Source organism: Erigeron canadensis, chromosome 1 (genome assembly GCF_010389155.1).
Source record: "Erigeron canadensis isolate Cc75 chromosome 1, C_canadensis_v1, whole genome shotgun sequence".
NCBI lineage: Eukaryota > Viridiplantae > Streptophyta > Magnoliopsida > Asterales > Asteraceae > Erigeron > Erigeron canadensis.
The window spans coordinates 27586260-27696638 of record NC_057761.1 but is presented as its reverse complement, the minus strand read 5'-3'; the positions used below and the strand labels follow the sequence as shown (position 1 = coordinate 27696638).

At 32.6% G+C, this 110379-nt stretch overlaps 9 protein-coding genes across 11 annotated transcripts; 6 read left to right on the top strand and 3 right to left on the bottom strand.

Annotated features, from left to right (window-relative positions):
- The first annotated feature begins 6044 nt into the window (after positions 1-6044).
- Positions 6045-7232, top strand: LOC122588890. The gene has a single exon (XM_043761114.1). It carries the CDS (start codon positions 6045-6047, stop codon positions 7230-7232), a length of 1188 nt encoding a protein of 395 aa, XP_043617049.1.
- Positions 7233-25964: 18732 nt separating this feature from the next.
- LOC122588880 (F-box protein CPR1-like) lies at positions 25965-27286 on the bottom strand. Its single transcript, XM_043761103.1, has 2 exons — positions 26275-27286; positions 25965-26187 (listed from the first exon to the last, which is right to left on the bottom strand). The coding sequence occupies exons 1-2, from the start codon at positions 27284-27286 to the stop codon at positions 26108-26110; spliced, it is 1092 nt and encodes a 363-aa protein (XP_043617038.1). The 3' UTR covers positions 25965-26107.
- Positions 27287-30260: 2974 nt separating this feature from the next.
- Positions 30261-31600, bottom strand: LOC122588871 (F-box/kelch-repeat protein At3g06240-like). Its single transcript, XM_043761092.1, has one exon. The coding sequence runs from the start codon at positions 31598-31600 to the stop codon at positions 30404-30406; it is 1197 nt and encodes a 398-aa protein (XP_043617027.1). The 3' UTR covers positions 30261-30403.
- Positions 31601-36209: 4609 nt separating this feature from the next.
- Positions 36210-40934, top strand: LOC122586011 (uncharacterized protein At1g28695-like). The gene is made up of 3 exons (XM_043758127.1): positions 36210-36447; positions 36553-36924; positions 40425-40934. Exons 1-3 carry the CDS (start codon positions 36292-36294, stop codon positions 40932-40934), a joined length of 1038 nt encoding a protein of 345 aa, XP_043614062.1. The 5' UTR covers positions 36210-36291.
- A 12342-nt stretch (positions 40935-53276) lies between these two features.
- On the top strand, positions 53277-55264 carry LOC122585769 (pectinesterase 2-like). Its single transcript, XM_043757892.1, has 4 exons — positions 53277-53886; positions 54161-54367; positions 54457-54698; positions 55073-55264. The coding sequence occupies exons 1-4, from the start codon at positions 53398-53400 to the stop codon at positions 55239-55241; spliced, it is 1107 nt and encodes a 368-aa protein (XP_043613827.1). The 5' UTR covers positions 53277-53397; the 3' UTR covers positions 55242-55264.
- A 266-nt stretch (positions 55265-55530) lies between these two features.
- On the bottom strand, positions 55531-61189 carry LOC122585770 (polyadenylate-binding protein 1). The gene is made up of 6 exons (XM_043757893.1): positions 60960-61189; positions 60688-60790; positions 59610-59683; positions 58596-58787; positions 58385-58515; positions 55531-55818 (listed from the first exon to the last, which is right to left on the bottom strand). Exons 1-6 carry the CDS (start codon positions 61077-61079, stop codon positions 55773-55775), a joined length of 666 nt encoding a protein of 221 aa, XP_043613828.1. The 5' UTR covers positions 61080-61189; the 3' UTR covers positions 55531-55772.
- Positions 61190-61362: 173 nt separating this feature from the next.
- On the top strand, positions 61363-65193 carry LOC122580441 (mediator of RNA polymerase II transcription subunit 31). 2 transcript variants are annotated; one of them, XM_043752721.1, is made up of 7 exons: positions 61363-61448; positions 62023-62074; positions 62217-62314; positions 63107-63203; positions 63345-63423; positions 64227-64433; positions 64855-65193. In XM_043752721.1, the coding sequence occupies exons 2-7, from the start codon at positions 62028-62030 to the stop codon at positions 64870-64872; spliced, it is 546 nt and encodes a 181-aa protein (XP_043608656.1). In that variant the 5' UTR covers positions 61363-61448; positions 62023-62027; the 3' UTR covers positions 64873-65193. The 2 variants fall into 2 exon arrangements, with proteins under 2 accessions (XP_043608656.1, XP_043608649.1); XM_043752714.1 differs by having other exon boundaries at positions 64227-64498.
- A 7571-nt stretch (positions 65194-72764) lies between these two features.
- Positions 72765-79987, top strand: LOC122584765 (glutamate dehydrogenase 2). 2 transcript variants are annotated; one of them, XM_043756822.1, is made up of 10 exons: positions 72765-72880; positions 73004-73117; positions 74610-74831; positions 75036-75110; positions 75194-75310; positions 75395-75645; positions 76673-76748; positions 76851-76937; positions 77168-77398; positions 79791-79987. In XM_043756822.1, the coding sequence occupies exons 1-9, from the start codon at positions 72773-72775 to the stop codon at positions 77351-77353; spliced, it is 1236 nt and encodes a 411-aa protein (XP_043612757.1). In that variant the 5' UTR covers positions 72765-72772; the 3' UTR covers positions 77354-77398; positions 79791-79987. The 2 variants fall into 2 exon arrangements, with proteins under 2 accessions (XP_043612757.1, XP_043612756.1); XM_043756821.1 differs by lacking the exon at positions 79791-79987 and having other exon boundaries at positions 77168-77643.
- A 21148-nt stretch (positions 79988-101135) lies between these two features.
- LOC122588856 (receptor-like protein EIX2) lies at positions 101136-105378 on the top strand. Its single transcript, XM_043761075.1, has 2 exons — positions 101136-104316; positions 105222-105378. The coding sequence occupies exons 1-2, from the start codon at positions 101136-101138 to the stop codon at positions 105323-105325; spliced, it is 3285 nt and encodes a 1094-aa protein (XP_043617010.1). The 3' UTR covers positions 105326-105378.
- The last annotated feature ends 5001 nt before the right edge of the window (positions 105379-110379 follow it).

Below are 110379 nucleotides of genomic sequence, written 5' to 3'. Positions count from 1 at the left end.
GGTTGTATGATTGTTTGGCTATGTTATCAAGGTTATGTGTTTGTTTGCTTGTGTATCAAGGTTGTATGATCGTTTGGCTAGTTTATCAAGGTTATGTGTTCGTTTGCTTTTTGAATCAAGGTTGTATGATTGTTTGGCTATGTTATCAAGGTTATGTGTTTGTTTGCTTGTGTATCAAGGTTGTATGATCGTTTGGCTAGTTTATCAAGGTTATGTGTTCGTTTGCTTTGTGAATCAAGGTTGTATGATCGTTTGGCTAGTTTATCAAGGTTATGTGTTTGTTTTCTTTGTAAATCAAGGTTGTATGAATGTTTGGCTATGTTATCAAGGTTATGTGTTCGATTGAATTGTAAATCAAGGTTGTATGATTGTTATGCGTTCGTATCAAGGTTATGTGGTTCATTAAATGATCCAATCAAGGTTTCAAGGCTTGGTGATCGTTTAACGATCCCAATTATGAGATCATTTAATGACCCAATCAAGGTTTCAAGGTTGTGTGATCGTTTATCGATCCAAATCAAGGTTTCAAGGTTATATGATCATTTAATGATCTAGTTATGTTCGTATCAAGGTTAAACGGTTGTTATCCTGAAACATGTTTCTAATACTTGTCCTTACGAACTCACCAACTTTATGTTGACGCATTTTAGTACACTTTTCAGGTAAGATGTATTGGAAGTTTCATTGCATGCTAGTTTGGACTTGGACCTTTTCATGGATCCGTGATTCATTATCCCGATTAAGGGTTATGTTCATGTATGAACCGATATTGGTATTCTTGGATGTTTTGTATGGATTATTGAATCCTATTTATGCATTTAGTTTTGCTCTACATAACTTCCATGTCGTGCTGTGCTATTGGTGTAACCCTCATGATTCCGCCTTGTTGGGGTGTTATAGAATGGTATCAGAGCCGTGGTTGTAGAGAATTAGGTGGATTGACCTAGACTATAGCCATTGCACCCACATCTTCATATTTAGCGTGCATGATAGGAAATTATGTGTGCAACGTGAATTGTATGGAACGTGTGGATTTGTTTGATCGGAGTTCGTAATAGTGTCGGGATACACCGTGAATTGTGGAATCGTTTTGATGGATGTTGATGTGTAGAATGTTGGAACCATTTAATGTTTGTCCCTAGCAAAGTGAAATGATGGCATTAGCGGAGTATGACACTCGATAACCCTAGAGGCGCCTGATCAACAAATCTATGGTTACCCTATGTCATATAAAGTTAGTGACCTCATGGATTGCGCATTGTGGATAAAGTATAGTAGGTAACCCGGTATGTTTGATGAGTGTTGGTTGGGTGGAGGGTTAACCGCTGGTACACCCTGTATACATACCTGACCAATACTTAGAGGACATAACGGAACCGAGTCCCGACATCCATTCGATATATTAATGGTGTGGAGGGTTAGCCGCTGGTACACCCTGTATACATACACCTTTAATGTATTGAATGTTGAAGTTAAGATTCGGACTATACTTTACCCGCCTTGTTATGACTTAACCCCCTTTATATATATATTTGTATGAGTTGGGTTGAAATTGTGGAATTGATTGAAATTGAATGAAGTGATGATGCTTTGCCTTGTTATATTTGAATTGGTACGTTGATTTGAATGATTTGGTCATGGTTGAATTGGAATTGTGTAATTAGCTAGAATGTAAATGAAATGATGATGACATAGTTATTGCCATGATAATATCCCCATAGAGATACATGTTCTTGTAATAGCTTAGGATAGTTAAATATTGGATTGTTTGTGATATGACAGTTGATAGCGAATGTTCATGTGCGAAATGTGAGAATTAACTTGGTAACCCAACATGTGTGTTCAAGGAATGATGGGTAGACTACGGAGAGCTAACATGAATTATAGACTCCAAAACGAGTGAGAGAATCCGGTTGAATCAAGGAAACCCAATGAAGTATGGGCGATGGAGGTGATCGTGGAGAGAGTAGTAATCGTAAAGGACGTGAGAGAATAGAGTGGGGTTGAGTATCAAAATGTGTCCCTCCAATCTTTGTGCCTTTCTTTGAATGCAATCCCGATCAGTGCTCAAAATCCCCCGAGGGCCCGAGGTACTTGTTATGAGTGTGGTAGTCATGAGCACCACCGAAATAAGTGCCCCAATCTTATCAACCAACAACAACTTGATTCTTGTGTACGAGCTTTTACAGTGATTACGGCCGAGACTCGTGTTGATCGTAAACGTCGTTGTAAATACTTTTCTTCTCAATGATCAATATACCGTTGTATTATTTGACTCCGGTACCAATTTTAATCCTGGTTCCAACGATTTTATGCCTTTGATTGATACTAACCTTAGCCCGTTGTCGTATTACTATGAACCTAAAATGGTAAATGGTGGGTTAACAAAAATTGACCATGTAGTTCGTGAATGTACTTTAGAATTATGTGACTATCCATTCCTCATAAATAGTAACTCAAATCATAAAGAAAGAACAGAAGAAGTTTTCACATAAAACTCTCTACACTCCAATTCTCTTTGAAGAATAAAACTCTCTTATCATCATCTAGCAAATATAACTAAAACATAGATCATCATCATAGGATCGGATGACGTAAAACCGTATACATAATACGAGTTATCATCAGGGAATCGTCACCCAAATATCCTAATCTTCCTCACACTTTCCCATCCTAGGTGGCATGGGATCCGTATAAACCCCATTCTTTTGTATAATGATATTAGATTGCATACTGCTAATAACTGTATGTTAATCGACGTATCATCAGGATCAAATCCAAACTGAAAAATAAAAGCATATTCTACTCTTCCAGTATGAGTTGTACATGGTGGGAGAGCTATTATGGCTGAGAGAGATGGGTTCGAGATATGAAGGGAATCAGGATCGAATACGTCATTAGCAAAGCATATGAAGCCGTTAACGGAGAACAGTATTGTTTCCAGGTGGGGGTTTGATTAGATAAGTGAGGTCTTCACTAGGAGATTCTGAGGGGTGGGCAGTAAATGGTTCCCTGTGTGAAAGATTTATATCGTAAATGACCAAAAGAACTTTGTCATTGGTATTGATTGAACGGTCGAGATGAGATTGGATAAAGGAGGGATGGGACAAGAGGGCATTCCAGGTTTTAGAGAGGGACCTCAGATATTAATATTATTATTAGTTGCTGATAATAAAGGCTTTTTTCCTACACGCTTAACAATTGTGGATGAACAAATACCCATACTTATAAATTATTGGTGGCTCCTAATGAATTAGGTTCGATATCTTAATTCAATAATAGCAAGAGTAAGTATATATTCTGGAAAGGAATCCTGTATATATGCATGTTATAGTAGAATCAATCAGGAGCCAAATCCATACAGTAAAAAAGATTTTATATAACTAAGAAAATTAATTAAGAATCATCGAACATATATGAAAGAATCAAATGTAAAACAGATTGATGAAAGTATAATAATAATTGAAATCAAACATTATCTAACTTGACAATATATACTAGCTTGTTTGTGAAGGGGGCCACGCAGAGGCGGTACCAGGAAAAATATCCAAAGGGGGCAAACTTAGAAAACTTATGAAAAAAAAATCTAAAAGGGGACAAAATGTTAAAAATCTAAAGAAATTTTTTTTAAATTTATGAAAAATTTAAAAATACATGACAAAATTTAAATTTAGAGGAGAGCATTGGACCCCCTTGCCCCCCTTTAGTACCGCCCCTGGGGCCACGCAAAGGGTTTGATCGAAGCAAACGAATTTAAATTTATACTCGTAATTCTTGATTGATATAGAAAAGCTGGGTGATTTGGTTTTGAGAAAATTACATTTTTGGTCTCTCAAGTTGGCAGGATTTTCAGTTATTGCCTTTAAGTGAATTAATTACAGAAAAAACCCTGAAGTTGGTCAATTTTTTCACTTTTTACTCTATGACTAACAGCTGTCTATTACCTCCGTTAAGTGAGGGGCAGATTCGTCAATTCATCATGATCCTTTCTTTTTATTCTTCCAAACTCAAACACAAACCCAAATATTGAAAAATACAACGGCCGGAAAACGAAATGTTAACTGAAAAACACACACCGAGCACACATACACACACTTCGAGTTCGGAAACAAGGGTTTTTGGATTCGGAATTGCTTGGACCGGGATCGGTTTTGGCTAGATTTTTGTTGGATTTGAAGTGCAATTGCTTTGTTTTGTCTTTCTTTTCGATTCAAACAAGTTTTTCCGGCGAGTCAAGTTTTTCTGGCGAAGTCTAGATCGGAGTTATTTTGTCTAGGGTTTATTCGCGATTGATTTATGAGTCCATTGCAACATGTTTCGTGTTCTAATTCGAAGATAACAAGAGATAAATCTAGATTTTAATTTTTCGATCATGATTTTCAAATTTCTGGTCGTCGTGAGTTCAGTGGACATTTCGTTTTCAGCAAAACCTAATGAATCTGGTTTGTGTTTGAGTGTGTGAAGAAGGGATCATGGTGAAATAACGAATCCGTCATTCACTTAACGGACCTAATAGACGGTTGTTAGTCATAGAGTTAAAAGTGAAAAACTTGACCAACTTTAGGGTTTTTTCTTTAATTAATTCACTTAAGAGCAATAGCTGAAAATCCTGCCAACTTAAGGAACCAAAAATGTAATTTTCTCTTTGGTTTTATAGTATCAATTAATTAATTAATTCCTCCGTTTAAAATTACGGTTCCCTTTGGCCCATTTAAGCCAATAAGCCCAATTGAAATTGTTAACCTTGCAATATTATCATCCAGGTCAAAATTGTGTGCGGCCCAAAGAAAATCTACAGTGTAAAAATACTTGATAAATACCTGGCGGTTGACAGCGGATAACAACCAGACATTAAGTTGAATGCGGGTTATAAATTTAACATCGTAATTGTTACCATCAGACCAAACAAAAATATGGTTAAACACTATATTTAAATCTTAAAACACAAATTTTGGTGACGAAATATAAAATTGTAATTTTCTTTAAAAGATAAAAATTAAAAATTAAAAACTTAAATGCTTGTATATTTAGGGTGACACTTGGATAATTCATTTAAGGAAATTGTCTTTTTGAAATTGAATATCTTGGGACTTATCTTGTTGGAGGTGTAGATTGAAACACCAATCCCTTGTATTGTATTGGTATTAACGAGGGAAAGTGTCCGCGCATTGCGGCGGTGAGATGGTAGGGGTGATAGGTCACAGGAGGTGATAAGTCATAGAGTGTGATAGCCAAACGCTTTATCGAATAACATCTCTAATGAAAGAGCATGAAATTTTAATAAAAGATGAATGAATAAATTAGATGAATAAAATGATTTATGGAGGAAAGAGAAAAAAATGAGTGGTTGAGATTTGAGGAGAGAGAAAAAAATGAGTGGTTGAGATTTAAAGTTATCATAGGTATATTAGCTAAGGATGTTTAAATTAGTGAATAAAAAAAGTGGTATCTACCAATAAACTAAAACAAGATTAATACTTTTTATGAACGACACTTGGCTCATTCTTTAGATGACATGTGTCCCTTTTAAGTTACCTTACAAATATCAAATACTTATATTTATTCAAATTCCTTATCAAATACTAATTAAACTCTAAGCTTTGAGCTATAGATACAGAATACATATTAACCCATGTGATCGATCGACATTAATAAATTACAGTCGACATTCTTCTTTTATCAAGAGTTAGAGCACTCACAGTCGACCTGTTCCTGTTCGTCCATGGTTCGTTCTTGCACCGAGGACGAGTGCACACGGTTAGGTGTGTCTCGTCCCGGTGCTCGTTCTCGGCACTTCGTCCCCCCATTAACGAACGGTTTTGGCTTTTTTTTTTTTTTAATTGGACGCTCCATTTAAAAAAAAACGAACGTTATTGCCAACGGTCATATTTGACCATGCATGCACTAGGAAACATGAATATGCACAAGCCTTCTTCTCCAACTATCACTATATATATACATATACTCCATATATCCGACCATTTCTATACATATACAAAACAACACCCATTTCTCCAAAACAACACCCATTTCTACCATACAAAATGTCTAGAAACTTTAGCAACCAACGGGGTGACGACTTCTATAACGCGGCGCTTAACTTCTCCCCCATTAACTCCTCCGCTCCATCTCAAGTATCTCACAACTCACCATCCACACCACAGTATCCACCCTACATACCATCACCAAACGATTATCAATACCAACAAAGGCTACACTATCAACAATGGTTATCCCAACAACAACAACCCTCAACCCAACCTCCACCACTAGTCGCGGTCCAACCACCACCACAGCCACCACCAGTCGCACCACAGCCACCACCAGTCGATATACCAGAGTCATCCATTCCAGAAAGGAAAGTTAAACGCATGGCGAGTCGCAAAAAGGGAGATGCAGTCGACCCACCCGAGACGAAGAAAGCTTGGACCGAGTTGGAGATGAAGATTTTGATCGAGTGTTGGCTCAATGCGTCTGAAGATCCAGACTTTAGGACCGATAGAAAGGGTGATATTTTTTGGGACACAGTGATGGAGAACTACAATGCACAAGTGGAATTTCAAAGAAGGAAGAATCAAATGACGTCAAAATGGAGGAATATTCGAGCCCAAGTTGCCAAGTTCAATGCCATTTATGCCAAGTACAATGATAACCGAATTAGTGGAGAAAACGACGCCCAAGTGATGGAAGAGGCGCGACAAGCCTACAAAGACGAAGTTGGAGCCGCGTTTAACATGTATGATTGTTGGTTACTTTTGAAGGATAAGCTGTTGATTCTCACGCCTTCCGCCGTTGATGTTTTGGGTCGTAACATGAAAAACCGAAGACCAGGAGTTGTGGATCTTGAAAGTGAAGATGATGTTCCTGCCTATGAACCCGTCAATCTTGGAACCGAAAACGAACTCTTCGGGCCCGACCCGTATGCGCGTCCATCTAAATCAAAGACTCCCCGCACTTTCACCTCTTCCAATGCAGGTTCAGCTCGCTCATCAGCATCAGACATCGCAGCACGACTAGAGAAGCATTGTAGCACCCGACAGGAGATTATGGAGTCCCAGAAGGAGTCACTAGCTTGGATACGCGAGGAAGAAACAAAAAGGACAATGTATTCGGCACCTTCTTTCATGGGAACGACCAAGTTGGACGAAGAGGAGAAGATGTTCATAAAGGACGCGAAGAAGAAGCTCATGGCAGATTATTCACCGTTGGTCCGAGGTCCTCACGGTGTTTAGATGGTTTTGTAGTTGGTTTAATATGTGATTTTAATTTTTATTATGTACCGAACAATTTCATTTTAATTTTCTAGTTTAATGTGTGTTGTAATTTTTTTTTCTAAGTTTTTTTATATATTTTGTTTAAATTTTATGAATGAAGTATGTTTTTTTAATTAATTGAATGATTTTTCTAAGTTTATATATATATATATATTGTATTTTTAGTTGTTTAAAAATAAATAAATGGTGAGTCCTAGACTAGTCCTTGGGTTGTGGGTGTTTTGAGGGATTAGTCCTTGGTTAGTCCCTGGGCTGATGTGGAGCTGATATGGTGCTGACAGGGACTAGTCCTTGAAGGATGAGTGCCTACGACTGTGAATGCTCTTATTGCACTAATTGTTTTGTCATGATGTAAGAACGATTTACATTAGATCGAAAAGCCAGAAATTGTACATGTATTTGGATTTCTAAACTTCTTTTTCCTTCCATTATATACTACATACATGTGTCAATTTTTCAAACTTTCATTACTTATATTATCTATATCTATATACTCCTTTATAAAGGAGATTGGCTCTAAGACATTCAGAACTTAAAATGTCCAAGCTACCCTTTAGCTTAAAATCTTCTCACGCTCTAAAAACTCCCACCTAGCAAACCATCCTCATTCGCTCCAAGAACCCTAATCCTCTCCTTCAAGGACGGAGCCAGAATTTTTTTTGTGAGGGGACAAATTTAAAAGTCTCTATTTATATTTATTAGACTCATCTTTGAGAGGAAAAAAATTTTTAAACAAAAATTAACTTTCACCGGAGAATTAAAAAAATGGACCCTTAAAATAATTTCGTCTGGGTGCCAGTTATGACTTGTGAGAACATCTATCTTTAACTTAAACATTGGTGTTTGCAATTTTAGAGCATGTGATAAATTTTGATACAATTACCCAAACAAATAAAACACTTTCTTCAACTTCTCTTTTTCTTCTTCGTTAAAAATCAAAATAACTGAAGATTTTTAATAGAAGATTTTATCTCAAAACTTATGCTTCCAACATAAGTAACATACTTCCAAAGAAGAGGCTTATGACAACGATGGTGACATTTGTATGTATAATGTATTTTTTGTTTATTATTATTATTTAGGAACAAAACTACAAATATACCTCTAAAAAATTACATTGTACCAAAATTGGAATGGGGGCAGTTGCCCACTCTGCCCCCATTGTAGAGCCGTCCCTGCTCTCCTTGATCTCTGGCCGTGCTTCCATCCCTCTTTCCGGCGATCAACCACCAACCGCAAATTCTACAATTCATTCCCATCTCTAAATATCTAAATCTGCACATATTTATATATCAGAGTCTTCTTTCTACACGATCTTTTAATTTTCTTAATTAATTATTTGTTCCAAATGTTGTATTTTATTTCTCTTTTTCCAGATTTGGGATCACCGCTATAGATTACCGCCGCCGCCATCAATTGGTTATTGATTTCTCTTTTTATTTATTTTTCAATATTTGGATAATTATAATTATTTTCGATTTATTATCTAAATCTTTTCATCAAGAGTTATAATTTTGTGATTAATATAGCTTTTTTAGTTTTTTTTCAATTGATATTAAATCTTTTTATGTGATACCGGTATTTTTTTTCTATAACATGCAGGATGGTATTTGATTATTGGTGTATACATTGATGCATCAATTGCTTCCAGGCGACTTATTTTTTACTGTATTTTTATTTTTGGTGTAATGTTTCATATCATCAATGGGTTTGAATTCTATAGTCTATCACATTATATGTCATTCAGATTAATACCATATATCGCTATTATTTTCTGGTGTTGAAAGTGTGTGGTTATGGTTTAGTGCACATCTGACCTATATGTAGCTTATTGATATCATTATCTCCTCTGAATTCAACTTCGTCGCTACCCGTCTCCCACATCCGACCATGACCACCATCACCATGAATTCCAGAAAACATCACCAATAATTTAAATTAAATTAAAACACGCTCTTTTATATGAATCTTGGATTTTTTATCTTCAAAGGTTTGAGGTATGTTTATTTATATTTATTCAATTATGCAGAATAATTAATTTTTCATTAATAGTGTTTTCTGTCTTATAGAGTATTTATCTCTGTTGTCTCCGTCAGTTCTGGCCACCGTTAACGGAAACATTATATCCCTTATTCGAGCTTTAAGGTAATCAGTTCTTTGTTATATATATACAAAATATAAATAAAATCACAATTTGTGTAATGAGCCAGACAAGTTATTGTTGAAGTGTGATCATGTTAAATAATAAACGCGTGTTCGGAAATAATTTAAGCCTACGGGGTCACACGAAAGGACACGGTAACTCTGTATTATTAATTAGTATATTAAAGTAATATATTAATTAATTAGATCACGAAATAATTATTTAAACTAAATTAAAGGATTAATTGTATTTAATTAATTAAAGAGGATGATTAAATCTGAATTTAAGATATTAGTGTTGGACCCTAATTATTCCCTATAAATAGAGGGCTTAATTCTAAGGGTTTGATACATTATTACAAACATAAGAAATTCTCCTCTTCTCCCTCTTTCTTAGTTCCGTCGAACTACAACATATCAAAGGGTTTTGGTTTGTATTTTTTCGAACATCATACATGAACCTACATAATTACTTAATGCTCATTAATTATCGTTTGGTTTTTGACGGGTTCGTTGCATTGAGATTTCGATATAAGGGAGATACACAAACAGGTTTGTGAGTTGTTGATTGGAGTACTAGCATACGGTATAGGGGTGTCTAGTGTGCGATCGTAGAGGGGTTTTACTTTAAACCCTACAATAATAATAATAATCTTATTATTAATAATTATATTGGAAGCTTTGCTTAAAGGTACACGTTTTGATTCTCTCTTTGTTAATTAATTTGATTGCATATATTTTTCGATTTCTTCCGTTGCGCTTACTCTTGATTATATGTTTATATATATGCTTATAATCTAACAGTGGCATCACGAGCCACATATGTAATCTATTAATTACCAAAATCAAAACTTGAAGGGGGGTTTAAGGGTTGGTTGATTTTAATTAATTGTTAAATAATTAAAAGGTTGTTTTCTTATTTTTAATTAATTAAAATTGGTTATTAATTAAATAAAATTAGGGTTTTTGTTTAATTAAAATTTAACCTAAATTCAATAGAGATTGAAACCCTCGAGCAAGTTTTGTATTGTGAATTGACATGATTTATGTGATGAATTGCATGATTACGTGTATCTTGATTATTTAAAGTCGTTAAATAATAGTAAAATCAAAAGAAATTCATGCAAAATTAATTGTGATTTTACTGAATATATAGATATAATTGTTAGATAATTGTGTGACTATGTGATCCAAGCATGATGATCCAATAATTAGGGTTAAATATTAGATAATTGTGTGACTATGTGAATTTTTCGTGTGATTTTTCTGGTTTGTGACAGTTCACTAAAACATTCATATCTTTTAATCGGTAATGAGTTAGAAGCCCAAATTCGGACTGTAGATTTTTGACTCATAGGGATACAACTTTGTAGTTCTGATTGAAAGCTTAATCGGACCAGAAACAGGCTTAAATTGGTCGTGAAGATGCTGGAAATTTCCAGTCAGCATGTTTTATGTGATTATGTGCTAATTGTTAGTTATTTTGTTTAAAGGCTTACACAATCAAGGTAACTTGATGCATGTGGTCCTCTTCTTCGGAAAGGGGAGCCGGGTTTAAACATATGCATGAACCATAGTGACCATGTTTAGGTGGCCTACCTTAACTTGTTATATGATTAAGTAGTTCGGAATTAGCAAATTTATTAATTTTTGTATTCTTTATAAGTTGTATAAAGGTGCTGCAAAAATTGTTTTGAAAATAAATTTGACTAACTATCGAAATAAAGATTTCATTAATAAAATTGGAGTCTTACAACCTTAAGATACACCGGCTCATCCATTTGAACAAACTCTAAGAGAGGTATAAGTCGGAGTGCGTTAGCCTTCTAAAAGGGCGGGTTTTTAATTGCGTCCATCGCAAACCTTTGCCCTTGCGCTTCTTTATGCGTTCAAATGGAGCTACCGAGCTCTCTTGTGTTGTTAAGACTATAAAAAAGGTTTTATTAAATATTATGTTATGAAGATTATGCATGAGTCTTCATACATAAACTTTTGATTTACATCAAATGCATTACCCTTTTAAAGTTAAGTCATTGCCACCCACATTGATTAGAACACTTGTCAGTGCTTTTTGCTCTGCGTGAAACCGTAGGCGAATTGTATCTTTTCAAGGTAGATTACCATTCGTTGTGAGATAGCGGTGGACTATCTACATGTTCTTAATTAGGCGATTTAAAATGAGTTAAGAGGTGAGATCCTTGACCCGTGGCATAAGATGGGACAAAACATGTTTACAAAATACTTAATACCCCTTTACAATGTTCTTGTAAGTCCCATAACTCTAAGAGTTGCATGAATGCAATTATCGTTTCACGATTACCTTTTGAATACCGTCATTTCTAGCAGATCAACTGATGAAATGATTGTATGTCAAGTTGGATCCTAGCCTTAGTGAAAGTAATTTGTTAGATGAATTTAACAAGGGTAAATTACATTTCTTAAGGATTAATTATCGAAAATACCGATAATTGAACTTTTGTCTGTTTTGTAATTGGCAACAAATCCTATACAAAACATACACCAATCAGCTTTCAGGTCGATGCTAGAAAGGGAAAGACTTTCTGGAACCAAACTTCAATGACTGGTTTCATGTCATTGATGAGCAGACACCGTTGTTCCGGGAGCGAATGTTTCAACTTGAAAGTTAGCTGCATACAATGCTCGTTACGATGGACACAATGAGGTTGCTTGTCTAATGTTGGGAAGCATGAATGTCGACCTTCCAAAACAATTTGAAAATTATTTTCCTCGTGATATGATTAACAAGCTCAAGTCTTTGTACGAAAAGCAAGCCGGGGTGGAGTTGTTCGACCTAGTTGATCAACTTCATGACTTGCGACACGAGCATGGAATATCGGTTAGTCCTCATGTACTCAAATAGAGGAGGTACTTTGGGCATTTGGAAAGGTTTCACTATGCTTAGCATTTGCCTATTACTATTGGCATGAACCTAAAAAGGGGACTTTTTTAGGATTTCGTGCGCAATTATAATATGCATAGCATGAGTAAAACTACAGCTAAACTTCATGCCATGTTAATTGAGTATGAGAAAGAGCTTCCAAGGAAATCTGCTACACCCCGAGTTCTTATGATCAAGGGGGAAAGGTTCAGAAAGCAAAACAACCGTAAGCTAAGGGCAAGATTTTTGGTAAGAGAGAACAAGTTGTGTTAGTCTCAAAACCTTAAAAGACCCTTTTGGAAAAAGGAGCATACGGCTAAAGTATCTAGCTGAATTGAATGCGAAGAAGAAGCAAGTTGGTTCGACCAGTGCTTTAGGTATCTTCAAAATTGAATTATATGTGTTGTTATACAAACAATAATTCAATAGTAAACGAGTCAAGTTTAACTTGGACTCTAACTATCTTTGACATTGTCATCTTGTTTAATTTTGTCAAGAAAGGCATTTAAATACTTCAAAGGGACGGTGTCTTACAATCAAATGATGAATCATTTTATAAATGCATGGTTTTCACATTATCATTAGCAAGAAACGCATTGGAAATCTTCATTATGAATAGATCTTACAATCAAATGATAAATGATTTGATAAAATGCGTGTTTTTGGGATTGTCGTTAGCAAGAAAAACTTTGAAAATCTTCATAATGAAGGGATCTTGAAATCAAATGATGAATTATCTGATAAAATGCGTTGTCATTAGCAAGAAATGCATACTTTAAATTGAAGGGAACTTAAAACCAAATGATGAATCATTTGACAAGAGATCATTAAATTGAATGATGAATCATTTGAAAAATGCATGCTTTGTGTTTTCGGCAAGATGACAAGAATACATTTTCCGCATAAAACCGGAGAGGGCTAAGAAACTACTTGGACTAATACTTTCGGATGTATGTAGCCCATTTAGACATGTGTCAAGGAAATGTACTAGCTACTTCATCATTTTTATGAATGATTTCAGTCATTATGGTTATGTTTATTAGCTTAAACATAAACATGAAGTTTTCAAAATATTCAAGGACTTTAAATATGAAGTAGGAAATCAACTCGGTAAAACCATCAAGATTCTTTGTTCGGATCGAGATGAAGAATACTTAAGCAAAAGTTTAAAGATCATCTAAAAGCTTTTGGATTTATCCAAGAGCTTACTCCTATATAAGGGTATACGTGAAAGGAGAAATCGAACCTTGTTGAACATGGTGAGATAAATGATGAATCTTAAGACTCTTTCATTTTATTTTGGATTATGCTCTAGAGATTGTTGCATGCATTCTCAATATGGTTCCAACCAAGAAGGTTGATAAGACACTGCATGAATGTGGTGTTAAGTGCATCTTAGTAGGACACCCAAAGGAAACAATGGGTTACTACTTCTACTTTCCTACCGAAAACACTGTCAAAGTATTTTTTGATTTGCTGAGTTCCTTGAAAGGAAACTCATATCTCAAGAGGACAGTGGGAGGATTGTTGAACTTGATGAGGCTCAAGAAGATGTGTCAACTTTTGAAAATACTAGAAATCTTCAACTTAGGGGGAAAATGTTCAAAGAGATGAATCTCTAGGTGAACTACAAGTTGAAGATAAAGCGATTCCAATTTGTAGGTCCTCAGGGACAATACATGCTCGTGAAAGATTAAATCTTATGGTTGAATATGAAGAACACGTATTAGGAGATTTGAATGAACCTCCTTATTTCAAAGCTGCATTATCAGATCTGGAATCTGACAAATGGCTTGAAGCTGCGAATGTGGAAATGAAATCCATGAAAGATAATCAAGTCTGAAGCTTGGTTGATCTTCCACCAAATGGTAGAACCGTTGGGTGTAAATGGATCTTCAAGAAGAAGACCGACATGGATGGAAATGTACACACCTATAAAGCTCGTCTTGTGGCGAAAGGTTATACTCAACTTTTTGGAGTTGATTATGAGGAAACCTTTTCTCCAGTTGCGGACATTAGAGCTATTAGGATCATCTTAGCCATAACAGCGTACTATGACTTTGAGATATGGCAAATGGATGTCAAAACCGCTTTCTTGAATGGTTTTCTAGACGAGGAAGTCTATATGGTACAACCAGAAGGTTTTGTCGATCCTAAATATCCCAACAAAGTATGCAAACTTCAAAGGTCCATTTATGGACTAAAGCAAGCATCAAGGAGTTGGAATAAAAGGTTTGATGAAGATATTAAAAAGTTTGATTTTGTTCAGAATCCTGATGAGCCATGTGTATATCGCAAAGCTAGTGGGAGTAATGTTACTTTCCTTGTCTTGTATGTCGATGACATATTGATAATAGGAAATCACATTCCAATGTTGAAAGACGTAAAATCTTATCTTGGAAAGTGTTCCTCTATGAAAGACTTGGGTGAAACAACATTTATTCTTGGAATCAAGATTTATAGAGATAGAAGTAAACGGTTGATTGGATTAAGTCAAAGTGCTTGCATAGTTAAGATCTTGAGGAGATTCAAGATGGAAAATTCTAAACGAGGGAATTTGCCTATGCAAGAAGGACTTAATTTATCTAGCAAGAACAGTGCTTCTACACCTGAAGAGGTGGAGCGTATGAAAAGAATTCCTTATGCTTCGGCGGTGGGTTCTATCATGTATGCGGTTAGATGCACTAGATCTGAAGTTGTGTTCGCTCAAAATATTGTTAGCCGATATCAGCAAAATCCCGGAGTGGATCAGTGAACTGCTGTAAAAAATATTCTTAAGTACATGCGGGCTACTAAAGAATTATTCTTGGTGTTTGGTTGAAATCCTAATCAAAATTCAAATGGTAATAGAATTTGTGATGTTGGATTTCATGACTGATGAAGATGTTTCAATAATATCAGTCGGGATACGTCTTCATTTTAAATGAAGACACAATGGAATGCTTTAAGCTAAAAGCAAACCACAGTTGCTATGTATGTGACAGAGTCTGAGTATATTGTCGTCTTAGAGAAGACGACATGAAGGTTGTCTAGATTAGAAAGTTTATTTTTGAGTTTTAACATGATAATCCTCAAATAACACACCTATGGATTTGTACTATGATAATTCGGGAGCAATTATCATTGCCAATGAACCTGGGGTTCAGAAAGGTACCAGACATTACCTGAGAAGATATCACTACGTTCATGAGCAAAGCGAATTGCGTGAAATCAAATTACTCAAAGTTCACACAGATTATAACTTAGCGAATCCTTTTACAAAGGTATTGTCAAAAGGAAAGGTCAATAAGTATGCCGTGGGCATAGGTTATTGCTAGTTATATCATGAAAATCTGTTGTTGGTATTTGGATAATGGGATGTTAAACAATTATTACTTTAATAAATGAATTTTTATACGCGGTATAAGTAATTTCATTTTATAATAAATATGTCCTATATTTGCATGTTTAGATCCATGAATATTAGTTAAATATTCTAAACGTCCATTGTCGATTAATTATATGGGAATATAATTAAAGTAAAACAATTGTGAGAGATTGGTGAAAATATTTAAGGGAATATTTTGAAGATGATGGAACGTACCAAACTCACATGATATTCAAAAGGTGAATATTGGACTTACCCCACATAACGAATTATCATTTTATGGATCGGCGTCATTAAATGAAATTCGTGAAATGGTTACTTTATTTATCCTTTGACTTGAGATACAAATGAGTTATGCATGTGTGGATTGCATTTCTTGATATAGTTCCTAACTGTCCTGGACAAGGTAGTAATAAAGGGTTATTTTCAGAAATGTTAAGAAACGACTTGGCCAGATACTTGTAGTCAATATAGGATTTGTTCCTTCAATTTGCAACTGAAGTATGATACCATTTGGGCCCCTCATTAATTAATTAAGATGTTTGTATGGCCATACCCAAATGAACTCAAGAGGAAGTCTTGACTAATTTGGTAATCTTGATTAATTGTAGAAATGAGAAACATAATCGTTAATTTATGAAATGACATTGATCCATATTCATAATTAACAATGGTATCTGAACAAAGGGATATTAAAGACTAAATCATTTCAAATTGGCAATTTAAGAATCTATTCTTAAATATTTCCGGGAGCATTGGCGTGTTGCTAGACGCTAACCAATGTTATTGCTTTTATAAATAACATGCTCAAGTGGGAGCTGTTGAAGTGTGATCATGTTAAATTATAAACGCATGTCCGGAAATAATTTAAGCCTACGAGGTCACACGAAAGGACACGATAACTCTATATTATTAATTAGTATATTAAAATAATATATCACTTAATTAGATCACGAAATGATTAATTAAACTAAATTAAAGGGTTAATTGTATTTAATTAATTAAAGAGGATGATTAAATGTGAAATTAGAAAATTAGTGTTGGACCCTAATTACCTAATGGGAGGGGCCGGTTTTGATAGGCTTTTTAGGGGCCTTGATTAACTTGGTCACCAAGTTATTAAACCCTAATTATTCCCTATAAATAGAGGGCTTAATTCTAAGGGTTTGATACATTATTACAAACATAAGAAATTCTCCTTTTCTCTCTCTTTCTTAGTTCGGTCGAACTACAACATATCAAAGGGTTTTGGTTTGTGTTTTTTCGAACATCATACATTAACCTACATAATTAATTAATGCTCATTAATTATGGTTTGGTTTTTGACGGCAACTAAGGTTTTGTTGCATTTAGATTTCGATACAAGGGAGATACACAAAGGGGTTTGTGAGTTTGTGATCGGGGTACTAGCATATGGTATAGGGGTGTCTAGTGTGCGATCGTAGAGGGGTTTTACTTTAAACCCTACAATAATAATAATCTTATTATTAATAATGTTTCGATTCTCTCTTTGTTAATTAATTTGATTGCATACATGTTTCGATTTCTTCCGTTGCGCTTACTCGTGATTATATGCTTATATATATGCTTATATTCAAACAGTTATTAGTGATATTGAACCAAAAGGGAATTTTCTTTTTTTGGTGGGAATTGGGTTTCTCTTGTAACATCCGTGACTTTTGACCCGTTTGACTATTTATGTAATGTGATTAGCGATATTAATGAAATGACGAGATTAAGTGAAGTTGTGAAAATTAAGACTAGTTATGCTTATCGGGTCGTGTGACCATGTGTTCGTTAATGTGAAACTAGATGATACGAGTCGATAAACATTTAGTTAGTGATTCAATTGAGTCAACCCATGGACTTAAACCATGACCCACAAGATTACCCAACCCCCCTCATTCATTCTATCCACTCACTCTCTAACTCTCTTACAAGAAAAACACACACAAACACTTATCTCCCTCCTTCTCATGAAATTCTTGCATCAAATAAGGTTAGTGGGTTAGATTAATCATAGAAACATCACCTCCCTTGTGAAATCTTCTTCATATCTCGAATTTGGAGTTTATAGTGCAAGGAAACTCACTCTTGTGGGTCAAACTCGGATTTGACTTTTGGAAGGTTATTTGGTAAGTCAAATTCATCTTAAATTCATCATTGTAGGTGTATAAATGTATTTTTAAGCTAAACCCATGAGCCTTGGTCGAATTTGAGTCCGAAAATGCATTAAAACGATTTAGGGTTATACTAGGGTTTTGGTTTGGGTTGAAATGATTTGGGAATGATTTTGATGTGATGGGTCGAAATTTTGGTATGGGTTAAGTGTAAGTAGGTGTAATAATGTTTAAGTATGCTTCAAAACAAGTCTCAAGCCTTTTCTAGTCGAATGGAAGGTCATAGTATGGGTTTTGGTTGTGTTTTGGGTGCATGAGCTCAAAAATCTATTGCTGAACTGATCTGGGCTGGAGTGCGACGCAGTGGCCAAGCTGCGACGCAGTGGGCTGAACTGGATGGGCCGCGACGCATCAGAAACGCACTGCGAAGCAGTTAAAACCACGGAATTTGAAACTGCGACGCAGTTTTCTTGATGCGACGCATTGGGACCCCTCCAGCCAAAATACTTTCCTAGCTTCTTTTCTAATGTCCTAGGATCGTCCCGACCTTTCCAGAATGTCCTTTTAAGACCTTATTGGTGCTCTGTACGCTGCAGACGAGCTGTTCAAAGTCACGAGTCATTTTGAACCTAAAACTAGACATTAACATAAACTATATAAGGGTATAACTTATGGTTGAGAACGAGGTGACCTTGGGACGACTTCATATGGATTTCAAAACTAATTTATGACCTATTTAATGACCATGCTGACTCTCGGGAGTCCTTCAAAGCCATAAACCAAAACTAAAACCTAGTTAGAAAGTCGTCTTGATGAATGATGCACGTTTTGTATACATCATTAGGTTGTGGGGGCGTGGAGCACATTAATCACTTATAATCTCATCTTAGTGTGATCTTAACTCCTTTTTCCAATCAAGGTGAGTTCGTATCCCCCTACTCTATTGAGATTCGGGCTGAAAAGTGTATATTGCGTGTTACTTGCTAAGTTTAGTTGTTGTTGATTTAACGTCGATTGATGGATGAATTGAATTGTTATGTGTGTGTTGGTATTGAGAATGTTATATTAAGATAGATGTACATTCATGGAAGTCGACTTCGTTTTCAAGGGGTTTGAGATGCGGAGGGTTAGCCGCTGGTACACCCTGTATACAAACATCAAGGACTCCTTGAAAACAAGCCCTCTTAAGTGAATGTGCGTATAGTTTGGTTAATTGGAATTGATGGTTGTTAGAATCGCATTGGTGATGGTCTCGCCCTTGAAATGATTTGGTTGATGATGAGACATTCATGACCCCGGGTATATAGACGTATATACACCGATGTTTTTGAGATGCCACATTGGTCATGGTGATGACATGTGAGTATCGTTGCATTGATGGCATGATGGCCCTACATATCATACGTATTTTGGTTTGGCATGCTTATCATTCGCGTCATGGCATTAGCATTGCATTTGTCTTTCTTTTACGCATAGTATGTTGTGATGCATTTGTTGGATGGCGTGTAAGATTACTTGTATGCGATGAATCGTTCTTGTTTTATGATATGTGGTTATTGTCGGTGGTTCCTCTTGGACCACCACTACGAACTCACCAACCTCGTGTTGACTTGTTAGTACATTTTCCGGTAATCTGGTGAACCAAGGACGTGATGTATGATCTTGTATAGCTTTTGGACTCGGGCATGGACTTCATGGATCAAGGATTCATTCGCCCACTTTTGATTAATGCTTAGGATCGATAGCCATCTCTAGAATTACCTTTTGTAAACTTTGATGGTCATTTGCTCCTTGTGCATTATTTGAATATTTGACTTGTTATGGATTCACCGAATTCAATTTTTTTCATTTAGTTGCCTACGATAATCCCTCCTTGTGCTATGTGATTTCCATAATATCTCGAGCCCTAGCTCGGGGTGTTACATCTCTGGTATTTGGTTAAGTCTTGATTGTTTTTTAGCTTTTTTACTTTGTGGGGAAACATGTGATGAAGAGTGATTATCATAATGTGAATGGTGCAAACGGTAATACAAAACTAAACATTTGTAGATGAACAAAAAATCAGACCTCATTCTAAACAAACGACACATTTGTAGTTGTGTTTAATAGGTTTATGTAGAGTATCCCTTTATTTAATTAATTAATAGTTCTTTGTAGGTTCCATCTTTTACAAAGTTCTCATTTTCTTATGACGAACTAAATCTTAAATAGTCTAAATGTCAACTACTATAGTGGTGCTGCACAATATATTCTTAAAACTCATTTTGATGTTACGGGTGCTGCACAAAACACACAATCATAATTTCTCACATTAAATTTGATTGAATTTTTTCATTTTAGAAATTTGATCAAATTTGTGCGAATTTGTGAAGTATATATATATATATATATATATATTCTCGCCCACTAATTATGCAGGGTAGGACATTATATGTGACAACGCAAAAGAGATATTAATAGATGAAAGCATAGTTTAAATATGAATTCTTTTCTCTTTCGCAATTTATCTCGCGAATTTAGCAATTTTGTATGGACCTCTAACTGTGCTGTCACTAAAAAGCCCGTGACCATCTGTGGTGACATTTATTGGCAGTTCTATCATTTTGCTGAACTTTTTCATATTGGAGGAAATGTATTATCCTTGCTATAGCTATCTTTATATGCTTCTTACATGACATCCTTTCATTTATATCATCTTTAACGTCATGGCAGTGTGCAGATACAAATTAATTGTTTATGGGAGATTATGTGAACTAAAGTTGGCTCGAGGTATTGTTATTAAGGTTTTTCAACTAGAATAGATTGGACATGAATCGTGTCTAACGAGCCGGTCAATGGCCTTAAAGAATCAGTAAGTAGTATTGTATGTGTTTCATAATAGATGTGCCATCGATTTGGCGAGTGGTTTCTCTACCTAAAAGGGATCTAATCCACTGGGATGAGTATGTCACACTGGTTGAAAGCTCCCTAAAAGTATATGTTAAATGGCCAATAATCAAAATAGATAATTGTATGCTGAAATAATGATTTACAAATTATTTATCATTAGTATAAAAATATACAACAAAAGGGCAATGGACCAATGGTTCAACCCGTTTCAAAACAGAACCACTTTTTGCCATCTAACCTTGCAATCTTGCATCTTGCCACCTCTATTACAAATACATGTATGTGAAGCATGAACATCATTATAGTTGTCTTTACTTTTAGTGTTTCTTATACTTTTCTTTATCGGATTTTTTATTTGAAACTGAGTTGGCCGTAAGATTAATTTTGCAGCACTAGATTGATATAGTTGGATCATTAGTACATTTTATTTTAATGGGACGAAGGTTGTGCTGACTTTGTTCCATCACTCACTATCACCATGTGCCATGGATTATGGAGGATGGAAGTCAAAGAAAGTTGTAGACTATTTCATGAGCCGATGTCTTTCGTCTTTTGTATGCTGACTACATGACTTACCGTTCTGGTACTTTTGATGCAGTGGTGTCTTTAATCAGTGTATGCATTGGATTTTTGCTGCTTACAGCCATGAACAAAGATTCCCCTCCAAACTTCTTTGTTAATTTTTTATCCACTTTAGTATTATTGTAATGAGAATTTAAATAAAAGAGTTGATACTGTGATAAAATGTGTATAATCTAAAGTGATAAATCTGAGATGAGTTCTTGTAGCATATTGACTAAAAAAAGTCAAACCCCATGAACAAAAATATGTCATTAGGCTGTGATGAGCTATGTAAAAAAAACAAAGTCACCATACTTACCATCTTTGACTAAAAACAAGTCATGACCATGTACAAACTAAAATTATAAGACTGAAATTGGAATAAAGGGTTGATGGCAGTCTGTTGGGAAATATATTGAAAACATATAAATATATTTTCTCAGCCATTACATGACATGTCATATTTTTTACTTACTATAGAAGGTAAAAGAAGAATGGAGCCAACTTTCACAGGTTTTCCAAAGCTTACATCTTAATGTAAAAAAAGAAAAGGGTGAGTGACCAAAGTGGTAAAAAAATGAAAAGTGAGAACTAATACAGTAATTTTTTAGATATCAGGGACAAGAAAGTAATTGGGAAGGTGATGATCACATTTGATGAGCCCAAGCCATAACTTCTTCTAGGCTCTAGACCGAAACTCTGTATCATTACCTATATGGTGTTAGTATTTTGGTAAGCACCAAAACTTATACAAACTCTCCCTAAAATGCAATAATAATATCAGCAGTTTAAGCATAATTGATGTATTGATCATAAACGATGTGAGATGATAGTAATACATTTTGATGTTATGATGTGTATTTGTATCTTTTGCTAGTATATATTCTTTTACAAGTTCATACACATCCATATTCAAGAAAGAAACTTTGAAGAAAAAGAATTTTTTGAGTTTGGTTTTGAAATCGGTTTAGGTTTCCCTCTCTATATATAACAAACTAACGGTATGTAAACAGAACTTTCATATACAGTCCCTATGTTTTAGAGTTTTTTGTAAAGGTGGCTTAAATTTTGAAATACTTATGCAAAAATATTTTGCAATATATGTTATCGGGATCGGATAAAGTGATAAACAATAAAACTAGACCCCACTACTAACATTCGTAATACCCCTATTCTTTTGTTGTTAACAATATATATTTAAAAATAAAATTGTACTTGGAATTTTTAATCATCTATCTGTTCATGGTTTAATGTATACAAAACAAATTTTATGCATTATACTAAATAGTTTTACTACATTAAAAAATTTGGTACAATCAGAATAGTATAATATTTGCACTTATTTTATTTTAAAGGAGATAGAAATCACAGCTGGTTTATTAATCCCTTAGCTAAAAGAGCGTTAAATTTGAATACTATGACGACGTGTTAAAGTATTAAGAGTGTAATGTTCTACATAACATTCATTCTAGCTTCATCAATTTTGTTTTTATTATTATCAAATAAAAGTTATAGTCAGAAAATACAATTAGTTTTATAAGTCAAAACTGTATCATATTGATACAAGTCATATATACATACAACTAACCTTAACTGTAATATTAACTATTTATGTCCTTGTTCATATGACTACGAGTTAGTACAATGGAAAGTTCTAAATGAGCATTTAGAATGTTTGTTAACATATACATAATTATTTATCACATCAAAAAAATAAATAAATAAATAAAATACATTCTTAATTGACTTAATGAGTTACGTTTTTTTTCTTTTCTTTCCTATATATTAAGCCTATTAACTCAAAAATAAACGGGCCGGTCTTAAATCTTTGCTCTGTTTAGATTTTCGGAAGCCATCAAAATCAAACACATACATAATCACTTGTTAGAACTAAACACTTAATCATCAATAAAATACTACGTATAAAAAAAAATCTTGTGGTTTCATCATCAATTCGTGAGCAAAATCAGTTTTTATGGTCTCGATATATTTCAAGCTCCATTTCAGCCATCATCATCATCAAAACAAATTTCTGTGAGTTAGTTTTATAATCCTCAAATTAATTAAGTTGTTTTATTGATAGTTTATCTTGACATATAATTATATAATTTTTGATTATCTCGTTCATTATTTTCATTCCATTTCCTTCATCCCCATCCCCTCACATTTCTAACATGTTTTTTAGTTTTCTAATTAGATCATGTTTTTAAAATTTTTATCTGTTTTCCAAAAAATAAAAACCCTTTTTGATTTTCTTGAAAGCTAGAAATGCAAAACTAGAATCTATTTTATACAACCAAACGGGCCTCCTAAGTTCTTGAATGCGCATTTGATAGCACTTCCATACCCCTTTAATATTTTATGTTTTGATTCTTTTGAATACGTCTTTATCAAAGGCGCAAGACTTGGTCAAAGTTACAAATGGCCCAAGTGATCAGAGGCTCAAATGGTAATTCAAGTGCGCGAGGTAGCTAGTCAAATGCGCAAAGACCTTCATTTCGTAACATGTCTTTACAACTTTCATCAGGGTCTCAAATTGATGTTATGTTAATAAATACTAAAAAGGGAATGATGTTCGTCAAATGGCTTAAATATCTCTAGAATCTTTTGATGTTTTTTCTTATCTTCCGGGCACAAAGTTAACTACTTGCAAAAAAAAGTTGCATTATCGGCGCTGGATTATCTCCTCTGCTGCTGTTGTTGTTGTTGTCATGGCATAAAAAACTGGAAGCCTTTGATTGACAGATTCATGCTAAAATTTATCGATTTGGAAGGCAAAGGCTTTATCTTTTAGTGGGAAGCTTACTCGTAACCAATCTGTGCTCGGAAAAGACCAAGACATGTTTCCTAAGATGTATGCACTTAGAAAGATCCAAAGGCTAGCTGCATGCAGTGTATTTCTATATAGAGGTAGCCTCCATGTTTATGGGAATAAGCCCTTATAAACTTATACAGTATATAATTCCAAAAGACATAGTAATGTTTAATGTGGTAAAGGCGTGCAACTTTTTTTCCGCTTCCTTTTGTTAACGACTTAACGTTCTACCAACACTTTTGCTCTTCAACCGATATTGTTGCTTTCTCTGCTATACGAACCTACCAAATAAAATCACATACACGTTTTACCATTAGAACACAATATGATCCAAATTGTCTATATATTAACAAGTAAATGTAACTTACTCAATAATATATCAGGAAATGAACTATAATTTGATAGCAATCTATTGTACTAAACTCAATGACAATTCTAGGAAAGTGACAATGGGTCAAATTCTTTCCAACTGCCAATTGCTGTGATATCCAGCCTCAACCCTTTATGGCTTTATGACAAATCTAATTTTATTTGTGTCCAAAGTAGGTGAAAAAAGTCAACTTTTTTCTAAAATGACCAGCACTCTGGTGGTGTATTGTTTAAGGAACCCTCTCACTAAGCCTCAACACTCTATTTGTATGACAATATGTTAACAACTCAATGAAAGTGAACTTACTCTAGAAAGGTAATTTGGGCCGGAGCTTGTTTTCCTTGAGAAAGTTAACTTAAGAAGATTCAGACAATAACAGAACTTCTAACATAAATTAGTACTAATTAATTATTAGAATATTATGAAGATAATCTTACCACCGATGTTTAGTCTCAACAATGCAAAAAGAGCAGCAGGAATATTTCCGGTTTGCCCATCTACTAAAACTTGGTTTTTGAAATTTGTGAGGGGGGTATGATCATATAAGAAGAAATTTGAGGACTGTGAATAAAAATGAATGTGAGGACCGAAAAGAGTGGTTGAGGGCAACTCAGATGTCTCAGAATACTGGATCTGAGAGCTGTGCATAAGAATGATGATGCTATGAGAACGAGGCAACCAGTTCCCAGGGACAATAATGACTTTTAACCATGTAAGCAAAAGTGGAACGTATAATTCATAGAAGCTGCCCTGTCGTTGCATCACAACCATCAACTGAGTATGCAGAGTTGAAGTCCTATGAGAGAATTAGACCCACTCGCACCTTTTTCTTTTTGTTTTTGGGATAACAGCTCTACATGTTGCCATACAAAATGCTTTTGACCGAGGCTTCCAAAGTACATGGTATTCAGGTTTCTAAAAATGGCCCATTTTTAGTCAGACTGGTTGGGTAGCTGGTCAAATGGATAATACGGGCCGAGTTGGGTTGACAGGTATCACTTTGATTCAGAAGAACCATGTCAGGCAGGTTGGGTAACGTCGTAACGGGTACTTTAATATGGGTCAGGGCAGGTACATGGATCACTTCTTGTCCAAATTTTATAAATAATAAATGTCTTAGCAATATAATTACAAAAATAGAAAAACATCATTTCAATCTGTTTTTGAACCAAAGGATTCAGGCGGTTTATAAATTTGTATACACTAAAAATGTAGCTTGGGTGACTTTTGACCCATTTCTCTTGCACTAAACTTGATAGTCTTACATATTTGGCCCGATAGATATATAAACATTACCGGAATACGTCCATTGATAAGTAAATGGGTACTCCACAATGGCCACCTCTATCATCAATATCCTATTGTATACAAAAGCCGAACAAACTACAAATCAAAAACGGAATTGATGTAAAGGTAGACCCTAAATTTGCTACCAATGAAATTAGATTTGAATAAACCAGGACAAATGTTAAAAGATCGTTAAGCTTTTTAGCAATTCAGCCGTCATCAATTAACAAAGGAGCACAAAAAATAAATAAATAAAACAAATCAACAATAACAAATTAATTAAAAGCCTCATGTAATACAGCATGAAGAAATAAACTAGCTAGTAGACTGATAGAGCAAATTACATGATGGCGTCCGAGCTAATTTGTTATCAAGAGATGCTATCACAATTGATGCTTCACGTTGCGTGCTACCGGCCAAACAAGACTGTCAATATACTGAGCAACTCTGGTTGATGAGTCAACTGGTTTCATAGCCTTAAACAGTTTAGATGCAGCTGTATTTGGATCATACAGAGCTAGATTAAGATCATGTCCTAAAAGGAACTTACCATTCAAAGTGAATCCAATCGGATCAATATTGCCACTAAACCCGGATAACACATGTAGTTTCATCCATGAGGTAGCCACCTTATACTTATCCATCACCCACACCTCACAATCACCATCTTCGATGCAGGAAATCACACAAAGCTTTCGGGACCAAACTCCCAAAGCATTACTCCTTCCTCGATTGCTTTGTATAGCGTCTGGAAGCAAAATCTCACTAAAAGTTTCAAGATTCAAATCAAATGCTATTATGGTTTCAAGCATGTAATTCGTATCAACATAACAATGCCAATGAACATGTCCATCATATCCATCCACATAAACTTCATTGAGGTTGCGAAAACATGTAATATGGGATGGAAACCTTTCTGTGATGGATTCCCATGAGTCCTTTCGCATACTATACACCTCTACGGGAAGAAACTCTTCAATCAAATTATCATTCATATCAAAACTGTATGCTATCTTAACAAGTTTATAATCACAAGTTTTGGGATCAAACCCGAACCGAAAAGAGGGTACGGGGTCGTATACACCAATATCAATATAGGGTGGGAGAGCTATTGTGGCTGAGAGAGAAGGGTTCCAGATGCGAAGGGAATGAATATGACAGTATGAGTAATATTTAATGTAGCATATCAAGCCATTAACCGACCCAATAACACTGTTGTATCCAGGTAAGGGTTTGATTAATTTAGTGAGGTCTTCACTAGGAGATCCTGAGGGGTGGGCGGTACACGGTTCCCTGTGTGAAAAATCTACATTGTAAAAGAAAACAAGAATTTCGTCGTTGGTTTTGATTGAACGGTCGAGATGAGATTGGATAAAGGAGGGATGGGACAAGAGGGCATTCCAGGTTTTAGAGAGGGATCTCATTTGAGCAAGCTGTTTTGCTGGTAATCGAATGAATATGTTGCTTAATAACACATCCTCGGGGATATTAGTCGCTAATAATAAAGGCTTTTTTGCTACACGCTTAATAATTGTGGACGATGTGGATGAACAAACCCTCATACTTATAAATTGTTGGCGGGTCCTGATGAATTAGGGTCGATATCTTAATTCAATAATAACAAGAGCAAGTAAGTATGAATATTCTGGAAAGCTAGGAATCCTAATGTACGCACACTAGCTTGCTTGTTTGTAAAACAGATTAATGTAAGTATAATAATAATTGAACATAATCTCAGTACGTACCTGGCAATATAAGTACACTTGCTTTTTGTGAAGGAGGAGGCCACGTAAAGGGTTTTGATCGAGAGCAAACGAATGTAATAAATTTATATTTTTATGATTGTTGGGTTCGTGGGTCTGGTTTTATAATTATTATAATATTAAATAAATACTAATAATCTGAGGATATCAAGGATAGCTATAGCTATACACTCTCCTGGCCTCCGTTTAAAATTACGTTTCCCACTTAAGCCCAACTCTAAATTTGTTAGGCTTTCAATCTTATCATCCAAATCAAAAATAAATTTTGTGATACCCAAAGATAATGTAAAAATATATACAGAATAATATATACAGAATATAAACATAGAATGTTTACAGGTTATCCAAGTATTCAAGCAAAAATTATGAATTAACAATGTTGACATATTCAAGCAATAATTATGAATAATTTTGAAGGCAAATACTTTATCTTAACCAATCTGTGCTCTGCAATCTTGGAAAATATAATTTTTCTCTTTTTAAGGCTACTCTACAGGCGATAAAAGAATTTTGGGTTTCTTTGGACAAAATGTTATCAACGGAAGGTCAAGGGGGTTGGGCGCGCTATTGACAGTCTACACACGATGAACATAAAAAGTTCCATGGGGCGGGTTGGGTAAAGCTTTATCCATTATATTCATCATAACAGTAACAATGTAGATGGTTTCCCTTCAAAGAAAAGCATTCCGGGTGTTTGGAAAGGCATTATGTTGGTCTGTTCTACTAAATCATGTGATACACTATTGTACCCAAGCCAAATACAATACCAAATTCCATCACATATTCCAAAAGACGTAGCAATGTCTAATGTTTCTGATACTAGATATACCAGCTAGGACTAAAACGCATAACACTGTTTAATGTTTCCGATACTAGATACCATACAAAGAGGTGGATAAATTTGAAATTTTGAAAGTGACAATGGGTTTACAATTTGACAGCAAATGATAACGGCTTAAGATGCAAGAAATCAAATAGTAACCGTTAGGAGTTTTGCCAATGTTAAATAAAGAAGAAACCTTTAAATCTCAATTCCAAATAAATCCTATCTAACCAAGCTTTGCCTAGATAACCCTTTTGAGGCTCAAACCCGTAATACATTGTTGCTGCAATGTTAGCGGACACAATGCTACAATAAATCAGAAGCTGTGGCACTCTAAAATGAAACTTGTATGTGAGTTTAAACCTCCGACATCAAATTCCATACAAATGCCTTGTCCAGCCCCAAAGAGGAATCCTTAATGGGTCAAATTCTAAACCGACTTGTCTATCCTTATTGCTGTGATATGCAGCTTCAGCCCTTTATGTTTTTAGGGGTCAAATTCCAAGAAAAATTGTCTGTAAACAGTTCATCATTTGTGTCAACCGGGCAAAATAGTTTAAGTAAAAGAAAAACAGGACATGTGAGTTGAAAATCACCCAAAATCTATATTTCAAGCCTGTAGCTTCCTGATATTCTTATTATTTTAATTACACTATTGTTGTTGCAAATCATTCAATAAGACCATTCGTAACCATTCAATCTTTCACCTACACTTTTTCCTGCCACATCCAGGGACGGAGCCAGAAATTTTTTTGTGAGGGGGCAAATTTAAAAGTCTTTTATTATATTTATTAAAGTCATCTTTGAGTGGAAAAATTTTTTTAAACAAAAATTAACTCTCACCGGAGAATTAGAAAAAATGGACCCTTAAAATAATTTCGTCTGGGTACCAGTTATGAGAACATCTATCTTTAACTTGAATATTGGTCTTTGCAATTTTAGAGCATGTGATAACGGAGAAGTTACGTTATATTAAACAACATAAATAAGTACATCGAAATCAATGATTTACAATTTAGCCTCTACATAAATTTTGACCTGACTATTATGATTACTATTATATAATAACTTGAAAATAAAATAACATTTTCACATACAACTATACTATTTATCAATGTATGATACAATTACCCAAACAAATAAAACACTTTCTTCAACTTCTCTTTTTCAACTTCGTTAAAAATCAAAATAACTTTGAGATTTTTACTTTACCAATAGAAGATTTTATGTCAAAACTAATGCTTCCAACATAAGTAGCATACTTTCAAAGAAGAGGCTTATGGCAACGATGATGACATTTGTATGTATAATGTATTTTCTGTTTATTATTATTATTATTTAGGAACAAAACTACAAATATATTTCTAAAAAATTACATTGTACCAAAATTCTCATTGACCCACTAATTTGTCATTTTCTAATAGGTGAATGCATTAGCCTAGCCATCTTCACCTTCATATTTAACCTATATGCCATAAAGCTTTCACCTCTTAACCTACCAATTTCACCTATAGTTTTCACCTACTTTTAAGAATGGTCTAATTAAAATCACCACTTCACTAGAATAAAAAAAACTAGGAGAACATCAAAATAACTTAATAAAGAAGAATAATCAAACCTGCTCGATCAATACTCGAGTTTAATACACCAATGCTACTTTGCGTACTCCGTATGCCTTTCCTTGCAAAGCTTCATCTTAATCTTCATTGTACTACTCTAAGCATAACTTGTGGCGTAATCTTTCTCTTATACATATGGACAAGATAACACTTTTTTCATATCCTCAAATTTAATAACTAAGTAATAGGATGATAACTAATTCAAGTAATGGTCCAATCTGTTAACAACTCGATGTAGGAACGCTGTTCACAAAACCAATATTATTACAAAACAGAATTAAGAGAAAACTTGAAAATTACAAAGACAAGTTAAGAATAAAAATTCCAGCAAACTAAACGGAAATAAAGAAACTAGAATTATTTTAGAATACCAGAAAAGAAAAATACATGTAAAACCTTGAGGATTTCTGTTCTACAGAGGTCCCTTAAACAAGAAAAATACATAATCATCCTCAGTGGCCTTTGTCGACGTTGTTAAGGCCCCAGCCCCTTGCGTGACGATACGGGCCAAACAAGACTGTCAATATACTGAGCAACTTTGGTTGGTGATTCAACTGGTCTGATAGCCTTAAAATGTTTAGATGCGGATGCATTTGGATCGTACAGAGCAAGATTATCATCATGTCTGAAAAGGAACTTACTGTTCAAAGTGAATCCAATCGGAACAATATCACCACTAAACCCGGATAACACATGTAGTTTTATCCAAGAACCAGCCACCTTACACTTATCCATCACCCACACCTCACAATCACCATCTTGGTAGTTGCAGGAAATCACACAAAGCTTTCGGGACCAAACTCCCAAAGCATTTCTTCGACTCCGGTTTCTATTCCTTTGTATAGAGTCTGGAAGCAATATCTCACTAAAAGTTTCAAGATTCAGATCATATGCCATTATGGTTTGAAGTGTCTTATCCGTATCAATAGAACAAAGCCAATGAACATGGCCATCATATCCATCCACATACGCTTCGTTGGGGGGTTCGTGAATATATCTAATATGGGATGGAAACTTTGCTGTTATGAATTCCCATGAATCTTTTCGCATACTATACACCTCTACGGGAAAATACTTTTCAATCAGAACATGTCTATCAAAGCGGTATGCAATCTTAACAAGTTTATAATCACTAGTTTTGGGATCAAATCCAAACCGAAAACTGCAAGCATCTTTGGGGTAGTCTTCACTTATAGTATATGGTGGGAGAGCTATTAAGGCTGAGATAGAGGGGTTCCAGATGCGAAAGGAACGACGATGGATTATGTAATCAGCAAAGCATATCAAGCCATTAACGGAACCAATAACAACATTGTATCCAGGTCCAGGTGGGGGTTTGATTAGATAAGCGAGGTCTTCACTAGGAGATCGAGAGGGGTGGGCGGTAAATGGTTTGTGTTGTGAAAAAACTCCATTGTAAAAGACCATAAGAATTTCGTCGTTGGTATTGATTGAACGGTCGAGATGAGATTGGATAAAGGAAGGATGGGACAAGAGGGCATTCCAGGTTTTAGAGAGGGTCCTCATTTGAGCGAGCTGTTTAGCCCGTAATCGAATGAATATGTAGCTTAATAACACATCCTCAGGGATATTAATATTATTATTAGTTGCTGATGATAATAAAGGCTTTTTTCTTACACGCTTAATACTTGTGGATGAACAACTACTCATACTTATGAATTGTTTGCAGAATATGCACGTTCTAATAAAATCAGCCAAATCTTTATAAAAAAGATAATAAATATAACTAAGATTAAAAATGTCAACATGTATGATATGATGAACGAATCATATGTAAAACAGATTGATGTAATTGAAATAAAACATAATGTACCCTGGCAATATACACTTGCTTGTTTGTGATGGAGGAGGCCACCGTATAGGGTTTGATCTAGACCAAACGAATGTAAATTTTGATTTTATGATGATTGTTTGATGATATAGAGAAGCTGGGTGCGATAATAATAATAATAATAATAATAATAATAATAATAATAATAATAATAATAATAATAACAATAACAATAATAATAATAATAATAATTAAAATAAATAAATAAATAATAAAATAATAATCTGAAATTTCTTTATGGCTCAAGACATTGGAGAACGTGTTGTTGCTCATATATTTAATACAATTAGTTTTGCTATAGCTAGAGTAGTGGGGTTAGATAGTATCCCAACTTCTCTTTAATTTCTTGTAAATCCTATTAATTTATAATAAAAGTGATGTTTCGATAAAAGTGATGTTATAAGAAAAAAAAAAGGAAATAATAATAATAATACGAATAACAATAATAATAATAATAATAATGTGAGTATATCTACCAATAAACTAAAACATAATTGAGATATTTTTAAAATGACACGTGTCATAATCCTTGGTCGACTTTTATTTATTTATTTATTTTATTAGATTAGTCTTTTTAATTGTATATATGTATTCAATTTTCTTATTAGACTTATAATTAAACTCTAACTCTTAACTTATTAATACAAAAGACATTATAACCTTATTTACTTGATCGTTTTTTTATTAATAAATTGACTCTTTTTCTTTCTCAATTCTTCAAATCGCTCCTATTACTTATATTAATTATAACAAGTTATTAACATGAAGACGTAAAAAATTTGAGTTTACGATCTGAAATTGCAAGACTATGTGTCGTCATTTACTATGCTTATAAATTCCGATTTTGATGTGATTCTAAAAATTTAAGGTAAATCCAAAACTCTAACTAAATATATATTATATTTATCATTACCGTTTATTATAATTTAATTTCGATAATCAGTTTACTTTAACCACAATTTATTTTAAACCCACGAATCATGAATGAGGCATATTTGAATTTCTCTATAATACAATTTATATAGCTATCATATATCGTACGGGTATTAAGAATAGTATAGCCATATAACTATACGCTCTCCCTCCCCTCCGTTTAAAATTACGTTTCTCTTTGGTCCATTTAAGCCCAACTCTAAATTTTGTCATACCCAAAGATATTAATCTACAGTGTCAAAATTCTTTATATTAATTAAAGAATATAAACATAGAATTAATGTTTACGTATTCAAACGATGTTAGATGTATGTTCACAGAATTTACATACTCAACTGCTTGATTTCAAGCAATATTTATGAATTTACAATGTTGACATATTCAAGCAATAATTATGGATTTGGAAGGCAAATATTTTGTGTATGTTTGGCAAAAGTAACTATAGCTTGTAGCTAGTTGTAGTTTTAGTTGGGGATCTTTGTAGTTTTTAAGCAAAGTTGTTAGTTAGAACTTCTATTATTTAAAGGTGTTTGGTATGGTAACTATAAAATATAACGTCAAGAAGTATGTGTGTAATTTTTAAAAATTAAAAGCTTCATCCAAACTAGTTTTATTTTGGAGTTTTTTTTTTTTCAAATAAAAGTTAAAAACTAATTGCATCTAAATAAAGTTTTTAACACAATATATGAGTTTATTGTTCAAAATTAATAGCTAAGGCTGCCAAAAAAACTCTTGAAAAGTTGTTGCCAAACATACCTTTTCTATCTTTTGCTATAGGAAGTTTACTCGTAAACAATCAATCAGTGCCCAACAATCTTTGAAACATATTACTTTTCTCCTTTTTAGGCTCCTTTGCAGGTGATAAAAGAACATGAAGCAATTCGTGGGAATTTTTTATGCGGCTGTTCGTCAAAATACAAACTAGATTGCTCGGGTTTCTGAAGATCAAAGTGGTTGGGCTATTGAAAATCTACACGCGATGAACTTAATAAGTTCCATGGGGCTGGTTGGGTAAGCTTTTTATCCATTGTATTTAATTATTATAAAAGTAAAAAATTGTAGATGGTTTCCCTTCAAAGAAAAACATTCCGGGTGTTTGGGAACTATAATTTGATAAATAGGAAACTAGAATTTGATAACAATCTCTTGTACGTACTGAACTCCATGACAATGATCTAGGAAAGTGACAATGGGTTTATATTTAATTTGACAGCAAATGATAATGGCTAACGACGCAAGAAATCAAATTTTAGCTGTTAGGAGTTATGCTAATCATAGTCACACGGAACGCAGTACGATACGGTTCGCGGAACGAAAACGGGTACGCGGTTCGTAGGCTTCCAAAATCCGGTACGAGAGGGGGTAGATTCATTCAGAACGCCAATTCGGAACGCAAAACGTCATACCCTTTTCGGTGCATAAATTTGGTACAAAACATATAAATAACTAACATATATAATAAAGACTTGTTATTCATACTAAAATCCAAAAGTTGTTCATAATCAAAATAATAAAAAAAAACCATAACTAATCGACACTTAGTCTTTTTCCTTTTCAGCAGGGTCATCAAACCTAAAATATCTTTTCCCAATATAAGCCCAATATAAAATTATATTTTATGGCCCAATATAAGTCTACTTCCTTATCAAACCTAAATTATCTTTTCCCACTTAAAAAAAAAAAAAAAAAGTACACCCGCTACTTTTCTACTTTTGTCACTATCTCCCCCATCGGAAAAAAAACCGATTTCTCTTTGCCGGAACATCGATTTCTATTAAACGGTACGGCGAACCAAAGCTAAAAGGGACGCGAATGTCAACCTTGATACGTCAAATCAGGACGCTTATATTACCGTTTCGGATCGCGTTTCGCCTTCGTCCGTGACGATTTTGTACCGCGTTTCGGTACGAGGTGTACCGTACGAGAAACCCTGCTTCGTACCCGTTTCCTATGACTATGATACTAATTGTTAAACAAAGAAGAAACCTTTAAATCTCAATTCCAAAAGAAACCCTTTCTAACCAAGCTTCGCCTAGATAACATAAGGGTTTAATCGAGAGAAACGAATTACGAATGTAAATTAATTATGATTGTTGATTATATAAAGAAGCTGCTGGGTGGTTTGGTTCTAAAGTAGGAGTGTTAATTAATTTGGGATAATAGATATACCGCCTACACGTACACTCCTACAGGCTACAGTCCTACATACAATCATACTCCCATTTATGTTCAAACTTCAAAAAATAAAAATAAAAACGTCCCCCCGTTTAAAATTACGTTTCCCTTTGACCCATTTAAGCCCAACTCTAAGTTTTAGCCTTGCAATCTTATCATCCAAATGAAAATTTTGTACGGCCCAAATATAATATTATAAAGTTATTCTTTGTGACTTTTATCGAATTTATCCCTAAACTTCTCATTTAACTTGATTATTAAGAAAGAAAAATGCTTTTATTTTACTTCCATATGATTATGTATGACTTTTTTTTTTAAGAAAACACACAACTTTGAATAAAAAAAGGTTGAAACGTGCTCCTTTAAAATGTCATTATTTCAAAGCACAAATTCTATTTTGAAAGTGTAAACCAAACAACTCTCTAGTTAAATTACATTTTACTCCATATAATTGCAGCCACCTCTCTAACTATAGAAGTGAACAATGAATATCTGATGGTTATTAATATTGTAAGTCAACATCAATGTCAGCTACTTATGCACCAAATTAGAATTGTCTTATGGTCAACTTAATATCATCTTTTCTTGGTTTGAGTTAGTTAACAACTCTATCGTTAGTCTTTACAAATATAATGTTTCAAGTTCCCAACAATAATTGGTTAGATGTTATATTATAGGGTTCGCGCATTAGAATAAGAGTAAGTTTAATTTTACCATTAATGTAGTTATCGTATGTAACCGTATATATAAAAATTGCGTACCTGTAATTAAATTTTTATTTGAAAAGTAAAAGAACTGGCAACACACTTAGATTTGGTTCGCCCATACTAAATTCGGATCCTAGTAGTATCTTAAAGGATTTTGCTCTCCCATGTCTAGATGAGTATAGTATTATAAAGATTTTTTTACAAATATCTTTGACAAAATTTGAACTCATTCATGACCCCATCATGAAACCCTTTAGGGAAAAACACTCTAACCATGGGACAAAACCCCAATGGCTTGTAATTAAATGATCATGAACTTTTTAACTCGGATGCATGTATACGGTTTATCGAGGTTTGATTTTGATTGAGAAAATCAGTTAATGTTTTCAAAATCAAAATCTTAATTGATTGCATGACACTTTGCTTGTAATGGAAAATAAAAATGTATCAAGACTTCCAACCCAAACAACCCAATTATTATTAAAATATAATTTTTCAATATGAATTCTACTCTAACATAAAATAATTATCTCTTTACCATTACCACTAAAAACCTTAAAAATTCTCTCTCCCACAAACCCATATTTCTCATCTAGCTAACGTTAACCAAAAACCAACATAAAACCAAACATGGCCACCCACCACCATCTTTCATCATCATGATATTATGACATCGTGAAACCAAGAACACAAAAATGGATCAACCACCGAGGGTTCGAGTCCCTCTCGTCCTCTTCGTTTTAGTTATCGTGACCCTTTGTGTCATCTTTATCGGATCAAATAGAGCCCGATATGGACCCATTGGTGCCATAACTCATAAATTCGATCCTCGTGTCAAAAATTTGATCATGGTAAGTTAACATATATTCATATAATCAAAATTTTCATAATATTCGACATGTCAACCAAATTTAATTAATTCTCATTCGTTCGTATATTAATGTTAATGTTTGTAGCATCCAAGGCATGTAGATGACTTAGAAAAGGCATTGTCTGGAGCTTCAACGCGATTCAAAACGGTGATCATAACGATTGTAAATAAAGCCTACGTTGAAGGAGAGAATTCAATGCTTGATATATTTTTGGATGGGTTTTGGATGGGAGAAAATACTCGGCCACTTGTTAATCATCTTTTAGTCGTGGCAGTCGATCAAACAGCATATGAACGATGCATGTTTCGTCGATTACATTGTTACAAGTTAAAAACGGATGGTGTTGATTTTGTTGGCGAAAAGATGTATATGTCGGATGATTTTATCAAAATGATGTGGCAAAGAACACTTTTTCTTGGACATGTTCTTAAGCGTGGATACAACTTCATCTTCACCGTAAGTTAATTAATTCTTACTAATTACTTGGTTAATTATAATCATATATAGCTTATTAGATGAAAAGAAGTACGGAATTCCAACATGTAGTGAACTTGACATAGAAGAATAATCAAGTATAACTTATTATTATTTGAGGTTTAGTTTAAAAAAAATGTGGATAAAGCATCAATTATAAATCATTATAAATATAACTTGCAATTTACTTCATCTATGTTTTCTCTTTAATCTTGGTTAATTAGTTCTCCTACTTGGACTAAAAACTTGTACTAAATGATTAGAAGTGTGATGGGCCGGTGTCAAAATTCATTTGTACATACTATCAATTATGAAAGGAAAAAATAATTAAATTAAACCATTCATCCTATTTACTTAGTTTTTTTTTTTTAATAACGAGTTAGTAATTAATAGTTAGGACACCATAATAACATTCAATTGCTCGAACTACACAAGCTTTAGATGAACTTAGGACTCTCGAAAACCCCCTAATATATATATATATATAATCTACTTTTATAAATGTATGGAAGTGGGACTATTTGCTTAGTTAAATAGCCGTACAACAACAAAATAAACAGAGTCCAAAACTAAATCAGAAATATGATTATAGAACATTAATAAAATTTGTACATAATAACTTAACTGACTATATTATATTAGCCTTGAATATTACTTTATCATGATATGATCTTGTCGTACAATAGTCGATGTTTGGATTTTGTATGTTATCCAAATATGACAATTCTAATATTTGGTCTCATTTTATCCATTCATGTATGACTATTTTTGTTTGACATAAAGTTATCGTTCACCAATAAAATAGGGGATTGAGATTGGGGTTGGGGTGAGGTCATCTTGGTTTTTCAACGAGTGAAAGAAATCAAATAATGTTCTTTATGTATTACTCTTATTATATTTATGAAAACGAAAGCAAGTACCCGCGCGTTGAGGCGGTAAAATGATGAGGGTTATAGGTCATAGAGTGTGATCGGTCATAGGATGTGATATGTGATAAAATGTCATAGCCAAATGTCTTAGCCGTACGGGCTCCGTCCTCGGATTTAAAAATTCGTCGAAAGTATATCGAATGACATTTCTAATGAAAGAGCATGAAATTTTAAGAGCACCCATATAATTTTTATTATTTATCGATGTACAATTTTGAAATAAAAGATTTTGAAAGAATTAGAAAAATAAAATGATTTGTTGAAGAAAGAGAAAGTTGTATGCATTGATGTATGGTACATCATGCATTATCATGTGTATATTGTTTGCAACTTTGACTATAAATATCTTTTTTTGTGTTATATAATAGTTGACGAAAGTTATATCAGTGAAAGTACATTGAAAACTCAATCCGTACATATATTTTATATGAAGTGTTATATAATATAGTCAAATATTTTTATGGTCAAAATTTAAAGCCGAAGACTTAACAAGTCAAAATTGGACATTTAATATGAGACGGGTGGAGTAGTATAGATAATGAGAAAAAGTTATGGTTGATAATGATATTTTTAAAATATGAAATGAGAAATAATAAGAAAAGAGTCATAAAAAAATTAAGATTAGATAAGGTCTAATAACTTATCAAGGGCACTTACATATTACAACTACTAGCACCATACTACTATACTTTTTCTTAACGAGTTAATAGTTAGTTGGTATTTAGCAATTAACATTCGGGATATCATAGTGATATTCAATTGGCAGTACGTGAAATTCGAACTACGCATGGTTGAGATGTAACTTGGGACTCTCGGAAAATCCTCTAATAATTCACTTTTCCAAACGTAAGAAGTGAGATTCGAACCCTGATGAATTTTTCCAAGTTCAAAGACCTTACTAATAGGTCACCAACCCATTAACACTATACTAGTATATACTAACCCATTGGAGGTTGATAATAAAACCATTCGCATCGGTAGAGTGTTTGTCTTGGTTGGTCGGTTCAAGTGGGTTTTTTGAGTGGGGGCCCATCCAACAGCCACCCGACTTGTTTGTTTCACCAAACATAAGTCGTTCTCTTTTATATTCATCAAAAGTATATATTCAAAGTAAAGTTTATTTGAGAACTCACAAATAAAAAAAAACGTGAGAACAATTTTGGACCACTCATTTTCTTATATTTTCTCTCTCTTCCATTAAATAAGAAAATTCACCCAAATCATTTAAAATGCTTTATCTCATAAACCGTAAATCGTTAGACGAAATAAAAAGCATGGATAGTCTTAAAATTTCGTCCTCTTTCATTAGAGATCCAATTCGATATAATTTTGATGACTTTTTAATTTTTGTTTTTTTTCCCATCGCGTTCATCCTACACATGTGTAGGTTCATCCTACACATGTGTAGGTTCATCCTACACATGTGTAGGTTCATCCTACACATGTGTAAGATCATTGTTTTCACATGTAAATTAGTAAATAAACATATGTACACAACAATGAAAGTCAAGGGTGGAGCCCGTCAATCCATGGCAGAGCCATGGTAGCCAAGGACGGAGCCCGTCAGTCCATGGCGGAGGAATAGCGGCTAAGGGCGGAGTCCGTTAGGTAGATCACCTTTAGTTTTTTTTTTTTTTTATGGAAAGGCATGTATTTTAGTTATTTGAATTATTTATTTATCTTTTACTTCTTTCAATTAGTTATTCAATTTTTATATAGTTTGAATTCATAACTTTTGGATTACGATGATAAAGTGAGTTAGTTTATTTAATATGTTTAGTAAATAGGAAATGTTTTTTTAATCTAATTAAGTTATTTTTATTTAATGATGGGCGATTTATTGTTTTAAAATAAAAAAAATTCAAATTCTTTCAAAATTAATTTTGAATAAAAAATGTTAATTAATAATATTATTATTTTTTAAAAGAATAATTTTGGTTGGGTTATTAATGGGAGTGTAAAAAGTGAGTTTAGTTGAGGTGGATAAATATAAAAGAGAAAAATTAATATTTTAATGAATAGTATCGTTTGGTTGGATTAAAAATGGGGATGACCTAATACATTTACACACTTGGATCAAACGTAATCGACCAACTTGTTCAATCTCAAGTTGGTCCACCATGGGACCGGCGCCATGGTTGGTGTGGTGGAGCTCGCCATGGTTAGGTTTGCGTGAATGTTTTTTTTTTTATATATATATTTTTCTTTTGTCGTTATTATTAAGTAGTATGGAGTTTAATTTGTAGTCAAATCGTTACCGGTGTGATGTTATGTGATTGCTCATTGATTTTTAATGTGTTTATTGACCCATGGCAAATGCTCTTAGAATTATATACAATCAATTAAAGCCAAATCACTAAATAAAAGGTCTCATTTGTCTTCCATATGGTTATTGCTCATTGATTTTTATATGTGTTTAATGATGCTTTGTACAAACAATTTTCTTCATGAGAAATCTTAACAATGTGTCTAAACTCTAAATATGAGTCTATATATCATCCCTGTTTAATTTCTTGCTTATTTAAAGTTGTAAGTTGGCTTCATGAATTACAGGATACCGATGTATTATGGTTTAGAGATCCATTTCCTAGGCTAGATATAGACGATAGCATAGATCTTGAGATCAGCGTTGACAAGTTTAACGGCGACCAATGGTCAGAAACGGACCAACTGATCAACACGGGTTTCTATATCATCAAATCAAACAGCAAGACCATAACCTTGTTCGACGAATGGTACGCAAGGAAGGACAACTCAACGGGGATGAAAGAACAAGACGTTCTTCTTGAACTAATGAGGAAAGGTGCATTTAGAAGGCTAGGCCTTAAAGTTAGGTTCTTGGACACTATTTTTTTCAGTGGAATTTGTGAAGATAGTAGAGATGTTAGGGCTGTTGTAACTATACATGCAAATTGTTGTAGGAGTATTAAAGCCAAAGTGCAGGATTTAAAGAGGATTATGCATGATTGGCAGAGGTTTAAGGATTCTAATCCCATTGATGATCAGAATTTTCAATTTACTTGGTCAAATCACTCTGCCTGTCTTGAATCATGGGATCAATGAGCTCAAATATTGATCTCCACCTTTGTTGATTATTTGTTTTATATAGGTTGGTGATTGGTCCATTTTTTCCATGGAATGTGTACTATACTTTTGGTAAAAAAATTTGTACTATAAAATTACATAGTGAAACATATATATAGTTGACAATTTGATATATTTAACTTAATTTTGGGATCTCTGTTGTGTATGTTAATGTTAATGTATATATCTATGGTTCTCATTCCCTTCAACTATCAAATTTGACTTATGATCTAATTAACCCTCCAAAACGTAGAATTTCAATCTTTATTTATATGTTAGATCAACGATAAGGAAAATCTCAGCCATTGTTGCTAAGAAATGTACATTGAATTATCCTTATAACTAAAATTTTTAGCAAGGACAAAGTCCTCGTTAAATGTTTACAGAAGGACAAAATCATGGATAAAAGTTTCCAGTGAGGATGGTCAACGACTTCAACAAGAACAACTCTGATTTTATAAAAATAATACTCACTATTAAATTTTGATAAATAATTATAAAAACTATGTATCATATATAATTATACATGTATAAATGTATAAACGTATAAAGCTATAGTAAATACATCATTTACAGCATAGACAAAGTTTTTGATATATGTTAAACAATTTTTATTATATTTTTTTAATGTCCTTGTTAAAGCTTTCAAGGAAGACTTATACTTTAATTCAAAAATGGAGGGGAAATATAAGTAATAACGTGAAAAGGAGAAAAATCAAAAAATTCACCAAAAATATTGTATAAATGATAAACAGAAAATATAAAAATTTTACTAGTGAGGACATATTACTCTTTGCTAAATATCTTGTCAAACTAGAAAATCAATTGGACTCACTGTTTAACGAGTTTTAATGAGGACATGATGTCCTTGTTATAAATTTTCTTTCGTAAAAGTTATTATTCTTTCGTAAAATTTTCTTTTACTTGTGGTAAGGCATCTGGATTTTTCCTATAAGGCAAGAGTTCAAGTTTTTTCACGTGTAAGCTTTATGCATAGTATCCTCAAGTTGTTTAGTGGGAGCCTGTGGGACTTTTCTTTTGAAACTCTTGCTTGACACGAAAAAATGGATCCAACTATTTGTTGTTAGGTTAAGGGCCACATCATTTAACGGTTAAGGGTATGTTTTTATTTGAAAATCATCTGTCAAGAAAATAATATTAAAATTATACAAAATCCAAAGTCTTACTTTGGCAAAAAGTATGAATAAACTTTAAAGTCCGGATTTGACCATTCTGGGCTATAGCAAAAAACTAGATTATAACCCGCGTAAAACGCAGAAAAAATTTATGAAAAATTACATTTTATACCTATAAAAAGTTAACATAATGGTATAATAAATACTTAAAAGCTATTAAAATTTACAGAATAATAAATAAAATAAAAATAATGAAAATGAACCATTTGATTTTTTCATAAAACAACCATACTATAAATATAATTTCAAAGACTAAGCTTTGACATTGGTTTCCCATCCACTTGACAAGTGTTTTTTAGTTTTATGTAGTATCACAAATGATTATATTTTTAAATATTACAACACACGTTTTTTTTCCAGTGAATTAAAGCTAAAACGGTTGGTCCAATGCATGGAGGTAGTTAACTACGTATAGTATAAAAAGTTATAAGGATTCACGGTATCCACAAAATAATTAAATACACAAATAGTAGTGGTTTTGTAGAAGCTGATTTTATGTCTATGATCCACAACCATGTAATCTCCTTCATTGAAGCTATAGCGAAGTTATTGATTTTCCTAACGCCTCCTTCATTAAAGATGGGCTCGAATGGGAAAACTTTCAGGTTGTACGTATACGTCTGCTTCCAAAGTAAGACAATTTTAACCCAGATGTTCCAAGATTCCTTGAATGCATCGATGTCAACCATCCTATCGCACAAAACTTGATCAGCTATGATATTGTATATAGTGATATGGAAGCAACTATGTAATCTTTATTATGCTAATGTGTAGTTGATGTAAAATACTCATACATTTTTTATATCACGGTAATGACTGTTTGTCACAATATTTCAATTCCTACAAGCTCATTTAAATGATTCACTATAAACAATAACAACCTTATAGTTCAACCTTAATCATATATTATCAAGTGTTTAGTTATACTTCTTAACATAAGGTTAATTTAAACCATACAATACAAAATTAATTGCTATTAATTATTTGCAAGAAAATCAAATACGAAAAATAAACTATAATGGAAGATGGATCATAATGTTACTTGACACAAGTTAAGCAACTACAAATATAAATGCTAATACTTATTAAAAAATCAATTATCAAAAAAGTTATAACATGGATCGACATAGCTTTTTGAAACAATCATTATTTGTTAACAAATCAAAAAAACGTATTTTTTTAAATAATATTAATCTATAAGAAGATTTATCAAAAATAAAATCAAAATAAAATTAAAAGAACGATAGATGATGATGTGAATAAAAAAGGTATCCAAAATGTTAGATTTATTAAAATTGATATGATTAGTAGAATATTATTTATTAATATGTATTGTTAGAACATTTTATCCATAGATGAAGGAGTAAAAGAGTATTTGATTATATGTTGAGTCAATGATGATGTCATCATCTTGATCTAAGGGTAGAGAAATAAGAAAGAAATTTAATAAAGGGTCTAGATTACTCCATTTGTAATTTAAGGGTTCTCTTTTAGTATTTATTAAAGATATTAAAGATACAAAGTAGTTGTAATTTATAAAATGAAAGTTTAAAGCCTTAAAATTTCTAGTCCAGTCTTTGACAAAAAGTATATATGCATACAAACACAATGTAAAGTCCAGCAATACTACTTTCCGGTATACTTGTTCTACAGTTTCTCACTACTTTTTAGATTTTGATTATTCGGCAAATTTGGTTCTACAATTTTTTTTACCATCCCAAGAAATACCATTTATCAAAAAAAACCCCCTCAAACTTTACCTTTATACTACAATACCACACTTCATTGTAACACTACATTGTAGATAATAGGTGTTTGAGATTATATTTTTAAAGCAAATCAAATTATAAAATTACGTTTTTGAAAATATACAAAAAACCTATTATTTACAAACTTGTGCTATAGCAATTGAAAATCACAATTAATCACTTCTCTTGCTAAATATTCTTTCTAATTATTTGCATTTTATAAATGCTAAAATTAGATAATCGATTCTTCAAAACAAAACCCAAACATTCTCTAAAATAATGATAGCCAGGCATTTTAAAAATTAGAAGAAACAAAAAAAAAAAAATAGAAAGATCTATATGACTATATCCATGATCCATCCCTCTTGATTAACAAATTTGTGACTTTAAAATCTAAAACTGGACGCATATTGTTTTTGATGCTGTAAATAGAGGTGTAAGAAGCGGTTAACCGATTTCGGTTATTAATTTTAATAATCGGTTTCGGTTATTTTTTGAAACAGTAATGATCGATTACGGTTAACTTGTACCGGTTAATAACCGGTTTCTAGGTTTTAAAACTGGAACCTATCTAACCGATTTCGATTAATAATAACCGGTTAACCGATACCGGTTAACCTATTCGGTTTTTTTTAACCGCCTATTATAATATTGAGAAAGTGGTGAACAATGTGAAAAAACAATCATTTCCGACAAGCCTAAGCGACAAACCCATATTCCGAAAAAACTTATATTCCAAATAAACATCATTTTCTAAGCACAACAAATTTCATCATCCCAAATCTCAAAAACAACCAAAATTGATGTTGGATCGGATGAAATAAGCATTAATCTATATATAGTATAGATATATTGAAAGCAAATGAAATAATCTAATGGTACGATCTTTCTGATTATATATAAGTGTATGTATATAGTATGATTGATATTGATATATATATATATTTAATTAATAATATGTATATAATATGTGATTAACCGGTTAACCGGTTATTATTTGGAATAATTAACCGGTTATAGGTTAACCGATTAATAATCGGTTTTGGTTTTGAAAAGAGTAATCGGTTAGTAACCTACAGTTTCTGGTAACCTATAATCGGTTTTTACTATTTCGGTTATTAACCGATTTCGGTTACCGGTTACAAATCGATTCGGTTCGGTTAATCGGTTTTTTCTTGCACCTCTAGCTGTAAAGTGTAAAGAGGGGCCTAATTTGGAATATCATATGGGCTCGGAAAACTGACAAAACCATGATAATGGTTTTATTACTTTACAGTTTACACATTATTCGGGTGAGCAGCCCATAGCCCACCTACCGGCCCTAACAAATACTTGCCTGATTATTTATTAAGGCATTAAGCTATATTGTATACTACTCCATAAAAGTGAAAGTACGGGTGCAAGATTTTTTTATTTTTGTACAATAAGCAAGCATGTGTTATATATTTAAAGGGCTAATATGTTAGCGGAACTTTTCTCTAGATGAGTTGGTTTGGTTTGATGCCTTATAAGTCAGAGTTTTTCAGTTCGACTTGCGGTTATACATTTCTTTATTTTTGTTTTAACTCATTCAGTTTGCATTGTTATATATCTATCTCTATAATCCCTTATAAAGCAAACTAGCTTTAAGTCATTAAGAACAAAATGTCCCTCACTTTAATACATCTTTCTATACTCACCTCTACGGTTGGACTAAACTACCCCCGAATCTATCTCATTTTTAAAACAAAATTTCGTCGCAACGCGCGGGTATTATGCTCGTATTAATAATGATCGCCATTTTTTATTATTATTTTTTTTAATCATGGGCAGTAACGGGCCGGCCCAGCCAAATTATTTTTCCTTTGGGCCAACATGTAACAAATTAATGCTACCAATTTATGAGCTGATAACATTTTACAGTATATCTTTTTATTCAATTCTTGATGTACGAAATTAAGGCTACCAATTTTTGAAGCTCATAAGATTTTCAACTTTTGCTTATAAATATCTTTTTGTTCAATTCTTAGTGTATCTTTAATTGTTAATGTATAATGACTTTTAAATTCAATAGACCTACCTCAAAAAAAATAATATCAAATAAAACTCTTGAAAAAACATGTCAAGTTTTCGCACACAATAAACGTAACGTCTCTCGGGGCAACGCCCGGATAACATGTCTCGTTAAAAAGAAAAACATTATTTTGATTTTCGGGTACAAGTGGACAAATAGATGACCAAAAAATTGAACATTCATTTTCGTCGCATATAGCTTATATATCAACGATATAAGTTGAGTTACAAGCTAAAACAGTAAAACCTGAGTCAATTCGCCCAATTGAATAATATTTATATGTTTAAAAACTTTAGTCAATCCCGATCGATTGAATTGTAAACATGTCGAGAGAACAGGTTAATCATGGTCAGGTAACTCAGGTTTATGTCATTGAAGCGTTCATCTTCTCACTTAGTTATAATAATTTTATTTTGAAACTTTCATATCTACAAAAATGTTGAAATATGTAGTAATAAATACATAGTACAGATGGTTAATGGAAAGAAAATATAAAATATTGTAAAAATATCTTTGTTAAAAAGCTTTCTTTGTTAAAAAGCTTACACGTAGCATTAATACACACTAATCTCTTGTATGATGATGCCAGCAATACATTCAGTAAAATAAAATTATAAGATTTTTGAAAAGCCAAAAAAAAAAAAAAATAGGGTAAGATTCGAACCCGTGTTTATTTATATTAACAATGAATTGAAAACTAACTGAGCTAATCAAAACTTTATTAAATTTTAGGCATTTGAAATATTTAAGCTAATGCAGGATGGACAGCTGTTACTGTTCACGAACAGTTAACATATTAAAGAAGGTAATGATGGATAATATTTTTTTTAACGGCAGAAATTTTCTTTTGAACAATTGTAATGAGTTGTTATTCTAACTTAGTGGACTGTAGTTTCTTACTAGATATTAGACCCGTGTCCAACACTGGACACGGGATTTACGATATTATCAATATTAGATCTTCATACATTTAAGTTATAAAAGCTTATAATTTTAAAAAAATACGGTTTTAAGTGTTATATTTTGCAAGTTATATTACAATAATCATATGTTCGTCACTGTCATTATTAGCCTAGACATATTAATGAAATTGTTTGCTGTAGTCATTACACAAGGCACATGCTATATATAATAATTTATCCATTATAGAATATTTTGAAACCAGATGTACTCATAATGTGATATTATTATGAAAGATAATTAAGAATAAAAATATAAACATATTTGTGATCTTGTACTTGACATTTAGGTATATGGATTTAATCATGATGCGCGTCCATAATACGCATAGGTTTATTTTCAATCACTTGTTCTATGATAATATGATAACAATTAGGATTATTTGTATATTCATTGATAACAGTTAGGACTCTTGATTTGAGTGACAACTGTAACTTTAAACATTAAAATGCAAAACTAATATATGAAAAAGGGGAAAATTATCTACCTTTTTGATTGAGAGATAGAATGAATTTTGAATGGAGTTTATATTGATTTGGATTTAGGATTTAAGTAACCCTCTGTTGTAAATCATGTTTGGTTCTATGATTGTCCCATATCCTGTGATTCCTATTGTGTTTAAGACAATGATGTTGTATATCGTTATCTGTTATTATGTTTGGAATATATATCTAAAGCTAACATTGTATTTTATATCTAATATTAAACTAAATATTAATATTTATAATTATAAAAATCTAATCTAATATTTGTTATTAAGTCATTAGGTTTTGAAATAATTTTTTGTAGAAAATATTTGATATGTTAAAAAAAAATTTATTTAATTAAATGATAAAAATTTTAAAAAATTCTCTCAAGTTGACGGCTAAAAATAAATATAAATTAAGTATTCAGGGCTAAAAAGTGTAAATTATTGATGGAAAACAAAAAAGTGTAAATAATGAGACTTATTCTACAAATGATAATGATTATTAAGATTTTTAATTTGTAGTTTATCTAAATGATGACATCATCAAAAGTCAATTTGATGAAATCCAACGATGTGATTAGTTAATAAGTCATTAGTTCAACTGTCTTATAGTATATATAAAGATACAAGATATTTCCAAATCGTAAGGTATCCCAATCTTAGTTATTATCCCGATGTTAATATTGGTGTCTATCATGAGCATGAAACGGAATTGCACAGAACTATCACATGTTTTGGCCTCACAACTTATTCCAGAGTCACTAATATGTTATACATATGTTTAGTGGAGTTGTGTGGTTTAATTATGATACGAATATACGATCAATACATAAATATGTTTTGTTAAGGTCTACGATCCTAGTCTTTATCTTTTAGCGACCTCATTTTTAATGAAAAATATATATTTTAGGGATCTCTAAAACTGTCAAACGACAATATATTTATATCACCTCTAGCTTTTAAAGTAAAACTTAATGTCAATTGTTGTGAAGACAATTTTGGTATAGCAAGCTACCATTTGGGCTTAGCTATCATGAATAGATTAAGAGATATGTTACCAAATTAAAAATCACAACAAAGCCCATAATCAGAATTTTAAATCATGTGCTCGAATTGAGGTAAAACTGGGATCAAACCGGGTTTTTAAGAAGAACAGTTTAATAACTACCATTGGTTCGTTGTAAATGAGCTATATTGTACCGTGTGAACCGTTGTGTTTGGACAAAAATTGGACCGGGTTCAAAGAGAATCCATGTTAAAACTTAATATTATGGAGTATCTATGTTAAAATTCTTTTGGTACATACTTGTAAGGTATTTGGCCTCAATCCGATGTGATGTGAAGTTTTTTTTAGTCGTAAATCATACTGGTCGTTGTTCTTTTTTGTTTAATAATATTTGATAAATTGGCATGCTATTCAAATTAAGGAGCATTGCTTCTAGCATTACATTACATTACATTATATATTTGAGATAAACAAAAATAAAAGAGAAAATCACGTGATTAGCCAAATTTCATTGCGATAATATCAAATTAGCCAAGTTTTTTTGGATTTTCACAAAATAGCCAACAAAATCGCAATGAGATCTTCAAAATCGCAATGAGAACATCAAAATCGCAATAAGATTCTACAAAATCGCAATAAGATTATGAAGAATCGCAACGAGTTTATGAGAATCGCAATGAAATTCTGAAAATCGCAATGTGATTCTTCAGCATAATCTGTATGAAATCCTGCAGAATCTCTATAAGATCCTGCATAATCTCTACGAAATTCTCCTGCTGAATCTCGTTGCGATTATGAGAATCTCCATGCAATTCTACAAAATCTTATTACGATTTTGAAGTTCTCATTACGATTTTGTAGATCTCATTGCGATTTTGTCAGTTTATTGCGATTTTGTTGGTTATTTTATGAAAATCCAAAAATTTGTGGCTAATTTAATACAATCGCAATGAAATTTGTCTACTCATGTGATTTTCTAAAAACAAAAATAAGTTACATATTAGCTCTCCATTTGATAAAGTCACGATGTTGCCTTTTGTTATATGGATGATCCGTTGTGCTAGACAAAAATAAATTAATGTTTTAACTTTATAGATTTTTACTAGATTTTAGACTCGTGTCCAACACTGGACACGAGTTTTACGATATTATCAATATTAGATCTTCATACTTTTAAGTCATAAAAACTTATAATTTTGAAGAAATACGGTTCTAAGTGTTATATTTATAGTACAATAATCATATGTTTGTCACTGTAATGATTAGTCTAGACATATTGATGGAATTGTTTGTCGTAGTCATTCCACAAGCCACATGCTATATATAATAATTTCTTCATTATAAAATATTTTGAAACCAGTTATATTCATAATGTGATATTATTATGAAAGATAATTAAGAATTAAAATATAAACATATTTGTGATCCTGTACTTGACATTCAAATATATGTATTTAATTATGATGCGCGTCCATAATACGCATAGGTTTATTTTCAATCACTTGTTATATGATAATATAATAACAATTAAGATTGTTTTTATATTCTTTGATAACAATTAGAACTCTTGATTTGAGTGACAACTGTAACATTAAACATTAATATGTAAAACTAATATATAAAAAGGAGAAAATTATGTACCTTTTTTATATTGAGAGATAAAATGAATCTTGAATGTAGTTTATATTGATTTAGATTTAGGATTCAAGTAACCATTTGTTGTCAATCGTATTTGGGATATGTATCTAGAGTTCACATTGTATTTATATCAAATATTAAACTAAATATTAATATTTATAATTATAAAAATCTAATATAATATTTGTTAATAAGTCGTTAGGTTTTGAAATAATTTTTTTTAGAAAATATTTCATATGTTAAAATTTTTTATAATTTAATTAAATGATCATAAATTTTAAAAAATTCTCTTAAGTTGATGGCTAAAAATAAATATAAATTAAGTATTCAGGGCTAAAAAGTGTAAATTATTGATGAAAAATAAAAAAGTATAAATTAATATAAATAATAATATAATAATATACTTGGATAATGATTATTAGGATTTTTAATTTGTAGTTTATCTAAATGATGACATCATCAAAAGTCAATTTGATGAAATTTAGTGATGTGATTGGTTAATAAGCCATTAGTTCAACTGTCTTATAGTATATATTAAGATCATACTAATTTTATGTTCTATTTTTTTTTTTAAGTAAGATTCGTTTTTTATAGTTTACCAAGTCATTTTAGTCCATATAAGTATTTCTACCCGAGCGTTGCCCCGGGAGAAAAACAAAACTCTTGTGACAAAAGTTAAAAAAAATTAAGCCGAAAACAGAATTTTTGTGGCAAAAGTTAAGAAAATAGAAGTTGTGGTCAAAAGTAAAGAAAATGAAATCTCAGTAACAAAATTTAGAAACCAAAAGTTAGGTGGTAAAAAGCAAATAAAAGAAAACTTTTTTAATAAGACTTAAAAAACAAAGTTATGTGAAAAAAGTATAAAAGTTAATAAACTTAAAGTTGAAAACAAAGTTTATCTGACGAAAGTTTAAAAAACAAAAGTTATGTGTCGAAAAGTAAAAAGAGAAATGTAAAAAAAAAAAAACTCTGTAGTGAAAGTTTGAAAAGTAAAAGTTATTTAGTAAAAATAAGAAAGAAAGAAATTTTTGATGGAAAATGGTTAAAAACCAAAAGTTATGTGGCAAAAATTAACTAAAACAAAACTTTAATGGCAAAAGTTAAAAAAAAAAAAGTAAACTTGAAAACAAACTTTGTTAAATATCCTTTTGTACGTAACTACCGTTAGTTAACCAAGCAACACCTAACGACCGTTAAGACCCGTTGGTTATTTTTGGTTTTGCAATACGAAGTTGTACCATTTGCATAAAGGGTGGTACTATTAGCTACAGTACCACCCTCCATGGCCGACCTTGCAAATTAGTATATATAAATAGTACCACCCTCCATGGCCGACCTTGCAAATTAGTATATATAATAAGGGAAAAGGTTAGGTAAAGCATGCAGTACCTATCTTAGGTAAAGCAGGGGGTGATTATGTAAAATTCAGGGGGAGTTTATGTAAAATTCAGGGGGTTATGTATGTTTATTAAATTCAAAGGTTTAATATGTAACTTTTTTTAATGTGGCAGTACCTAAGCTTAGGTAAAGTCTGCAGTACGGATCATTTTCCCATATAATAAATATATAATAATTTGGAACCATTTTTATAAGTTTATCTATATGTATAAGTCTATACATATATGGTTGTGGGTTCATAAAATGACTTCGTTGGTGAAGTAAGATTCACAAGACTAGACAACAAGTACATTTAAAATGCATTGACATCTAGCTACAAAATATGCTAAAAATATATGTCTTTGGTATTTTAAGGTCTTAGACAACTCTGAATTTGTATATAACTATTTCTCTGAAGCCAAGTAATTGACTTTCTGGAGCTGCAATTAAATGATCATAGCATAACTAACATATATTGAAGGCAGCTCAACTGTAAACTATTCGATCATTTATTCCTTTTTAAGGCACTCCTTGTGTCTATGAACACTTGTTTATTTTGAATACTATGTCGTTACATTAGTCATTCAAACATATGCTCATTTTGTTACATTTATGAGCCCACTCCTTAATATATTGTAATGAATTTGGAATAATAATTAATTACTGATATGATTTATGTTAGCAACAATAATCGTTTTGAAAGTCGATATCAAGACCCGCTAAATGTTTGTTGAGAGAAAGTAAAACTCGATGTAGTTCTACATCATAAAAAAAAAAAAAAAAAAAAAAAAAAAAAAAAAAAAAAAAAAGTAAACCAATTGGGCCATATCTGAGTTAGTGGATCGGCATGTTGATATCATCTACCTGACCCGAGCCGGAACTAATTAGATAACCGATTTGAGATCTTCAACCCTAACTTGATACTAACCGGTTTAGATTCAAATCAAAAATAGGTTGAAATAATGTAAAAGATTGTCAAATTTTTACCAAATTATATTTAAAGTTAGAACTAAAGATGAACACATAAAATTTTATTTTTTTGGGTTTTAGATAATTTTAATCTTTCAAAAGTAGATAAACATAGATTTTAGTTATAAATGAAACAACCAAATCGAAAACAAGATAAAAATTTCTTATCTTATTATGAAAGTCACCATATTTAATTATACTCAACAATCATTTACTCTTTTAACCCATTATTAAAAATTTAATAGCCGAAACCCTATGTTTATGCACCGATCATTCTTGAAATTCCAACATACAAATCCCTATATTATAGATGCTCAAAATGTTTTCCTAAATCTATATTATCTCGGCCACAAAAACCACGTCCATACTTTTTTCTTATATCATAAATTTTAAGGGTAGGTATATAATATAAAAAATACAATTTTTTTTTTTTATTCCTGTTTCATTTAGCAATTTCATTAATGCCTTATAAAAAAAAAAATCAAAGTTTAGATTGACGTGATCTAACCATGATATCTTCATAATACTTGGCGGTTGCTCAATAGAAGTAATTTTAATGTTACTATTTCTTTCAAACCAAAATTGGTCCCCTTCTTCCTTTTTGCTAGTTTGTTTGAAGTCTTCTCTTTTTCAAATATATATAGTTTGCAATTCTTTTTTTCATTATTGTGTCTTTTTTGTCTATGAAAAACAACTCTTTATTTAGAATAAATATTGACCATCTCATATTATTATTGTTTTTTATTCAGAGATGGTGAGAGATAGTAGTAAAATATATGAAGGTGTGATCAATATAGAAAGAGAACAAAGATAAATTACAATAATCAATTCACCACAAGAACCATTAAGACATACAATTGGCCAAATCCAACTCTTTGTCACCCTTCAAACATATATTCCTTCTTTTTCTCTCCATATATATACACACAGATATGTCAATATTCGTATAGACAAAGTTTTCTAAATTGAACTATCTAAACATACCAAGAAGGAAAAAGATTCATATATCAACAAAAAGGTGGTGCAATGGTAAGAAAAAGATATATGTTTCTTATTGTTTTGAACACATTCTTGATCCTTTTTCATCCAACCCTTTCGGACGATAAAATACCAATCCCTAAAGACCCAAAACAAGTGCAAAAGTGGTTTAAGGATAACGTAAAACCATTGAATGCCCGTAAAGGGACCCTTGATCCGGAACTCGTGGCTGCAGAAGCCAAGCCACGGGTCATAAAAGTCATGAAAAAGGGGGATGGTGATTTTACGACGATAAAAGAAGCTGTAAACAGCATTCCTCCTAAAAACAAACAAAGGGTTATTATATTTATCGGGCCAGGGGAATACCCTGAGAAGATTAAGTTGGAGAGGGATAAGAAGTTTGTTACGTTCTTGGGCGATCCAAAGAAAATGCCTACGTTGGTATTTAATGGAAATGCGGCAACTTATACCACCGTTGAAAGCGGAACATTAACAGTTGATGGTGATTATTTCGTTGCTGCTAATCTGCATATTAAGGTACATTACATTTCATCTCACATTCTTGTTATACAAAGACATTATATTCATGCATATTAACAAGCGAAATAATGCATAGCTTTCGGTGCATATGACACAATAACTCTTTAAATGTTACACGGATTGTGGTTTAGATCAAATCAAATTAATTTGACCCCTTTTGACTTGGTCAAAAGTTACGGTTGTTGGTTCGAACATGTATTGATATGTACCCAACTGGTCCATTTTTTTCTGCCTTAAACATGCATAAATGTTTATTGTTTGTACTATGTAGAATTCTAGCCCAAGACCTGATGGTAAAATGAAAGGAAGTCAAGCGGCAGCAATGAGGATTGGAGGGGACATGGCTACGTTTTACAACGTTAGATTTTACGGGTTTCAAGATACCTTCTGTGACGATCGTGGTAGACATTTCTTCAAAGATTGTTATATAGAAGGCACTGCTGATTTCATCTTTGGTAATGCAAAATCTCTCTATCTGGTAAGCAAATGGTTCATAATGCATTTTTTTAACTTTATATGTTCATTTGCATTTTGTTCTGAAACTGTCTTACATTAATGGGTTTGCAGAACACAGAGATTCATTGCATTTCAGGAGAACTACAGTCATGGATAACCGCAAATGCTCGAGAAATGGCTGAATCAGAAACCGGGTATGTCTTCGTGCATTGCCCGGTCACTGGGGTGGGACAAGGTTGGTTCTTAGGAAGAGCATGGAAGAGGTTTTCAAAGGTGGTTTTTGCTTACTCGGATTTGGGCCGTCTTGTTGACCCTAAAGGATGGAGCTCTAGCAATCAACCTTCACCTAAAAAGTAAGTTTGTACTTTGTATAATCAGCTATTTCTTGAACTGGGTTGTTTTTCCATTATCAGCTCATTAATTAAACATAATACTTCTTTACTATAAATCATCAGTGATACATATTTTCATGTCAGAAGTGGCACAAAGTCTAGTTTCTGAAGACCTAAAATCCCCTGATCATTTTTGTCAATGTTATTATTACGTTCATTTCAAGAACTTATGAAAATGTCAAAACGAACAAAAACATGCGTGTGGGTCAACCCAACCATGCCATATACAATAAAGACAATGGAACCCATCTAACCTGATATGCAACTCGTGGGACCATATCATAGCTTAATGTTATTTCTGTAAACTAATAGCGGGCGTCTTATCATTTATGTAGGAACCTATTCTTCGCGGAATATAAGAACACAGGGCAAGGTTCTGATATGGTTGGGAGAGAAAAATTTGTGAAGAAACTTACAGATAAAGAAGCAGAGCCCTATCTCAGACTTTCTTATATTGAGGCTTCCAAATGGCTTCTTCCACCTCCCAAACTACCTCAACATTAGTTTGAAGATTTAGTGTATACATCATTGGCTACATTGTAGGAGAAAGGGTATATGCATACACTTGTTTTTGTTTAATGTTTGTAAAGCATGCGTATGAATAATAAGGGGTAAGAAACTTTAGGTTGTTTCTACACATCAGTACATTAATTCATACAGTTTCAGTGACATATCGCCAAATGACAAGCGAGGAAACTTCCCCCCAAAACAGTTCAACAATCTATGAATTTTTAATTAACTTTTGCCAAATGAAAGGTTTAAAGTAATTCAAAGACCATGTTGAAATTATGAGTTAGAGCAAAATAGTTTTACGGATACTTTTTTTAATTATGCTGACTATGAGTTTTGGGTTCAAACGCATGTTAAAGTGCTTACAAAAGAAATTTTGAAAGAGTAAGCTAATGTAGGGGAATTGGCAATGCAATCAATGGTACATAATGATACACAGATCTTAGACTACAGACAATGTCTATTAGTGGGACTCCGTATGAGCATTGCCTCTTTCAGCCACTAGAAAAACACCTCGAAACTTGATTAATATGGTCGGTACCTCATCGGCCTCCTAGCCCTTGGAATCCTTCTGCACAGTGACAAGAAAACGTTGGTATCTAAAATGTAAGCTACTATAAACTAATTATGCAAATATCACAGTGAACTAACATACTGCTCTGTTCCAAACTTTTTTAAGGTACCGGCCAAATAAATTGCATAGAATTATATAATGTCAGGTCAAGGGAATTATTTCATGAAACCAAATTAATTGCAAGGAATTATATAATCTCCGAGGGTTTTGTAGTGAGGGTAGTGTAAATTAAAATCTCATTAAACCAAATTAATTGCAAGGAATTATATAATGTCAGGTGAAGGAAATTTTTTATAACCAAGTATGAAGTAGATGTACAAGCCCTTAACAAACATGGATTGAAGTCATTATATAATTCATAAACGAGGGGCTACTCATTTGTTATTGTATTAATCTCATAAGATATGATATAAGTCACATAACATAACCAAATCAACTCATTCACAAGACTGAAAACAGCATATGCTAAACCCAAAAAAATGTAAAATCAACTCCCTGACCAGTAAGACTTGAATGTTTAGGGGAAATTTTAAGTAATTTACAATGGTAAGTGGCTGAAGTAACATGAAACTTTCACATACAAAATTTTTTTTAACTTTTAAAGGAAGTCTTAAAAAGATAGTGACGCACTTTGCTGGACAAAGGGTGGCCCCTAGCAACAGTTTTTCAGTATGCTAAGTGCTAAACACAGATAGATCACTTCTATCATGTTATGATTTCTATAAGATGCAACAAATTCCAGGCTTTGAGAAGTCAAATAGAACTACAATTGCTTTCAAACGGGTCAAGTCACTAGTTCCAGGTTAACGTAACATGTTGTACGCATTGTGATAACTTTCAAGTTAAAACAAAAGAGACTTTAGCTCATGCCATAATGTATTATGTCATGTTAGCATGTTCACTTAAAAAGAATTGAAGATTTGTCTAGTAAAGCTAACAAATCCTCTAGCCAGTGATTATCATGAACTTGTGCATTGCTTTCATAGTTTTACATAGAGGTAGCAAATGGGCAAAACGGTAACCTGCTTATATGCTATTTTTATTGGCACTCAAAACTGACCAGACCGGGATGGGGGCCCAAAACACTCAGAGTCCATTTTTTTAAAATATGATAGAAACATTTGAGGTACATGTGATTGCAAAGCCTAAAAACTTTATAACTAGTTTTGCCTTCACAAATGCTTTTGATGACTCCCACCCACTCCTGCCTCACCTGTTTGACCATTTGACCAGTTCCCCTTTTTAGTCAGATCGTAGGTGCAACACATTTAAATCACTCCACAAGACCACCGTACTAATCCACAAGGCTGATAAATATCCTCTTTATGCATGAAACCTACCCATGACATCACTATCAAAACGTTGAAGAAATTGCCAATCAAGTTGACCACTACTGTAACTAACCTCTGCAGCATGCCTTATAAATTAAATACATGCTTCTAACATGATATCAACTATTTTCTTTCAATTTATGCTACACAGTGTTTCATGATCAGAGAGCTAAAGAAATATAGCGAGCAATTGGAATAAAGAATATCTAAGTTTGTTATTTAGTTGTGAGCTTGAAAGTGATCATGTGAATTGAATAACCAAAATGACCTACCGGAAATAGTAATTACTTTGATACTGTAGTTATTTAAATTGTGTCTCATGAGCGTTAAAGGAATTGGGGATTCTTCTAATTGTATTTAGTAAGGGAATTGGAAATGGTAGTTATATGTTTAAGTTTTTGACAATCTTTAAGTATTGTAAAGAAATAACATTAAAGTACAAACTCAGATTAAGATGATTTAATTTTCTATCAACAGGAGCAGTACTCTTTATTTATTAATAAGCTCAAATAAGAAACTATCATTAAAACTTTCAACAACTATAAATCTAAATGAGAAATGTAGATAACATGTAGTTACATAAATAATAAATGAGTAAATTTGTATTATAGCATTCATCTATATAATCAGCTTAGTTGAGCTGGTATGGAACTGATTCTGTAATACTAATTATTCAACTCCATATATACCAGACACTTATAACCAGAATAATTTTATTCAAACGCAAGTAAATCATCAATATTGATTCAAGTCAATAATCAGATAATCAGTTTCAAATAGCACATCAAAACACCCCGTTATCATCTATAACACAAAGTAGCTTTAAACAAACGCATTGGGTTAATTCTTACTAATACACCTAGAGCAGCCGAGATTGTTGCATTGGAAGTGGTCTTAGAATTATGGGACAATAACGTATACTTAACTACAGTAACATATACTACTTGTGGTATATTCTAAACTTCTGGATAAAAACAGACTTAGGTCATGAAAGAGCCTAAATCAGTAAATGGGCTACTAATAACAACCAACAGCAAGATAGTCTAATTGGCAAGTTTCTGATAACAGAAACCCCGGAGTTTCTGTTCAAAAAAAAGAAAGAAAGAAACCCCGGAGTCATGATTATTATAACGATACGATCATCTAATCATCTTATGTAACACCACAAGATGGTTAAAAAGAAAAGCCATAATGAAACTGCACAGCTAGCGAGTATAGAGTCTGATACATACCCATAACCATATGGAGAGTAAATTGGTGGGATGGGCATGTAAGGTCTTCGTGGATTAAAACCGAAATATGGGTTGGGACGCCTCCCTCTAAACTGTTTCATCCCAGGAACATTGGTTCTTTTGGCAGCAACCTGCACAGCTCAAAAACTCAGTAATGAAAACCCGAGGTCAATTTTGTAACATTACACCCTATATAAAACCATTTTTTTACCTTCAGTTGACGACCATGCAACTCTGATTCATTCAAGAGGATAGCATTTTGAACAGCTTCAAGTTCCACAAATTCCACATAAGCAAAACCCTTCGGTTGCCCAAATTTGTCGGTTAATATTGTCACCCTGTTTACAGTTCCACATGATTGAAAATGCTGCTGAACCTCCTCAGGTGTACATGCATAGTCCACCTGAAATTCAGAGCATGAAAACTAGAGGTTACTCAAATATCTAGAATAATAACAAATATGAACAGTCAATGAATTATGTTACCATTAACAAAGAACTAGCAACAAAAACATAACATAAAACAACCATCTAACGAGAAAGGGGATTGATTGTAACGCACATTTTCAAATCACAAAGTATCTTCAAGTTGGGACATAACGCAAACTGTTATGATAGATAAGTGACAAACAAAAGGACCCACCATCTAAATAAGATTGCTTAATGACTGTGTTCCAAGAACTATACACACAGTTTGGTCAAGGTCCATACATTTTGAAACACACTTTGATTCATGTTCAATACACTATAATAAGGAACAAGTCAGGGCATCTTTATTCAATTCAAAAACATATCATAAGTGCCTGACCAATACAAGCAAGGTACTTTGGTCTCAAGAGAATACAACATGTTTTCTGTTTGAAGCCACAGCCACCCACTACACCAAAGATCAGTATATATTGATTTCATTCCACAATTCTATAGAGATACTTCACTTAATGAGGTATATTACAACCACAAAACCCACGCCATGGCTCTAAAACTCATAGTCCACGAAATTACCGTTAAAAATGACTTTAGACTGATAACACCAGCCATATCATTCCATATATTTAATAGAAGTCAAATTACTTAAAAATTACTCTCATCACTAACCATAAAATGACAAGTATTAGTTTTCCAAGCCATGTAACTAATCATATAGAACACAGCAACACTCTTAGTTTTTGTAGACTACATCAAGTGCAAAATACATTAAAATAAAGTGAAAGGACAGAGAGCCTCACATTACCAACATATATAGAACGGGCATCCGCCTCCTCTTTTTCAGCCTGAGTTGCAGAAGCACCAGTAGAATCATCTACTCAAAGGCATAGTAAAAAAAAACAAAAAATCATGTTAAACATGCTAGATAGGATATCTAACTAAGACATACATTAATGTTTAGATTTAACAAGTGGAAACAGCACACTCTTGAAGACAAAAAAAAAAGTGGCACAGAAGAACTATAGCTAACACAATATACCAGATTTTTCAGAAGTGAACATCATTAAGAGCATGTAAATAACTAGTTAAGCTTTAGTAAAGCCCTTTTGCAGAATGTTCATATAAGGCATTAAGGCTTAATCGGTTAATTGTGAGCCAGAAAGAATGCTATAGCTGGTAAACAAACATTGGTCAATAGGACATTTTTACGTAATTTCTCGGGAAATGTTTCACTAAAACAAGAAGATATAAAACTCACATTAGTGCAGGAACAAGTAATGGTTTTTTAGTTTTCTGCCTAAGTTTTATGTTTATGGAACTGCAGATACAAAGCTTCCCACAATTATCTACATTTACCTTTCACCCTTTTGTAATCATTTTCAATATCAATAAAACAAAAAGATAGGACGTAAGCTGCTAATTTCAGGATCTATCTCTGATTCTATAATAACCGACAGAGAATAGACGTCTTGCTTAATGAATCTGTTTTCCAACTGTTAGTGCTTAATTTCTCCTCACCGTGTTCCTTATCAGTGTGCTAGAAAGTGCATTTGTATATTTAGACTAAAAAAAACACACTACCAATCTCATCATAACAATAAACGTTATATAAACTTCCCACCGTTGATACCAAAAACAAACACAACGCTATCCCAATTCCCAAGTTCGTTTCTTAATTTCACGTCTTCACTGTAAAACATATACACATTGCAATTTACGTCTACCAACCAATCACATAATCCAACCAAGCGTACAAACATTAACGACATTAGCATGTACTCATTGTGACACACAACAAAAATTATACACCACCTAACAAAATCGATCGATATATAATAAAACACGATATTCCGACGATACATAGAAAAAAGATAGCACCTTGAACAGAACCCATCTCCTTTTCGACTTTAGCCTGCATTTCTCTAAGTGCTCCTGCTTCTTCTTCTATCTCCTTCAGTCTCTTCTTCATATCCTCCAAATCCTAAATTTATTTCACCAAAAAGATATATAACTTATTTAAAATTAATAAATTCAAATTCAAATTAGGGCTTTAACTCACTTCACATTAACACATTCAATCCACAAACATTTAATTTAAACTATATAGATATAAATATATATATATATATTAGATATAAATAGAAACAAACCTTGGAGCTAGTATTATCATCGCCTTCAGTATCGTTTCTGGACATCTCAATATCGGCATCCATTTCAGTTTCATCAGGTATATCTGCGCCATAAACTTCATGCTCTTGTTCTTGATCCATTTTTCTAATCTAATTCCCGATCTGCGTGTTTCTGTGTGTGTGAAAATTACACACACTGAGGGTTTGATTTTTTATTTTATTTTTTAATTTTATTTTGAGAATTGATTGATGATAATAATAGAAAGGGATAGAAAATATGATGATGCTGAATAAGGGTGATTTTGTTATTTGTTTTATCTACAAGGGTGTTTTTGTAAATAACTTTTGGGCCTTAAGTCAAGGTTTCTTAGTTGACCTTTTTTTATTAAACATTATATATTGGGCCTGATAAAGCCCAGTTTATTCTAAAGAAAGTTAGAAAACTGATTCTAGCTGATGGGGAAAACAGAAAACTAAAGACGTTAATCGGCGGTGGGATCTCCGACGACGGTAACCGCCGTTTGCTAGCTCATTATTACTTATCAAGTTTATTTTCAATCTAAGATTTTTAATTTATATGTATTTATCAGCTCAGTTTTTGTTAGAATTAAGTAAAGCCTTAGTTTTTTTTAATAGTTTTTTTTAATACTTAAAACCCTAAATAATATTGTGGATATTTCTTATAACTATGTGGCTGTAGAAGTTAAAGATGTAAATTTTTGGAATTTGATTAGGATTTGGTGTTTATGACGGTTTTCGGGCTTACGAGGTATTACGACTAAAAGGAAAAAGGGATTCGGAGTTTTGTCGAGGTTATTGATTTATTAGTAGGTCAAGTTATAGTTTATAGTTATATTGAATATTATGTTTTGCGGACGTTCACTATGCACTTAAGAATTTATAGAAATGCTAAGGAAATTTGCAAAGTACGTTGGATTTTATGTATTTGTGTCGAGTTATAAGATGAGTTCTACTTCATAAAATGAAATGTGGTTCGTTATCGTGCTTGCAGCATTTAAGCAGTATCTGTGTGTGCTATTTTTTTTACAGTAAATAATGTTTTTTAACCTTGTTGGTGTTCTAGATCACATGGCTTCGGGTCAAGAAATTGATGACTCTTCCAATAACGACACCTCGTAAGCTGTTGTTTTTCGTGTTTAAAAGAATGGGCTACATTCTCAGTTCAGGCGCAAGTTAGGATGTGGCTTATACTACTAGGATTTAGGATATAAATTAGCATTTGGTAGATCGTGTTTCTGATCTCTGTTATTTTTACAGACCCAAAAAGGTATACAAGGATCCAGATGATGGACAGCAAAGATTTTTGCTTGAACTTGAATTTGTGCAATGTCTTGCCAATCCAACTTACATTCACTGTAAGTTTGTATTACTGTAGAATGATATCCACATTATTTCTGAAGAGGATACTCTTACATATTGGTCTTTGGATATGTGTTGTCTCCACAAATTATTAGGAAACTTTGAGAGTTAGAGCAAGTGTTGCTGATTTATGCTATAATATATTCTAGTAGTCTATTAGGAGATAATTAATAGGAGATCTTTAGATGTACGTTTTGAAGGTGATTATCAAATTAAAATTTATAATTCAAATAATCAGTTATAATGGAGTGGCCTGAGAAGACAGCTTTTGACTTTTGAGTGTGCTTCTATTGTTTTTTTACGTTGTACAGAGTAATAATCAGATAATCATAGGTTTCCGCGATTGGCAAATACTGATCATTAATGGCTTAATAGATAAGTCATGTTATACTGTTTAATAACAAGCCTTTAATTTTTCATTTGAAAATTCTAACTGTATGACAGTTTTTGTGAGAAAAGGACTGAGAGACGTGTGAAATGAGAGTAAAAATTTCTCAACTGTATTGAAAGAAACGTTGAACATGTAAAAATTTAGTTTAATTAATCAGTGCTGCTGCAACCTTTATGATCAGATATCAGAAGCAGAATCTGTTTATTCAAACATCAAAAGGTGATGATTGCAATGTCAAATCATAATAATGAGATAATCCATTCGAAAACATAAATTCAAACATCCCAGTAATCTTATTCGGTTTGGTCTTAATCTGCTTCATTTTCTCTATTTGTATATTTATGAAGCTTTGAGGTTGCTGATTGGGTGTAATTAACACTTTAAATTCCCAATGCAGATTTAGCTCAGAATCGTTATTTTGAAGATGAAGCATTCATTGGGTACTTGAAGTACCTTCAATACTGGCAACGACCAGAATACATAAAATACATTATGTAAGTGTGCTTGCCTTTCGAATAAACATCCATGGTGTTTCAGTCTAACAAGCTTATGTTGTTACTGTTTATGTCAAGACTCATTCTTTTTTGTTCATTTTAATAGCGTATGGATATTTTCTTGTTCTGGGAGTATCACAGGTATCCACATTGTCTTTACTTTCTGGAACTTCTCCAAAATGCAAGTTTCCGCAATGCGATGGCACATCCAGCAAATAAGGTTGCATCATTTGGAATCACTTGTCATTTCGTTTTCTTATCTTTTTCTTTCACACGTGTTCTTTATCATGAATGTTAATTTAAGTTTTTAATGAACTTTAGTTTCTTTGGTGAGAGTGTTTAAACTTATACTTATTTCATGTATGAGGAAAGTTTCAAACATCCACAAAATGATAAATGAATGGAAATCTATGAGTAAACTATTTACTGTTATAGAGCTGCTAGTTTTGACTATTGGATTAACTTTTTTTTTTATAATTTTAAGTTTTAATGTTGATAGCAGAGTCATAACTGGAGGTGGCAAAACAGGTGGGTTGGTAACAGGTCAAAAAGGGTCCATAGGAAACCGGATAATCTCTACGTGTGGGTCGGGGGAGTCAACTACAGTAATCTTTTTTGTCCCACACTTCCACTTTATATTTAGTTTTATAGTTAACCACTTAATTTTAGCAATTTCTAGTTGTATAGTGAATTAATTTCTTAAATATGACTATAAACACCATGTTATTAAAGTAACCTCAAATTTTTATTAAGTAAAAGTTTTAATAAACTTTTAACGCATTTGATCTATTCTTTGGCTGGTTTATAAGCATGTGTTCAGGTTACCACCTCTAATCATCAACTCCTGCTTATTGATTGACAGCTGGGATCATAGTGTACTAAATATGGGATGTTATGTTTCTTCCAGTTTTTCTTCTGGAAATAGGAGAAGATTTTATTATCTTCTGAATTGCATTAAGTTGGCACGATGTTAAATTCATTTATACTGCTTCTAACTTTCCTTGTATGTCATGGATCTTTTAGGAGTTGGCACACAGACAGCAGTTCTATTTTTGGAAGAACTACAGAAATAATCGGCTGAAGCATATATTACCAAGGCCGCTTCCTGAGCCTACAGCTGCACCGCCATCTAATGCACTTCCACCGCCTATACCACCTACAGCCACTACAACGTCTGCTTCTTCTGTTCCCGTATCTGCACCTCCAGTACACTCACCGATGCAATACGGGGTACCTCCTGGTCCGCCTCTAACAAAAACTGACCCAAGGAGTGGGCTCGATAGAAGAAAGAGAAAGTAAAACTTTTTTCTCTGTACGTCCAGTCTATGGGCATGAATGTGGCTTCTTACAAGTGGCAAAATGGTTTGGGTAGGGGGTCAAATTGGGTTTGGGTTCACACTGGCTAACATGCCTTTTTCTTGAATTTTACTAATTATTTTTAGATTAATATATTAGACAATTTATGCATTTTGAAGTAGAACCACTTGGGGGGTTCGTGCATTTTAAATACCTTTTAGGTCATTTTGACCCGGATAACTTGTTGGAGGCAACATACAACTCGGATTGAATCATTTACCCATAAATTAGGCGAATTTTATCATTAATTTTCCATTTTTACATCTCAGAATGACCAACATTTTTCATTTTACAGGAAAGACGGATAATTTGACAAATGACAAGTTATGTGGAATACTTCTTGGTTGAGGAAAAAACGTATAAGCGTGTGGCTTCTCAACCTTGCTCATGAGTCTACCTAGCAATATATGCTACTATCTTTTATATTTAAGCTCATGAAATGTCTAGTATCCAGTAACTTGAGAAGAAAAGAACATACTAGTGTCTCTTCAAGAATAGTTCTAGGTATTATCTTTGTGTAATAGACCGAGTATGTAGCTTGAATTTTGTAAGTTATGGCTTCTTGATTTGGAGGGGGTGTATTTTCTTAGATCCTTATGCCAACTTATTTAAGCCGGTTTGGAGTTTTTGGTCATATTCTAAGAGTACATACAATGAATGTTAACGACCTCTCTCCGATCTCTATGTTGTATCACCATGGCTTCTAGCGTTTATTATTGCTTCCAGGTTTATCATTACCTCTCTATCTTGTGTTCCACATATTCTGAATTAAGTGACCTTTAACTTTAGATTCTCTATATTTGCATACCAGAACAAAAGTAGATACATTAATTTGATTTTTTACTTTCATCACTTCTAAATTAATTTCGAAATGATTACTTATTGGGCATAAAATTGAGAGAATATTGATGTTTGTGATCTTGAGCTACCATAGTTTTAACCGAGCTAGAATCATCAACGACCAAATTTAGCAACCTGCAACTTCGTATTGTATTGACAAGTTTCTTTGTTTTATCAATTTGTCTATCTAATCTCTTTATTAATTCTTCATATTAAACTGCATTACAAAATCATAGCAAAATGAGCGAAACTGTTGGATAGAGAACACAATTATATAGTAATAGCCAAAATGAACTTGGGTAGCAAAATAAAAACAACTAGTATTTCTATCCGGGGCAACGTACCCGGGCGTTGCCCCGGGAGAAAAACATAACTTTGGTGATAAAAGTTACAAAAACATTAAGCCGAAAAACAAAATTTGCGTGACAAAAGTTAAGAAAATAAAAGTTGTGGTTCAAAGTAAAGAAAATGAAACTTTGGTAATAAAATTTGGAAATCAAAAGTTATATCGTAAAAGAAAATAAAAGAAAACTTTCAGAGCAAAGTTTAAAAACAAAGTTATATGAAAAAAAGTACAAAAGTTAATAAACTTTATACCTAAAAACAAAGTTTGTATGTTAAAAGTTTAAAAAACAAAAGTTATGTGACGAAAGGTAAAAGGGGAAATGTAAAAAAAAAATTTGGTGGAAAGTTTAAAAAGTAAAAGTTATGTAGTAAAAAGAAAAAAGAAAATAAGGGTCGTTAAGTCCGTCACCTAACAATCGTTAAGTCAGTTACCTAACCGTCGTTAAGTCCGTTATTTATGTTGGATGCTTTATAGGCTTGTACCTTATGCTAAAGGGGGAGTACTTTTAGCTACAGTAAAAAAAAGAAAATAAGGGTCGTTAAGTCCGTCACCTAACAGTCGTTAAGTCTGTTACCTAACCGTCGTTAAGTCCGTTAATTATGTTGGACGCTTTAAAGGCTTGTACCTTATGCTAAAGGAGGAGTACTTTTAGTTACAGTAACTCCCCTCACAAACCAAAGTTGGTTTTTAGTATTATATATATAATATAATTATATAGTAATAGCCAAAATGAACTGGGGTAGCAAAATAGAAAGAAATTGGATTGAGATATTTTAACATCTTTGAAAGAAATTAGATTGAGATATTTTAACAACTTTGATTTTTGAATTAAAATTAAGGGTCAAAATTTAAATATGAGTTTTAAATCTTGACCATTGATTCTGATTTAAAGGTCATGATCCACGCAACTTTATTAGTGAAGTTATTTCCAACTTTAAATGATCCTCATACAAAGAAAATTAAGTTTTAAATCTTGACCATTGATTCTGATTTAAAGGTCATGATCCACGCAACTTTATTAGTGAAGTTATTTCCAACTTTAAATGATCCTCGTACAAAGAAAATTGAGTTTTAAATCTTGACCATTGATTCTGATTTAAAGGTCATGATCCACACAACTTTATTAGTGAAGTTATTTCCAACTTTAAATGATCCTTGTACAAAGAAAATACTAAAGAAAATAAGTCTTAGAATAATAGAGATTACCAACCTTATAAATTTTGACAACCCTTAGAATAACTATTTGGAACGAAAGCTAAAAGTGCTTAATTCACTGTTGTCTTTGTTTTGTATATATGTAATGAAAAAGATGAATCGGTATAGAAGTATTTAGAAAATTACTAGTTATAGTACCTGTACGTTGCCGTAGGATATATACGCTTTCTACACGAAATAAGTAAAATCGTAACCATGTGAAAGTTATTTAATGAAAACATGAGAACCCAAAAATTCAGTGGCAAGAAAATAAAAACGAAAAGTTTGATGTGGAACAAATGTAAAAACGCTATGTATATAAAAAGACGAAAAAAATAGTTAAAACCAAATGTTTAAAAGTAAAATAACCAGGTGAAAGTTATTTGATGAAAACGTGAGAACCCAAAGATTTATTGTCAAGAAAATAAAATCGAAAACTTTAATGTAGGGCAAAAATTAAAAGATTAGAAAACTTATACATTCCACGCATAACTTACTTGTACATTCATATAGCTTTTTAGTATATTATAAATGAGAATCTTAACATTTAGTGTCAAGAAAATAAATATGAAAACTTTGATGTGGGGCAACTTTAAAAATGTTATATATAAAAAAAATGGATGAAAATAGTCAAACCAAATGTTTAAAAAGTGAAATCGTAATCATGTGAAAGTTATTTGATGAAAACATGAGAGCCTAAAAAATCAGTGTCAAAAAAATAAAAACGAAAACTGTGATGTGAGGCAAATTTAAAAACGTTATGTATATAAAAAAGCGAATAAAAATAGTCAAAACCAAATGGTGAAAGTTAGTTGATGAAAACATGAGAACTCAAAAATTTAGTGTCAAGAAAATAAAAACGAAAACTTTAATATGAGAAAAAAGTTAAAAGATAAAAAGTTTACGAGGTTAAAATGAAAAATGGTAAAAATTATTATGTGTTATAAGAACTTGTACATTCTATGCATAACGTTAAAGATTGTACATTCCATGCATAAAGTACTTAAATGAAAATAATCAAAGACCAAATGTTGAAAAGTAAACCCCTAACTGTGTGAAAGTTGTTTGATGAAAACATGAGAACCTAAAAGTTTAGTGTCACGATAATGAAAGCGAAAACTTTGATGTGGGATAAACGTCTAAAAAATAGAAATTTTAAGGGTTAAAACAAAATTTGGTTAAAATTTAGGGGTTTAAAACGAAATTTGGTTAAAATTAGTATGTTTTTTAAATACTTGTATATTTCACGCATAAAGTACTTATACATTTACATTAAATTTTTAGTATATATATAATTTGATGAGGACTTGGTTCATTGGTAAAGGAGTTTTCCGCTAAAGAGTATTTTGCTGAAGAGTCACGGGTTTAATCATTGTTGTGAAAAAAACTTTTGTGATGTTATACTCATCCAAAACATATCCAATACATAGTAGAGAACACCCCTAAAGCATCGCCTTAGAATCGAACTTTGATGGATTTCGTCATTAGTCATTACTCGGAGTGTTGCAATCCTTTTACCTTACAAAAATTTATAAGAAAAAAAAAAAAAACAACTATGACAATATACAACTACAATTGACCAATTTAGTTGGAGAATATACTCTTGTTAGAATCGGATTTGGGATGACCATATAGGACGTTGACAGTGGGGGACGGGGCTACACGTAACAAACTTCTTACGTAGTTCCTTCGAACAATCAAGGTCAATGCATAACACATCAATCCACCTGTAAATGACGGCTACTTTGGTCCCCGCTAATTTTGGATTTTTAAATATATATTTATATACAAACCAACAATAAATTACTTGTATTGTCCTATTGGTTGTTTACATTATATATTTAAAGTAAACCAACTAAGTTGGATCACTGATTGAAATTTTTGTTTTTAAAAGCAGAAGTCATGAGTTTAAAACTTGAATCAATTCATATAACTATTATTAAGTATTTTATAATACAAACATGATAAAAGTTGGAAAAAAAAAAAGTAACTTTAAAAATTTAACATTGTATACTTTTAGTGGAACGAATAAAGTATTAAATTCCTAAAATAACTATAACCTCTTTTACAACAATAACGTACATATATTAATCGTGTCGTCACCACCGCTATCGCCGCATCATGCGAACATGCATCTAATTTATATGATTAATTGCATATATAGGGTGTTTATTACTAGCTTTGGCATAAAGGTATGTTCGTCTAATCGCCCATTCATTATTCCTTTTCCATAATCTTCCATTCATTATTCTCTTTCCATCTGCTCTTTATTTAAACACACTTTTGCATTCTTAATTAATTTAAGTTTACTCTAGTAATTTCGGTGATATAAATCGAAAATGTCTTGAAAATGCAAGTTTTGGCAAGAAGTGTATTAAAACGCAGTCTATTTATAATTGCTCTATGTTTTACTGTTAATTTGTTGACGCTACATTTTCATGTTACAATTCTCGATTTCATCGTATCTTGTTGCATAAATGAAAGTCAAATTACAAAAGAAAAAAAATAAAATAAATGCCGACTTACATGAATGAATGGTCCTCATAATCAGGCTCTTGAATTTCTTTTGCTACTCTTTTTAAATCAAATTGTTTTGTTGTAACATTATATATTTTTATGATTCTAGGATACGTTTTGCACCTGTAAATATAATTATACAAGAAGATTGCTTGCTAAAACAAGTTGCTTTTCCAAAACCGTCATATTTTTCCAAGAACAACGTATGAAAAATTGGAAAGAAAGCATGTATTCAAATAAAGAGTAAACTAGCACGGTACTCTCGCAATGCAACGATGTATGTGGCTACAACAGTATCGTAGTAGGGGACGACTGTTAGTGGTAGAGGCGGCGTCGAGTGATTTAGATAATTGTTGTAAATGTAACTGATGTAAGGACATTTTAGACATTTCATTATCACTTTAAACTCTAGGGCTATTCTTTTTATAATATAATAGCACGGTATCCGCACAATGTGGCGGTGACCGTGGCGGTGACGGTTTGGTGGTGGGCGGCGACTGTTGTTGGTAGAGGCGGTGTTGAGTGGTGTAGATAACTGATGTAAAAGTAATTTGATGTAAAGGGTTAATGAAAATATTTTAAAAGATAATGTACTGATAGCGTAATATATTCATTAAGGGTATTTTAGACATTTTCCCATTGTAACTTTCAACATGAGGACTATTTTTTTTATAAGATAACTAGCACGGTACCCGCGCAAATGCGGCGGTATTCGTGACAGCGACGTTGTGGTGGCGGGGGACGATCGTTGGCAGTAGACGCGTCGTAAAAGTAATTGATGTAAAGGGTTAATTAAGATATTATAAAAGATAAATAATTGATAGTGTAATATAATCATTAAACGTATTTTAGATATTTTTTCTCATGTGACTTTCAACATGGGCTATTTTAGATAAACCAATCGTTCGAGCTATGAGTTTTTCTTTTTATCTTACTTATGCTCGAAATTCAGGTAAACGCAAAGTGAATGGCCGAATGGGCATAGAAACCGTTCGTGGGCCGTGGCGAGTCTAGATCATTGCGGTCCTACTAGTGAAAAAGCCGGTTCAGTTTAAATGTTGATTTTGTCTACAAAAACTCCAAATAATTTCAAAAAAAAAAACAAAAAAAGAGTTTGCTTTATTTGAAATTACACAAAGCGTCATGGTCGATAAAATAAGACTGTTACAAATATAACAAATCAAAAATAGCAATGTAATTATTTTTTTTAGTTCGAACTAGCACGGTACCCGCGCAATGCGGCGGTGGCCGTGATGGCGGTTGGTGGTGTCGGCGACGGGTGGTCATGGTAGCGACTATTGGTGGCGATGACAATGTCGAATGGTACAGGTTGATGTAATGTAAAGGTGGTGGTGGAAATATTTAGAAGATAAATGACCTATAGTGTAAATTAATTCATTAAGGGTACAATTGTTATTTCGTAACTCTTTTTTCAACAAAAGAGTGTATAATCTTTATATAGTAGTATAAAAGTATAGATATAGATAATCACGGGCCGGGTCTTATTACAGGTAGATTAACCAATTTCTTAAAATTGTGTGATGAAGAGTTGAACTCAAATTCCCCACGATGACCACATGATGATATTAGAAAAGCTTTATTTGTACGCATATTGCTTTGGAAGATTAATGAAATACGTATATAATACTTTTAATTAGTCTGTGAATGTATATTCTTATTTAAAACTTTATAATATATAATATCATTTTTTTTATATTTTGTTATGCATGACTTCTCTTAAGTTTCAGTTTATGTTCCATGTTCTTGTTAGTTCTTTTATTATAATTTTTGCATCATACCCAACATATTCTTTTGTTTAATGCTATTAGTCGGTTCCGTCCATCACTATTTTAATGCATTTGTTAAAAAGAAGATTAACTAATTAGTATCAATTTAATTCCATTAATGCACAGTACATTTTTAAAGGAAAAAACGAAACACATATATAATTGTTTGGTTGACGATTTGGTATGATACATTATTTTCTTAAAATGACAACTACTATTATCACAAATCACGATATCATAGGCATTTTCTTAATTTATTCTAAAAATAATAAAGTTTTTTTTGTAATTAACTTTTAGTACTTCAGTAATTAATTACTTGATTTGTTCTCGTACCTGTTGACAATTGGCTCGTCAAATGAGTTTTCTAGCGGAAACCTGGTTAAAACTATATACGCTAGACTTTCGATATTCGCGGTTAATTTTCATCTTCAAACAGGGGGAGCAAGGCTCGATAAAAGGTCGGCGCCGATTTCATTGAGTCAGTTACACCACCGCAACCCACTCGGCAAAGGGAAATTGGGAATGAATTTGCTGAAATATACCGAGGTGAGAGAAAGAAAGGAGATGTAAAAGAGAAAGCAGGGGAGGTGAGAGAGGGGAAAAATGATGACTTTCGTGCATTGGGCAACCAAATTGGTAAACTTTAGGAAAATTTGAGAAAATATGAATTGAAAGGTTTTATAGAATAAAAGTGACGTGACAAAATTGGAGAAAGTCACGAATACAATGTCTACACCTTTCGGTCTTATTAAATGAGAAATTGTTTAGTCATAATTTTATATAAATTTCAAAATTTAGTAGTTTCGAAGAACTATGTCTAACCTTTTCTTGCACAATAAATAAATAGAAAAATAATATATCAATTTCTCCTACACACCAATTAACCATAGCCAATATCCATCTTTGCCAAAACATCGATATTTCTCGATGTTAATACCACCACCCCATCTCCCATTAAACTCCTTTTTTATAAATTTTTAATATGAAATAAATCTAAAAATAAAGAAACTAGTGAAACCTATTATTTCCTACATCGAATTAGAATAATGATAAAAATAAATATCTTGTAATTTCCTAACTACAAATATGTTATTAAAGATTTTCATGGTTCATTGAATTTAAATGGTTCCACAGTGACCTTTTCCATGTTACATAATACATATGCATATCTTTTCTAATCTCACGTATAAAAGATTCTTATTCTTACAAGTCCAATCCCCAGCGCGTGATTATCTAACCAACTATGATCCTAGTCACATCATAGCATCCCAAATTCCCAATATCAATATTAAATTAATTAATTAATTAATTTCCCATTTAGAGAAAAAAAAAAGGTGATTCACACACACACACATATATATACACACACACACGCCATAGAATCAAAGGCATTTCAGTAACCGCTCTCCATTTTGTTTAATTTTGAATGCTCTTCAAAACTCCTCACCTATAACATCATTTTTTCCATCAGTTCCAGCAGTTACATAGCAATCTCTGTTTTAAACAAAATAATAATAATAATAATAATAATGAATGCTTTAGCTGCAACAAACCGTAACTTCCGTCATGCTGCACGTCTTCTCAACTTAGATTCTAAGGTTGAAAAGAGTTTGTTAATTCCTTTCAGAGAAATCAAGGTTTATATTTTGTATTTTTGAATTTAAATTTATTTCTGTATATTATATTCTAGTAGTAGTTTCTAGTTATGAGTATCGATTTTGATGTAAAAATGTATATACATTTTGTATGTTGATCATCAGGTGGAGTGTACTATTCCCAAGGATGATGGAAGTTTAGCGAGTTTCGTCGGATTTCGAGTTCAACACGATAACGCTCGTGGTCCGATGAAAGGCGGAATTCGGTTTCATCCTGAGGTTGTTTATTACTTGATTCTCGTTTAATTAATTTTTACTTTTACTATTATTATTGTTATTATTATATTTGTTAATATGATATGATGATATTTATATTTTAGGATTAAGCGTTTTAAAATGTATCTAGCTTAATCGGAAGATCTGTTGAAAACTTGTAGTTGTAAGTATGTGACGTGTTATGCCTAGTCAACTGCCAGCGTGGCGGCGTTTCTAGATGTGGTACATGTTATTATGACTTGTAAACCAGTGGCGTGGACCCGGTTTCGTGATGTGGCAACTTATATGGCTGCCACGTCAGCGAAAAAAAGTGGTTAGCTGATTAATTTGACTTTTAAGTTGTTGATGTGATACTTGTTTTGATGATATAGTAGATTAGGTGACTACTTATATGATTGTTAAAATGTCATAAAAAAATATTGGTTACCTAATGAAGTAATGAGAAGACATAGGTTACGTGTAATAGCAATGCTTGACGATTGGGTATATACGATAGATTTTTGGATAGAGTTGGATAAACATTTTCGGAACAATTCTGCAGTTCATATGCTAACTGGTGTTGATTAGTTGATTTTGGCGGATATTTGTTTTTCTGAAATGCAGTTTTAATGTTCCAAAATATTATTGTAATTGGCAAGCAAATATACTATTTTTAGTTGATTGATTTTGTTTAGAAGCGTCGTGTTGTGAAATGAATATTTTCTGTTAAGAATTTAATACGTAGGGGAATATGCAAAATTCGGTTACGACCAACAGTGGTTTATTTCTCTATGTTGGATTTGTTAACATCCACTTTGTAATATAAGGTTTACTTGAATTTGGTTCCCGGCCAGTTTGGTTCTCTATGGTGCAAAACTGGAACTGTGGTTTTTCACTTTTCAAACTCGAAATAAAAAGTGTTTTAGGCCAACCCAAGGATATATACTGGGTTCATGGTTTGAGACCAAAATATGGTTATAAAACTAAACCGTACCAATTTAGATCAGTTTCGTTTTATCTTCCATTTCCTTTTATTCGGTTTTTGGTCAAACCTGATTAGGATTCAACCCATTGCAGACCAATAGATCATTCCTGCAATTAAAATGCAGTTTCACTGTCTTTGTTTAACTGATTTTAGTAAGACCCTGTATATGTGACTTCTCATTTTCTAGGACGACAATAAGATTGCATAAATATTTGATAGATGTGAGGGGTTGTATATCATTGCTTCAGTTGCATAACGGAATTAGTACTTGTTTTAGTCGATGAAGAGTCAAAGTAATTATAAAGCACGTTTTCACTTTTTGCTTTTGTTTGGTTACTTATCAAGTATGCTGATCTATGTGACATGGCTTTGATATAAGTTTACAACAACTAATGAAAACCTAAGTTTAAATTTTCACGCCAAAGTTTATGGGAACTGGGAAGATTTGTGCATTGTATCCCATTCTATTTTTCTGTCGTGATAACTGCCTTCAAAGTTGCTTGATTCGTTTGGTATATTGGTTGTTACAAGGTTGACCATGATGAGGTAAACGCTTTGGCTCAACTTATGACATGGAAGACTGCGGTGGTTAATGTTCCTTATGGTGGAGCAAAGGGCGGAATCGGGTGCGCACCTAAGGAATTGAGTTTGAGGGAGCTAGAACGTCTTACTCGGATCTTCACCCAAAAGCTTCATGATCTAATTGGAGTACGTACTGATGTTCCAGCACCAGATATGGGCACCAATGCTCAGGTTTGTACCTTTATTGTTGATAATTCAAAGTAACGATCTCAATAAGCAAAAGTTAGAATAATTCTTTTTGTATGATTTGGATATCATTCTACAGGATTCATGTCTTACATTAATAACCAAGCTAGATCTATTTTCTTCTACAACTACAGTTAGATAAAGATAAAACCCAAGAAGTTATCTTACTGACTGTTTGGGATTTTTCAGACTATGGCATGGATTTTGGACGAGTACTCAAAATTTCATGGTTACTCTCCAGCTGTTGTCACTGGAAAACCAATAGTGAGTAATTATGATATGTGTAAACAGCATGCTATTACTATATTTGACAGTCAGATGATTTATTTCATCTCCTTGATTATTAGGAGCTTGGTGGATCGCTGGGAAGAGAGGCTGCAACTGGCCGAGGTGTTATTTTTGCAACAGAAGCCTTACTTGCTGACCATGGTAAATCCATCAATGGTTTGACTTTTGCTATCCAGGTACGTTGTTTTTGTAATGAATCATCATCCAGCATTTAAATATTTCCCGATATTTTATCATATTGACCAGGTCGGCTTTTGCAGGGCTTGGGAAATGTGGGGTCTTGGGTTGCTAGGTTGGTTCATGAAAGGGGTGGCAAGATTGTTGCGGTAAGTGATATTACTGGAGCTGTGAAGAACCCAAATGGTATTGATATACCATCATTGCTCGAGCATAAAGAAGAAACTGGAAGCTTAAGCAGTTTCGATGGAGGAGACAGCATGAATGCAAAGGAATTGCTTGTTCATGAATGTGATGTACTCATACCATGTGCCTTAGGTGGTGTTCTCACCAGGTATCACCTTAAATTTCAAAAAAACTTACCACTTTCTACTTGTTTCTTTATAGGTTAATCTCAATTCAGTTTTGAGGTTCTAAATATAGATTGTGAGCTTTGAAAATAGAGTGTGTGTAACTGCAAAATAAGGTCTTTCTTGGAAAGTTTTCTGGTATAGATGTGAATGTTCCGGTGAACATCATAAATTGACTTGTTTGTATGGTCAATATGTCATATCAAGAAACATGATTCACACAGCCATCTAATTACTTCAAATTATCTAATGAATTTTTTCGCAGTGCTCTATAAGTTGGTAGTTTGGCTTTTGTGGTCAACCGAGTTGTATCATACTTCAAATCTGTTATTAAGTTCTTCAAGCTTTGGATTGGTAGTTATGTCGAATCATAAAGTTTACAATAGCATGGTCTTAAATGTGTATAAAAATAATATCACCATTGAATTTGGAACGTCATATGACTGACCTCAAAAGTCAGAAAGTACTCATCATTTGAAAAAAAAGAAGGGAAGTGTTAGACTTTTCAGGTTAATCAAAATGAATTATACTTTGTGTGATTGATGCAGTAATTAAGCTAAGATCTTAAGTAGTGTTACTCTCTGAGCTCGTCAAATAGTCATTACTTTTATAGCTGCATGAGGTGATAGTATTTAGAAATTAGCATGATTGATATGAGAGAGTTTTTCTAGTTTAGTATTGGGTTCTTTAAGTTCCCCTTTGACATGTAACATGCTCTTTTCATGAAGTTGTTTAAGAATGGATAAAGGGGAGATTGTATTGAACACGGTCTTTATTATAACTATGTGTCAAATACCTTAACTGCCCTCTAATGTTGTAACTAACAAAAGGAGTTCATGGAAGAATAATCAATATCACCGCCAGCAAGTACAGTAGTAATGACTGTGTACAGATGGATTAAATTTGGCTTTGGTTTAACCAATGTTGCAATTTTGATGTGACAACCTGAAATAGAAGATGTTAGTTTCATATTCTGAACTCTAAATTTCTTACTTCAAATCTTCGTTGAAGAGAAAATGCAGGAGACGTTAAAGCCAAGTTCATCATAGAAGCTGCAAATCATCCTACTGATCCTGAAGCAGACGAGGTATCTTAATCAATTCAAATAATCTAATATATTTCTTCACCAAGTCATTATATTTGAGTATATATTCCTCTTTCCCGTAAGATATATCTTTTATCAATACAGATTCTGTCAAAGAAAGGAATCGTAGTACTTCCTGATATATATGCAAATGCTGGAGGTGTGACCGTTAGCTACTTCGAATGGGTTCAGGTATTAAATGGAATAAACAAACAGTAGTAACATTTCATTGTTTTTTTTATCCTTACATAAAATGTTAAGAAATGAACATTTGATTATGGGTCAAACTTTCAAGTACCATAAAACGAAATGACTAAAATGATGAAGATTCGATCTTGTATTATATCTTGAAACTTAATCAACGAGAATATCTTTGTGTAGAAATCTCACATATTCTCTTTTTATGGTGCTTGAATTTACAGAATATTCAGGGATTTATGTGGGATGAAGAGAAGGTGAATAATGAACTGAAGAAATACATGACAGTTGCTTTCAATGATATCAAGAACATGTGCCAGACACACGAGTGCAGCCTTCGTATGGGAGCATTCACATTGGGAGTGAATCGGGTTGCACGTGCTACTCTTTTAAGAGGATGGGAGGCTTAAAAGACCTATTGGGGTGATACATACAATCTTACATACTTACATGAGGTAAAACAGATTACTTGATTGACAGTAATTGATTCTCATCTAAAAACAACTATACATTACTCAAAGCATTGATTGATACTACAATTTGATTCAAAACATTAGAGGATTTGGTTGGGAATATTTCATGGTCATTTTGGGTTCCAATTGGTTTCCCTTAATATTTTACTGATAGTAAGTGATATATGCCGGTACTTTTACTAAATGTGATTCTGATATCTGGAATTGAAATATGGATCTTGAATTAAGATCTTTTGTCTTATTTTCTGAAATAAGTTTAGTTTGAATCTATATTTATCATAGTTCCTCATTTGCGACTCATGTAAAGCGAGATGAATATGTAGTCATACTTCTGTTTGCTTGATAACGATACTGAAGGTGACTAGTACGTAGCCTAAGAATTCACATCAATAGTATATTTTTGCTGGAGTATTTGATTTTAAATATCTCTGGTAACGAGGCCTTGTTTTTTTAGTTTTTTGTTTTTTTGGTTTTTAATTATAGGGGTGATTGGCTCAGCATATAAAGTTGTAAGCTTGTTTATTGAAGTTCTGAGAGGCCAATAAACTCCATTTTACTTGTTTTAAGCCTATCAACTCTAGCTTATTGGCTCATTTAAGTCTAATAGGTCATGAAAAACATGCTTATTAACTTTTGAAAAACCTATGATATAAGCTAATCCAAGCACCCCTTTGGGTTAATGATATACGTTTAGCGAATGCAATCTCTTTTTACAACGGTACCAATGTCACTAAATACAATGCAATACTTCTGTACCATCACTGACAAAAGTGATGAAGCCAATGAGTGGGCACTGGGCTGATGGGCTTAATCGGAAGAAGAGAAACTAAGGTCTTTATACGTTTGGGCTGTCGACTGATGGCTCCATGGGTGATCCTAAATCTAGTTCGTTTATAAAACTAAAATAAGGTAGGAAAGTAGAATAGTGCTCGAAGTTTGTCGATCCCTCTTCCAAAAAAATCTCGAAAATCTGAGGTTGTGCAGTGATGTATGCCACAAGCCACTTTCAGTTGGATATATATATATATATATATATATATATGGGAAAGATAATTTGAGACCAACTAAAAAAAGTCCAAAAAAGGACCATTGATTTTCGTAAGTTACACACCACCATCATGATCTACTATGATATACAAGACTTTTTTGTAAAAACACTAAGACTTTCAAGCGACGGGCCCACAGAAAAATCATGTGTAAGTAACTTACATATGATTTTTCTATGGATTCCATCGCCGGAAAGTCTTAGTGTTTTTACAAAAAAATCTTGTATATCGTAGTAGATCATGATGGTGTACAAAAATCAATGGTCCTAGTTGGTCCTAAAATAAGAGGTGGTCTCAAATTATCTCATCCCTATATATATATATATATATATATATATATATTTTATTATTATTTTTTAATAAACAACTAGCTAATTAGTCCGGATACTACCTGGATGTGATTAGGAAAATACAAAATGGAAGAATTTACATATACATATTTTTGGAATGACAAAATATTATATATATTAGATATAATGTATATGAATGACTATTATCATGAATGATACGTGAAAGCAAACCATGACGTAGAACATGTATTGAGAAATGGAAACACATAGTTTGATATCCAAAAAAATAAAGCACATCATAAACCAAGTTGGTTTCTATCAGTTGATATCCACAAGACCAATGACATAGATAATGGCTAAGGGTATGTGACTATGTGTAGGTTCAACAATAGTTTTTAATTCTAGTTTTTTCAGATGAGAGAAAAAGACGAATGCATTCCTTTCTTTTTCTACTCATTTCTAATTTTATTGGATAAAATTAATGGTTCCTTTTCAGTTTCCACAGAATTATGTATTAGAAATATTTAGACAAAACGCTTACTATTTTGATCGATCACTTAAAATCCTCATAACACTCCTTTCTTTAAGTCTCCTAAAATTTAAAGAAATATATTCTCTAGCTCACACTATGAGTTTGTTGGCGGTAGCTACATGAAACTATTTTCGTGACGTGCATGTATTTTTTGAACTTCATTATGTAACTGTAAACTCTTCCCTAGCATCTCGCTAGTTTTTCATTCTAATAAAACTGTATTGAATATTAAAAAATATATATATATATATATCAAGGTGCATGCGTGTATGGAAAAATTAATGATTTATTACTTAGTTATTAGATTAATGACAGAATAGTAGATTTAAGTGTTAATTTATATCTAAACAAGTGGATTCATTTTTTTTAAAAAAACGAACGAGGAACAAAAATGTTGAAAGTATGTTAAAACATGCATTATAATTGTATTTTATAATATATTGATCTATTTTTTAGATTTTGTTGTGATGATGGAGTGTGTAAGTTTTAGTTTGATTTGCCTTCAGATATGGAAATGCTCAAATGCAAATGGATAATGGATCTACAAACGATTTAGCTGGTTGCGGTATTCAGTAAATAACGTTTTCGCAGTCCGATGATAGGTGACATCGACTATTATTAGAACTAAAATAATAGTGTTTGATTTGTATGTATTCCATATAAAATATTGGTTTTTTTGCGAAATATCATTTATAGTATAAATTGTCCCATTTTTCATGTATTATTTTACCTTTTGACATTTAATATCACATACAAGTAATACAACTTGTATATGTTGTCTCTATTCTGTTTAACCTTCCAGTATTATTTACGTACCCATTACCGAAAATTACTTATTTATAATTAGTATGAGAACAAAACAACGATTGTTGATAGATTGTATTAACCATAATGATGGTTTTAAGCAAATTGGTTCGGTTTTGAGAATATTATTTTGTGGGAACTAAATGAAGCCATATGGACTTTCGTTAAGGTGCATTAACACTTACTATAAAATTCAGGGTTAAACTTTTAATATGAAAAAATATAATTTCTTTATACACGTTAAGTGAAACCTCAAAAGCTTCATTTAACATTTTTCCTATTTTTATTTAGATAGCAAAGTATAAATTTTGATTGTGTTCTAAGTGAAAAGTATGATTACAAATGGAATTTTTGAGAGTGAATTTTTAATACAACAAATATGTCATTTGTTAATACTCATTTTTTCACACTTTTAAAAAATGTTAAAATAATTGTTAATTTGTTCACACTTATAAATGTATGAAAAAAACTCATATTTAAAAGTATTTAAAGAATCAAAATATTTTCACATTTATATATGTAAAAAAAAAGTTTACATTTTTAAGTGTATAAAAGTATAGAATTGTTCACACTTAAAAGTGTGTGAGTAGTTTGTGACACCAAATTTTTCTCAAACAAGAGGAAGTGCGAGGAAATCGAGTGTGACAAATTAGCTCTCAAGTGTGAAAATGTTTGACATTTTTTCACAGTTTTATATGTGAACATTTTGTTTATACATTTATATTTGTGAAAAAAGTACAACTTTTTTTCTTAAATTTTTTTCACATTTTTAAGTATGGATTTTTTTTAATACAATTTTAAGTGTGAATAAATTAACATGTTTTTTCACATTTTTTAGAAGTTTGAAGTGATAAATGTGAGCAAAATGACATTTTTGTTATGGTGTTTGTTTGATACCGAGTTTGTGTTAATTAATTTAAGGTTTTGTGCAAAAGTTAAAGATTTAAAGCTATAAGTTTCCAATAATAATTCGAGAAAGAGTAAATATATCTATACATTATTAAATATTTAGTTTCTATAATATTTTTAGTTTAATCTTAAAATGTTCCTCATTTTTTATTCATTAATTTAAAAAATTTCATTAGAAATGTTTAAGAGATTTACTTGAAATACTTATGATACTTTTAATGAGCTTAATTTACAATGTCTACCATTAATTCTTAAATAGCTACATTACTCTCTTTATAATATTTTAATTTTACATTAATAACCACACATTACCGCCGCCGCGTTGCCACTACATCGTCGCATGACACATATTTATGGCCAGCTCCTAATCATTTGAAGGTGGAGATTTAAACAGATTGATTTGTGCAAGTAACCCATGACCTCTAGAGACAGAGGTCATGGGTTCGATCCTCATCCCATACAAAGGTTGGAGGGCATTTTCTACCATTTAGGTAGAAACTTGAAGCGGCCTCTCTACTTAGGTAGAGGTAAGGTCTGTCTACATCTTAACATCCCCCATACACCGTCGAGGTATTAGGGCTCAAAACCCGCAGAAGACGGCACTGAGCAGTTACTTACTTAGTTACTTACTAGTTTGTTAAAGTAAAATGTTTTGTTTGTTAGAATAAAAACATTTGACCCACAAATTTGACCCATTCGACAAACTCCACTATCCGCCTCCATCAACAAACCCGCCCCAATTTATCACACAAACTTTCACAGTTTCACCCCCAAACACATTTCACCGAGAAAACTGGCATCACTCAAATCACCTTCCTTTTGTTAAAATAACTCTTGGGTTTTGAAGATTATCAGTGTGTCCGTGCTTATGTTTCTTCTTTTCACCAGTTTCGATTACATTTAAGGTTTGATTCGATTTATTTTTAAAAGTTTTGAATATTTATACAATCTGTTTGATGAAATGTTTGTTCTTATTTACTTGTGTTTTTGTTTAATGAAGTGCTGAAATGATTATTTAATTGTTTGAATTTGGATGATGACATAAGTTTTTGATTTTGAGCTGGATATAAAGTTTATATAGACATGTTTAGCCGGAGAAAATACCCTGTTTTCATTTACGTGATCAAATCATAGTTTTATAAAAATGTTTTCTAAAAAATCAAAAAACACTGTTTTTCACTTTCCTAATTTCATTTTCCATTTTTCAAGTTTTAAAAACCTTAAATGATATTAACACTCCTTCTACGCCCCCGTCCCTGCCCCCGCCACCCCTCGCCCCGCCCCTGTCAAACCCTAGTCAGTGGCAGAGCCAAAAATCGAAGTTAGGGTGTGCCAAAATTAATCACGATAAACAATCACTAACGGTTTTTTTTAGAACTTGAAATGGGTCAAAATTTGGTTTTTTTTTATATAAATTAGCTTATCGACATACAACTAAGAGTTACGCACACAACGTTGTGCACAGTATCATCCATTTTATCACTGATAGTACAAAAGAAATGTTTGGTTACCATTTACCAACATGTATTCCCTTTTTAAAATTAGATGGAGTGTTATGCCAAATTATATACATACATTAGACTGATAAACAAAATTATCTTGACTTAAAAGACCATTTTAATCCGTCATATTAAAATTCGGTATATGAATGTCACGTCATCAATATAATGAGTCACTATACTAAATCATTTTTACCATTAACCTTCCTATTGAATTCCTAGTTTAATAGTGTAACATCATTATTTATATCAATATTATAAATCAAATAAATTAAATTAATAAAAATACTATTTTTGATAAACTTAAAACATAAATTTAAAACGGTTATAGAAGTATTTTATAATGTTATATTACTATATATATTAAAACTAAAGGTACGGGTTTGCGTGCGTAGTTTTTTTATTCTTTTAATCACACTGTCGTCAGCTATTTCGTTTTTTTCTATTTTAACTTTTTTTTTTATAAAGATTGCATACTTTTAGAGTTTCTTATTATTACCACATAACTTTTGTGTTTTTTAACTTTGGTCTAAATTTTTGTATACAAGTATAAGATTATATTTTTAGAGTTTCTTATTTTTACCACTTAACTTTTGGGTTTTTTAACTTTAGTCTAACTTTTTATATACAAGTATAATTTACTTTTAAATTCTAACTTATTTTTTGCCACTGAACTTTTGGGTTTTTTTTTTTAACTTTGCTCTAACTTTTGGTATACAAACTTAAGTATAACTTACTTGTAAAGTTTTTAATTTTTACCAATTAACTTTAGGATTTAACGTTAATCATCAAATCTTTTTATTTTTTTATTTTCTATCTCTCATTTTAAAGCTTCTAACTTTTACCATCAAACTTTTGGTTTTGACCACTTATTTTTTTTTTCTTCTACCATTTATAGTAAACTTTTAGTTTCTAAACTTTTAAGTAATGTTGTATATATATATATATGTTTGCATGACACAACATCGATCTTGGGCAACACCCTCCCGAGGCAACGCCGGGGGTCAAAAAGCTAGTTAACTTGAAAATTGAAACATACCATCAATGCCTAAAAGGAAAATATTTGTAAAAATAAGAAAACTCTAGGGGTGTATGTGAAAATAGTTTTTATCCTAATAGCACAAAATGACAAAAGAAGAAAAGAAAGAGAAATCTTCATTCTTCAAAACACATGAACATACACACCGGCCGGATAAAAGAACGCAACTTTTTTTCCCAACGAATACAAGAAAAATATAATAAAATAATATAATCAAAGGGGAAGGAATCTGCCTGATCGCCCAAAACTGAAAACAAGAATGGATATGGGTTGGCCAAATCTTCAAATATACCGACCATATTAGCTGCTATATACACTTCCTCTCTATGTGATGGGTGTGGGCCATGGCCAACCCTACCCCCCACACAGCTCCGCCCCTAACCCCAGCCCCAACGAGCCCCAACCTCCTACTTAACCAAGTATATTAGAACATTTTTTTAATATGGAAAATTAATATAGCATTTTCTAGTTTCGCATTTTCAAAATTTTCATTTCTTTTATAAAGATGGAAAACTCCTTTCAGATCTAAAAATTAGAAATGGAAACTAGAAAACATTTTACACGACTAAACGCGCCCTATAACTTTAATAATCTTGTTAATGTTGAAAATGTTTCAAAATTTTATAACCTAGTTGAGTTTTTAAATAAAAGTAAATCACAAGGTTTGTATCAATTTTATTCATTAAGTATTACATTTATGTCCATGTTTTGAAGAGATGGGTGATAGGCGTTTTGAGAAGAATCATAACTACTTGATTAACTTGGACGTTAATCAACCGAATGCTGGACTGTGAAATCTCTTACTTGATGGTTTAACCCACAAGTGTAGAATACAACATGTCAAGTAAGCACTAGATTGAACTAATATTACAATAAATATAAATGCGACAAGTCAAGTAAGCACTAGATTGGATTAGTATCACAATAACTATAAATGCGACAAGTCAAGTAAGCACTAGATTGGACTAGTATTACAATAAATATAAATGCAAGAATATATATAAAGTAATACGTAACTTAAGCAATATAAAGATAAGCAAGTAAAGTAAATGGTGAGACACAATGTAATTTTCAAGTGTATTTTATTTATTGATGTTAAATAAAATACAAGGTTGTTGCGGAACTAAGATATTACAAAGTAAGTATCTAAACAACCGTATGAATTACAAGTGATCAAATATTTGCTAAATAAACTCTTTTGATCGAAATAATTAAAGTTGTGAAGTTTAACTGTTTAAATCGAGAGTATTTGAGCAAAGGCACCAAATTGCAAAAGTGTGTTTTTTAGACGAGGGAAATGACTTGGTATTTATAGACAAAAAGAATAAATATAATATTCTTTTGCCGTACAAATATGGTTGCGTGCATTTAAGGAAACTACTTTAATTCCTTAAATGCATTGGTTAAAGTAGAATAAAGTCACTTGATGGTGACTTGTCTTCTAATTAACCAACCACCTTTACATGCGTGTAAGGCTTTTAACAAAGGACAAATGGATTGTCCGGGTAAAGGCATGTAAAGGCATAAAGTCAATTCCTCGTAATCAGTGTTCAGACTTGTAAGGTCTAGAACACTGTCAAGGACTCCAGTCAGGAGATCTGATAAGTCTGCCAGTGAGCTTCGCTATTTGTCAGACTTCTTTCTTCAGACTTCAGTGAGAATGTTCTTCAGTGGAAAGATCTTGACTGGAGTGAAGTCCAGTGAACCAATCTGGTGGAATCCAGATTCCTGTACATTGGTTCACTGGTCTTCACATAATTTCTGGACAAATCTTCATAGGGCTCCAATAGTTACGTCTGGAGCGAGTCCAGTAAGTCTGAACCTAACAAATTCCCCCTATTTGTTTAGAAATTATGCAAGGATAAAGATTCAGACCCTTCTCTTTTCATCATGCCCAGATGGCTCTTCTGTGGCCTTCCTCTTTGAACCTGGAGATGGTGGTGTAGTTAGTGCAGTCCTTAGACCCAACTCCATCTCCATCAGTTCTTTCCTCATCCATTCCTTGCCAATCCTCTTCATAAAGTATTTTACATCTTGGGAAACATCTTTGCCTCTGTAGGAAAGGCCAATCTCTCTAAGTTCTGACCAACCAAATGCCTTAACTGACGTATTCTTTCTTTCATTAGTAAAGTTCCATTCTCTAAAGAGTTTGACATGGAACTTTGAGAAGTTATCATGATTCTCTGCCAGATGGATCTCAACTCCCAATATTGATCGGACATCAGCTCTGAATCTTGACAAATGCTCGTACTTTTCTTTTGTCCAAGCCTTCCTAACCATGTCATCAACTTCCTTGGACACCTTTTTTTGAACAACCTCTTGTTGAATTTTTTCCTTGTTAATTCTTTTAGAAGTGTTCAAAGGAATGAACGTGCTAAGATCTGCATCTCTGTCAGCTTTGGTTCTTCGCGCTGGAGGCTTCGACAGACTCTTGAACTTCTTTCTATATTCATTTTCAAGGACTGCAACATTCTTTCTTACTTGTGTCTGAAGCTTATCCAGTGCTTCCCTTCTCTTGGCAATCAGATCCAATATACTCTCCCCATATATTTCTGAATCGTACATCTGTTCATCCTGGGAGTATATTGATCTTACATAAACATAAACATCATCCAGAGCTGCAATGCATTGATGAATTCTGGGGTCATCCTTCATCTTCTTGTAAACCTCAACTGGTACACCCAACCTTCCAGCATGATAGGAATCCAGAGTCCCCATTTTCGCCATATCTAACTTGTGAGCAACCAAGTCATTCTTTAGATTCTTCTTGAAGATTTCAATAGCTATGCATTGTTGCTCCAGTCTCTTGGATGTTTCATCACTAACAGATGGAAACTCCTCAACGTTCTTCGCACCAGAACTCTCTTCATTAGTATGTTTTTCAAGCTCCCCTCCCGATACCAAATGCTTCTTTCTTTTCACCATTTTGATTTCTGTTTCAATATCTGGAAAGGACTCGAAAACTGGTTCACTGGCATCAGTACCAGTAACCTCTTTATCAACTTGAACATTGGCTTCAGTTTCAGTGACATTTTGAGCTTGTTGTGCACTGGCATCAGTACCAGGCACATTTGTTCCAACAATCTTCTTCCACACTTCAACTTTTGTTTGAAGTTCACCACCAGATTTTTCTTTGGAACTTTCCCCTTGGTAGCATCTCCAGACTGAAGATGATTCCACACCAGATCCAGTTTATGCCTGTCAGCAGAATCAAAGGTTCTGGCAGAAACTGGAGACATAAGATTCACAGTTTTCCTCAATTGCATCACTTCCTTTTTGATTATTTCTAGATCCCGAGGAAAGTGGCGAGGCAACTGGTTGTCAATCATCTTGATTACTTGAGGCAACAACCCATCACGAAGATTTCTGATGATAGTTTCAGAAACTTCTTCTGTTATTTCCTTCAGCATATCCCCCCTAAATTTTCTGACAATCTCATCACTGAGGGTGCTGACAACCGAATTCTTGTCAAGGGTTGGCCTGCTTTCCAGATTGCTTATTATGGTGGTCAAATTCTAAACCTTACCAGTCAGACTTGCCAAAGGTTGAACAATTACGGCTTTGAGGGAAGTCTAGACTGATGTCACCATATCCTCTTTTAATCCCTGGATTGCAACTTGTATAAATTCAGAATTTTTATTTTGTTGCCACTACAAGTTCATCCAGTTTCTCGAAGACCATCTTCTCATTCCCAGCAAAAACACCTATTTCTGAGTTCATACAGTTGGAAATTAAAGATTTAAAGTCAGAAACAACCTGAGAAGATGTCTGGAGGGATCTCTCCAGGTCCGCCACCTTATCAAAAAGGCTTTGGACCTCGGTTGAAGAAAAAGTGGAGAGACCACCTGAAGGATTTATTCTGGTAAGAGAGGATACTGGCAACACCCTTGTAATATTTTCGAGTGTTTGAGTCGTTGCCAGACCTTGGGGTTCAGAGGTTTGAAGGGGTTGATTTTTTGGTGCACATGGTGATTCAGAAGTTGTTGTGGTTGGTGGTGTTGTTGTTTTTTCTGGTGGTGGTGTTGGTGTATTTTCTGATGGTGGAGGTGGCATTTCTGTAAGAATTGACTGGGAGACAGAATTAACAGTGCGATCAACTTCCTCTTCTCCCAGAAAACTCATGTTGACATCAAAATCATTACCTTCAGATAGTGGAGAGTCTGCCATAACCCAATCTGGGCCGGTTCCACTTGCCTAGTCCTCCACTTGTACATTCTCCTCCAACCTATTCAAATCAATCTGAGCACCCTGCTCCAGATTCTCTCTAACAACCTGCTCAGTTTATTCCCCCTCAACATTTACATGTACTCCCTCCACTATCAATGACCCATTTGCAGTCATGATGTCCCCACTTGTAGAAGTTGAGACTGGTATTACTAGAGGTGAGGCTGACCATCTTTCCTCTTCACCACTTCCTTCTACAAGAATTGTGGAATTGGTGAATATATATATATACTTACTATAACTTTAATATAGCATAATTATTATAAACATAAATAAAAAAATTTAGAAGAAATCCATCTATGAATTTAGCCGATATACATTAATATAACATAATAAATCTATCCATCCATTCCATTAAAATATACTTTGCTTCCATTAAGATATATTTTGCCGTCTTATTTTATTTTTAACTTTTTTTTATTATTACTTAATTAATGATGATGATTAGGCTAAAGTATAATTTTTAAATTGTGTTTTAATGATGATTAGGCTAAAGTGTAATTTTTCTAAAGTTGCTTAAAATTAGGAATTTAATGTAAGTATGACACCTAGAAAAAAATCCTACATGGCATGATTTCATAATTGACACATAATCAAAAACATATCATCTCTTAGTTATATAGAGAGATACACAAAGCTAATATATAAATAAAAAAAAAAAGATAAAATTCTGTACCTTCTTTTATTGAGAGATTATGTTAAAAAAATTTTAATTAATTATTAATTAAATGATTATAAATTTTAAATAATTCTCTTAAGTTGATGGCTAAAAATAAATATAAAATAAGTATTCAGGGTTAAAATGTGTAAATTATTGATGGAAAACAAAAAAGTGTAAATTAATGAAACTTTTTCTACAAATTAATATAAATAATAATATAATAATATATTTGAATAATGATTATTAGAATTTTTAAATTATAGTTTATCTACATGATGACATAAGCAAGAGTCAATTTGATAAAATCGAACGATTTGATTGGTTAATAAGTCATTAGTTCAACTGTCTTATAGTATATATTAAGAAGATTAAGATAATGATTATTATTATTATTATTATTATTATTATTATTATTATTATTATTATAAAAACACTTTTATTAAACTTTCATAAAGAAAACACTTTTATTATTATTATTATTATTATTATTATTATTATTATTATTATTCCTTATCTGCATTGGCGGATCCAACATGTAATTAGGACAACATGTAATTAGGAGGGGAAATGCCCACCCTCAAAACCAAAGCCCAAATATTCCTTTTTACTTTTTTGAACTATCAAGACCAACAAAAACTGAGGAAGTTCTTAAAAAACCCAATTGTTATTTGTTTTTCTCAGAATCTAAAGCTTATAATGAAAGTTTTTTTTCACAATGCATCGTTTCACACAGACATGTGACATATTTTTTAAAAAACTTTTTGACAATTCACACACACACGTTCTTTAGTCTGTAAATTTTTTTTTGCCTCCTTTTAATAAAATCTCTGGATATTGAATAATATTACGAGTATGTAATTTGTAAGAAATGAAAAGAATTGTAATTAATTGTTAGTTTTTGTTCATGATCGAATAGCGAGTAACATTAGGATCAAGATATTGCCACTTTCTTGTTACTTTATTATATTTCTTATGCTTACAATGCTATAAAGATTTTATTAGGTTTTAATACTTTCTTGTCATATATATTTGGTTTATCATATCCTATTCTCAATAATTTTTCTTTAACTTTTTCCAGGTCTATAAATAATGAGCCGAACTACCGATTTAACATGGATTGTGAAGGTAAAGATGCTATTGGGGATATAAGCATACATGATACATGCATGAACAAGCATACAATATCTTCGTCAAGTGTATGCAACCCCATACTCACTTTTCTATATATATATATATATAGTGAAAAGTTATTTTGAGAACCTTTTTTTGTGAGAACCTTTGAGAACTTTTCAAATCAAGCCCAACCGATGATTATTCTTTACATGAAAATTGTTTTTTGACTGTTTTCTGAATAACTTATGTGTAATTTAGCAGTTTATAATTGTGTGGAGGCACGGATTATTATCCGTTATACAATTATGTGGAGATTTGAATTCTTGATCACATGTGCACGTATTATATTGCTATGATCACATGTATGCAAGTCGATCACATGTAATCATAGCAATATTTGTGCACATGTGATCAAGAATCCAAATCTCCACATAATTGTATAACGGATGACAATCCATGCCTCCACACAATTAAAAACTTTAAAATTACACATAAATTATTCAGAAAACAGTCAAAAAACAATTTTCATGTAAAGAACAATCATCGGTTGGGCTTGATTTGAAAAGTTCTTAAAGGTTCTCGTAAAAAAAAGGGTTCTCAAAATAACTTTATCCTATTATATATATATATATATATATATATATGCGAGTATGTTGTAAAAAACTATTTTTTTATTGTTTAGTTAGCGATCACATGTGCATGTATACTACATTGCTTTGATCATATGTGTGCAAGTATATTATAGATGAATGTCTCGTAAGATTAGTTGTTGATCATATGTACACGAATATATGAACATATGTATACAAGTAAGTATATTCTAATGAATTATTTTACAAATAAATATTTTATGAGGTTAGTTGTTGATCACGTGCGCATGAACGGTATCATGAGCACATGGATGCTAATATTTTGTAAACAATGTTTTCATAAAATTACTCGGTGATCACATGTGCATAAACAACCATATCAGTGATCACATGTGCATGAATAGTCATAGTGATGATCATGTACATGTGTATGAAAAGTTATATTTCCTTTATTTTATAAACAAATTACTAATCAATTATTAAATTATAATATTACCCTTGTAAATATTGATGGAAAAAGGTACCTAAAGGTTCCTGCTTTTTTAAGGGTTCCTAGAATAACCTTTCTGTACCATATAATACATTTTAATTAATTAAATCTTTTAAAATATATTTTACTAACTTATTTATATAAAAAAAAAAAATATTGAAAAATAAAGCATAAAACATACGTAGGAATAAGTTGATCAATTCTGTAATCATCTTAGAGTAAAAATAGGTTAAACGTTATATATGGAAATATTTAAGAATTCATTTAATTAAAATAATTTCTATTTTTATATGATTATTTAAGTACATATATAAAAAGGTTCTCGTAGTTTTCGACATTCTCTTAGTTCTCAATTTATCTTTTTAATATATATATATTAAAAGAGTAGTTATCCTAATATTTTAAAACCTCTTTCAATTTAAAGCTATTTTTAAAAATTGACACATAAGTTTTTATCCCATGTGTCATTTTTATAAATTTTTATAATAATTATCTTATTTAAACATATTTAATGAATTCCAAAAATTCTATATATGGCAAAGATATTTTAATAAATTCAAATCAAATATAAGTATTAATAAACTATTTTGGGGTTTATAGAATTTGTGCCAAAATTATTTTCAAAAAATAAATTTAATAACCGCACATCGTGCGGGTAAAACACCTAGTATACACCTAGTTTGAGAGTTAAAGCGGAACATAAGAAGCCAGGAGGACTACTAACACAACCAGAGCTTCCCAGCTGGAAGTGGGAGAAGATCACTATGGATTTTGTCACGAAGTTACCAAGAACGAGTAGTGGTAAAGATGCTATATGGGTGGTGGTAGATCAACTGACCAAGTCAGCGCATTTCATACCTATACGTGAAGATTATTCTATGGAGCAGTATGCACGTCTGTATCTTAAAGAGATTGTAGCTAAACACGGTGTCCCTGTATCAATCATTAGTGATAGGGATAGTCGATTTACCTCAGGATTTTGGAGATCATTACAACGAGCTTTGGGAACGCGAATCGATATGAGCACAGCCTACCATCCGCAGTCAGACGGACAGAGTGAGAGAACGATTCAAACACTCGAAGACATGCTAAGAGCCTGTGTCATAGACTTTGGAGGAAGTTGGGACACTCATCTCCCATTAGTCGAATTCTCGTATAACAACAGTTATCACGCAAGTATCGGTGTCCACCTTATGAGGTTTTGTACGGAAGGAAATGTCGATCTCCACTCGCATGGCACGAAGTAGGAGACATGCAACTAATAGGTCCAGAGATCATCCTCGAAACTACTGAAAGAGTTGCTCAAATCAAGGAGAATCTTCTGAAAGCAAGAGACAGACAAAAGAAATATGCAGACAACCGAAGGAAACCTTTAGAGTTTCAGGTTGGTGATCGAGTAATGCTTAAAGTTTCGCCATGGAAGGGCGTGGTCAGATTCATAAAGAGAGGGAAACTAGCTCCAAGATATGTCGGACCGTTTGAGATCGTAGAGCACATTGGTGCAGTAGCCTACCGTTTGAAACTTCCCCAAGAACTAAGTAACGTACACGATGTCTTCCACGTATCGAACCTCAAGAAGTGCCTAGCCGATGAAACAACATATGTTCCTTTGAACGAAATACGAGTAGATAGTAACCTAACCTTCAAGGAAGAACCCGTGGAAATTCTAGAACGAATAGTCAAAAAGCTCAAGAGACATAAGTATACTATGGTGAAAGTTCGTTGGAACTCCCGTAGAGGTCCAGAATTCACTTGGGAACGAGAAGATCAGATGAAGCTTAAGTATCCGCATCTGTTCGCTTAGCGTATTATCCTAGTCTAGCAAGTAAACTTAAGGACTTAATTCCTAACTTGATACTTGATGCTTATTATGCAATGTGATATTTAGAAAAGTCAATGTGAAGCATGCTACTTGTTACTCTTGATGCAAATACACTTAGCACTAAACATGCAATCTAATACTTGTAAACTTAGTGTGCAAGCGAAGCATGAAACATGATGTGTAAATTCGAATTTCGGGACGCAATTCCTTTAAGTGGGGAGAATGTAACAACCGCCTTAGAAATAATTTAAATAAATCCATGATATGTTCTAGTTTCGAATATGTGCTCACACGAAGATCTATTCACTCTTAAATCTTAAATTATAAGACGCGTCTATGGTCTATTGTGATAAGAATGTTAGGTTTCAAGACGTAAGCGATTGTATTCAAGAAATTCTAGTCTGAAAATGTTTCATTTAGACCCTACAATTATTAGAATCATTAATTAAGGGAAAACTATAAAAGGGTTAGAAAACCCCATTTTTCTACTTCTTCACCATTCCCCCCCCCCCCCCATCTCACCTCTCTCTCTAAAAACACACACATACATTCACCATCTTCACCCACAAAAATTCATCATTTGATTTTGAGTTGTTAAACCAAGATTTCTTGCATTTTTAGCTTCCTTGTGATAATCAAAACATATTTCTAGTATCGATTTTCAGGTAATGACAGCAAATTTTGAGCTTTTCATCAAAATAAAAGTTTACTTTTCAAGTGTATGTTCTTGATGATTTGGTCCATTTTTGGTGTAAAAATCGTGTTAAAAGTTAGTGGGTTTGTGTCTAAAAGTGTTTAGTAACCTTTTCGTGATCAAATTTGGGTCGTAAACGTGTCTTAATCTTCAAAACCCTCGTTTTTGTTGAACAGTCCCAAATTCGTCCTAAAAACACTTAAAACGAATTTAGTATCCTAGAAACGAATTTAAGTCTTCCAAAACGAAGTTAAGCTTCAAAACGAACTTAAGCTCCAAACAAACTTAAGTCCTCAAACGAATTTAAGGTTTATCTTCGTTCAGATACACCTAACGAATTTAAGGTCTATCTTCGTTCAGATACACCTAACGAATTTAAGGTGTATCTTCGTTCAGATACACCTAACGAATTTAAGGTCTATCTTCGTTCAGATACACCTAACGAATTTAAGGTTTATCTTCGTTCAGATACACCTAACGAATTTAAGGTCTATCTTCGTTCAGATACACCTAACGAATTTAAGGTTTATCTTCGTTCAGATACACCTAACGAATTTAAGGTCTATCTTCGTTCAGATACACCTAACGAATTTAAGGTCTATCTTCGTTCAGATACACCTAACGAATTTAAGGTCTATCTTCGTTCAGATACACCTAACGAATTTAAGGTTTATCTTCGTTCAGATACACCTTACGAATTTAAGGTTTATCTTCGTTCAGATACACCTTATGAATTTAAGGTTTATCTTCGTTCAGATACACCTTACGAATTTAAAGTCTATTTTCGTTAGTTGTAGAAATCAGATTTTATACTTCGTTGTAATCCAAGTCTATCATGTACAAGGAAACCCTAATTAAGGTATAATCAAGACATATTCGATCTTGTTTATCAAAGTGCGAGTTTAAAGACGTTCATTACGAGTCTAGTGTATGAAAAACACTGTTGAGTCAAACGTTTAAGGATCTTTAGTGAACCAAATCATCAGTACATCAAGGACACTTAGTAAATAAATAATCACGAGAACTAATACATGTATCCATCTATGCTCAATGGTTTGTGATTAGGTTGACATCAAGACATACTTGGATTCGAGTAGATATATTTTACTATATCTGTGCTTATACCCTGTGCTTGTAGAACTACGCTTGTAGCAGATCACTGTGAGTCTTCGTAGCCCCTTTTTCTTTACTTATTTCGGGGTGAAAGGAATACTACTCATGCTTTTATACATGCCGTAACTACTTTTACTACTCTTTGGCTATTTGACTACTTGTTACATATTAGCCGGTCCTATTGAGGATTGTGTGTGCTCTATTGATACTATTAGCCGGTCCTATTGAGGATTGTGTGTGCTCTATTGATACTATTAGCCGGTCCTATCGAGGATTGTGTGTGCTCGCTTACTTATGTGCAAGTTGGTCACTAGCCACTACATACGACTTAATACTTGAGATCTATTGGCGGTATAAAATGCTTTTATACTACTTGTTTATACTCAAACCTACGAACTCACCAACCTTTGTGTTGACTCTTTTAAGTATTCCTTTCAGGTAATCAGGCTAATCGTGGCTAGGAGTGGTAGCATGGGACTATTAGCAGACTTCAGGATTTAGGGTTGGAGTTTGCATGCTTGTACTTTGTGTTGGGTGGCAATATGCCCAATCGTATCCCCTGCGTGGGAACCTTTCGTACTTGATTTGATCATCTTTGTTGAACTTGTGTGTGTAATAACTACTACTATGCTTGTTGGGTTATGAAATTGACTATTTATGTTTATCCTAAGCACTCATTTAGTATTCCTATGTAACATCCATGTGCGCGTGTGCTTTATCTTACATCCCGAGTTTTCCGCCGCTGTCGGGGTGTTACATAAGTGTTTACGCATTATTTTTTGTCCCGTTCGATTTTTATTTTCTCAACAGTAGGTGTAATAAGTGTTCGATTTGCATGAATTCAGAAACATTCAATTTGTCCAATGTAATATGGATGCATAGTTTCTTCGATGCACGAAACATCTTTAAACAAATTAATGGATGCACAACTCTTAAATGAAGAGGATGCATAACTCGGCTATAAAGTGAATCCACAAACCTTTTTTAGAAAATTGATGCATGACTGTGCTATAAAAGAGAATGCAAATTTTCACTTAAATGTGGATGCAGAAATTGATATTGGATGCACAAATCAAATGAAAAAAATTGGATGCAAAATTCGTATATAAAGAGGAAGCAGTTTTAATGTCAAATTTTAATACCTATATAAAAAGGATGCAAACGAGAATACACAAGTCATTTTTTTTTAACTTCAAACTAGTTATATTATTATGCAATAATAAAGTTTGAATAAATTTCCTACGTAAATTTTATATTTTATATAAGTATTCATCCTTAGTTTACAATAAAAGTGTGAACATGAAGTATAACTGCTAATTGGGAAAACTGCCATGAACGTGATAGCATGCATATTTTCATTTTTTGTTTTTTTTTTCTCTTTTTAATTTTCAATTACTTTTGTATCCTTTAAAATACATGTAAAAAGACATATCTACCATTAATTCTATTAAATATTACAAAAATACCCTCAATCATCTTAGCCTTCAATTTTATCCATCCAATGGCCAAAAATTGTTCTCACTGTTTTTATTTTCAACTTATTCTCACCGGAAAGCCACCTATATATATATATATATATATATGATATATATAGGGTAAAGTTATTTTGAGAAACCTCTTTTTGCAGGAATCTTTAAGAACTTTTCAAATCAAGTTCAACTAATGATTGTTCTTTACATGAAAAGAACAATATATATATATATATATATATATTGGGTTACTTTGAGAACCTATATATATATATATATCTATATATATATACACATTGGGTAAAGTTATTTTGAGAACCTTTTTTTTGCGAGAACCTTTGAAAACTTTTCAAATCAAGCCCAACTGATGATTATTTTTTACATGAAAATTGTTTTTTGATTGCTTTCTGAATAACTTATGTGTAATTTTGAAGTTTATAATTGTGTGGAGCCTGGATTATCATCCGTTATACAATTATGTGGAGATTTGGATTCTTGATCACATGTGCACGAATATTGCTATGATCACATGTATGCAAGTCGATCACATATAATCATAGCAATATTCGTGCACATGTGATCAAGAATCCAAATCTCCACATAATTGTATAACGGATGATAATCCATGCCTCCACACAATTATAAACTTTAAAATCACACACAAGTTATTCAGAAAACAATCAAAAAACAATTTTCATGTAAAGAATAATCATCGGCTTGGCTTGATTTGAAAAGTTCTCAAAAGTACTCACAAAAAAGGGGTTTTCAAAATAACTTTTTAATATATATATATATGTATGTATGTATACATATGAGTTTGTGAGTGTAACTGGGGGCTGATCCTACAGACCAGTTATACAATATCAAGACAAGGTTCGAGATGCCTAAACTCAGGAACAATATAAAGACGGCTCAAGATGACCGGGTAATTAAATACCCGGGTTAAGAGGTTTCCCTTCAAGAAACTATTATTCCATTGATTTATTTGAAGACCATTTGAACTAAAACAATTGACCCGACCATAAATTAGCAATTCCATTTATTTGAAGACCATGTGAACTAAAACAACTTGCTATCTTATTCTTAATCTTAATATATATTATAAGACAGTTGAACTAATGATTTATTAACCAATCAAATCGTTCAATTTTATCAAATTGACTATTGCTTATGTCATCATTTAGATTAGCTTTAAATTAAAAATCATAATAATCATTATCCAAATATTTTATTATATTAGTGTTATACTAATTGTAGAAAAAATCTCATTAATTTACACTTTTTTGTTTTCCATCAATAACTTATACTTTTTAGCCCTGAATACTTAATTTATATTTATTTTTAACCATCAACTTGAGAAATTTTTTAAAATTTACAATCATTTAATTAGTTAAAAACAAATTTCAATATATTAAATATTGGCTACAAAAAATTATTTCAAAACCTAATGACTTATTAACAAATATTATATTAGATTTTTATAAATATTAATATTTAGTTTAATATAAACACACTTTGAACTCTAGATACATATTCGAAATATAATAACAGATGACGATGTACAACATCTTTATCCTAAAAACAATAAGAATCACTGTGATTATGGTATGACAACTTGCAAAGTATAACACTTGGAACCATATATTCATAAATTATAAACTTTTATAACTTAAATGTATGAAAATCTAATATTTATAATATCGTAAACCATGTGTCCAGTGTTGGACACGGGTCTAAAATCTCGTTATTCTTTATTTGGCATAAAGTTACGTTGCAACAACTCGGTATATAATTACGAAAAATAAAAAATAGCTCACATCAATTTACTTTGCAACAACTCGGTATCTCACCTTCGATATTGGTAGTTTGGTAAGTTTATCTCGAACAAAAACCGGATGATCTACCCTTCATGGAACTGCAAGCTTATTGGTTATTAGCGTTTCATTCGATGCATGAATTGGACTTTGCTTATTAGTTATTTGTCGTATGACTTTATGTTGGACTCTATTTTCAGCCCAGCTCATTAAACTTTATAAAATGGCTTAGCTTTAGGCCCACTGTTCTCAGCCTGTTTTACATGTTGGATTAATGGAGGTACGAACCCAATGACTCAATCCAATCCCGAATTTTGCTGACGCTTTACTGCTTTCTAATAACTTTCTCAAATATAGTCATCAACGAATTGAACCACCGTCACATGAATTATTATTTTTGTTAATCCACTCCAATTGATCAAAAATGTCACACTCCAGGGGTATGATAAATATTACTGTAACTAGATTTTTGACCCATATCAAATACACGAGTTTTATAACATTATTAATATAAGAATTCATATATGAAAAAAAATATTTATACGTAAAATGTAAAAAGAATTGAGATATTAAAATATAATATTGAATGTTATAGAAGATTTTGTATCCTAGATATACTTAGATTCCAATTATTAATAATAAGAATGATTATCCTAGATATACTTTGATTCCAATTATTAATAATAAGAATGATTATCCTAGTTATAGTTGGATTACAATTAATAATAACAACAATAATAATTAAGTGTAAATTATATTAATTATTTTTGAATTGAGTTAAAAGCGTAAATTAGTGATGGGAAATCAAAAAAGTGTAAATTAATTTACACATGTGTTGATTTAATTAATTTTGAGAAATTGAAGGTTGTGATTGGTCAATTGAAGTTAGATCAGTTGCCTTTTAGTATATATAAAGATAAAGATTTAGTTTAGGTAACCAAATCTATAATATAACTAAAAGAGGAGGTTAGGGTTACACTTGATACCCCTAATCCCTTTCCTTAGTCTAATTCTCCATCCTAATTAATCCTCTATTTTTTCTATATTTATTTAAAATTTTATAGGTCAACCTATATTTTATTAAAAAATATATAAAAAAATCTTCTTATGCTTAAAACTCTCCAAAAGATTATTATATATATACAAGTTAATAAATAAACCCTCACGAATTCTCTACAAAAAAAAAAAAGGTTCGACTACCTCACGAATTTTCAATAAAAAAAAAGTTCCGACTTACTCAACAAACATAACGGCTTTATATATATATATATATATATATATATATATATATTTTGTTCATATTTAATCATTATTATTTGACATTAAATTCTTATGTTATTATTATTATTCATCTCTATTAATTTAGTTCTAGATAAACCTAAGAAAAATGGGTAAGAATTTGTATTTGGTTACAACTTCAGCAGATCGAAGGATTCAACTGCTTTTATTCACCTATTTCATCATCTGACATCTGTCCTTCTTTCATTCTTCAAACTGTAAAATTTTTATTTAACTAATTATTACAAAATAATAAACAAAAATAATGAATTTTTCAATAAAAAAGAAGTTGAAAAAAAGAGGTTAACTGAAATCGATATTGATATGGAGTTAATCTTCATATATTTCGTTCTTTAACTTGTACTTTATGTATTTGCATTTTATTTAGTTTTTATTTAACATACTTCAAAAAAAATTTAAAAATTTAATTTATATATTTTGAGATTACTCGTCCAATGTACGGGCTTGAAGACTAGTTTAAGTGTATATATGAACTGATTCAGATCCGATGTGATTTTACCTAATAAAATCATTTTTAACTTCTTTTGAACAACTTACCTAATAAATCATTGCATAGTACTGTGAAAAGCTCGTTTTTTTAATAAAATCCGAGCCCAAGCTCTTTGTAGGCTAAAAAACATACTCCCTTCGTCCCATATTAAATGTCCTATTTTGACTTTTTGAGTCTTTTTGTTTCAACTTTGAACGTAAATAGTTTTATTTGTGTTATATAACACTTGATATAATATATATGATTGGATTGAGTTCTAAATGTACTTTTCATTAATATAACTTAATTTCATTAATTAATATATAATACAAACTAAGATATTTACGGTCAAAGTCGAAAGAAAAAGACTTGACTAGTCAAAATAGGACAATTAAAATGGGACGGAGGGAGTATTATATATCTCTTACATAGAAACATCTTATGGAAAATAATTTCCTTTATTACGAATGTCAGATATGTGGCATAGTTGTACGTCACTGTTAAGAAAAGTCTTGGTCTTCAATTCTTAGTACGTACATCCATGTGAACATTATTATGAGGTGTCATGGTCCATTTTGATGAGTAGAAAAGTTTCGCCTGAGAAGGCACATTGATTAGACGCAGGGCGATATATGCCAAGCAATTTGTGTGAACCTGTCGTATCCAAGTTTCTTAATTTTTTGATAAGTCACATTGGTCGTCATTGTAGGTGTCATATCCTAATTTTGTCTTCAACCCAAAATCCAAGTACTTCGGGTCATGGTTTTTTTGATAACCAAAAAATTAACCAAAGTAGACTTTAATAATCAATCTAAACCTTAGAGGCTTAGACCGTCTTTCACGCTAGGCATATTGATCTCGATTTTCTATCTAATACGCTAAAATTTTAACGTCATGAGTTAAAGGCGTTGGTGTACCCGCCACCATGTTGTTATTGTATATGTATTTATTTTAAATTTTTTCTTTAATCCAACTGTAATTAGAAAAGAAAAAAAAATCTCATTCTTTTGTGTATAATATTGTGTATGTTTTTATCAGGTTGCAAAGAAGGGAATTTTGTTTTTGTTTATGATTTTGTAATTAGTTTTTACTCATGTGTTTACAAATTCGTTATAAGTTTTAAAAACTGAAAATTTAGCTTTTATAATTTCCATTTTAATTCTGTGAACCAATAAACTAGAATTTTAATTTCTAATTTAATTATATAATATGATTTTAATACTAATATAGACTGTGAACCAATAAACTAGAATTTTAGTGTAAAAAATGATAAAAGTGTTTAAATTTGGTAATTGCTATTAGGGATGAGCAAAAAGTTTTGATCCCGTCTTGGTCCACCTCTGATCTTGGTATCGATCAAATGGGACTGACACCGGTATCCTTTTTAGGTGGTTTTCGGAACTTAGAGAGGGGCGGAAAATCTCGTAAACTATGGGATTTTCCTTGTGTTGTATCGATACATCCAAAGATCATAGATCTTACCAATCAGTCACCAACCCCATTGGCATTAACTTTTAATCTTTTCTACTAATATATTTAAACATCTTCCCTTAATTAATATACTATAATAACCGAAATTATTTATAACGTATATTTTTCCGTCCTTAAAATTTCATAGAGAAAACACAGAGAAATAGTGAGACACATACCAAGATTAGTGGAGAAGATAAATTTAAAAATCATTATAATTCATGTGCCAAATATTTTATGGATTAATTAGTCATGTTTCTAGTTACATTTGTTATCCATTATCGTTGAGTAATTAATGTATATATACGAAACTATATGCAATCTAAGGCCTTAAACCTCATTTAACTTTTTGCATACATCATCAGTACAATAATGAAAGCTCTTAAACCTCTTCCTTTCTCTTCTTCCTTATATTGCCTTTGGCTATTTCTCTTTGTTTCATCACTTTCCACCTTTTGTCTTTGTAATCATAACTCTGATCCTGTACTTTGTATACCCACCGAACGATTGGCTCTTATCCAGCTCAAGAACGATCTCATTGATCGTTCCAACCGTCTATCATCATGGCTTGGCAAAGATTGTTGCAGTTGGTCCGGTGTGGTCTGTGACAATTCCACTGGTCACGTCCACGAGATTCACCTTCGTGGACCTGATGATGGAATTAGTGGCCATTGTCATGGATCTTATGACACGGAAAATGAACTTTTAGAAGCATCAAAACAAATGTTAGGAGGAACCATAAGTCCTGCTTTGATCAACTTAACACAACTCAGGTACCTAGACTTGAGCTGTAACGATTTTAACTTAACCTCAATACCATCGTTCATTGGCTCGTTTAAGAATTTGACCTATCTTAACATCTCAAGTTCGCAATTCGGTGGGGACATCCCTCACCACCTAGGAAATCTTTCTACGTTACGTGTGCTAGATCTTTACAGTGTTTCCTTTTTTTGGGATCTTCATTCAAGTAGCTTGGAATGGTTACGTAGTCTCAAATCGTTGGAACACCTAAATATGGGTCGAATTGGCCTTGTAGACGCTTCAGATTGGTTAGAGGTGATTAGTACACTTCCTTCTTTGCTAGAACTACATCTTCCTTCATGTGGGTTAACTCAAATTCATAATAATCAAACTAGTGTTGATTTTACTTCCCTGACTGTCCTAGATCTTTCGGATAACCTCTTTGATAGTTTGTTGCCCGGGTGGATTTTTAGTCTACGTAGTTTAGATGTATTAGATCTTACTGGCTGTTATTTTCATGGTCTAGATACCGGAATTCATGGTGGTTTCCATAGCATGCCTTCTTTGAGCTCTCTCCGTGTTTCAAGTAACACATTTATGAACTCTTCATGGTTGCTAAAAGGTTTGCCGAGCTTAACTAATCTTCGTTTTCTTGATGTTAGTAACTGCAATATTTCTGCGCCGCTTCTTGGAAGCCTAAAAAACTTGTCTTTGATTGTTCATCTCGACTTAGCCAACAATAAGATGGTTGAGGAGATACCTACGTCTTTAAGTAATCTATGTAATTTAAAACACCTTGATCTCCAAGGTAACCTTATTTTTGGAAATGTGTCGGAACTTCTTGATAGATTTTGTGAATGTGAGTCACCCAAACTAGAGTTATTAGCTTTACGTGGCAATTCTAATCTAGTTGGTCGACTACCTGAAAAACTAGGAAGAGTGAAGAATCTAGGAAGCATTGATCTTTCTTACAATCAGTTAACAGGGACCATTCCAGATTCATTAGGAAGTTTGTCACTCTTGAAAACATGTCAACTCATGTTAAATCAACTCTCGGGTCCAATCCCATATACAATTGGTGATTTATCGTCTTTGACTTTCGTGGATCTTTCATCCAATAATTTAAATGCAAGTCTTCCCGAAAGTGTTGGACGACTGGGGAACCTGGAATTTTTAGCTCTTCATCACAATTCATTAGAGGGTGTTTTAACTGAAAAACACTTCTTCAATCTAACAGCCTTGAAAACTTTGTGGATTGGGGACAATAAGTTAGTCTTTAAGCTAAATGCTAACTGGAATCCGCCATTCCATCTTGATGTTTTAAGAGTAGGTTCTTGCAGTCTAGGCCTTCGGTTTCCATCGTGGATTAAAACACAAACAGACCTAACTGAGTTAGACTTATCCAGCTCAAACATATCTGACATCATTCCTGATTGGAATTGGTTACAATTATCGAGTAGTGTAAGATACTTGAATATATCCCACAATAACATTCAAGGAAAGTTGGGAGATGTTAGTTTTCTTACACCCGGAGGAGTACTAGATCTGAGTGACAATCAAATACTTGGTGTATTACCTGGGTTTTTCAATAAACCCGACTTGAGTTTCCTAGATATTTCGAACAATTCTCTTTCAGGATCGCTAAATCAGTTCTTGTGTTCTGGCATCCAAGAACCGAGACAATTAAGTGTTCTTAATTTAGCAAACAATAACATGTCAGGAGGTATTCCAGATTGTTGGATGAATTGGGAGTCTCTAGTTTTCTTGAACCTAGAGAAAAACAAATTTTCTGGTATAATTCCACCCTCGATAGGAAATCTTCCTTCTTTGTTAGCATTGGATATGCGCGGCAACAAGCTATTTGGGAACTTACCGGTGTCTTTAATGAATTCCAAGACCTTAATAATAATTGAGCTTGCAGAAAACGAGCTTAATGGAAGAATACCGGGATCAATAGGGAGAGACAATACAAGTCTAAAGCTTCTAAGTCTTAGTTCAAACAAGCTAGAGGGTAAAATACCAAATGAAATATGTCGTCTCAGTTCTATTCAGATCTTGGATCTTTCTCATAATGATCTTTCTGGGGACCTACCGACATGTTTTACAAACTTCAGTGTCATTTCTGGACGTGAAGAGATCTCAAGTCCATTTCTGCTTTATGATGCGCTTTTCCAAAATCATGTTCTGGGGACTGCATCGTGGGTGACAAAGGGTCGAGTTTCAACATATAGAAATATTCTTTATCTAGTGACGACAATAGACCTTTCACATAACAATTTTTCCGGGTCTATTCCTAATGAACTTGTCGCACTTTCTGGCTTAAGGTACCTGAATTTGTCACAAAATGATTTAACAGGAAGTATTCCCAACACATTCAGCAAAATGACAAAGCTTGAATCTTTGGATCTGTCTGAGAACCATCTTGAAGGAAAGTTTCCTTTGAGCTTGTCAAGGTTAACTTCTTTAAGTTCGTTGAACGTTTCGTACAACAATCTTGAAGGGAAAATCCCAACCGGCCCTCAACTTCAAACCTTCGATAAGACTAGTTTCATGGGAAATGCACTTTGTGGCGATCCTCTTCCAGCGTGTGTACCAAATGATGTTGATACCAAAGGATCTGATGACGAGAAGCAAGATGATTCTAATGGCATCGATTGGACCCTGGTGTCATTTACACTCCTTGGATTGGTAGTTGGTCTTTGGATCTTCATTGGCCCGTTGCTCGTTAGCAAACGATGGAGAATTACGTATTATCATCTTCTTGGCAAGATGAGGATCAAGTTTCAAGATTTGCTTCTTCGCATATTCCGCTGTAAGTACTAAGCTAGGAGGAATTCTAGTTTGCAAACAAATTTTTCTTCTAGTAAGACTTAATTATCGATTTTTAACAAAAGGTTTATAACTATAGAACAAGACCATTTGCTAAGAAGTACTTTAATGGAACTTTTTAAGTACTTTTTACTTGTAGATTCAATACTTAAGGTTGATCTTTAACAAATGAATATACAGGTTAAAATTAATTTTGATAGATATTTAGCTCTCAATATATAAAACACAATTGAGTACTATACTTCTGTTATTATATCCATCATGATATTTAAGTTATTTGGTTTTTGGTGTGCTACAGATAAGTGATAGGTTAGCCCTCTAGCTAGGTAGTGACTGAAAATAATAAATCGTGGAAAATTGAATCTATAACGAATAACTCGAGATTAAGTAAGAACAAATTTAAATGTTGTTCATGAATCTATAAAGTTGATCTAATGTGTATCATACAAGATTACAAGTGCATAACTAAGCTTAATATTGATTATCGTTACAACAACAATATTCAATCCCTGCCAAAGCGGGTTATCAAAGAGGTAAAATATAGACAGTCTTACCTCTACCAAAGGTAAAGAGGCTGCTTGCATAAGGACTTTCGGCCGAACGAGGAAAGAAAAGTAGACCGCTTCCGTTATATTGTTGATTATCATTATCATTACATACTACGCAATATAATCACCTGGAACAATAATATTTGTCACCAGATTGTCCTCGTTATAGGCCTTTTGCGAGGACATGTCTTTACTCTTTAGTCCTCAGGTGAACCTCGTCCCAATAACTCTATTTTGGAACATTTTTAACCTATAGCGAGGACTACTTTGATTTTATATATGAATAACAATAAAAGAAATTAGGAGATTCTAATTTGTTCATGCGGTTTGTAACTTGTAGGCTTTAGAACGTGCAGGCCACCGCCCCAAATAGTTTTTAGCTCAAGCGATCACGTTGAACAATTATATCTAACGCAGTATATAATCGATCAACCAAAAGGTTAGTAGCGGCAAAAGTAAAATTTATTTAATTTTCATTTATTCTCTATCGCAGTTTATGCCGGTATCAAAGTATGACCGTTTGTTAATTTTCAGGCTCTAAGCAAGCGGAGTCATCTACTGATGAAGCTAGCCAGTGGCGGAACTTGAATACTTACTATGGAGGGGCGAAACTCAATGGCACATAAAATTTAGCTTTGTTAGAGAGACTAATATGTATAATGAAAATTATTTTTGAACAATATATAAGAAGATTAGTATTAAAAATAAAAGCTTTTGGAGGGGCTGGAACCCGCTTTGGCCCCTTAAAAGTTCCATCCTTGAAGCTAGCAGCTCGATGGCTCACTCAATTCAACAATATGATTGATTGTATCACTTTGATTAGTTAATCAATGATATATGTAGATACATATATACATGTTAGACACTTAATTCTCCGAATTATTTGGATAATTATATGTAGATACATATATTTCTCGTTCTTCGTCAGTTTGACACTAGCTACAGTAAGAGAAACAATAGGTTAGTGTGCATATAGTGTCCCCACCGGAAGAGCATGAAGACAATATATTGAGTGTGTGACGATTTCTATACAGTACGGTTACTGATTACTGATACCTTTCAGTGTATATATACAGTTAGCTATTATACATGTATACTGAAGACTACGTACAATGGGATCATGTTTCTATTATGTATATGAATTATGGTAATGGAAATTTAGGATATCTAACTTGTTCGACTTAGGGTTTCAGAGATTTGTTTAGGGTTTATTCGGAGGTCGAATAAACTATGAGTGAGGGTTTATGTATGTGATGCGTATGATCCTTGTGTCGTGAGGCTCTTCCTCTATTTATATAGAGGGTAGATGACATGGAGAGGAAGGTAAGAGAATTAGGGTAAATCTCTTCCTCCTTTGTGAATATCTTGTTTCCTTCTTGAGGAGATTTGTGGTAATCTTGTTACCAAATTATGTCCGAGTATATCGGAACTTCGATATATATTTAATGGGATAATTATAGGAAAGATCTTAATCCGATCTTTTTTGTATATCTCCTCGGAGCTGGGTAATCGTTACCTTTGGGGCTCCGGGATAATCGTTTTGATCGGAGGTAAGCTCCGTTATGGACATATATATTTATTACATGTACGAAGGTGTCTTCGTATTCTGCTTCTACTTCGGGTACGAAGCTAGAGCTCCGTATGGGTATATCATCAAGCCCCCCAGTCTGATGGGAGATTTTATCTGTAAAATATCACATTAGACTTAAAGAAATAAAAAAAAACATAGGAAGTATCATACCTTCGAAACCGAAGGGAACGTTCTTCGTTGCTCCGTTAGTCGTATTAGCTAAGCTATAATGATTTTTATCCCTTAGTGGCAACTTGTTGGCACATCTCTCAGGGTGATTAATCACTGGGTAGTTACTCGTGATTATGACCCATATAAATACCAATTTATTACCACGAAATAAGGGTTTCCCTTTATTGTGCTTCCGTCTTTGACTCTGCTCTCCGTCTTTCCTTTCTTTGTCTTTTCATCCACCAGAAGTTACCCAAGTATATTATCTTCTTCTTTCTGCCTCCTTTTATTCCATATAGTCATAATGTCTAAGAGGGGAATAGAAGATATATATATATATATATATATATGCCTATCACATTATAAATATATATATATATATATGCGAGTATGTTGTAAAAAACTATTTTTTTATTGTTTAGTTAGCGATCATATGTGCATGTATACTACATTGTTTTGATCATATGTGTGCAAGTATATTATAGATGAATGTCTCGTAAGATTAGTTGTTGATCATATGTACACGAATATATGAACATATGTATACAAGTAAGTATATTCTAATGAATTATTTTACAAATAAATATTTTATGAGGTTAGTTGTTGATCACGTGCGCATGAACGGTATCATGAGCACATGGATGCTAGTATTTTGTAAACAATGTTTTCATAAAATTAATCGGTGATCACATGTGCATAGACAACCATATCGGTGATCACATGTGCATGAATAGTCATAGTGATGATCACATGTGTATGAAAAGTTATATTTTCTTTATTTTATAAACAAATTACTAATCAATTATTAAATTACAATATTACTATTGTAAATATTGATGGAAAAAGGTTCCTATATATATATATATTGGGTAAAGTTATTTTGATAACATTTTTTTTTGCGAGATCCTTTGAAAACTTTTCAAATCAAGCCCAACCGATGATTATTTTTTACATGAAAATTGTTTTTTGATTGTTTTTTGAATAACTTTTGTGTAATTTTGAAGTTTATAATTGTGTGGAGCTTGGATTATCATCCGTTATATAATTCTGTGGAGATTTGGATTCTTGATCACATGTGCACGAATATTGCTATGATCACATGTATGCAAGTCGATCACATGTAATCATAGTAAGTTAACTTACACATGATTTTCCGGTGGGCCCGTCGCCGGAAAGTCTTAGTATTTTTACAAAAAAGTCTTGTATATCGTAGTAGATGATGATGGTGTACAAAAATCAATGATCCTAGTTGGTCCTAAAATAAGAGGTGGTCTCAAAATATCTCACCTATATATATATATATATATATATACAGGGGCGGTACTAAATGGGGGGCAAGGGGGTCTAATGCCCCCCTCTAAATTTAAAATTTGTCATGTATTTTTAATTTTTTCATAAATTTTAAAAAAATTTCTATAGGTTTTTAACATTTTGCCCCCTTTTAAATTTATTTTTCATAAGTTTTCTAAGTGTGTGTAACACCCCAAAGATTTTAAGGTAAAAGAAATTAACCCCTTTTTATAGTTTTGACATTAAATTAATTTCCTACTATTTTATTTTTGGATATGGGGTTAATTTAGTTGGAACTTTAGCGGATAACGGGTAAAATACCCACAATTTTTGAAGTGGGTCGTGGCACCCCCAAAATGTGCCAGCCACATACTCTTTTCTTCAAACTCATAATTCCACTACCTTCATCTTCATTCCCTCATGCAATTCCTTTCTATTCTTTCCAAAATCAAGTGTTAATCCTTCAAATCCAAGACTAGAAATCATCCTAACAATCATCACCATCAATATATCTCCATTCAAGAGTTTGAAATTTAGGGCTTTGGTGATTTTAGGTGGTGGCCGAAATTTAATAAAAAAAAGAGAGAAGTTTGGGAATTAAAAACCTAAGTTATTATCTTCCAATGTTGAGGTATTGATTTCTATTTCATTATTTCTATTGTTATTGAGAAATTAGGGTTCATGGATGAACCACTTTGGGGGTTTTTACTAGAATTTGAATTATGGTTAATTTTTCCCCAATTCCTTAGTTAACGTAGTTGTCATTGAGTTATATGATGTATTTGATTATGAAATTGATAAGGTTATGTGATAATTTGAGTTTATGAGAAAATATGAGTTTTTGCTAGTTAATGAACTATGGATGAAAATGGTAGGTTGAACTACCTAATGTTAATCTTAAGAATGGAAGTAACTCAAAGACAAATGGGTTGGGTTTGGGTTTAGGAAAAGGGTAGTGATTGAGTGTGACTAGGTTGAACTAGTCATAGTTGTGAATGTAAGCTTATGCATTTTACGGTATGATCATAGGTTGAAGCTTGCTTGTGCTTGATCGTTTAGCGTTATTGTCTTTGACGCGGAGGAGGTGAGTTTATTCGCATACCTTTATGTATACGTTGGGCCAATTACCATGAGATGTGAATGTTCCAAGCATGGTAATTGGTTTGGCGTTAAGCCCATGTGGGGCATAGTTTATGAGGCCTAAGAACCTCCGGGGCCTAAGAACCCCGATAGTTGATTGATTGAGGCCTAAGAACCTCCGGTAGCCTAAGAACCCCGATAGATGATCATGATTATGTTGTTTAGCTTATATGGATCCATATATGTGTTGATAGTGTGCAAAGTGAGCATGTAAATGTGACATGACGGTGTCATAGGTTACATGTGAAAGTCTTTGCACTTGCCTTCCTTCGTGTTCGTAAATGTATGCAAGTATATTGATGTGCGAAATCTAGCTTTAAATTTATAAACACGATTTACCGAAAATATTGATTACTACACACTCAAAGGCAGTGTACCTGATCGCATGCAATATAGTGAAAACTGGTAAGCCGAGATCGTTCGCAAGGACTTAAACAAGCAATTGTAAACATTAAATGATTCAAGTAAATCATGGGGGTTTTGTGGCCGAATTGCCACGTTGCAAGTAGTTAGTTTGAACAGTTAGCAATCCCAAAGGATTAATCGAAAGAAGATTTTGTTGTTTAAAACAATAAATTAAAAGTCACCCATCTTGATTTCGCTCAACAGAATGTTAGGATTGCACATTTGGTGAAGTTCAAATTCAATTTAGTGATTAAAAGACCGAGACTCAAATTAATCGCCAACCCCGTACCCGTCAAGTTAACAACTTATTCGACTCTCTTGTATAAACTAGTTTCATTATTAAGACCGGTACCCCGAGACGCCTTTTTATAACTTCCCTAGTTAAACAATGGTTTTGGTCATTTCAGATAACAATTTTGTCTATCGATTGTACCCAACCGTCAACCCGTTAATTCTTATCAAATACTGATTACCCTCTACCGTACCCGTCATAGAACCAATTGCTTCTAACTAAGCAATCAAAATAACTTATACTCAAATCCTATTCGTCACTAAGCAATGAATATAAATTATCCGCAATCAATAATTGAATTGCAAAGAATTAATAGATTAAGTTCACGACAAAATGTTAAATCAAATCACTTGAATTAATAAATATTGTGCAATCCCTACATAATGTCTCACTCCATCAAGATGGATGAAAAGGAGATTAGCCACTCATATTAGATATGAAATAACAAATCAAAACGAAAGAATTCATTGTTACCGAATACAAAGGATTGAAAAACGAATAACGAAATGATTCCGAACGAGTCTTTGATCCTCCAAAATGATGAAAAATAAGAAAAACCCTAGAAAAAAGCTCTTCAAATCGTCTGGAAAGTGAAAGATAGGTTTTTGGAATGTTTTTGCAGCTATTTAT

Bases quoted from the DNA above. Each gene is read 5' to 3' on its own strand.
- LOC122588880 (XM_043761103.1), bottom strand. From the start codon at position 27,286: ATGAGGGTTTGTTCATCCACATCGTCCACAATTATTAAGCGTGTAGCA. The intron at 26,188-26,274 runs GTAAGTTCCTTT...CTATGAAACCAG, and splicing joins GATTGGATTCACTTTGAATG to TTGACTCATCAACCAGAGTT.
- LOC122586011 (XM_043758127.1), top strand. From the start codon at position 36,292: ATGGATCAACCACCGAGGGTTCGAGTCCCTCTCGTCCTCTTCGTTTTA. The intron at 36,448-36,552 runs GTAAGTTAACAT...TAATGTTTGTAG, and splicing joins GTGTCAAAAATTTGATCATG to CATCCAAGGCATGTAGATGA. The intron at 36,925-40,424 runs GTAAGTTAATTA...CATGAATTACAG, and splicing joins GATACAACTTCATCTTCACC to GATACCGATGTATTATGGTT.
- LOC122585770 (XM_043757893.1), bottom strand. From the start codon at position 61,079: ATGGATCAAGAACAAGAGCATGAAGTTTATGGCGCAGATATACCTGAT. The intron at 59,684-60,687 runs GTGCTATCTTTT...GCCTTTGAGTAG, and splicing joins GGAGATGGGTTCTGTTCAAG to ATGATTCTACTGGTGCTTCT. The intron at 58,788-59,609 runs GTGAGGCTCTCT...TCTGAATTTCAG, and splicing joins GTTCTATATATGTTGGTAAT to GTGGACTATGCATGTACACC.
- LOC122588890 (XM_043761114.1), top strand. From the start codon at position 6,045: ATGTCTAGAAACTTTAGCAACCAACGGGGTGACGACTTCTATAACGCG.
- LOC122584765 (XM_043756822.1), top strand. From the start codon at position 72,773: ATGAATGCTTTAGCTGCAACAAACCGTAACTTCCGTCATGCTGCACGT. The intron at 72,881-73,003 runs GTTTATATTTTG...GTTGATCATCAG, and splicing joins TTCCTTTCAGAGAAATCAAG to GTGGAGTGTACTATTCCCAA. The intron at 73,118-74,609 runs GTTGTTTATTAC...GGTTGTTACAAG, and splicing joins GAATTCGGTTTCATCCTGAG to GTTGACCATGATGAGGTAAA.
- LOC122580441 (XM_043752714.1), top strand. From the start codon at position 62,028: ATGGCTTCGGGTCAAGAAATTGATGACTCTTCCAATAACGACACCTC. The intron at 62,075-62,216 runs GTAAGCTGTTGT...TTATTTTTACAG, and splicing joins TCTTCCAATAACGACACCTC to ACCCAAAAAGGTATACAAGG. The intron at 63,204-63,344 runs GTAAGTGTGCTT...GGAGTATCACAG, and splicing joins GAATACATAAAATACATTAT to GTATCCACATTGTCTTTACT.
- LOC122588856 (XM_043761075.1), top strand. From the start codon at position 101,136: ATGAAAGCTCTTAAACCTCTTCCTTTCTCTTCTTCCTTATATTGCCTT. The intron at 104,317-105,221 runs GTAAGTACTAAG...TGTAACTTGTAG, and splicing joins GCTTCTTCGCATATTCCGCT to GCTTTAGAACGTGCAGGCCA.
- LOC122585769 (XM_043757892.1), top strand. From the start codon at position 53,398: ATGGTAAGAAAAAGATATATGTTTCTTATTGTTTTGAACACATTCTTG. The intron at 53,887-54,160 runs GTACATTACATT...TGTACTATGTAG, and splicing joins CTGCTAATCTGCATATTAAG to AATTCTAGCCCAAGACCTGA. The intron at 54,368-54,456 runs GTAAGCAAATGG...ATGGGTTTGCAG, and splicing joins ATGCAAAATCTCTCTATCTG to AACACAGAGATTCATTGCAT.
- LOC122588871 (XM_043761092.1), bottom strand. From the start codon at position 31,600: ATGAGTAGTTGTTCATCCACAAGTATTAAGCGTGTAAGAAAAAAGCCT.